General features: G+C 42.7%; 2 protein-coding genes across 2 annotated transcripts; both read right to left on the minus strand.

Moving 5' to 3' along the window:
- Positions 1-19,956: 19,956 nt before the first annotated feature.
- Positions 19,957-21,875, minus strand: LOC109913028 (late histone H2A.2.2-like). The gene has a single exon (XM_020512489.2). The coding sequence runs from the start codon at positions 21,852-21,854 to the stop codon at positions 21,399-21,401; it is 456 nt and encodes a 151-aa protein (XP_020368078.1). The 5' UTR covers positions 21,855-21,875; the 3' UTR covers positions 19,957-21,398.
- Positions 21,876-37,517: 15,642 nt separating this feature from the next.
- Positions 37,518-95,699, minus strand: c2cd2l (c2cd2 like). The gene is made up of 14 exons (XM_020512487.2): positions 95,613-95,699; positions 80,564-80,659; positions 75,627-75,746; positions 68,721-68,828; positions 67,562-67,675; positions 64,635-64,752; positions 62,145-62,268; positions 55,020-55,084; positions 53,187-53,314; positions 51,178-51,346; positions 47,914-48,006; positions 45,948-46,081; positions 42,678-42,963; positions 37,518-38,359 (listed from the first exon to the last, which is right to left on the minus strand). Exons 1-14 carry the CDS (start codon positions 95,697-95,699, stop codon positions 38,130-38,132), a joined length of 1,872 nt encoding a protein of 623 aa, XP_020368076.2. The 3' UTR covers positions 37,518-38,129.
- Positions 95,700-107,872: the final 12,173 nt, after the last annotated feature.

The following is a 107,872-nucleotide window of genomic DNA, read 5'->3' on the forward strand; positions in this document are numbered from 1 at the left end:
TTGTTGTCTCGGATTCTCCAGCATCTGCAGTTCCTACTATCTCTTGTCAGGAAGAAACATTTCCTCTTGGGGCAGTGATCAATGACCGGGGCCATAAAGTTAAGGAAAGGGGCAAGAGCTTTAGAAGGAATGTGAGGAAAGATTTTTTTTGACTAGGAGGGTGTTGGGAATCTAGAACTGACCGCTTTTGAGGATGGTAGAGGCAGAAACCCTCATAACATTTAAGTAGTATTTAGATGTGCACTTGTGATGCCAAGGCATACAAAGTTATGGGCCAAGAGCTGGAAAATGAGATTAGGATAGGTGGTTGTTTTTGATCGTTGCAGATTTGATGGGCCTAAGGGGGCTTTTTCCGTGCTGTAGACCTCTATGACTCCTGACTCAGAGTTGGGGGGGAGACACTACCCACTGTTCCACAAGACTCTCCCAGCACACAATGACCTGATGATGTTAGCCTATAATGATTGTGCCCTTGTTTAATTTCTTACCTGACAGATTGTAACTATGTACAGAAAAGCAGAGAGGAATGAGGTATGGGGTCAAATATTTTAGGTAAATGATGAGAATTTATTTTCCCACCAGTAGTTAAATGGACAATTTTCGATTGGGGGTTTGCTTCAACGAATGGGATGAAGTCAGTTTATACAAACAGATACATTGGGAACAAGGGTAGGCCTATAGCCCATCAATCCTGCTCTCCATTTCAGTATGATCATGGTTATCTGGTTATTCCACAATCCTGACTACCCCAGAAAACCCCATTTTACCAAAAATCTATCTACCTGTCTTAATGTGTTCAAAGACTCTGCTTCCACTGTCTTTAAAGGAAGAGATTTTCAAAGACTGGTTGGATATTAGTAACAAAATTGTGTTTATACAAAACTCTTTTGTCCAATTTTAATTTTAATTAAATGCAATTTAGCCTCAGCTTTTTAACTGTTCCCCTGAAGACAGCAAGTTTTTTGATTAAATGACAGATTTTGAGTTGAGTGAAAAGTCCCATCCATTGTTGTATGTTTCATTCTAGAATATTCCCCGCAACCAGAAATGGTTTCTGAAGCAACCCTTTGTGTTTGACGTTTTCAATTTGATCATGACTGAAATCTGTGCAGTAGCATGAGGCATGGTAATTATCATTAGAACATCTTATTCAGTGCACAGTAATGCAATTACTTCACACAAAAAAACATTCAGCATCTTTAAATTGCTATGAATAGGGGAGAAAACGCACCAGAAATGCAAAAAGACAAAATAGGTGCTTCATATAGCAATAGCTCACAATAATTGTTATCACTTGAGAGAGGATGCAGATTAATTGGGGAGCTCTGTATTTGAATCAAAAATATTTAAATCCACGTTCCTGAACCAATTAAAAGCAAAACTCTGTGGACGCTGGAAATATGAAACAAACAAAAGATATTGCCTAAGAAACTCAGCAGGTCTGGTAGCATGTGTGGAGAGAGAAAAATACAGTTAATGTGTTGAGTCCAGTATGACTATATTTCAGACGTGTTACTGTACAAGGTACTGGAGTATGTGAACAGTTTTAGTCTCCTTATCTAAGGAAAGATATCATTTCATTGGAGACAGTTCAGAAAAGGTCCACCAAGATGATCCCCAGTACGGAGGGATTGTCTCATGAATGAAGGTTAAGCAGGTTGGGATTGTACTCACTGAAGTTTAGAAGAATGAGAGGTGACCACATCGAAACGTGCAGGATTCTTAAGGGGTGTGACAAGGTGAATGCTGAGAGGATGTTTCCCCTCATGGGAGAGTCTAGAACCAGAGGGCATAGTCTCAAAATTAAGGGGCACCAATTTACAACTTCCTGAAGAAACACTTCCTGTGTTTGTTCCTGAATCATCAACAATAAGATTGGCCCTCAAGCAGACAAATAGCTTGTGGGAGTGAATGTTTGGTTAGGAGTGATCAAACCTTTTTCAGTCCTTTTCATTGCAGTAAAAAAAAAACCTGAAGCCTGAAGGAAGCTAGTTTATTTCTCTTATCTGTTGCTAGAAGCTGTGGCTTTTGACCAATTAGTTAGAGACTTTATAAATTGTGAGTCAGTCACTCTGTGCCTCCTAAAAGCAAGTGAAAGTGCCTGAAGAAGAGAGCCTGAGGAACAACAAGTCCTGACAAACAAAAAGGATCATGTCAGCAAACCCTGTGCATAGGAACCATTGAGCTGTGTTCCCACTCTTTTCCTCTATCTATGTCACCCACACTTTTTGTGTCTGTTTGTGTGTAGGGGGAGTTTTATAATGGGGCTAGAGTTTAACAAGTAGAGTTAAATATTGATGGTTCATTATTGTTTGCCAATAGCTAGATTCTGTTTGTTTCTAATAATCACTCTTGTTAAGTACTGAAACTTGGTCTGTCCTTTCTGTTAAGCTGGGTATAAAAGATAGGTAAATTGGGGATTTTGTGTACCTTTATAAAATTTAACTTTTGTGATGACTCCAGAAATAACAGAGCTTGATTTCTAGTCCGCTTCATCTACTGAAGCATGAAATTGAAAAGAAATGAGGAAAAGACCAGACTAAAACTCAAGCCAGTTAGGGAAAAAGGGATCTGGAAATATTCCTCTCTGATTCCCATTTAAGCAATTAAAAATACTCCAAAAGACCGCTCTAGTTCTGACTGACCAACCTCTTGTAGAAGGTGATCTGTGTCCCAGACAGAAACAAATTCAGCTCTCATTTTGAAGGAATTTCCTGACATCACAAAACCAGCTCTAAGCGAATGCAGTACATTTCTATACAATCCTAGAATAAGCAGCAGTTGTGAAGCTAGAGTGATTTCATTGCTTCTGTACCCTTCCCATAGAGAATCATGTGAAGGGTTTGCAGGCTGATGAAGGTTGGGACAGGCTAAGATATGAACACAGTCAATATCTTTCTACCAACTGGTTGGTTCTATATGGCAAGAGGGTTTTCCACTCTCCCATAACATGGATAAACAGAAAAAGGGTTACCTTGAGAAACTGGGCAGATAGATGATCAAAAATGTGAACAAAGGGATTTTAAGGAGCATCTCAAAGCAAGAAAGAGAGTTAGAGAAATGGAGAAGCTTAGGGAGGGAATTCCAGACCTTAGCACCTTGTCTGCTGAAAAGACAATCATCAACTATAAGACCATAAGATAGAGGAACATGAATTAAGCCATTTGGCCGAATCTTGACTGCTCCACCATTCGATCTTGGCTGAAATGTTTCTCAATCCCATTCTCCAGCCTTCTCCCTGTAACCCTTGATCTCCTTGCGAAGCAAGAGCCAATCTATCTCTGTCTGAAATACACTCAATGACTTGTCCTTCATAGCCCTCTGCAGCAACGAATTCCACAGATTCACCACCCTCTGGCTGAAGAAATTCCTCCTCATCTCAGTTCTAAAGGGTCATCTGTTCATTCTGAGGCTGTGCCCTCAGGCCCTAGTCTCTGCTACAAGTGGAAACATCTTCTCCATGTCCACTCTATCCATCTGTCTTCTGCAAGTTTCAATAAGATCCTCCTCATCCTTCTAAAAGCCACCAAGTAGAGATAGTGGTGCAATTAAAATTAGGAAGGTGCAACAGACCAGGATTCTTTTTTATCCATTCATGGGATGAGTCACTGGCTGGACCAGCATCTGTTGGCCATCCCTTAAAGTCCTTGAGAAGCTGGTGGTGAATTGTCTCCCTGAACCACAGTCCTTTCGATGTTGGTATGCCCACTGTCATGAGAGAGGGTGTCCCAGGATTTTGACCCAGCGACAGTGAAGCAATAACGATATATTTCCTAGTCAGGTTGGTGCCTGGTTTGGAGAGGAATTCACAACTGATAGTGCTTATACACTCTGCTGCCTTTATTCCTCCAGGTGGGGAGAGATTGCAGGTTTGAAAGGTGCTGTTGAAGGAGACCTGGTGATTTTCTGCACCGCACCGTGTAAATGGTATACACAGCTGCCACGGTGTACCACTGGTGGAGGGAGTGGATGGTTGAGATGGTAGATGGTGTGTCAGACAAGCTGCTTTGCCTGAAATGATGTTGAGCTTCCTGACTGTTGATGGAAGTGCAACCATCCAGGTAAGTTTGAAGGAGTGCAGAGATCTCAGACGGTCACAGGTTTAGAGAAGGTGGTGTGTGAGGCTATGGAGGAATTTGGAAAATGTGAATGAGAATTTCAAAATTATGCTGTTGCTAAATATGGAGGGAATACAGGTCAGCAAAGACAGAAGTGTGGAAGTAAAATACTGCAGCATTTGATTTTTTCATTCATCTGTGAGGTGTGGGTGTAGCTGGCTGAGCCAGCTTTTATTTACCATCCCTAGTTGCCTCCTTAATAAGGTGGTGGTGAGCTGCCTTCTTGAACCACTGTAGTCCATGTGCTGTAGGTAGACCCACAATGCTGTTAGGGAGGGAATCCCAGGATTTTGACTGAGCAGCAGTGAAGGAACGGCAATATATTTCCAAGTCAGGATAGTGAGTGACTTGGAGGGGAACGTGCAGGTGCTGTTGTTCCCACGTCTCTGCTGCCCTTGTCCTTCTGGATGGAAATTGTCCTGGATTTGGAAGGTGCTGTCTAAAAATCTTTGGTGAATTTCTGCGGTGCATCTTGTAGATTGGCAGCAGTGTGTGCTCTGAACATCAGTGGTGGAGGGGGTGGATGTTTGATCATATAGTGCCAATCAAGCAGGCTGCTTTGTCCTGGATGGTTTCAAGCCTCTTGAGTGTTGTTGGAGCTGCGCCAATTCATCCAAGTGGGGAATATTCTAACACACTCCTGCCTTGTGCCTTGTAGATGATGGACAGGCTTCAGGGAACCTTTTTAGAAACAGAGTTCTGATAGAACAGAAATTTTGATTATTGTAAAATTGCATATTTACCCCAGTACTCCCACATAACTTTAGAAGCAGGCTCTGGGGAAGCAGTAAAATTCATTTCATAATCTATCATTGGGCTATAAATACTACGGAGTGTGATAGTGAGAATAATAATCATGGTAATGATACCGCATAGACTCCCAATTTAGTGAAATGTTGATTTATTTTACTTGAAGTGCTCATTAACATCAGGTAAAAATGAAGTCGGTAATAAAACAACTTAAACTATTGTAAATATGTTTTGACTCACTGAGATTTCAGCTGTCTGTTCCTCCCTCCTGTTTCCTCGGCCTGTGACTCTTTGCTGGGGTCCTGGGTTACAGACCCAGCAGCCCATTGATGCCTGGCTTATTCTCTGTGTATGAACGGAGGTAAGGAGCATTAACAGGGAACGTGACAGTGGCGAATATCTCAGATAGACTCAATCTGATTGTGATGGGGGATGTTAACCATTTGAATATCAACATGTACATTTTTCTTCTGCTTTATTCATTCACGGACGTGGGCATCGCTGGCTAGCCTAGCATCTGTTGCCCATTCACATTTGCCTTGGAGCAGGTGGTGACAAATCCCCTTCTTGAATTGTTCCAGTCCATTTGATGCAAGTACAGCTACTGCCATTAGAAAGGGAATAACAGGATTTTGACTCAGTGACACTGAAGGAACAGCCCTGTAGCTCAGGATGGTGAGTGGCTGTTGGGGGGATTTTCCATCTGCTGATCTTGTCCTTTGCAGTTGTAGAGGTCATGGGTCACGGGTCACAGTCTAGGGAGATAGGGTAGACCTTTTTTTAAACATTATACTCTAGCATTTATTGCCCAGAGGACGGTTGAGAGTCAACCACATACAGTCATACAGCATAGAAAAAAGTCCCGTTGGTCCAAACAGTCTATGCTGACCATAATCCCAAAGTAAACCGGTCCTACGTGCCTGCGCTTGGCCCTCATCCCCCCCCAAACATTTCTTATTCATGCACTTACCCAAATGTCTTTTAAATGTTGTGATTGTATCTACATTCACCCTCTTTCTGGCAGTTCATTCCACACACACTGTTATGGGTCAGAAGTCACATGTAGGTAGACCAGGTAGGATAACCAGTTTCCTTCTGAAGAGATTTTCCCAGCAACCAGTAGTGGATGACAGTTGGTCATCACTGGACTCTTAATTCCAGATTTCATTTTTCCTCCACCAGCCACTACGGCAGATTTGAACCCCGAACATTACCTGGCTCTCTGGATTCATTGCCTATCAATAAAACCACCAGGCCATTGTCTTCCCTTGACTACAACAAGGCTTGTCTTCAGCCAGAGGGTGGTGGGGCCTGAGAATTTTTTTGCCACAGAAAGCAGTTGAGGCCAAAATATTGAATGTTTTCAAGGAGATAGATATAGCACTTAGGAGTAGAAGGTTCAAAGGTTACAGGGAGAAAGCAGGAACAGAATACTGAATTGGATGAGCAGACATGAGCCTATTGAATGGTGGAGCAGGCTTAAAGGCCTACACTGGTTCCATTTTCTTTATTTCTATTGTTTTGGAAGGTGCTATCTAAGGAACTCCAATTAATTCCTGCAGTGTACACTGTAGGCAGTACATACAGCTTCCACTAAGCATTGAAGGCAGTGGAAGAGATGCCAATCAAGTGGTTTGTTAGTCATGGATGGTGTTAACCTTCTTGAGCGCTCCCAGCCAGGCAAGTGGAGAGTATACCATCACACTCCTGGCTTGTGCTTTGACGATGGTAGACAGGCTTTTGGGGAAATCAGGAAGTGAGTTACTCACTGCAGGATTCCAGTCCTGTTTTTACAGTCACAGTAGTTATATGGCTAGTCCAGTTCAGTTACTGGTCAGTGGTAACAGTCAAGATGTTGATAGTGCGATTCAGTGATTGTATCTGCAACTGCCTGGAGTAACTGAATAATAGCTATGATTCTCTACATTGTTCAAATGTCATTTGAACATTCTCTTTGCAGATCTGTGTGACCGAGTGAGGTACCAGTGGACACCTGGAGAACGGTAACCCAAAAAAAAAAGCCAATATCTTCACAAAGGATGCAGGGAAACAGTTGTCCAGGAATATGGGGACAAGGATTTAAATTATAAATGGAAACCCAGAAGACAAAAGGATTGGACAGCTGTGGCCTACACTCACATGAAGCATGTGTATATTGGTACACCAGAATGCTATGGACACTCTTCCCCTAGAGTCAGATTCTCTCTCACTCTCTCCCTGCTAACACTACACATGTACCAACCTCTAGCAAGAAGGCTAAGAAAATAATTTGAAAGATTCTGCATGATTAGCAAATTGTTCAGAGCTCTATGAAAGCAGCTTTATTATACAGTCTCAATTGGATAGCGCCATCACTATTAGAAATAGTTTCTGCTTTGGTGCTCATCCAGTCAAGGAACAATCAAATTCAATTTCCTCAATGATTTGACAATTTAACTAGAACCTTTGTTGCAGCTAGTGTGCTACATTGCCTCTTACTGAAGATTAGAAGATGGATAACACTGACTGTCATAAGGTGAGGCTATTAGCATTGGCTTCTATGTGCTGTTATATAGAAGCTCACAAGCAAATAATAAAATGTGATAGTTTTGCTTTTAGAAAATGAGCTATCAAGTAGTGAGAGAGGAGGAATCACTTGTTCTGGATTTACCGACAGTCCCAAATAATGGGATAGAAAAATGGCCTTTCTGCAGTCTCCAAAGGGTACACAATGTAGGATCCACTATTTGAGTAATGCCTCAGTTGGCAACACATTTAAGTATGCATCAGAATATTGTGTTCAAGTTCCATTCCAGAAACTGAGCAAAGACTGGGCTAATGCTGCCAGGCAGGGGTGCTGAGCACGAGTGAAAGATGCTAGTTTCTGATAAAAACATATTTACACATAATTAATATCCATATGCATATTTTATTGACACAAGACAGTATCTTCAGGGAAAGATAGCAGAAAGAAATTTGAAGGCAAGGAAACTATCACCATGGTAGATCCATCCAGTCCTTAAATCTATAAAGTATAACCTGAACTGACAATTGCCAGGGAAACACAACATCTGTTGAGAGAAGTCCAGTATGACTATTCTTCAGTATGAAATATACCCACTAGAACATGGTTTTTGTTTACACCCTCAACTTGTTATAAATAATTAACAATGCATTTGGAACAAACAGTTTTTTTATTATATATAATTTACATTTTCATCAAGCTCCGCAGAATGCAAAACCACTGTGCCGTTAAAGAGCAAGGAATGTTAGTTGCCATCTAGAGTTTAGTCCGATTACTGGGAGTTGTAGATTACATTAGTGTGCAGTGACACCTAGTGAAGAAAAATACAAGATCTTAAATCGAACTAGTTCAGGGAGCTCAATAGCAAGGAGATGATTGACCTAAAGGCATTAGGTGTCTGAAAAGAGGCCATTTTCTGTTTCAAGATGGATGTGCGAAGGCAAACCTTTTGACCCTACACGGAGGTGTGCGCGCACAAGAGTAATGGTCAATTTTGTTAGACATACTCCAGAGGATATTGGGGGTCAGGGAAAGGGAACAGTGTGTTCACTCAGGTGTGCAATGTATGTGAACTGAAAGAAGCAACTACAGACCTTGGTTACTACAGGTCTTTGAACAAGAGAGACTTATGGGTTGAGCAGTCAAATGCTGAGAACATAATGCCATGATACAATTTCTCAAAGATTCACAGCTTTAAATTGTCACAAACAACTTTCATATCAATGGTAAACAAATTCTTGCCTATATTAAAAAAAGTGAAAGCAGAGGTAGAGATCAAAATGAGGGGTTGACCAAGGGATGAGCATTAGGTTTGAGAGACTCTCTTTGCAATGATGTGTGTATTTGTTGTTTGGAAGCAGAGGTTGGCACAAGTTGGGAGATCTTCCAAGTGGAAAATGGGGTAGGGTTGAGAGATTGAATGTGGCCAAGATGCGGAAGTGAACAGCAGACTTTGTTAGGGCTTAAGTGTACACACAGGGCAGTAAGTGGGAACATCTGCACTCGAATCATAGAATCCCTACAGTGTGGAAACAGGCCCTTCGGCCCAACAAGTCCCCACCAACCCAAACCCATCCCCCATAACCCACCTAATCTACACATCCCTGAACACTACAGGCAATTTAGCATGGCCAATCCACCTAGCCTGCACATCATTGGACTGTGGGAGGAAACCCACACAGACACAGGGAGAATGTGCAAACTCCACACAGCCTGAGGATGGAATTACAGCAATGAGGAGAAAGTCCCTTACTGTTCTGCAAATTTGGAACTCCATCACAAAAAAGGTGACGAAGAAGAGGTCATTAAATGGTTTTAAGGCAGAGATAGACTCTAGTTATGACTCTCTATTCTAGAGCCTTGGGAATAGATGGGAATTCAAACATGAACAGTCCAGCAGGTGGAACAGGCTTCGGGGTTGAATGACCCAATTCTGCTATTTCTCCACTTACCTCTGACTCAGATTCCTGAATACCCGTGCCGTGTGAAGCTGTTTGCCGTTTGTATTCTCAAGGGCAATTAGGAGCAAACAATAAATACCAACAGTGCAAGTGACAGCAACATTGAATACATTAACAATTCTAATGAAGTGCTGTACTGGAGGCATGCTATCTGGTAACAGACATCCCTTCAGGAGAAGGTGCCCTGCAAGATGCATCACTGCACTCATCTTTGTAGTGTGCCAGCCCTCACCTCATTGGAAAACATTCCTACCAGAGTCAAAACATTGCTTCTCTAGAAAATTGAGCCCAAAACCCAGGGTGATAACCCAAAGCATTACTGAGGGAATGCCACACTGTTGGGAGGAGATTCCTTTCAGGTGAGACTTTAAACCCAGAACTCTGTCCTTCCCCCTCAGATGGTGAGCATGAAAGGACGTGAGCATAATTCAAAGACTACTTCTCTCTGGGATCCCAGCCACAAAACAGACATCTGCACACAGACATATACATAAATGCATATACACACATGCGTAAACACACCACCAACATCACCCTGCTTTCAGACACGTGCACTGTGGGGTAAAGGTTAATTATTCCTTTACTAAGAAAGCGACTGAGCATGGATATAAAAAGGAGCTATGATAGTGATGGAGATCACAGAACTGCAGCCAGAAACAGCATTCCAGAAAATGTTTTCTCTTATTAATCCATGTGTACAGTTTTGTTCAATAAAGCCTGTTAACATTCACTTACAAGTAAATGAATTTGCCATCTAGCCTGCAGATTAGGACTATACTCAACATTTTATAGATGGTCCAAAAAGTCTACTTCCTTATCACGGATGAAGCACTTCCAATTTCTGATGGAGTTCTAGGAATTTTCTTGTCTGTAAATACACTTCCCAGGGGGTCAACTGCATCCTGTGCTCACCTTCCCTTCAACACAGCAGTACCTACTCCAACTCTAACAGAAAGCTAGGATGCATGCATCAGAGATTCATACACAAGAGTATTGGCGGGAGAGGTGGGGTGAAGTGTTAAATATTCATGGTCATAAGATAATTGTAAAAAGGCATTGTAAAATAAACTTGAAGGAAACCGTGCTTGTATATTTACTGTAAGCATAACTATTGAGGATGTGCATGTCCAGCAATGCATCCTCAGTTTCACCCCACCACTCGCGTGCAGATACCCACAACTACACGCTGCCACTCCTGTGTGGATGGCCATTCCACATGCATGCATACACCCTGACCCCCCTCCACCCCACTGTCATTCTCTCCTGTACACTACACTCCCCATGCACATTACTGCCATGCTTTCATTCACATCCACAGACTTCTCACTGCCCTTCATGCAGTCATCCTAACTTCATAAAGTTTTTCAACATGAAAAATACAAAGGGCTTTAATAATGGTCATTTAGTAGATAGATAAAACTTTCCTGACCACATTAACCAAGAACAGGACAAATTTAAAGGAATTAATTTGACGTTTGTGTTTTAATGTCTCTCCTCAAAACAAACTTGGTTTTGCATTGCAACATAACATAAATTTGTGCATTGTAAGATTTGATTATATAATGACAGACTGCGCAAGCATTTTAAAGACTTACACTTTTCACAATCTCAGGATGCCACAAAGCACTTTTAAAGTTAAAGATGTCATATGTATTGCAATTGTTTTGCACTTCAAACAAGTAATATGGCAGTCAACTTTCACATAGCAAGCTCCCACAAGCAGCAATATGATAATTCCCCAAACATTATTGTAGCTATGATTGAGATGCACATATTGGTCAAGGCTTTGGAGAATGCACCTGCTTTATCCCCCCTCCCCAGGGTCTTTTCATGTTCTTTGAAAAAAGAACAATTTTTAAAAATTCACACAACTGAACATGTTAAAGTGGCTCCTCCATAACATGGACACTGGTAAATGATTCCTTAGTATAGCAAACTCAGTTGTTCAATCTTGTAAAGCTGCACTGTATTGTCATAAAGCATTTATGCCACATGAGGGAGACATGTACCTTCATTATTAAATCAGAGCCAACTATAACTTGAGCTTTTCATTCTTATGTGGGATTCAGGTCTCCCTGACAAAGTTAGCTTTTGTTGCCCAACCCTCATTACTCAAGTTGAATGGCTCTCCAGGCCATTTCAGAGCACAGTTAAAGGTTAACCACATTTCCCCATGTCTGGTGTCACATGCAGCCCAGACTGACTAAGGATGACAGATTCCATTCCCTAACAGAAATTGAACCAGATTGCTTTTTAGTGCGAATTGACAGGTCAGAAGCTACATGAATGATGTTTTTTTTAAAAAAAACGTTCCATATTTTATTCAACTCATTTGTCACTCACTCATGGTTGGATTCAAACCAATGACCCCAGAACATTCGCCAGACTATCTGAAATGCTTATCTATTGACAATGTCACTATGTTACCATGTCCCCATAAGTAATGTCACCTAGAGGGCCATGCTCTCATTAGAGATGGAATTGGTACTGCGTTTACCCCAAGGGTCACCACACGTCCGGCAAAGGGAGAGAGTGTGAAAAGACATCTTCATGGTAACCTCAGCCAGTGTGGAAATTGAAACCCCACAGCTGGTATCACCCTGCATCACAAGCCAGCCATCTAGCTAACTGACCCCCATCCACAACAATGAACGCAAAAGTATTGACAACTCCTAAGCAATGGATACTATCTGCTGCTGCCAGGAATAACCAAATCATAAAGCAGGGAATGATAATCAAGCCACCCACGTTTTGAATGTCTGGAGAATACCTTGGCCAGATTAGAGTTTGAAAGGGGACACAAGAGCCACATCCTGGCCGGTATTCCCTTTCTTAGCAATTGCGCAGGCCGAGACCCATGAGCACAGATGGGGGGCCTTTAGCCCATCGTGTCCACACCAGTCACAAACTATTCTAATCCCATTTCCCAGCATTTCGCCCATAACCTTGTATGCCCTGGCATCTCAAATGCATATCTAAATACTACTCAAATGTTGATAACTTGTCTTTACCACCCTTACAGGCACCGAGTTCCAGATTTTTCTTCGTCTCTAAACCTTCTGCCCCTTACTGTGCCCCCTGGTCACTGATCAATGGGAAAAGTTCTTTCCTATTTATCTCGTCTATTGCCCTTATTTTAAATACCTCAATTATATTTCTCCACACCAGCATCCCCCAACCCCAATCAAAAACAACAGCCGTCTATTGAATTTTTCTTCCACAATATGGGGAAAACGGTTGTGCAGCTTAGTGAACATTGGTCATGGGAATACTCTAGAGTAAGGCTGAGTTGTGTCATGGTAAGCCTGAATGCTAATTGTACACACAGGTGAGTATACCAAAATCAGAGGAGTCAGTGCAAGAATGGGGGACAGGTGGGGGGAGGAAAAAAAGAGGAGGTGGTGATCACAGGGACAAATTAATTCAGAACCAACAGAAGTAGTCAGACCTATTCAGAAAGATTGCAGACTTTAGTTCTTTTCTGTACTAAAGTGTAATGGCTATTTAACATTGTTCTCATGAGTTTGATATGGTCGACATTTAAAAATACATTCCCACTTTCAGGTATGGCTCAGTCAAACATCCAAAAGTCACTAATGAATCAAAAGCAGAATTTCAGAGGAGCTTCTTTATCAGAAAAATACATTGAATGTGGAACTGACAAGGAGTAAGTAGAGAAGGAATTAGGGTGAAGTTGATAAACATGAGAAAAATACGAGCACAAAATCAAATTGTGCTAAGCAGCTAGTGTAGACCATATGGCCTGGCAATGACTAGATGGGATGAATAGCCTGTCTGTGCTGTGCTTTTAAACAGCTGACTAATGGAAATTTGCTGGTTGCTTTGAGGGTCGTCTCAGCGTTGTGTTCAAGAGAGCAGAGAAGACAGTGTAGGATACATTCACTGGAATAGGACCATAGGTGATAGGCTTTGAGTAAGTTGAGATTGGGGAAGCTGGAGATGACTTAAAAAAAAATTGTCCAGGCAAAGTGGACAACATCAGCTGAGCTACTTTCCAGAGACAGGGTGACCTAAAGTTGGATGAACTATCAGGAATGCTGATACATAGCAAGACTCTGTTTGAGACAACATGAAAAACGATAGATGTTATTCTGAAAGATTAAAACCAATGGATTGAAAGGCTTGTTTTATGCAAACCTTCAATTCTAGATTTAGATTGTATTGTTACATGTACTCAAGGACAGGAGTACAGTGAAAAGTGTATAATGTCACCACACATGGTACCATCTTAGGAACCCAGGCACAAAGTAGTACAAGAGTTAAAAAGCATTACTTCTTAGAATAGTAGGAAAATAAAGGTAATAGTTTTCTTTAAACTAGGAAAATAAAGGAATACGTTAAAAGTTCAACAGGCTTTGATGAGTACTCCGCTTATCTCATCCTTCTTGATGCCTCTGCTGCAGGTACTGTCACAGCTGCTGAAACTGCTGCCTCCCCGATCTCCAGGGTGACTCAGGAACACGCCCAGACAGGATCCACTCACACCAAGTGAAGGTATGCCATGATACACCAAGAGACCAGTCAACATACTTCCAAGTCCCCAGGTCAGGACCCATCAAGACACCAGGTCGAGATCTGTCATGGGGAGGTAAACAGAGGTGGGGGAGGGGTTTAGTCCTCATCTACCTTAAATAGTAAAATCCAAAAGAACTGAGGATGCTGTAAATCTGCTGAGCTGCTCCAGTAACTTTTTTTTGCTCCTAACTTAACCAATCTCAGTTTGAATGGCTATAATCCACTGCACTGTTGTTGGGGAGGAAGTGAATGGTAAAGTGCGATTTCTTTTTCTTGTCTCATCACAATACCCTTGATGCAGAAGGTAAAACTCTGTAGGTCAACTGAGAAGATTGACTTGGCCTCCATGATCAATTCAAACATAAAACGGTCTTGTGTCTTTCACCCTTCTGCTACCAAGAAGCTTTTCCATCTAAGAAATACTATGAAAGAAAATGTTTTTATTAATCACATTCAGTTGCTATACTCCTCTTATCAGCCCTGCCTAATCTGGCTCTTTCTTTTTTCTTTAAAAACTAGATAGATGATAATATCACCTGGAGTATTCAATACCTACTGTTCTCAGCAGAACAAAATCCTGCAAAAACCTACATTGAAATGAATGAAGTCAGAAAAATTTGGGTAACATCTAGTTACCATAGCCAACTACACAAGCATCTTCTGCAGTGTTTCACTGCTTTGTAGTCAGGTTGATCAGAAAATATTGTATTAAAATATCTCCTCTTTTGGTAATAGAGCATAGAGTTTTTCCAAGAGGAAATCATTTCAGTGCTACAGAGGTAAGGTGAGACTAATTAAACAGTTCTGTCAAAGAGCAGGTACTATGGAATTCTGAACTTTATTCTTTCCTGGGATGTAGGTACTGGCTGGGCCAGCTTACTTTGTTCACTTCTACTTACCATTGAGAGGATGGCAGAGAGACATTTTGCTGAACTGCTGCAGTCAACCTGACAAGCATACCTACAGCATCTGATCCAGTGACAATGAAAGAACTATGGTTATAATCCCAACTCCGTTAGGAAGGAACTTGCAAATGGTGTTCTCATGTCTGTTTCTAATTTCCTTCTGGGTGGTATCAAGTCAGGGGTTTGGAAGGTACTATCAAAAGAAGCTTGGAAGTTGCTGTTGTGCATAGCTCCATCTGCAAGTTACACTTATTCACCTATTCTATTGATGCCCCTTCGCAATTTCACCTCCAAATAGAATACTTAACCTGGCATCTACCTCACGGCAAACTTGGATACACAACTCCATCCCATCATCCAGGTCACATGCAAATATATTAACAATTGGAGACCAAAGTACAGATCTGATAGGGAGGCAACCAATTTGAATTGCTGTTCTTAGTTTTTGTATTTGATTTATCAAATATTTTTGAATAGGATGTTCCTGAATTCTAAGATTAAAGAGGGGGAAAGAAACTCAAGATACAAAAATGTACTTGGACCTCGATATGAATAGTGTCCCCACAATTCTAAACCAACATGGTTGGTTGCCCTTTAACGGGTTAAAACAGGATTCTTAACAGGGTGATTGCAAGATATTTTCAGATTCTGGAACCAAGGATTATACGTAGAGCTCAGTTTTGTCTGTTAAAAAGACAAAGTGACTGGAGACCAAAGGTTTTGTCTTTCTACACAATATTCACTGATCATACACAAGCTCAGATGGACTGGAACTCAACTCATAAGTAATAATTTGAATGCTAAGCCCTCTTTAGATACCCCTTCCCATAATCAATATTCCATATGTGCTCAGAAATCTTGGTAAATACTATTTATTCTCAGGATTCTACAAGCAATTGCTCAAGTCCAATAATCTCAGTTACAGGCCAAAGCTACTTGACTTCAGAGCAAGAAGCTGGCAAAAGGGCAAAGACTACAATTGTTCCATGTTCATGCATAAGAACTGAGGTTACTGAAGAAATAAAAAAACAAGTACATGGGATAATCCTGGCCTCAACTGGAGTGCAGCTCCAAAAACTTGGAGCTAAGGAGCTTGACACCTGCCAGGTTAAAGTAATGTATGTGATGGTCACCCCACCCACCATTGTTAAACAGTCACTCCTTCCACTACTGGCAGTGTACCATCTACAGGGAGTACTGCAGGAAAGTGCCTTTGAAAACACCTTGCCAGACAACTTTACCACTTTAAAGAACACGTGTGCATTGGGAAGACAGCACAAGACAGAGCGTGCGAAAGGAGGAAATAGCACCTGCAAGTCGACCTCCAAGTTACACCCCAATCCTGACTTCCAGATGATATTGTCTTTCCTTCACAGTTGCTATTAAACAAATTACATACCCCATCAGATAATATTGCAGGTACAGCTACATCATATGAACCACTGACTCAAGGAGGTAGCTCATCATAAGGGCCAATAAAAGCTAATCAAAAGATTCAAATTAACTGGCTTTCAATTAAACATAGGCTAATTTAAACTTACTTCTGCATTTTTCAGTTAGGTGGAAGTGTGAAAATGGAATTCCTGGCTTTGAAGAAAGCCAAACATTTAAGTCATTGTCAGTTAAGCTTTATCTGAAAGTCAGAGGAAAAGTTTAAATACTTTTGATCCAGCTCAGAGATAGGGACACAACCTACAAGCATCCTTAAGCAAACAAACACCAACTCCCTATCAGAAGTGCTTTACAGTATTGGTCGTGACCAATACCACTGCAGTCTATTATAAATGTAGAAAGTACATGGAGTCAGAATGTGCTAGCCAGTATCCTATTGAATGGCACAGCAGGTTTGAGGGCCAAATGGCCAACTCCTGTTCCTGTTTATGGTCTTGTAGCAGTGAGGTATCCATCCATTCAGCTCAGTGTATGACATGCATACACATCTTACAGCTCAATCACACCAGAAAGCAATTCCTGAGGCCATTAATTTACAATAAAAAAGTTCTGTTTGCACTGTCAGCTAATTTACAATCTATACTCAACATGTGGCATATTTTAAAAGTCAGCAACACACTGTTCTGCTGCCATTAAATCACTAATTTCAACAAGTTAGCAATGGCTAAACGTAAGTGGAGAAAACATCCTTCATTGACTTAGGTTCTCATACACAAGTTTTGCAATGAAAAAGATAATCCAGGTATCTTTGTTCTATGTCTGCTACTGTGGAGGAACAAAGTCTAAGGGCAAAAGGGAGCACAAAGAGGACAGCATTTCAAACAAACAACCACAATCCCACTCTTATACAAGTTACAGTGCAGGACCTAAGTACCATAGCTTGGTATAAAAAGATCCCAGACGGGTGATAGTAAGCATCTTGTAAAATAGCTGTCATGTTCCAATTAGAGGTGGCTCCTCATTATATTTCTTGTTATAAGTGCATCCTTCAGGATATAACATTCACTCACTACTATATATTATTCAATGTTAGTGAATGGGTAGATCAACACAATTCACCATGGTCCTGGATCCTTGGTTTTGATGACTTCATATACAGTTATGACTGCATTTAGATAGGCAGGCAGGGATAAAATGGCACAGTAATGTCTAATCTTTAAACCAGAGATCCAGGCAAACACCTTGAGAAAGACATCCCCTCCAAAGACTTGCTTACGTACCAGCATAGCTCTTCAACATCTTAAACTGGTCTTCCAATACAGGAGACGAAATTGGGAGATTGAGACGTGACACCTTAAATTTACCATTTTGATTCTCCATTCTATTGGCATGTTATGCAAGTGAGAAACAGCTTTTACTGTCTTTAGGCTCACAGTATAGCAGTGGAATCCCTGCCGCTAAGAAAACAAAAGGGCTTTGGTTCAGATCTCATTTACTTCAGGGGTGTTCTCACAGCGTATCTAAACAGGTTGATTAAGAATATTCATTTTATGTTTCTACTTTACTCCTAACATCTTTAGGTTCCATTATCAGTCAGTCAGTAGGCACAGGAGTGGAAGAGGTGTGACCTAGTGCTTGAAATAGCTCATCAGGTAAAGTCTTCACTTAAAGAAATTTCAGTGTTTCCTACCCACAAGCCACATGGGCTACCTTGCCAGGTTTAAGCTTTCTCGAATGCAAAGATTTGCAGCCATTGCTCCGAGCAATTTTCTCAATACCTCATTGCCTTGCACCACTATAGCATTCTGACATTTAGCCATTCCTGCCCTCCACCTGAGGCTACTATCATTTGCTCATAATGAAAACATTTTCAACATGTCAACATCTGTAGAGAAAATCAACAGTTCAAGTCAATGTCTTTTCAACAGTTAAATTGAACATTCCACATTGTATTGCCCATTTGAGTATTTTTTTGAGAAAAAAAGCTTTAGCATCCACTAGGATGAGTACATCTAATAATTTCAGCATTAAGGCCATGTACAGTAAATAGGCCCAAACAAACACTGAACATATGGGTTAAAATCCTATCACTGTAGATGATGCAAATGAAATGCCTTTAATCTAGAATTGAAAACGCAGGAATGTTGACTGCTATCATTTGTTGCTGTAAAAACCTACTGCCTCACTAATACTATTTGGGGAAGGCAACCAATCATTTACAGTCTGCCCAAACAGGACTTCTGAATCACAGCTATGTTTGAGTTTTAAAGGTTCTTCTAAACATCCTGCTGGCCTTTCCAGCGAAAACTCAAATTCCATCAATGCTAAAGGTTTGTAGAGAAGATTGATGCATACAGGGCAAGAAGTTGATTGGAAACAAAGAAAAATCCTTGTCATTAGCTGACAGCCAGGAACTAGGGGCCTGGTGCGTTTTGGTCAAGGGACAGAGTAGCAAGAAATAGCTATGCCTAACAAAACAATAATTACAGATGCTAGAGACACTCAGCAAGTTAAGACAGCAAATGTCCAAAATAGTGTGAAAATAAACACTGCCTTTTACAAGATAAGTATTGGTGGAATTAAGTGCCAATTCCCAGGTGGTGAGCCAGAGTTCAGCATTTTCTGTATTTATACAGAAAGAACTGGTGGAGGTAGATGCAATTACAACATTTAAAAGGGTATCTGGATGGGTACATGAATAGGAACAGCTTAGAGGCCAAAAGGGGGCTAGATCAGTTTAGGAATCTGGTCAGAACAGACTGATGGATCTATTCCCATGCTGTATAACTGACCACTTGGGAGAACAAGTAGTATACCGAGTCGCCATTGCTGACCCTGAAGGCAGGTGGTTAGATTACACTATCAAGGTATACAGGACTCTTTCCTTTATCAATCATGGCATTGATGCCACAGCTGAAGTATCACATGTAGGTCAGCCACTGCACTTTTGCAAAATGCTATTGCAATGAATGAGGTGCAGAGGAGATCGAGCAAGATGTTAACAGACCTTTAAGCTATGAAGAGGCTGAATAAGGTCAGGTTCTTTGGAGCACAGAAGGCAGAAACAGGGCCTGGTTAGGATTTATGGAGCGAAACATACAAACCCAGTTGAAGGGGGTAACAACAAGGGGCATAATTTTAAAGTGAATGGCAGGAGACTGAAGGGGTAGAGGAATTTGGAAGAATATTTCCTAGAATCCCAGTGTGGAAAGAGGCCATTCGGCCCATCAGGTCTGCACCAACCCTCTGAAGACCAGCCCCGCCCCCACCCTATTGCCACATTTACTACATCTGATCCAAAGTTGCACATCCTTGATCTGTGGAAGGAAAGCAGAGAACCTGACAAGCCTACACAGACACACAGTGAGAACATTCAAACTTTAGACAGTCACCCAAGGCCAGATTGAACCCAGGACCCTGGCACTGAGGGGCAGTATCACTAACCACAGTGACACGCTCTTGAAGAGGAGGATGGTTGAAATGTGTAACGTAGGTGAGCACTTAAAGCGTCATATCATTCAAAGCTATGGGCCTAGCATTGAGTTCAGTTTGTGTTAGTGGAGAAAATGAGCTGAAGGAGATCTTCTGCACTGATTCTATGCTAGCCATCCTGAAGGGTAACACTAAACGCAGCAATACCATGGTCAGAAAGTGAAGTGTAATGGTTTGTAGGGTACAAGTGCTGTATTAATAAAAAAGGTGAAATATGCACAATATGCCACAAGTATGCTTCTCAGTACCTTCACATTAAACAAAGGGAATTTGAAAATAAGCTCTATACAAATTCCAAATTTCAAAAAGTAAATAGGTAAATCTTTATTCTGAACTGACTAAAATCTCCTCTCACCCACCCAAGTCAAATAGCTTGGCAAAGAGCAGACCAGACAAATTGTTTCACTTTTATATACATGGAATGCCACTGTTGTATCTAAAGACAGTTCAAACAGGTTTCCAAAAAAAAATCAGTGTAGAATTCAGTTATACATGTGCCAAAACAGTCTACAAAATGCCGCTGCACACCTACTAAAAAGGCAGCTTTACTCAGTTTTCAAAAATTAATCTCATCTCTAATCTTGACTAAACTTAATATGCAGTTTGAAATCAAATTACTTGCATTAAGGACAAGCCAGAACAGTAATCTTGACATTATACAGGAAACCTCAAATGTAAATGTAGCTGGATACTTGAGGTAGCACCACATTTGTCAGAGAAAAAAGGTTGATTTGAACAGTTACAGTTGAGGTTACACAACTCATTTACTACTGAACTGTAAAGGCTACAATTATATTGGGACAAGCACATTTCAATTACAAGTCTTGAGACATCTCAAAAATAATCTAATGAACTGCCTTGCTGCAACAGGACAAAAGTTGCCAACAGCCTGCAGCTCAACACAGCTATCTTGTCAGACTTGAGTAAGAAAACATCTCCACCCCAAGCGAATACTGAAGTCTTCAGTGAAGCATTAAAAAAACACAACCCTCCCATTGCAAAAAGTTTAAGGCAAACTTAGAGAAAAAGAAAACTGACTAAATCCCATAATAAATCCAACCCATGTAACTGATAAATGCACTATCCACCAACCCCCAAAACAAAGACTTAGATGAATCAAGAAATTCACTGAAAATTTCTCCAAATAAAAAAGGACAATCTTGACCACAAAAATAAAACAGAAAACATACAAATGCCAGGAACCCCTTGCGTTCATGTGTGAGTGGCCCTGAGAAGGGCCATTGATGGGGGAAGGTTTTAAAGTCTGTCACAATGTCCATCTTGTGATTTTCTTGCAGTTAAGGGAGAAAAGAGTACACAAAATAGGATGAAAAATAGCAGGGTACAAGAGAGAAGGAAGGGAATCAGGGTGAAGTGAATGAGGGCAAGTGCAGGGTGTGGGATGTGGGGAAGGGAACAGGTGAGGAAGGAGGAAATCAAAGTTAAAGTCGGGGGTGGGGGAAGAGGGAGGATAGTAGAGTTGAGGGGAATTTGGGGGAGGAGGAAGAGGGGAGGAGTCGGGGAGAAAATTAGCGGCGGAATTTGAGGGGGTCAATGGCAGTGTTGGGGAAATTTAGGAGTCGGGAGAAGAAATAGGGCAGGCAGAGAGAATTGGGGAAATTGAGATGTGGTTGGTGGTGGGGAGGGGTTTAAGAAGAGAACACAAATACGGGGAATGGGAGAGAGTGTGTTGGAGAGTTTTTTTTTGTGGTGAAAAGAGGACGGGGCAACAGAGAAGGATCTAGAACTCCTGCGATTGCTGAGAGCTCTTCTTGCCACCGCTCTTGCCGCCTCCTCCACCTCCTCCGCCGCCAATGGCCGGGCCCGAGCCAGATTTCTTAGGCAGCAGCACGGCCTGGATGTTGGGCAGGACGCCTCCCTGGGCGATGGTGACTCCCCCCAGCAGCTTGTTGAGCTCCTCGTCGTTACGGATGGCGAGCTGCAGGTGCCGGGGGATGATGCGAGATTTCTTGTTGTCCCGGGCCGCGTTTCCCGCCAGCTCGAGGATCTCGGCGGTCAGGTACTCGAGCACGGCCGCCAGGTAAACCGGGGCGCCGGCCCCCACCCGGTCCGCGTAGTTGCCTTTGCGCAGCAGGCGATGCACCCGGCCGACCGGGAACTGCAAGCCGGCCCGCGACGACCTCGTCTTGGCCTTAGCCCGGGCTTTACCGCCGCTGCTCTTCCCTCGTCCCGACATCTTCCTCTCACCGAGCTCTTCACCTTCCAAAATGGCGCCAGGCCCGGGCCTGCGCCCTCCTTATATACCCCGCCCGCCTCCGTGTCGTCACATACCTTCCTCCTATTGGACACGTTCGCCGCCAGCCCTCCCATCCATTGGCCAAGAACTACATCCATCAAACCGGTACCCCGCCCTCCCACGCCCCCTCTTTTGATTGGACAGACGCCTGGGCCGCCGGCCAATGACGGCCGCTCCCGCTGCCCGACCCTCATTCAAATTTTTTGAATGGGAAAAGGCGCGCAAATAAAAGCGGACTCTTGCAGTAAGCTAAACGTTAAAGCGCATTTCCTTAAGATTTAAACTCCCATTATCTATATTCCATTAAAACACGAACGGAAAAGGTTCATGTCCCTTTTTGAAGTGAAGATAAATAAAGACTGTTGCTAATTGCGAAGAGATGTCTGCAAAATCAATAAAGGATACTTGTAGCGAGATATTTTACATACTTTCTTATCAACCTGATTAAAGTTACTATTAGAGGCCTATGGAGCAGGAAGGAAGTTAACCACTAGCCCCTGGCTCAATGGTCGAGGGACCATCACTGCGCCACACGTGCTTTGCTAGTTATTTTAAAGTTTACATCCCATCCAGACTTGGAGACAAATATTTCCCATTTCAGCAAATGCCCAGCAAATGTTAAAAATGTTTTTAACACAAAAACAGAAATTGCTGGAAAAGCTCAGCAGGTGTGGCAGCATCTGTAGAGAGAAATCAGAGTTAACTTTTTGGGTTGAGTGACATTCTGAGGAAGGGTCACTCGACAGAGTTGTGTTTCCTTGTTGCAATCGGCTTTAATAAAGAACGAGACCGAAATTGTATGAATGTGGGAGAAACCAAATTGTTCGTCCCATAAGGTATAAACACAGTTTACGAATGGGTGCCCGGCTCCATCTGTCTCCAGCACCAAAGACATTTTTCCCTCCCCACCCTTGTCTGCTTTCCGGAGGGACCACTCTCTCCGTGACTCCCTTGTCCGCTCCACACTCCCCTCCAGCCCCACCACACCCGGCACTTTTCCCTGCAACCGCAGGAAGTGCTACACCTGCCCCCATACCTCCTCCCTCACCCCCATCCCAGGCCCCAAGAAGACTTTCCACATCAAGCAGATGTTCACCTGCACATCTGCCAATGTGGTATACTGCATCCGCTGTACCCGGTGTGGCCTCCTCTACATTGGGGAAACCAAGCGGAGGCTCGGGGACCGCTTTGCAGAACACCTACGCTTGGTTCGCAATAAACAACTGCACCTCCCAGTCGCGAACCATTTCAACTCCCCCTCCCATTCCTCAGACGACATGTCCATCCTGGGCTTCCTGCAGTGCCACAATGATGCCATTCAAAGGTTGCAGGAACAGCAACTCATATTCCGCTTGGGAACCCTGCAGCCCAATGGTGTCAATGTGGACTTCACAAGCTTCAAGATCTCCCCTCCCTTTACTGCATCGCAAAACCAGCGCAGCTCGTCCCCGCCTCCCTAACCTGTCCTTCCTCCCACCTCTCCCCTCCTCCCACCTCAAGCCCCACCCCCATCTCCTACCTACTAACCTCATCCCGCCCCCTTGACCTGTCCGTCCTCCCTGGACTGACCTATCTCCTCCCTACCTCCCCACCTACACTCACCTCTACTGGCTCCATCCCTACCTCTTTGACCTGTCTGTCTCCTCTCCACCTATCTTCTCCACTATCCATCTTCTATCCGCCTCCCCCTCTCTCCCTATTTAGTTCAGAACACCCTTCCCCTCCCCCATTTCTGAAGAAGGGTCCAGGCCCAAAATGTCAGCCTTTCTGCTCCTATGATGCTGCTTGGCCTGCTGTGTTCATCCAGCTCTACACGTTGTTATCTCAGATTCTCCAGCATCTGCAGTTCTTACTATCTCTGATTATTTCAGACTCCATTGCTTAACAACAATATGCGTTGATATAACGCCCTTTTGCCACCTTAATGGAGCGTTATAAAGTAAAACTGGACATTAATGCGCCTAATGAGCTATTACAGCCGATGGGCAAAAGTTTGGTTAGAGGAATATAGATTTTAAGTAGCATCTTAAAGGGGGAAATTGAGGTGAGGACTATTCTTAAGGCCCAGGCTACTGAAGGCGATGGTGAAGCGAATAAAAACCGAAAGAACTGCGGATGCTGTAAATCAAGAACAAAAACAGAAGTTGCTGGAAAAGCTCAGCAGGACTGGCAGCATCTGTGAGGAAGAAAATCAAGAGTTAACGTTTTGTAAGTGACCCTTCCTCAGAACTCAACTGTTGTCGTGGAGTGAATAAAACTGGACACAAAAACTAAAATCACGTCCTGGCGCCTGCTGGACTCTGAAAAAGAGTCTCATTGGTCTCCAAACATGAAACTGCGTCTACAGATACTGCCGGAGCCCGTCAGGTTTCTCTAGCACTTTCTGCTATTGAAATTGGAGATGCTGAAATTGTCATAATTACTGAGATCTCAAAGGAATGTGTGCCTGGACGAGGGAGATAACACACAGAGAGAGAGGGAGGGGTGAGGCCCTATGGGAGAGATTTGGAAATACGAAAAAAAATTTTAAGATCAATGCGAGACGACAAGGTGCAGGGCTGGATGAACACAGCAGGCCAAGCAGCATCATAGGAGTAGAGAGGCTGACGTTTCGGGCCTAGACCCTTCATCAGAAAAGGGGGAGGGGAAGGGGGTTTTGAAATAAATAGGGAGAGAGTGGGAGGCGGATAGAAGAGGGATAGAGGAGAGAGATCCCTTGAGGTTTGTCCGGAGGGAGGAGGGTAACTTCTTCAGGTTAGGCATCCTTAGAAGAGGTTTCGCAGTGGGGTTAAAATCGAATCAGAGATAGTAGGAACTGCAGATGCTGGAGAATCCGAGACAACAAGGTGCAGGGCTGGATGAACACAGCAGGCCAAGCAGCATCATAGGTGCGTTGCTTAACCAGAATTCAACATAGGTCAGAGAGCACAGGAGTGATGGATGAACAGAACTTCGGATCTCAAAGAATAAGAGTTGTGAGTGAGATCAAGTTTGCGGATGGTAGAATGTGGGAGGTAGCAGAAATGAAATTAAAACCACATAACACATACATTTGCCGCAGTGCATAGAGAGAAACAAAAACTGGCTAAAGCTGCAATAAAGTAAGAGAAGAGAAAAAGTGCATAGGGTAACTTCAAAGGAACTTAGAAACATTAGAAGAGTGGGTGAGAAAGCATTGGCTGGTACAATTAAGGGTTTTGTTAAAAATATAAAGAGCAAAAAAATAAATAGGGAAAGAGTATGGCCCATTAGAGGTGATCTGTGTGATCCCAGCAGACGTCAGCACAGCCCTCAATGAACAGTCTGGATTGGTTTTCACAATGGAAAGGGACAACAGAGATATAAATATCAGAGTGGAGAACTGAAATAGAAAAATAACGTAACATTGAGGTGAGGTATTTTGTCTTTGCAGGTGAATTGGCTATGCTAAATTGCCCATAGTGTTCAGGGATATGTAGATTATGGGGGATGGGTCTGGGTGGGATGCTGAAAGGGTCGGTGTGGATTTGTTGGGCCGAAAGGCCTGTAACCACATTGTGGGGATTCTATGATCTATGACCATAATTTAAATTGCTGAAAGCTGTTCGGCAATACACATTACATGTCTCCCAATTGCAGGACTGTGGTTTTAAGGCATAGCAGCTTGTAAGCAGGTAAATCTGCAGGCCTGTATGGGATGTCTCCCAGAAACAGAAATTGCAGGAGAAGCTCAGCAAGTCTGGCAGCATCTGTACAGAGAAAGCAGAGTTAAATGTTTGAAGTCCACTGACCCTTCTTCAGAACTGAAGTGAAGGGACGGCGTGTTCAGTGTGAAGGAGTGAGCGAATAGGCAGAGATAAAGCCCAGGGAGAAACAACAACAGTTAGGTAGACAAATGGTTGGACAATAATGTGCCAGGGAGAAAGAAACGCTGATAATGGGGACCATTGCAGGTAAAAATGGGTTGGTTGTGCTGAAAGCAGCCCATGTGAGCCCAGCTGGAGTTGTATATGCAGTACTGGTCACCACATTAGAGGAAGGATATGATTGCATTGGAGAGGGTGCAGAGGAGATTTACCGGGATACAGCCTGGGCTGGAGGGTTTGAGATTTGAGGAAAGAATGGATAAGCCTGGGTGCTGTTTTCCTTGGAGAAGCGAAGGTTGAGAGGGCACCTGAAACACATCTGACAGCTGCAATCCATCGGATATTGCTTCTGTTTCAAGATTCAAGCCAATCCGAAAGAAAGAGTGCTATTCTAAACAAGCAGAAAGACCTGGGATCACACACATATAAGTCATTGAAGGAGGCAGGACAGATTGAGAGACTAATTAATAAAGACTTTATTAACCAATCACTAATAAGGACATAAAGTACATAATCAAGGAGATTATGCTAAACTTGTACAAGACACTTGTTCAGCCTCAGCTGAAGTATTTTGTCCAGTTCAGTGCTCTGAGCTTTAAGAAGGATTAGATAGTACTAAGAAAAAACAACAATGGTTCCAAGAAACTTAAGATAAGAAATGTCAGTTACAGAGGTAGACTGGGGAAGTTAGGACTTTGTTTTGCAGAAGAGAAGTTTGATGGAAGAGTTCAATTTCACAAAAGGTCTACATAGATCACATGAGGAGAAATTCTTCCCACTTGTGGAAGGATGGTGAATGAGAGGAGATGAAGTTAAAACAATTGGCAAAAGGAGGAAAAGAAAAATGAGAAAACTCTTTGTTTGCACCGTGAATGGTTCAGGTGAGTGTGTGCTGGAAGCAGATTTAGCAAAGCATTCCAACTCTTATTCGAGTTAGACACTTATCCCAAAACACGCATATGCCGGTTTATGAGGAGACAGTGGGAGAATGGCATAAGGAGTATTTCTCACTCAAACATTCGGTGCAGATATGATGGGCCAATGCTTTCATTCTGTATTGTCCAATTCTCTGAACGGTGACTTCTTTCATTGTTAATACCATCTAATAGTCAAAAATCACATGGCCATTTCTAAGACATTGCACGCACTCCCAAGCCGCTTCTGTGGAGCAACTTCTGTGGCCATGTATGTCCTGTATTTTGATGATTTGTGAAATGTTTTTGACCTTCCCCACCAGCTCCTGGTTCCACTTTTTCTTCAGTGATCCTGCCCAGTCTCTGGCCACCCAGTCAGACAAGTGGAATGGTGGGGATGGGAGTGAGCACAAGATGAAGGACCTTCTCATTACCTATCAACAAGTCCAGGGTTGGACTTGGCTAGTGTGGTTGTCACTCTAACTGCCTGTCTCCCAAACATGTTATTGCCCAGTTGGACCTGAAGAAGGGCTATGTGATGGGACATTTTGATCTCTTTCTCTGCACCTGTAACACTGTATTCTGCACTCTGTTCTGCTATCCTGATAAACTTCATATGACACGAACTGCCTGTACAGCATGCAAAACAGCACCTTTCACTGTATCTCAGTACATGTGACAACAATAAATCAAACTCAAACTCAATGGGTTTCACAGGTACTGAAGAGGATCATGGCAATTGGTAGTGATAACATTTAAGTTTAAGTGTTTTATTTTATAACTAAGATCTTTATTATTTATGTCCATTTAAAAAAAAGGTTACCTATTTGCTTATTTGGAAAAGACATAACATAATGACTGGTTTAGGATCTCCAAGTCATTTGAAACTTCAGTTCTGAGGAAGGGTCACCAGACCTGAAACATTAACTCTGATTGTTTTTTCACAGATGCTGCCAGACCTGCTGAGCTTTTCCAGCAACTTCTGGTTTTGTAACTTCTGTGACTTGGATTAAATTGTTCCACATATGTATGAAGTGGAAGAGGTCTCAGCCCCTGTTTAATATTTAATGCTGGTCCATGTTGTCGTGACTGTAATGAGGTCAGCCGGGTGGACCTCATAGAATATGAGTTCCCTTACTGGGGCTGTTAATCTGGTGCAATCAGAGAGCCCTGGCTGACAGATAAGAACAGGAGTGTCAGACATCCTGTTCACTCTGAGAGCTGGATCAGTGTCAAGAAGTCTCCACGTATGAATAAAGGGTGACTTAGTGATGCGGTTGTGGAGTTATTTCACGTGGGCAGGTTGGAGGGCCGTTTCTTGTCTATAAGCTGCTGGAAATGTCCCTCACAGCACAACAAAGGACTTTGTCAACATGGTATTTGAAGGATTTTTAAAGCAACTCATCTGGGGAGCTGGAACGCTTTTCGGATTGGTCAAGACAGAATGAGCAAATGGATAGCAGAGGATCAGAACTGCGGAATTTTGGTTATTTATCCTCTAGCTGCACGGTCAGGAAATAAGGCTCTGTAACAGAAGGGTCAAACCAAAACTGGACCCATACTCAATTGTCTCTCAGGAAATTGGCACAGAAATTGCCAAAGGCCAAGAAACTGCAAGTCAAAGAAATGGAAATTAAACTTTAATTGGGAAGTGGTTGAGGTATACAAGAAACTATTTGATTTTTGAGATATACAAAGAAACAGTTTCCATTGTGATAGCGTGAAGAAAGGCACAAACTCAACACCACAGGATATCATGGAATCACAGAATGATTACAGCACAGGAGGAGGTCATTCTGTCTGTCCTATCTGCACTGGCTCTCTGAATCAGTAATCCAACTAATGCCATTCACTTTCTTTCATCCTGCATCTCCTTCCTTTTCAGATAATAATCCAATTCCCTCCTGAATGTCTTAATTGAACCTGGCTACAGCACGCTATCAGGCGATGCATTCTAGATCCGATCCACTCGCTATGTGAAAATGATTCCCCTTGTGTTGATCCTTTAAAGCTGTGCCTTCCACAAGTTAGAACATTTTTTCTCTGTTTGCTTTGACCAGACTGCTCATGATTTTGAACACATTTATTTCAACCTTTTCTTCTCCAAGGAGAGTAGTTATCTAGATAACTGAAGTCCCACATTCCAGGAACCATTCTGTTGAATCTTTTCTGCACTCTCTCGAGTGTCTAGAAATCCATAAAAACAGGAGGAGGCCAATTAGTTCCTCAAGCCTGGTAGGACATTCAGTAGGATCAAGGTGGTCAGTGGTTAGCACTGCTGCCTTACAGTGCCAGGGACCCGGGTTCAAATCCACCCTCGAGTGACTTTGCGTGAAGTTTGCATGTTCTCCCTACGTCAGCGTGGGTTTCCTGTGTGCTCAAGCTTCCTCCCACAGTCCAAGGATGTACAGATTAGGTGGATTGGCCATGCTAAATTGCCCATAGTGTCCAGTAGGCAAGGTGGATTAGCCATCGTAAATACGAGGTTACAGGAGTAGGTCACGGGGGGATGCTGTTCAGAGAATTGGTATAGACTTGATAGGGCAAATGGCCTGCTTCCACATTATAGGGATTCTATGATAAGGTGGATTTGTCCAATACTCCTAATACTTGCGGTTAACAAAAATCTATCAACTTTTGATTTCAAATAAATAATTGATCCAGTGTCAGTTTCTGAGTTACAAATTTTTACTACCCTTTGTTTGGAAGAGTGTTTCCCAATTTCACTCCTGAAAGATATAGTTCAAAGTTTTGGCTATGGTTCCTAGGCTTGAACTCCCCAACTAATGGAAATAGTTCCTTCTCAATCAACACAATTCTGTTCCCATTATTACCAATACCCGCAAACCTTTGATGAAATCGTGCCCTAGGTTCGTGAGCAAGCACTTGTGGAACTGATTGCAAGGTGCAGTTTCTAGCAGGACAGGAGCAACATGACTTAGAGGATGGAGATGATTGCAATGGAGATAAATGCTAGAAACTGGAAGTGAGAATAACTTCATTTATAAGATGCAAGTACAATTTTTGGACTTCTTGAGTTTTGGAACTGCATTATGTTTGGAACTCTATTTGTGGCTAATGGCCACTGACATCTGTAAAAGTTCTTAAATCTTGGAATCATCTGTATCCAGTGAATCAAGCACCAATGCAACATTTAGTTCATATCTGGGATGACTGAACAGGGACCAAACAGGATTGTTGAAACTTAGTTGGGGCAGGTCTAGCACACCAGTGATTATAACTCAAGCCATTTTCAAAAATACCAGGTCAGAAGGTAGAATGGCTATCTACCCACCTTTCAAACCATCAGCCTCTTCTTAGAAGGACAAGGGCAGCAGATACATGGGAACACCACCACCTGCAAATTCCCCTCCAGTTCACTCACTATTCAGACGAGGAAATATATCACTTTTCCTTCATGGTTGTTGAGTCAAAATCATGGAATTCCCTCTCAAACAGCATGGCGGATTTGAAATGGACTGCAGAGATTCAAGAAGGTAGCTCAGCCCACATCCTTAAAGGGCAATTAGGGATGGGCAATACAAGTTGGCTGAACCAGCTTGACTCGCATTCCGTGAAATAAATAAAAAGTAGTGGGCAGCCAATGAAAGCAATTCAGGGGTCTGTTTGTGCCCCTCTTCGATGCCAACTCAGATTTTCCAGCAGACAGCCTGCTGTCCAGTGGTATCTGAATGATAACCAGTCAGAGGAAGTGGCTTTATACCATTTTCTCCATGAGATCTACCTAGTAACATTGGTCTGTTCCTCTTCTTTCATATTTTTAGTGTTCAGAGGGCAATTCTGTCTCTTGTTCTCTCCTACATGCATCAGCCTGGGACTGTGGACTTTCAATGTGCCAATGCTGGAGATATTGCTATCACCCCCCACCACTTGGGGTGTGGTCCAACCGTGTTTCTGTGTGTTCTTTTTCTTTCAATGTCAGTTTTTGTGATGAATCAGAAGACAGTGACAGCATAGTCAATAGTTGGCCTGGCAATAAAAGAAAAACACATCAGATGTCTATATCCAATACAGTGTAGGGTTGGGAGCTGGAAATTCCCCTTCTCTTGAATTCCTGACTTCAGAAGGAAAGTCAAGCTCCAGCTGTTTCTCAAAATGTGGCAGGAGAATATTGGAGGAAGCACTGCCTTCCTTTTAGCGTTGGGCTCGACAATCCTTGGTGACTTGCTCAGAACAGGAAGTGCAGTGGATATTCACTTTACTGATCCCAGGGATGGCAGGACTTTCATACAAGGGGAGGTCAGTTTGACTGGGCCCATATTCACTAAAAACCAGAAGGGCGAAAGGGGATCTCACTGAGATGTCTAAAATTCTAACAGGTGTACACAGGCCAGATGCAAGGAGGATGTTTCCCCTGGTTGGGGTATCCAGCATTAGGGGTCACAGTCTCATGATACAATGTAGGTCATTTAGGACTGAGACGAGGAAACATTTCTTCACTCAGAGTATGGTCAACCTCTGGAATTTACTACCACAAAAGGCAGCAGAAGCCAAGTCACGAAATATATTCAAGAAAGAGACTGAAGAATTTTAAATATTAAAGGCATCAAGGGGCACAGACAGAAAGCAGCAATATGGTGTTGAGATTGAATATCACCGTGGTTGATCCTCTATGGCAGAACAGACTCAAAAGTCTGAATAGCCTACTCTTGCTTTGAGTTTCTATAGCAATGATGGAATCCTAGGAATATTCTGTCTTTTGCTCAATGGTGTTATGCCTAAAGTGAAATCAGGGAGAAGTAATGACTGAACAGGAGAGTTCTCTTAAACCTCCAAAGAATGGAAAATTCTTGTTTGCAAGTTTATTTAACAAACCAATTGGAAATTCCAAAGATTTCCTGAATGGACCCAACTGTGACGGGAACAAGTACTGGCAGCATACTGCAGGACTCACTGGTGAAATCTCTGATGGGACAAAAATCAAAGACCAAACCTGTGGTAAGGACACAGAGGTGGCCACAGCAGCAATTTTATTTAAGATTAATATCTATAAATGTAGTAAAAGTAGAAATCAGATATCAATGATCAACTCAAATACATTCCTCCCTGCTAAGCTGCTGCACTGAGTTACAAATCTCTCCAAACAGGTTTGTTCACCCCAATTTAAAAACTTAAAATCTGCTGCACAAGATAACTTGCACCTGTTGTGTGGAATACAAGTAATGCCATATTAAAATCTTATGTCCTGGCCTGTGCATTCATAGAGTCACACAGCAGAGATACAGACCGTTCGGTCCATCTCATCCATGCCGAACCAAGTTTCCTCAAGGAAACCAGTTCCACTTGCCTGCGTTTGGCCCACGTCCCTCTAAACATTCCCTATCCTTCTACCTGTCCAACTGTCTTTTAAATGTTGCAACTATATCTGCATCTACCACTTCTTCCAGCAGTTCATTCCATACAGGCACCGTCCTCTGTGTGAAAAAGGTCCCTTTTAAATCTTTCTCCTCTCACCCTAAAATGCGCCCTCTAGTTTTAAACTCCCCCACCCTAGGTAAAAGACCTTTGCTATTCACCTTATCTATGCCTCTCAAGATTTTATAAACCTCTGTAAGGTCACCCCAACCCCCTATGCACCAGTGAAGTAATGGCAGCCTAGCCAGCCTCTCCTTATAAGAAAGTTCCTCTGAGACCATGTGAATGTCTGTACCAGTCAGATTTCATTGCGAGTTATCCGCCTGTTACAGGGAAGCCAAAACTCCACCTGATTCACTTCAAAATGCACACAATTGTTACAAGTACCACAAATAAGATGGTCGCTGTACAGGTTACATCGCAGACAGTGGGGAATGACTATGCTTAAAGTACCACTTCATTGAGTAAAAGAACGCATCCACAATCCGACAGCAAAGGAGTTCAAACAAGAACCAAGAACAAAGTTCCCACCACCCAGAACATCTTCCACTCTGCACCCCTCTCTGCCTTCCGCGAGGACCATTACTTTTGCCACTCCTTAGTTCATGCTACACTCCCCACCAAACACTCCAACCCACCAGGTACCTCCCCCGTTAACCGTAAAAGATGCAATACCTGGCCGCACACCACCTCCCTCACCTCCATTCAGGGCCCTAAACAGCCCTTCCAAGTGAGACAGAGCTTCATATGCATCTCCTCCAACCTAGTCTATCGCATCCAGTGCTCCCAATGTGGTCTTCTCTACGTTGGTGAGACCAAATGTAGACTGGGTGACCATTTTGCCATCTCCGCCTGGCCTGAAATTGCCAACCAAACCTCCTGCTCACCACCCATTTCAACTCCTCCCCCCACCACCCAATCCCCCTCTGACTTGCCCGTCCTCACCCTCCTCCAGAGATGCACTGACTCGGAACACAAATTTAAGCAACACCTTATCTTTCTCCTGGGCACCCTACAGCCCAGAGGACTCAACGTTGAATTCTCCAGTTTCAAATAACCTTTCCACCTATCCCCCATCTCCCCTTCCAACCCCACCTCCTCCCTTCTATTCCACCTTTTGACCCTCCCTTCCAGCCACCAACTGGATTCACCTCTCCCATCAACCAACCAGGTCGTACCTACTACCAGTGTCCACCTATCACCAGCATTCTGCTTCCACCCCTCCCTCCCACCTCTTTATCTGCAGCTCCTCCTACCCCCATATCCAGTCCTGAAAGGGGTAATACCCAAAACGTTGACTGCTCCTTTCCTCCAGATGCTGCTATGTTCTTCCAGCCTCCTGTTTGTTAGACAAAGTGCCCATTGCATATCTAAACCAATGACAGACCATACAATAAATTACTCAGCTGGCAATACCCACTCTTCCAGACTCTGTGCTGAAAACTAAAAGGGAATTTGACAGCATGGTTCATGATCTCTTACTGCTGTTGTTGGCATATAACCTGGTTTCTTAGAGTAGAAAAGTGCTCATGGGTCAGTTCTGTGATGTATATTCCAGCATCAACCCATTCAAAATGTTTAAATGCCTCCCCTTAATGAACACAGATACGGGAATATCATACCTTATTGGTCATTTTAACGTGGATTATTGGGTGATAGAAATCATTCCCTATTTTGTACAGGATATATGCCATAGGAACAGACCATTCAGCCAACTAGTCTGTGCTGTCTTCATGCTACACTTGAGCCTCCTGACCCTATGACTATGACTGTATCTAAAACTCTTGGCATAAACCTCAATTCCTTTCTCCTTCATCTGCTTGCCTTGCCTCTCCATTAATGCATCTATACAAGTAGCTTTAACTACTTCCTGAAGAAGCAAGTTCCACATTCTCTGCAGTCTTTAGGCAAAGATGATTCTATTGAATTCCCCAGTTGGATTTCTTGGTGACTATCTTAAATCCCTGATAGGCTCTCATTTTGTTTTTGGCTACAAGTGGAAACACTCCCTCCATGTCTACTTTATTAAAACCTTTCTTAGTTTAAAGACATTTATTACATTACCCCACAGGCTTCTCTTTTCAAGAGAAAACAGACCTAGCCCAGATTGGTATACCCACAATTTTGATTTCATTGCTGAAAAATGTTTGTGCACCTCTCCAGTGAACCTACATATTATTCATTGTATGGAGACCAGAACTGTACATTGTACAGTATGGACCAAGGCTTGATTCAAGCTTTTTTAAAATCAATAATTATTTATTTTATACATTATATATAAACATCAATGGAAAATAAATTCATGCAAGGCGCAAAAAGCAGCTGCTGATTCCCTACCACCTGTTTTAGAAAGCAATGAAAATTAAAATGACTCCACCTGCTAATATTACTAGCAGTGATTTCTAGGCCCTTCTGATTCTGATGCTGAAGATCTTTCAGGTAAAACTGATACACGTAAGAAAATAAAAGACAATTTCAAGCATATCTCTGGTGTCTCACCATATCTGAGTGGGAAGGTGCATGAGAGCATACTCTGCCACCATAACGGTGCTGATCCAACGAATCAGCCATCACCCCTTTGTACCTGGTGGGCTATGGGGCAGAGCGAAACATGGCGCTCTGCATGTCAAACCCATCATTACAGCTGAAGTAGGCCACTGAGACATGCTGCGTTCAAATTGTGAAGTAAATTCTTGACTGTAACTCTGAACAATCAGAAAAAAAATCAGATTCTTCATTGAAAACATTTCAGTTGTAACGTGCTTGATGTGTTTAATAAATCAACTTTTATTTTCAAGGTGAATATAGATGTAGGCGCTCTCTTAGGAGTCTGGGTTTAAAATGGCATTCAGGACAGTGCAGCCCATAGAACACCATGGGAAAATGACTCCAGGCCATTTTTAGTGTGACCTCTCTCCAAATGAAATATTTCTATTGCGATTAGACTGACCCCTTTCATAGCAGCAAGCACCACTCTGAAAATGCAAGCAGACACTGTGTGGTTAATGACCTTTCAAGATCATTGCGTGTCTCTACTTTCACTCTCTTAGCGATTCAGGTGTCCAGCAAGATGTTTGTGGTTTTAAAGGCAGTTCACTCTTTCAGACCTTTTTGCATGACGCTCGCGTCTTTCTCTAAAGGCATTTTGTTATTGAAGGCTTTTTGGTAAAATTTCAAATCTCAGACCTTCAGCTCCGATTAGATTCTCAGCACAATTCATCTGAAAAACTGCATGGACTGAAAACAGAACTGCTTTCAATGATTTCTAGAATGGCACCTGTCACTATAAAGTGACTGCCTGTGGTTCTAAAACAAGTTTGCATCATAAATATGACTACCCTCATTGTTCGCCCACCAGCGTCCCCAGTTCCCAAACACAAATTTAAAATTTACCACGTACAATAAACTTTTTACACTCATTTCTCACAAAGAACCAGCTACATACATCTCTTCAAACCAGTGCACCACCCCCATTGTAATGGCAATTGAGATGCCTCACTGTACACCTAAAAAACAAATTTCAGCAAACCATCTGTGGGTGGGTATCAAGTGCATAAATCCAATAATGGTTCTTGTTTACTCATTTCTCTCAGCCCTAATGACATACTGGAGCCCATGGCTAAGAGAACAAATCCACTGCCTGTCTTCACATAGAAACCCTACAGTGCAGAAGCAGGCCATTTGGCCCATTGTTCCATACTGACCCTCCAAAAAGCACCCCCCCACCCCTGCCATCCCTGTAACCCTACATTTCCCATGGCTAATCCACGTAGCCTACACATCTTTGGACTATGGGAGGAAACTAGAGCAAATCCACACAGGCACGAGGAGAATGCGCAAATTCCACACAGGCAGTCACCCGAGGGTGGAACGGAACCTGGATGGACTCTCAATTTGTGTTCCCTTTCTTTATATGTAACTTCTGCATACCCAGGAAACAAGATACGTAGCAACCTCTTCCGTCCAGAGTGCTTTTGGAATTTTTTGATAATAGAAAGACTAAATGTGTGAATGCCTAAATCTGTGAACTGGAAAACGCTCTTTTTAAGTATTTACTTGAAGCATAAAACAGCGATCAAATGTTATGAAACAGTCATTTTGTTTTTACTGATCCAAATATGTACCTTCCAGATTCCCGCTCCCAAATTACTGAACTAAAATGGGTCTGTTCAAAAAATTTCTGGAGAACTGGTGCTTCTGTTAAATAGATTTCTGGATTGAGAGGTGACAGTGCACCCAGATTATTGTGGAGGGGCTGGCATGCTGCAAAATTGGATACAAGGCAATATTTTTGCTTTTTTAAACTGATGCCAAGCACTCCAAGTTACCCTTGCACTACCATAAATCTAGATGCAATATTTATGCCAATGTTCCTTCAATACCACATTAACCTATTCACTGAAGACTGTCATTGTGATAATAATACCCAAAGTCTGTGCCCACAGCATGCTGTGGCATTGGTTACATGCCACTTCTCAAAGTTCAATGTACCGTTGACAGTGGTCATTTTAACTTACACTTTAAATGCTATGCCAAGTTTCTAGCTTGTAGACAGTGTTTTGACAATGCTGGAAATCTGAAATAATGACAGAAAATCTCAGCAGGTCACGTTATATTTGTGAAGGGTGGGGTGGGTGGGGATGCGGAGGTCGAGACAGAGAGAGAGAGCGAGAGAGAAAAAGACAGAATTCAAGAGGATGGAACCTGAAACATGAACTGTTGTTTCCCTCTCTCTACAGACTGCTGCGCAACCTGCTGTGTGCTTTCCAGCATTTTCATAAAACAGTCCCGCTCCACTCCATCATTCCCCATGGACATGCACTTTTCTCCAACTTTGCACTTAGCCAACTCCCTTATGAAAATCACAATTAAAACTGCTTCCACTATCTTTTTGGTGGTGTGCTTCAGATCACAGCAACTCACCACATTTAATTCTTTTTAAAATCTCATTTGGTTCTTTTGCCAACTAACTTAGATCAACCTCTCTGACTACTGACTTTTCCCCCATTGGAAACAATTTCTTCACGATTACTCAATTAAAACCCTATGAATAATTTTGAACAACCCCATTAAATTTCTCTGGAACCATCTCTGCCTTAAGGAGAGTCACCCCAGCATGTCTTGGACTGTAACGCAACCAAAGTCCACAAATTGTTGGTAGTGTTTTAGGAAACCTCCACTGCACTCTCATTAAAGGAATTGACTCGGTTCCTTAAATGTCCAGAGTTGAATTCAATACTTCAGCTTAGATTTATCTCACAAACAATTAGGAAAACATAAGAGAACATCTGCTGTTGAGATCTGTGAACTGGAACAACAAAGTGCAGATTACAGACAAAAGAAAGTCCAACTTGCTGACATTATCCTTCCATCCTGTGAAATTAACTCATCTCACTATCCACTTCTTGGTTCTGTTCAGTGACTCAAGTGAAGCAGCAAAATTAAGTTGAGGTTTTTTTTTTCCTCCGTTTGAGTAGTGAAAGAGTTTACATTTATCTTTTCAGTTACATTTCCAAAACAACAATATGATACATCTCAGCAAACAGTAAAGGATAGTTAGCAATCAACAAAGTGACTTATTTCATTTGTCCCAAATAAAACAATAAAACAGGATTTCATAGAATCATAGAATCTATTTCTTCTAAAACATTTCGCTGCCAAAACCGGTCGCCATTATAGATTTTCAATAAATAAAGTTGGGGAAAGGTGAAGAGGGTGTAAGAGATAATTTGCACTCAAAGCTAGTGTCACCAGACAAACGCCTTCTGTCTCAGTTCCTGACTTAAGGTCACCCTCAGCTCCAGGATGTTAAAAGCTTCAGGTATCCTCCATGCTTCGGATGCTGTGTAATGTAACCAAGGGGGAATGTCACTGCACAGTGGCTTTTACAAGTAATGGTCGATGAAAGACGGCAGTACACCTGTCATTTCATGGGAAGTGTCACTGAAAAGGAAACAGGATACAAATTACTGCAAAAATCCCCACTTGGCCCAAGTGCCTTTTTGCCTGTTTGTCTACCTGAGGTAGTCCAGCTACCAGGCATTTTATGACACAAGCCTCTACTTCAGAGCCCAATGCAGTCAGTTCCCACTCGCCGCAGTGCTGCCATTGGCACTGGCCTTGGATTTGGACTTGGACTTGAACGAGAAACGCTTGATGAGCTTCCGCGAGAAGCTGCCGGATTTTTTCCGTGTGGAGGCGGAGCTGTCGCTCACGTTGGAGAGGTCATCGTGCGAGTGACTGAAACCTGGCTCCTTCTGCTTGCTTCTCCTCCGGAACAAGAGCTTGGTGCTGCTGCGCAGAAAGCCAACTGCAGGAGAAGAGGAAGGTGAGGTCAGAAATAGTGGCATCTTGTCAGAAGCACGGAACGCAGGCAGTATCAACCACATCCAAACATACAGTACCAGTAGCAATCATAACAAAAAGTCATTGAAATATTAACGCAGTCAGTTGGCTCAGGTTGGCTGATTGCAATGCAGAGTGATACCAACAGCATGGGTTCAAATGCCACACCAGCTGAGGTCATCATGAAAGTTACTTTCTCAAACTCACCCCCTCACCTGAGGCATGGTAACCCTCAGGTTAAACTCACTAACAGTCACCTTTCCTCTTGTGAGAGAGCAGCTCTATGGTTCTCTGACTTTACCTTAAACTCTGTAAAGGTGTTATGTTAACAAGTTCAAAGATTTTCTTTTGGATTGAGATCAATGTAATTATCATTAATTTATTTTTAAACAGGTTTAAACTCAGCAGAGACTGGACTGCAGGGCCTCTCCAATTCATCAGTATTTAATGCATTTGAATCGAGACTCCTCTAATGGTTCAGCTGAGGAGCAGTGCTGTTTTACAAAGGTCTCATGCAAAAGCTCAGTTTAGGATCCTGAATTTTGCTAGCCAAGACATTAAGTTCTGCCTACTTGCTGACACCTCATTTGTATGTGTCTAATGAAAGAGTATATTTGCACCAGTTTGCAGCATAAAGACGACCGGGACATTTCATAATCACAGGGTTGATTCTATCTCTAGATCTGATGGAAGATTCTGACTGGCTCAGGGCCTTGTGTAATTGGTCATCTCTGGCCTCTGCAATCCTGCACTGCTCCCTTAGACTGTGCTCTCTCTACTCTGAGTCTGCTGTAACCCACTCTCTATCTTAGCTGCAAGTGACTGTTGTCTTGCTTTTGAAAGTTCCAACAAACTCTTTAATTATTTTTATTCATTCATGGAATGAGGGTGTCGCTGGCTAGGCCAGCATTTATTGCCCAGAGGGTAGTTAAGAGTCAACCACACATTGCTGTGGATTGCCTGGACCTTGTTTGGGGTGTCACAGTGGCTCAGTGGTTAGCACTGCTGCCTCACAGCACCAGGGACCCAGGTTCAATTCCAGCCTCAGGCGACTGTCTGTGTGGAATTTGCACATTCTCCCTGTGTCTGCATGTGTTTTCTCCGGGAGCTCCGGTTTCCTCCCATAGCCCAAAGACGTGCAGGTTAGGTGGACTGGCCATGCTAAATTGCCTGTAATGTCTAGGGTGGGAAATGCAGGGAGAGGGTAGAGGGTGGGTCTGAGTGGGATGCTCTTTGGAGGGTCAGTATGGACTCGATGGGCCAAACAGCCTGCTTCCACATTGTAGGGATTCTGTGAGGATGGGTCAGGATGGCATTAGTGGACCAGATAGTGGACCTAAAGGGCATTAGTGGACCAGATAGGACTTTTCTAGACAATCGGCATTGGTTTCTTAGTCATCATTAGACTCTTAACTCTGGATTTTCACTGAATTCAAATTCCACCATCTGCCATGGCAGGATTTGAACCAGGGCCCCAGAATATTACCTGGGTGTCTGATTAACTGCCCAGTGATAATAACTCTAGGCTATCGCCCTCCCGTTTTTACACATAATACATAATGCTGATCTCTGTAATACAGCTGTCCACTACAGGTCACTCCATCCTCTCAGAGTCTCAACAGCATGTGACTGCTGATGGCAGTGTTACAAATTGTTATTATACTGTACTCAGTGCTCCTTGTATTGAGAGGTTGTGGGACAGGATCATCCTGGCTTTCCCCTCTTGATTATTCACCGGGGACTCCTCCATTAAATGTGAACTCATATGGAACTAGATTGCTCACGGTTGTATATAGTTTCTGTGACAGAATGGCTTGTTGAATGTCAGAGCCTACATGTAATGAATAACCACTTTGTAACAGTTTGCACAGTCAGGGAGCAGAGTCAAGGCTGAAGGAGTTGAGGCCCAGTAGTTGAGGACCAGTAGTTGAGGCCCACTCCTGCCTTTTGTCAGAGGGTTGCATGTTCAAATCATCTTCCAGAGAATTGAACGCATATAAATCGAAGCTGACACTCCAGCGTGGAAGAGGGAATACTGCACTGACCTTGTAGTACTTTATAAAATCATGAGAGATATAGATAGGGTTAATGGTAGGTGTCTTTTCCATACGATGGGAGATTTCAAGACTAGGGGACAAATTTTTAAGGTGAGAGGAGAGAGATTCAAAAAATACATGACAGGAAATTTTTTTTACACAGTGTAGTTTGCGAGTGGAATGAACTTCCTGAGGAAGTAGTGGATGTGGACACAATTACAATGTTTAAGAGACGTTTGGATAAGTACATGAATTGGAAAGGTTCAGAGGGATATGGACCAGGAGCAGGCGGGTGGGACTAGTTGAGTTTGTGATTATGGTTGGCATGGACTGGTTGGACCAAAGGGTCTCTTTCTGTGCTGTATGACTCTGTATGGAGTATGGAGAAACTGTCTTTCAATCAAGACATTAAACCGAGGTTCCCCCCACCCCATCCCACCCCCTCAGGCAAATGTAAGATATCCCATTGCACTTTTTTGACAATGAGGAGCTTATCTGAAGCATCCTGGCCAATGATTATCCCTCAAACAGTATTAGTTAGAAACAAATTATCCAGCAATTTCCACTTTGCTGTTTGTGGGAGCTTGCTGTGTATAAACTGGCAGCTGAGATATCCTTGAATTACAAGAGTGACTGTATTTGGAAAGAACTCAATTGAATGTAAAGCACTTTGGGAATTTTCTGAAGTTGTGAAAGACACCTTATAAATGCAGGTTTTTCTTTGGTTAAAAAACAAAAAAAAAGCTCAAGTAGATCATAGTATCTTGTTCCAAATTTGTTAAGTGGAGACATCAGCCAGTTCGTTGACTATTTGATGGCAGTTCCTCCCCAACTCAATAGAATTAAATCACTGTTCCAAGACAATGTAAAAAAAATTGTTCTGCTGTTCCGCATGTAAATGACATTCCCTGAAGATGTTAGTCACAAGGTCACTATCATCTTCCCAAATCTCTGTTTTGCACCAGTTAAACTCCACATTGGTGAGTAGATTTTGTCAGGCTCCCGGAGTCTTGTCAGAGGCTGAAGTTAGGATTTTTTAGATCTTCTCTGTCAATTTATTTTTGAATCTCCAATGAACCTTGCCTGTAACACAACTGCAAGTGAGCAGGATGGACGTGGATGCTCTAGTCATGTGTATAATGGGGTGGAGATAGATTCTGCACACCAAATGTTGATCTAAAGATTGCCACCAAAATGTTGCACATTATATTGTGCATTCAGTGTACACAGTTATAACATAAAAATTGTTACTTATTGCAATAGAAATATAATCTATACAGTATATAGTTTATTTAGCAACTCATCAAGCTTCACTTGACATTGCTTTCCAAACCCATGACCACTTCCATCTAGAATGACAAGACACAGAGGAACACCCCCACCTAAATGTTCCTCTCCAAGGCACTCACCATCCTGACTTGGAAATATATCGCCATTCCAACACTGTCTTCCTTAAGGCCACTGTTACCTACAACACATGGACTACAGTAGTTCAAGAAGCCAGCTCACCATCATCTTTTCAAAGGCAATTAAGGATGGGCAATAAGTACTAGTGGCACAGACATCCCAGAACAAATAATGTGTTCGTTTTAAGTTATACTCTATATTGTATATGGTAGATGCAAAGCATGTATTTCATGCACAGTGGCTCAGTGGTTAACACTGCTGCCTCACAGTGCCAGGGACTCGGGTTCGATTCCAGCCTCAGGCGACAGTCTGTGTGGAGTTTGCACAGTCTCCCTGTGTCCATGTGGATTTCCTCCAGGTGGTCTGGTTTCTTCCCACAGCCCAAAGATGTGTAGGTTAGGTGGATTGGCCATGCTAAATTGCCCATAGTGTCCAGGGACACGCAGGCTGAGTGGATTAGCCACGATAGAAATGAGGGGTGACAGGGATAGGGTAAGGGACTGGGTCTGGGTGGGATGCTCTTCAAAGGGTCAGTGCAGAATTGATGGACCAAATGGCCTCTTTCTGCACCGTAGGGATTCAATGATTCAGGAAGGAGTAAGATATTGTTTTTAGGGCTAAAGGGATCAAACAGTATAAGGATAAAGCTTGAACAGGGTACTGACTCAGACAATGAGCCATGATCATATTGAATGACAGAGCAGGCTTAAAGGACTGAATAGACTACTCTTCCTCCTATTTTCTATGTTTCTCTATTACACAGTGCATGGTATATCTATCTTCAGAGGGGAAATGGAGAGACACAAGAGAACAATCCAGCTGAGATCAAATCCCTTTTACCTTTGTGATCCTTCAAGCTCCTTGTTTCGAGTGCTCCCGTTGACCCGGTCTCTGATTCAACATCATCCACTGATGGCCGCTCAGAAATATCCGACACAGCTGCTTCGTCCAGGTCCTGGCTGACCACCTGCCGCTGGTTCTGGGAGTCAGTGGATTTTGGAGATTCGAGCGCGTTCTGAGCACTGCAGTGGGGCTGAGCTGCCAAGTCTGGCTCCCCCTGCAGTGAGGCATCCATGGAAGCTGCGTAGCCCACAGAAAGAGCCATTTCCTCCTGATCAATGGGGGCCTGGGCGAGAGGGCAAGAGAGGAGGTCAGCAAGTACGTGGCAGGTATTGGAGAGATAAGTAGAGCAGGTTGGGCATTATGTACAGACTGTCAAGCTGGCTAGCAATCCCACTTGAATGCAACCCCATGTGAATGAAACACCACTGATTGATTAAATATTAAGTAAAAAAAAGAACTGAATCATTCTTCTGGCCAACTATTATCTTCCCTCAGCCCTCACTTCCACTTCAGAGATGAGTGCACTATACACAAGACATACTAGAATTAGGATTACGTACACATCCTACGTCTGACTCCTAGCTCTCTTTCTTAAAGAAACATTTAACTCTCTTTCTCCAAGAACTTGGCTTAAAGGAACACGCATCAATGTGTAACGTAAATCTCTTCGTAAAACAAGACACCTCTGACTTGTCATGAGCAACGTCATAGGAGAATTGTTCATAATATTTTATTTGAAGAAACACTTTATAGTTAATATTACCTGGAGGATTCAAATTTTGAAGGATTTCGGAAAAATTGATTTAATTGAGGTTTTGTGGAAATACATGGACTGGTTTCTACAAAAGCGATTATTGAAAAGTCATTGTGGACATTGGAGATTTTTTTCAGCAAGGCTTCCTAGAAATTATATGACGAGTGTTAACTGCTTGCTTTGCTGTCGATCCCTCCTGAATCTGTTTGAATAGTGACTAGATGGAGAATGCCTTGGTATGTGGAACTGGCTGAACCAGAAGCTTGTCAGGAAGGGCTACCCCACTGATCTCTCCAATCTCTGAAGACAGCACCGCTATTGAGTTCAGGCTGAAACCTACTTGTTCTTCAAATCGAGTGATTGAAGGAGCTTCTCAATTCTCTACATCCTGCACAAGCCGTGTCTGCTAAGATTCCAGAGATGACAGTGCGTGATTAATGACTTGACCATCCACTCCAAAACATCAGAGTGACAGACTTTGGAACATTCTATGCCTTATTCTTTTTCTCATTCACAAATAACCTAAAAGGTCAGGACGTGTTTCTTTATTTTTAAATGAACCTCTGCAGAGAGAAATAATTTGTTTTTCTCTTTTCCTAAAGAGAGAGAGAGAGAGTGTATGATTGTGTGAGATATTTATATCTCTATATTACTGAGTATGTCAACCAATTATTACAGCTTTATTGAATAAGTTTTGTTTTAATAATAAATCACAAAATTGTGTTTATTAAAGAATCCTGATTGATAGGCATTATAAAATTAAAGTGTGACACAGATAAGGCATTTAATTTGCCTTATCAATAACTGGGAAATATATTTTTATTTAATGTTGTGACCATGGTCTAATGGGGCCAGAGTGAGTGCACTTCTGCAGTATAGGTCATAATATGATGGCCAAATTTTCCAATAGTCAGGAAACCATCTCTAAAATGTAGATGCAAGAACAGAGATGAGAAGGAATTTCTTCTTTCAGATGAGAATGAATCTGTGGAATGCTTTACCACAGATGGCAGTTGAGGCTGGATCATGAACTATATTCAAAGCTGAGATAGATTTTTAATCAGTGAGGGCATCAAAGATTCTGGAGAGAAGGCAGGAAAGTGGAATTGAGGATTATCAGCTCTGCAATTCTCTTATTGAATGGTGGAACATCTTGCTGCTACGTCTTATGGCCATGTGCATGGAGAATGCCCCGTATTGCAGAATCTGAGGGAATTGCTCAGGAAATTGAAGATAATGATGGGCAATGTCCCTACACCTGAAGCCCACCAAAAATGTCCTTTTTATGTCAGAGCATTCAGAGGGTTCTGATACAGTTAAGTAAATAGTTACTCAAAAACGATAGACTATTACAAATCTAGTCCAACTCCAGATTAACTATTCAGTTAACCCTGAGATGGACCTCCCCCAGCCCCCCAGTATGCACCAGAACCTGTCCTGACCACTCCGTTTCCCCCCGGGACCTTACTTTAACCGCTGCACACAGAACCCAATACCTGCTCCCCACTGAACTCATCTGATCTAACCCCAGATCCGATCTCCCTTCCTCCTTCTCTGGATCTGACCCCGCCTTTCACCACTGCCCATGCAGATACACCCTGTTCTGGATGTGCACCATCCCCTGGCACCCCTCACTTCTGGAAAAAAACCTAATGTCCTGTGCTGGACCAGACCCCACTTCACCTGCCACGAGATCTGACCCCCACTTGTACCAGCTACAATCACCCTCACACACCCCTCCCGGCTACACCTGTGATCACCAAAATACCCTGACTTATTCTACCACTCATCTGGCCCTTTTGTTAACTTGTGCAGTTGTACCCTGCTTAACAAGCACTTTACCCACCTGGCACTCTAAATCCTAACCACCTGCCTCTCCTTTCACCCATCCACAAGGAGCTTTACCCTTCTGGCATGCTACCCTCACACTTACATTACCGACTAACCCTTCCCCAGGAGCAGTCAAAGTGGCTGTTCATGGTGTTGGACCTTGAAATCATAGAAAAGCATCAACAGACTGCTGTGGAAAAGGGGATGAGGTTTACCTTCCCCTGACCATTCTACTCCATGAGGGATCTGTCAGAATGGAAGTACAGTAACGCATTTCTGAAGGAGCCCTGAATCGCTACCTCCTGTCAGCTTGCTAATAAAAAATAGAAGGACCGAGTGGCAAACTGAATGAGAATTGTTACTAATTGGAAAACCTGGTCCAATATATTTATCAATAATCTTATGGCAGTAACTCAGTTGGGAATATATGACAAAGAAAATATATTCCATGAGTAAACTGCCACTAATCTGATTTTGTGATTTATATCGGTCATTTAAACTTAACTTTGACTGTTCATTGTTGTATTTCTTCCTAACTGATTGATTGAGAATTACTGCTCCCTAAGCTATAGCGCACTCCCAGCCACCCTCTGATGGGTATGGGTGCAGCATTGGGAGGTCGGGCCGGGTGAGCTGCAGCAGAGTGAAGCATGTGCAGCAAATAGTGGAAGGCAGAATGTTACCTTGGAGATGCCCGATATAATCAGGGTGCTGCGTTTCGTTGGTGTCTTTTTGCTGGGCTTGTTGGCGGATTCGGTCAGCTGCCGAATTGCTGTCTGTACCACGGGATCCAAACCATTGGCAAGGTGATTATCTGCTGCTTACCACACATACAAACAGGATTATTAGCATGAGACACACAGTCAGAGAGAGACAGAGAGAGAAACAGAAAGAGTGCAGCAAGGAGAGACAGAGGGGTATAGAGAGTGAAGGAGGGTGTAGACAGATTGAGAGAGGGGCAGAAAAATATAGAATCCCTACAGTGTGGAAGCAGGCTATTCAGCTCATCGAGTCCACACTGACCCTCCAAACAGCACACCACCCAGATCCAACCCTGCACCCCCGAACCCCCAACCTATCCCCGTAACCAACGTTTCCCGTGGCCAACCCGAGCCTGCATATCCCTGGACACTATGGACAATTTAGCTTGGCCAATCTACAGCCAATCCATCAGGCTATAACACTATAGCCTGTCCTACAAAGTTGTGACGCACAATCCAGGTTCTCCCAATCCACCTAGAAATGGCAAAAAGGATAGAAAAGTCTAACCAGCTATAAGAACAAAAGTATTCTGAAAAAAAGTCTCTCAACGCTGTAAATAATCACAGTTACTCTGAGACATTATTCCACACATGATTATGTCAAACTGATGCTCACCGACAATCCATTCATCTAAAATCATGCATACATTTCCTTTGACAATTATACCAGCCGCTTTCCTCCCCATGTTGGTGTACAGTTCCACGGGCACTGGTGACCCTCCATTATCTCATCCTTTTTCTGTGGAGACCTTGATAATGAATGCCAGCTGTGGGCATCACAAAATCATAGAATCCGTACAGTGCAGAAAGAGGCCACTCAGCCCTCGACTCTGTACTGACCCTCCTAACCGTATCCCAACCACACCCACACCTTCACTCAAGTTCTGAACCCGAAACGTTACCTCTGATTTCTGCCTCGCCTGCTGAGTTTTTCCAGCAATTTCTGTTTCTTGCCACACCCTCACTCCATCCCTGTTTTTATCATGGCTAACACAGCTAACCTGCACATCTCTGGACTGTGGGAAGAAACCAGAGCACCCGGAGGAAACCAGTGTGGACACGGGGAGAACCTGCAAAGTCCATGCAGATGGTCACCCAAGGCTGGTATCGAACCCCAATCCTTGACACTGTAAGGCAGCAGTGCTAACCACTGGGCCACCGTGCTGCCCACAAATTAGCTTCAGCTCATTCTCACCCTATTTTCAGTGAATAGTAATCAGGAGTGGAACACTGGCTGACTTTGCCATGTACACAGCTCTTTACAGCCACTTTGACGAAGATCGATGGACCCAGCACAGTGTGACAACTAAATCAGGAACCATTCCCGGTATCTTTCTCACAGCTAATACACCGGATGGATTCAGAAGCAATTGGAAGAAACTGGGCTGCTTCTAGGGCCACATTGCCAAAAGGCACAGAGCATCACTGATGTTCTATGGAGTTACAGGCTTGCAAAACAAAATAGCATTGCTGAAACCATCTTGTCAAAAAATCAGCAAACACTGAGCCTAACACTTAAGGAGTTGTTTGAACGTAAGATCATAAGATGTAGGAACAGAAGTACACCATTCAACCCATAGAGTCTGCTCCACCATTCAATTAGATCGTGGTAGTGGAGGTTGGTGGAAGTCAAGTTGGACTCCAAGGGAGTCAAGGGTTATGGAGGACACACAGTAAAATAGAGTTGAGTTGACAGAGATCTGATCAGCCATGATCTTATTGAAGGGCGGAGCTGGCTTGAGGGGCCTTGTGTTCAAAAGGACACATTTTACAACATTAAGAACAGAGGAAATGACCACCAAACTCCCGAAAGGGGCAAAAGTTCTAAAATCCCTCATTGTCTCTGAACTCAAATAAGCAGAAAACCTCAAAGATCATGTGCATTTACCATTACTCAGAGACACGTTGACAGAACTATCTTCCATCTTGATAGCCTTCTTCTCTGTTACTTCCACCTTGGAAGGTGATCGTGTCGGAGAATCTGTGGGTGGACAGGTAGAATTGGTTATAGAAAGACATTGGAGAGCCTCTAACTATGTTGCAGAATCTGTGTTTGAGCTCAACTAAGAGGTGACAGCCATGGGCACAGTGAACCTTGATGATACCTAGTTGAAAAAATAGATTAATTACGCTTTCCATGTAATTACGCAGTGTCTGCTACACAGAAACAGCATCAGGTCAACTGGTCCACATGAGCCTTCTTGCACCTTTATTTTATTCCACTCAATCAGCATAATCTTTTTTGCCTTTTGCCTTTATGTACTCATCCAGCTTCTCTTAAGCCAATTGATGATATTCTCCTAAATTATTCCTAATGGTGGCAAAGTCCACATTCCAATCACTCTTTGGATAGAAAAGGTTTGAATTCCTGAGAGACATGGGTATTTAAAGGAGGAAAAGAGGTGATCTAGGGCTAGACTGGGTAAGCACAGGATGGATGCTCCAGATGACCAGGGAGTTCAGAACCAGGGGTTATCATTTAAGGATGTCGGGTAGGCCATTTAGGACTGAGATGAAAATGTTCTTCATCCAGTGGTGAGCCCGCGGAATTCTCTGCCATAGAAAGCAATTGAGGCCAAACATTAAATATTTTCAAGAAGGGATAAGATATAGTTCTTAGGGCTAAAGGGATCATATGGTATGGGGGAAAATGGAAAGTGGGCACTGAATTGGATGATCTGCGGCGGTCCTACTGAATGTGGAGAAGGCTCGAAGGGCTGAATGGCCTACTCCTGCTCCTGTTTGCTGTGTTTCTAAGTTTAAGAGACCACTGTCCCATCATGTTTGTGCTGGTCAACAAGCTGCGATCCAGCCCAATCCCACTTTCCAGCTCTTGGCCAATTACCCAGTAGGTTACAGCACTTCCAAGTGCTTCTAAAAGATTATGTGACATTCTACCTCAACCACATGTTCAAGCCATAAGTTCCAGATCCTGTGTTAGAATCATTCTTGACTATTTTAAATTTATGACCCTTGATTTTGGTCTCCCCCAAAAGTTAAATCACTCGAAGATTATGTTAGGGTAATCGTAGATGTCGATAGGTTTTTGCTACGATCTTCCTCTTCCTAAAAAAGGAAAGTGCACTGCACACTATGTATGTTAATCGGACATTACTTCCAGGGTGTACAGGATGAAAGACACAATCCACATTTATACCAGACACAGACCAGGTGCTCCGTTGTTCAATATTTCACCTGAGTGACCATTCCTCTTGGATGAGCTTTTACTGCCAGGGTTATCCTGGGGATGCCTCACAGCCATTTCTGGTCTTGGCCTCTGTTGGCAGCTACAGGAATGGCAAACTGAATCACATGCAGGAATGCCAGAAAATGGCAGCCAGCGTGCCCCCCTTCCTGAGGGCATCAGACATACTAAGGAAAATCATACAGTACCGTCCCTAACTGGCACAGAGATCAAACCTTGTAGCATTAAGTTTTAAGGAAAGCTAACAAATTTGGGCTTATAAAAAATGGTGACTTGAGAGGTGCTGACATTTTTAATTTGACAGAAATGTCATTGAAGGTGCTTCAGATGAGCTGTTCAATATCTCTCCAATGGAAAGAGACCATTCAGCCAATTGAGTCTGCAGTGACACACCAAAGAGCATCCCCTAACCCTATCCCCATCCCCATAACCCACATTCCCCGTGGCTAATCCACTTGCATATCCTTGAACAGTACGGAGCAATTTAGCATGGCCAATCCACCTAACCTGCACATCTCTGGACTGTGGGAGGAAACCGAAGCACCTGGAGGAAACCCACGCAGACACGGGGAGAATGTGCAAACTCCACACAGTCGCTTGAGGGTGGAATCGAACCTGGGTATCTGGCGTTGTGAGGCAGCAGTGCTAACCTCTGAGCCTCCGTGCCGCCCTTAGATTAGTACCATATTATCACTAAGCCACATCGCCTCCTATTTTCTAACATGTTACTTTCTTCTTTCTTAATTTAAGATGCTCCTCAAAACCAACCTTTTCAATTAAATTTTGGTTTACCTGTTTTAATGCATCTTATCTAGCTCAATGTTAATTTTTCTTTGACTATTCCTGCAAATATTACTTTTTATTCCTTTTTATCTAAAATACCTATAGGAGAATTTTCTCATGCAACTTTCATGTGGAAGCAGAGCCATTCCTGAATCTGCAAGGACAATAGCTGCTTCTGGGCGATGTGATTACCCAGGCAAAGTTACTCATTACACACTGCATTAATGTCAGTGCTTAGGCAGGTCCCTTCAGATCAACATCAAATATATGTCTCCAATGCCATGTGAATGCAACTACACATCTGTAGGAATGTATGAGCAATACTTTAATCCGACTCCCTTGTCATGGCTTTGCAACTAGTCAATAAAATGCACCCGTTACCATGGAAACACTGACATATCCATTCTATCACAATAAGACCACAAGATGTAGGAGCAGAAGTAGGCCATTCTGCCCAATGAATCTGCCAATAGAAGTGTACAGCACGGAAACAGACCAGTCAATCCAACTCCTCCACGCCGACCAGATATCCCAATCTGACCTAGTCCCATTTGCCAGCATTTGGCTCATATCCCTGCAAACCCTTTCTATTCATATACCCATCCAGATGCCTTTTAAATATTGTAATTGTACCCGCCTCCACCACTTCCTCTGGCACACACGCACCACGCTCTACATGAAAAGAGTTAGCCCTTAGGTGCTTTTAAATTGTTCCCCTCTCACCCAAACCTATGCCCTCTAGTTTTGAATTCCCCCACCCTGGAAAAAAGACCTTGCCTATTCACCCTATCCATGCCCCTCACGATTTTATAAACCTCTATAAGGTCAATGAGATCACGGCTGATCTGATCATTCTCAATTCCGCTCTCTTTCTACTTTCCCATAACCCCTAACAACAATAAGGTAAAGCTGTTAATGGCTCTCACGTTTGTGAATTATGGCAAATCCATGAATCCGAAACAGACCAAGCATTTCAAATCAAAGAAAGATGAGCACCTGTACAATTGGACCACTGCATGGACACTGTGTCCTTCCTTGTAATCCAGAATTTTCAAAACAATCTCTTTTACAATTTGCTTTCCAAGGACAACCAGAACTGAACCCTCCAATTCATAATGGAACAGCCGTCACCACTGTGAGCACAAATAGAAATTGGAGTCTTACCTATCTTTCCATCCATTTTGGGCCGGGATTGGATGGTCGTTACTGTTGTCACTATGGTGCCGTCAGGCATTACGGTTCGGTCCATTTCAATTTTTTTGGTAGGGGTGACCGTTCTTGCAGGGACCAGTGACTGGATTGTCTTAGAATCTGTAGGTTCTAAATAATTCAACTGCAAATAAAAACCATTGTCTTATTACTACATGCTTCTATCTGCAAATTCCCTCTACTCAACTCATGTTTCCACATCATTAAATCTTTGCCATCTTGCTCACCAGCCAATTATAATAAAATAGAGGAATTGTTGGCTATTTTGGCATTTATTATCCATCTGCAACTGCCCTCGAGAAGGTTAGCTAGGATTTTAAACACAATTCAGTAATTTGCTAGGCCACTTCAGAGGGCAGTTATGAGTTGTCCACATTGCTTGTGGGTCTGGAGTCACATTTGGGCCAGGCCGGGTTTAACAATAAGATTTCCTTCTCTAATGGACATAGGTAACCAGATGGATCGTTACAATAACCCAGTAGTTCTGTCAACACCTCCTATTAGTGATACAAATGCTTTATTCCTGATTTATTTGATTTAATTTATGTTCTAAATGTTCCAGTGTCTCCAGGCTTTTGTGTGATTAGATTCAGAGACATTTACAGAAAGAAACTATTCAGTCTACCATATCTGCACCTGGTCAACAAAGATCAGACTACGCTAATCCCATTTTTCAGTTTGCTTAGTCTACAGCTCTGGAGGCTATGGCAATGTAAGTGAATACCTAATTTTTTTTTCTTCATTCATTCATTCACGGGATGAGGGCATCACTGGCTAGGCAGCATTTAATGCTCATTCCTAATTGCCCAGAGGGCAGTTAAAAATCAACCAAATTGCTGTGGGTCTGAAGTCACATGTAGGCCAGACCAGATAATGATGGCAGTTTTCTTCCCTAAAGGACACTAGTGAACCAGATGGGTTTTTCCCTGACAATCAGCAATGGATTCATGGTCATCATTAGATTCTTAATTCCAGATATTTTATTAGATTCAAATTCCACCATCTGCTGTGGCAGAATTCGAACCCAGGTCCCCAGAACATTATCTGGGTCTCTGGATTAACAGTACAGTGATAATACCACTAGACCATTGCCTACCCTGCTTAAAGTTTTTTGGAGTTCTGACTCAACCACTGTTTAAGGCAGCAAGTTTCAGAGTCCCACTACCCTCTGAGTGAAAATAAAAACGTTCAAGTCTCCTCTTTGTCTTCTTGTCCTAACCTTAAATCTATGGCTCCTGCTTAGTGGCCCCTCTACTAATGAAAAAAGTAGCTTCCTATCCACCGTATCTATATCCCTTATAATCTTACACACCTCTATCAGGTCCCTTTTTAGCCTTTGCTGCTCCAAACAAATCAGCCCCAGACTATTAATCTTTCCAGATAGCTCAATCCCTCCAGCCCAGACAGTGTCCCCGTAAATCACCTCTGCACTGTCTCTAGTGCCAGCACATCTTTCCTACAATGTGATGACCACAACTGCAAATAGTTGCTGCTTAACCAGCATTTTTTTTTACAGTTTCAGAATATTATATTGCTATGAAAGAAACTCTCTGCTACTGGGCCTTATTGAACTATACCCTACTCTTTGCAAATGAGCCTTGATGGCAAACAATTCAACTGTAAGAAACTTCGAAACTGAGCTCTGCATTTAACAGGGGACTAAACCCAGAATGGAATAGCTTAGTTGTCCTCCAGCTAAAGTCTGCAAACTGTTCAGATCGAATGTACTTTCCTTGTCTTTGTTTTGAGGCAGATGCACCTGCTAATTGTTTGTGGGTCTGCAGCATAAGCTATTTGCACATTTACATCAAAATTGAACAAAGAGGATCTTTTAGTTTGAATGCGACACTACATCCTTCAGAGGAAGCCAGCAGCTTCTGCTTAGAGAAGGCAACAAAATGGGACCAGCACTGGGGATAATAAAAATAAATTTAGATGTTTTTTTGGCTAGATTGGTAGGTTACCTCCAGTGACACTGATCCAGTAGGAGTACTTGACATCTCTGGAGTGGCTGTTAATGGAAAGTTATGACATCCAGAAGGGGATCTCCGAGATAAATCCAGTGGGATCACACTCTGCCCTAATAACACATCTGCAAAAGAATGAACAGGGTCTGTAATTGCTTCTTATACTGGTCTATATCATCTATTCACCCATCACTGGGAACAGGGCATGAACAGGTCAGTTTCTTCACACACTTTTCTTTATATTCATACACAGGATGAGGGTGTCACTGACCAGCAAGCGTTTATTGCCCACATTTTGCCCATTATTGCCCAGAGGGCAGTTATGAGTCAACCACATTGCTGTGGTCTGGAGTCACACGAAGGCCAGACCAGGTAAGGATGGCAGTTGCCTTCCCTAAAGAACACTAGTGAACCAGATGGGCTTTTCCAACAATCAACAATGGATTCACGGTCATCATTAGATTCTTAATTCCAGATATTTATTGAATTCAAATTCCACCATCTGCTGTGGCGGGATTCGAACCTGGGTCCCCAGAACATTGTCTGGGTCTCTTGATTAACAGTCCAGCGATGATACCACTGGGCCATTGCCTCCAACTGTTTCTCTTCCAATGATGACCCAACTGAGATTGCCATATTGATACAAAGCAGAAGTTCATGTCTCAACCCTGCACATCAATCCATGAAGCCATTGCACAATCAGCTTCAGCACTTTTTGTGAAATTGGAATTCCCAGAGATTTTTGTAATATAAGTTGCCAGGTTTGACTATGTGTGGTATGCTCAAAAAACAGTTTACATCATCACAGGAAGTAATACAATGCCATAAAATCTTGTTCTCTCTCACAGCTTCATGGTAAGTTGAAACCATAGTAAGATGTTTCTTTATAAAGTTAATATTTTGCTTGTGTCAGCAGACTCTTTAATTGTCCTTTAGCAATACAATAAGACAGAGAGAGTGTTATAATTTTCTCACCTGTCCAAGGAAAGAAAGCATATGCCCTCTAATTAAGAATATAACTACCAGGGAAAAAAGCTAAGACTCAACTCTTGTAGATTAGTCTCTTGACCTCCCTAAGGGATATTCAGCAGGACTCACAGTTCAATAATAAGCCAGATGGAAATTCAGTCTAATTTGTTCGGATTGCTGCACTTATACGATTTAATAGAAGTGCAAAACTGACCAGGGTGGCTAGGAAATTGGGATTTGGGGTCTTTGGATCATGCGTATCACTCAATGATAAAAATCTAAGGGAGAGGTATGAATGTAAATAACGAGCTGAATTATGCAGAAAACTTGTCAAGTTAATCTTGTCCATGTTCAGTTCCTTGGAAACTGCCAGATTGTTAAGTTTTCAGCTGAGTCATTGGGGTTTGCAATTCTACTCCAAAGACTTTATCACAAAATTGAACCTGACAACCCAGTGCAGTACTGAGGGGGTCACTGTGCTGTAGGGGCCTGCTTTTCAATGGGAAACGCTGCTTGCCCATTCTGGTGAATGTTAAATTTCTCATTTTAAATTTAAAATTTAAAGAACAGCAGGGAAGTTGTCCAATTTTTCTCAGTTCTCAATTTTTCATCCTTGACTAACATTATTAAAAGTACATCACCACATGTTCATCATCATATTACTGTTTATCAGAGCTTGCTGTATTTCAAACATTTGATGACATTTATTTTTGGGGCATCTTTAGGTACCTGAAAGTCACTATATAAATGCAATATTGCTCTTCTTGCTTCATTCCGTATTTAGCCTATTGAGCACAAAACCTCTGGCCACTTTGAAGCTTGTGGTTAATGAGAATGTTTGTGTGTGAAGCAAACACTTACTCTCACTGTGCTCCAACTTTTCCATGATTTTCACTTTCATCTCTTTGCTTCTTGCCCCCAGCTCACTAGAAAAGAATATAGAGATGAAGAGATTAATGGTGAAAACACTCAATACCAGAACAACCATCACAAATAGGCAGAAAGAACAAGGTGAGGGCAACTGGATAACTCTTTCAAAAAGAACTGCTTGTTCCTCCCCTGTGAAACTTGTTTGTTCCTACCTTGCCTCGACATTTTTCTCCCCTTGACTAATCCCTCCCTATTTGCTTTACGTCTGTTTCAGAATTTCCAGTTTGCAGGCTCCAGCTGCCTCCTCTTCACCGTGGATGTGCAATCCCTTTACACTTCCGTCTCCCACCAGCATGGTCTCAGGGCTCTCTGCTTCTTCCTGGGAAGAAGGACTGAACCATCCACATCCACCACTAGCCTCCTCCACCTGGCTGAGTGCATGCTCACTTTGAACAACTTCTCTTTTAACTCCTCTCACTTTCTTCAGGTCAGAGGGGTAGCCACGGGTACCCGCCTGGGCCCCAGTTATGTCTGTCCTTTGTGGGGTATGTGGAACATTCCTCGTTCCAGATCTACTCCAGCCCCCACCCACAAATCTTTCCCCAGCACATTGATGACATCATCGTTGCTGCTTCCCTTTCTCGTCCAGAATTGGAAAAGTTTATCTACCTCCTTTCAAATTTCCACCCTGCTGTCACCTTCACCCTGGTTCATCTTCAACTCATCCCTTCTCTTCCTTAACATCTCTATTTCCATTTGTGGGGATGGATTGGCCACCAATGTTCAATACAAACCCATCAACTCCACAGTTATCTTGACTATACAACCCCACATCCTGCTTCCCGTAAAGACTCTATTCCACTCTCCCAAGTCCTCTGTCTCCGTCAGCTTTGCCGAACAACTAGGCTCTGTCCATTAAAATGACCCTGAGCTTCCGACTGCCTGCTACACCACCTCGTTCCTACGCCAACATTTCTGTTGCAGTGTTCCAGCAAGCCTCAGTGCAAAGCACAAAAAAATCTCATCTTTCACTTGGGGATCCTGTAGCTTCTAGGACTCAACATAGAGCTCAATAACTTTAAAACCTGATTCCATCCTTCCATGTTTTGTACCCAACTCCACACCCTGGTCCTGTCATGGCATGGGTTGCTTTCAGCACTGCATACCCATTCTCTCCTACTCTCAGCTCTCATTATCACTTATTCAGCTTTTCTTCTGTCCTGGCCTGCTATCAAATAGTCCCTCGCCTACCTACCCCTTTTGTATATCTCTCTATCTAGGCTCCTTCTCCACCTGTCCACTCACCTCTTCCCCCCGCCAACCCTGCACATGCTCACCCTCACCTTGTCTTCAGCATAAATATTGCATTTCCCTAGCTGTTATCAGTTCTGATGAATAGTCACTGGATTCAAAACGTTAACTCTGCTTTCGCTCCACAGATGCTGCTGGACCTGTTGAGTTTTGCCATCAGTTTCTAATTTTGCTTGGTAATATAAGCTTCCTTCCAAGGGGTTGAAAACAGATCACTAAATCCTTCACTGAATTTTTGAGCTTCTGAAATGTACACCTCAGCTTTCTCCGAGTCACCACGAGAACTGTTGACTGCAGGTGACATTGCAGAATAGCAGGACACCCACAAAGTTCCGAACTCTCTCCAGACTGTTCGCTACCATCAAGTTGTGCGGTAAGTCCATTTAAAGGGAAAATGCTTTGGATTTTGCCATAAACCTTAAATGGCAAGGAAACTATGTCCAAACATTGGTATCTATAGACTCGGGGGTGGCTCACTTTAGCTTCTAATCCTACCCAATCATTATATTTATGTGTACATCTTTCAAAGGATTCTTTGTGAATGCTGCAATACTACTTTTTAGTCAGAGGCTTACTAATAGCATTACATATTACACTGTTTCATCTCAGACTTTTTCCAATTCTGACCAGACATCAGAGACCTAAAACATTCTTTCTCCACAGATGTGGCCTGAGTGGGGTTGCATGTCAAGCATTTTCTGTTCAGCCTTGCTTTATAGAAGTTCACATGTGTATCTGTGGATGTATGTTGTGCGTAGATTCCTATCAGGGTCATTAGATTCTCTAACCGCACGTGAAAGTGCAATTTTGTGTTTTAAATGCACAGCTGAGAGCTCATGTTCCATACTGAAAAATAAGTACGAGTCACATGTGTATTGCTGTCGAGCAGTCCAAGGTGCTAACCTGTACTTAAGCATGTGCTTGAACCCCATCACTGCCAAAACTTCTTGACATTATTGTCTCGAGAACTGAATTTATTTCTTCTAGATCTGAATTATTATTGTCACATGTACCTATAAAAGGGCCTGTGTTTAGAAATAAGGGATCACCCAGTTATAACAGAGATATGGAGCAAAACCAAAGTTGCTGGAAAAGCCCAGCAGGTCTGGCAGCATCTGTGAAGGGAAAAACAGAGTTAATGTTTTGGGTCCGGTGACCTTTCCTCAGAACTCCGTTCACAGAACTATTAGTTCTGAGGAAGGGTCACTGGAGCCAAAACGTTAACTCTGTTCTTCCCTTCACAGATGCTGCCAGGCCTGCTGGGCTTTTTCAGCAACTTTGGCTTTGTTCCGGATTTACAGCATCCGCAGTTCTTTCGGTTTTTATTTACAGAGATATGGAAGTTTGGTTTCTCACAGATAGCTGTGCATCTTAGAAACTCTTCTTGTCAAAAGGCAGTGGAAGCAGAATCTTTGGATATTTTTAAGGTGGATAGAGGTAAATGCTTGATAAGCAAGGGATAGCCGGGAACAAAGATTAATCAGATCAACTATGATCTTCCTCAAGGGGTTGAGTGGCCTACTCCTGGTCTTGTTTCCTATGTTGGTCCACTTGATGGGTCACTGGGTTTTCTCTTCATTTAATATTTTACTTATTGCTCTTGAGTTTGGATATGTACATTCTTTCTCGGTGTATATTCTCTCACTCACTCTCTAATATCTATCCCTTTAGAAGGTTTCTTGCTCTGGGAAGATAAATTCAAATCCTGCTACGGCAGCTGGTGGAATTTATTCCCGAATAGAACACGATGTTGTGCCGACCTATTATCCTACTAAGATCAAACTACCCTGCATACCCTTCATTTTACTATCCTCCATGCGCCTATCTAAGAGTCGCTTAAAAGTCTCTAGTCGGAAGCTATTCTCTGAAAAGGTGTCATGAAACGATCATCAATGGCGGTAAAATTCCAACGAGCTCCTGGTCAAAAAAGAAGGAAATTTGCCATCTTTACTCAGCCTGACCTTTAGGGATGGAAATCTGCCATCCTTACCTAGTCTGGCCCATGTCTGACTCCAGATTCACAGTGACTTGACTGGTTCTTAACCAATTCTGAAATGTTCCCAAGCAGTGGTCCCTCTTATCTATTTTTTCTTCAGAGCAAACCTCCGAGGTTTCTATCTAGCAGTGACTTCCCGTGCACAGAAAGTCAGGGTGGCTGCAGCTCAGACAGACCATTGGACCCAGGCAAGCCACTTCGTTCAAAGGCACAAATAAACAAAGATGGAGAACAAAGAATAGTGCAGCAAAGGACAAGCCCTTTGGCCCACCAAGCCTGTGCCGACAAATGACATTTTTCTAAACTAAAAACCTTTTGCATCTATGTGGTCCAGGGCCCTCTATTCCCTGCTCATTCATGTATTTGTCAAGATGCCTCTTAAATGATGCTCCTGTATGCACCTCCACCACCTCGTCTGGCAGCACATTCCAGCCACTTACCACCCTCTGGACAAAAAACTTGCCTTCTCACATCTCCTTTAAACTTATCCCCTTTTACCTTAAACCGATGTCCTCCAGTAATTGACATTTCTATCTTGGGGAAGAAAAGACTCTGACTATCCATTCTATCCATGCTTCTTGTAATTTTGTAAACCTCTATCAGGTTGCCCCTTAGCCGCCTAAGTTCAACTGTAAGCAAACTGAGTTTTTCCAATCTGTCCTCATAGTGAATACCCTCCAAACCAGGCAACATCCTGGTAAATCTTTCCTGCACCCTCTCCAAAGCCTCTATATCCTTCTGGTAGCATGGCAACCAGAATTGCAACATTCCAAACGTGGTCGTTCTGAAGTTCTATGCTGCTGCAACATTACTTCCCAATATTTATGCTCTATGCCCTGACCGATGAAGGCAAGCTAGCCATATGCCATCGTGACCACCTTATCCACTTGTGTTACCATTTTCAGGGAACTGTGGACCTGTACACCTAAATCCCTCTGTATGTCAATGCTTCTAAGGGTTCTGCCATTTACTGCATACTTCTCTCCTTCATTAGACCTTCAAAAATGATTCACCTCACATTTATCTGGATTAAATTCCATCTCCCATTTCTCCGCCCAAGTTTCCAGCCTATCTATATCCTGTATCTTCTGGCAATCCTTCTCAATATCCACAGCTCCCCCAACCTTTGCCTGTAAAGGATGGTGGAGATAGATTCCATAGCAACTTTTGACACATAATTAGATAAATAACTGAAGAGGAAGAATATGCATACTTTAGGGAGAGATCAGAGGATTGAGACTAATTGGATACCAACACATTGGGTGTAGCCCAGCCGCAACAACCAAAGCAGTTCAAGGCAGCAGCTCACCACCACCTTCTCAAGGCCAACTAGGAATGGGCAATAAATGCTGGTCTTGTCAATAACACTCACAATCTATGGAAGAATAAAAACAAAGGATGGTTCTTTCAAATAGTCAACACAGGCTCAATGGGCTGAATAAACTTGTTTGGTGTTGTAAGATTCTATATTTCTAAATCCTCAATCTCAAAGGAAACCATTGTTCAAACCTTCCCTCTCCCTTCTTCAGCATCTCCAGACAAATATCACATCCAGTCAACCTGCACATACTGATCTGTGACAGATTCTAAACAGAACGCAGAGTATATTCTCCATGGATTTTGAGAAATCCTTCAGCGTTTTCAAGGCACCGCTTGCTTCTTGAAAAGCTCCAAGGCTTCTGCTTGGTCAACACGTCCAGTTCGGAGTCTAGGCGAGATCAAAATTGAAAGCTCGAAAGAAAGATTGTTAGTGTGAATTTGCACCCTAACTGTTGGCAGAGCAGGATATCAGTGTGTGACTTCCAGACTAAAAATGGAATCATTGTTAAATCTACACTGATGGGAACTGTCCAATTTGTAACTGCAATGTGCTCCACTTACAGAGCACATGGTTCATCTGGAAAAAAAGCTAAAATGGAGAAAGATAAAAGTGCTTTCCTACTCCAAGTGCATTAAATGTCATGTATGGTTACATATGAGACAAACATTGGTTGGTTCAGAACTTTTTTTTTGCTTGAATTAACAGTAGTTCCAGGACACATTAAATTGGCCCAAATTGATACTGTCTTGCGTCATTTTGCTTTCTATGGCGTTAAGAAACATTGCACATTGCCCCTTCTAGTAACAGAGGTTTTTGATCCAACTCTGTAAAGTAGTCATTTGCAGTTTGCCTGCTCATGGCTACGATGTAATATTCTAGCCATAAGCTATTCAGCTGAATACACAGCATGAAATAAAAAAATTTGTGCAGGCGTTCTAAAGGTTTGTGAGAGACGTCACCAGGTGCTGATGCACAGCCCTGAACAATCAGTAGAGGATTTGATCAAAACCAGTTGTGCAATGCCACTATTAATCTGCTTATTAGATATACATTTGTTTTCCACGTAAATGTTGTTAGAATGCTTGCATCTGCTGATAAAATTGTGCCAGCATTTAAAAAAAAAATCCCCAGACTAACTTTCAATTCCCCATTGGGTCAAATCCTGCTAAAGAGTGCTCATTGTGTTGGAGTGGGTCACTGTTTTTCACTGATGAGCAAACAAGCTGAGGTTTGGGATTTCAGTTGATAATACTCTGTACAGCACACACATACACACACAGCTGTAGTGATGCCGATGTAACTGAAAAGAAAATCAGAACAGAGAGAATAGTATCTCTGCTTAACTTGAGCTTCAGTAGGTTGCAGTTATTGGGGTCTATGACAAAGAACACCAAAGAACAAACAGACACCAGTATCCTGTGTTACATTGCCTCTTCTACCTACCTCCTGCCCAAAGAACCTAAGTTGCCAAGTGGCAAAACCTGGTTATTATAAAAGTTTAACTGTTCTCATTAGTCAACAATTCCATTATTATTGTGTTGTGAGATGATCAGGAATGGTGGAAGTTAACTGGATGAATTCTGGTCATATATCATGCAGCAATTCCCATTTTTCTTTGGAATTAATTGATTATCACAAGTTGTCATCGTGGTTCGAATGAAAGATCATTTGATCTGAATTGTTAATTCTGTTCCTCTCCTTACAGACATAGCCAGACCTGCTGAGTATTCCCAGGTTTTTCTGTTTGAATTTCAGATTTCTAGCCCCTATTATACCTTGCTTGTGTACCTTAAGTCAGAATTGTGTGTTGTGTGGATCTATCACATTGGGAGTTGAATTCAGCCCTGAACAGTCACATCGTCTCAAAAATGATTACAAAGAGTCACATACCATTACCGGAAAAAGAATAGATTTTGCCAAAGCTTTTTGTCTTGCACTTGTCAGGGCAATTCACAAGAATTACCAGAGTAAAGGGAAAATAGAATTTATACCATATGAGAGAACAGTGATGGTTGGGTGTCAAATACCCTCTGATTGACAGAATGCACTAGTTAATGATGACTGGCAGTTAACTGTCTTCCAGAAGTGATCTGGAGCAGGAAATCCCAGTTGCTTGGACCCTCAGAAATCCTGCTCCACAGTCAATGATCCCATTGCTGTCGTGGTTTCTTCAGTGTATTTTCCTTCCTGTTAGCTTCGTTGACTGGATGTTCCCCAACTCGACTAAAAACAGGAACTGAAGCAGGATGTCTACATGGCTTGAGAGTAGCTAACTTTAAAATTCATAGATTATTGAGTGATGGGCTACAGAAGAAATGAATTTCCTCTATATCCAAGTTGCACTGGAATTTCTTCAAGGAAAAGCAAAAAGCTCTCTTAAATAACATTGCGTTCATCTTAATTTGGGGAAATACTGGCAATCTCTCATTTCTTATTCGACATCTCTTTGTTTTATTTAATGATAGAATAAATGGTGCAGCTCACTTACAAAATCAGCTCGTCATTCCACTTCAGTTCTGAATTTTCACTTAGAGACTTGGGCATCACTGACGTTGTTCTCTTGAGCTGTACAGGACTGTCAAGTTCTAATACACAACACAGCTCTCCACTTCCTGCAAGCCATGAAAGAAAGAAGAAAAGCATTAGTTTGCATGACGCAGGATGTGCAGCTGCAATCCACATCTACAGTGACATTCTTAAGAGATCAGTGTTACAGATTAATATCAGCCAGACTCCACGGTATCACTCTGAGAGTGAAGCCCCATTCCAAATCTAGACTGTCATTTCAATGCAGTTTTCTGGCAGTACTGTCCTGTTAGTGATACTCTATTAGAATCATGGAATTCCTACAGTGTGGAAGGTCATGTGGCCCATCGAGTCCACACCGACCCTCCAAAGAGCATCCCACCCAGACTCAGCCTCCTACCCCATCCCAGTATCCCCACATTTCACAAAGCTAACCCATGCAGTCTGCCTTAATAACTATTGCCCAATAACTCTGACCTCAATAATCATGAAGTGCTTCAAGGGGCTGGTCATGGCCCGCATCAACTCCAGTCTCCCAACCTGCTTCGATCCCCGACAGTTTACCTATCGACATAACAGGTCCACAGCAGATGCCACATCCCTGGAACATCTGGACAACAAAGACACCTACATCGGACTCCTGCTGGTTAACTACAGCTCCACCTTCAGCACCATTATTGTTGGGCCAAAGGGCCTGTTCCCACACTGTAGGGATTCTGTGATTCTATGATTATCCCCTCCAGACTGATCTTAAAACTGTATGACCGTGATCTTGGCTCCGCCCTCTGCAACTGGATTCTCAGCTTTCAGATCAATAGGCCACGATCAGTAAGGATAGGTAACTGCACCTCCTCCACAATAACACAACACTGGAGCCCACCCAAGCATACGTCCTTAGCCCCCTACTGTACTCCCTGTACACCTACGACTGTGTTGCCAAATTTCAACTGAACACCATCAACAAGTTCACTGGGATGGATATCTAATAATGACGAGTTAAAATACAGAAGGGAGGTAGAGGGCTTGGTGACGTGGTGCAATGAAAACAATCTGTTTCTCAACATTAGCAAAACTGAAGAAATGATCATTGACTTCAGAAAGAAAGGAGGAGAACGTGCCCCCATCTACATCAACAGAACTGAGGTTGACAGAGTGAAGAGCATCAAGTTGCTTGGAGAGACGATAACCAACAACCTGTCCTGGGCTTCCCACATAGATGTGATGGTCAAGAAGGCACAACAACACCTCTTCTTCCTCAGGCGGCTCAGAAAATTTGGCATGTCCATAAGGACCCTCACCAGCTTCGACAGAGGCACCATTGAAAGCACACTGTCTGGATACATAACGGCCTGGTACGGCAACTGCTCTGCCCAGGAGAGTGAGAAACTACGAAGGTGGTGTGCACAGCCCAGACCACCACGGAAGCCAACCTTCCATCTATGGACTCTATTTACATGGCTCGCTGCTGCAGATAGGTGACCAACATCATTAAAGACCCATCGCACCCCGGTAACGATCTCCTACAACCTCTTCCCACAGGCAGAAGAGGGTACAGAAGCCTGAACACATGCACCAGCAGGTTCAGGAACAGCTTCTTTCTGGCCGTTATCAGACTGTTGAATGGACTCTAACCTCAAATAACGTGACCTGCAATGTAACCTGTATGCCTCTCAGTCTTTTTGATCTGTACATCCTTTGCTTGCTGTGATCTGCCTGTACCACTCGTAAACAAAGCTTTTCACTCTATTTCAGCACATGTGACAATCAATAAATCAATCAATCTAGCCTGCACAGCCCAGGACACTACAGCTTGGCCAATCTACCTAACCTGCACATCTTTGGACTGTGGGAGGGAACTGGAGCACCCAGTGGAAACCCATGCAGACACAGGGAGAATGCCTAAACTCCACACAGACAGCCACCCGAGGGTGGAATCGAACCCAGGTCCCTGGTGCTGTGAGGCAGCAGTACTAACCACTGAGCCACCATGCCGCCTTCAGCTCAGTTGTTAAACCGAAGTCCCATTTTCCTTTTTAGATGGAATATTATTTGAAGACGAGTGGACAATGAGCTAAGTGGTCTACGTTTACCTTTGAATGAACAAGAGATTAACTGACTATTCATCTCTCTGCTGTTTGTGGGATTTTGCTGTCGATAAAATCATTCACTGTGTTGATCTATAAAACAAGTGACCATGCTTCAATAGCATTTAATTGGAAGTGTGGCAGTTTGGGACACGTTGAGAGCATGAAAGACACCATCAGTTCCAGTAACTGCTTTATTTGTTTTGCTTCCTTGACAATATGCTGTCTGCTTCATTTGCCAACTCATTTTTTTCCTGTGCCATACTTAAGCCAGGCATCAGTGGCACACAACAGCTACCCATCAACAACGTACCCCTTGATCTACATTTTCTCTTCAGTATCTGCTGTGGCTTAGCTGGCAGTCTTACCAACTCCTTCTGCTCTGCTCACATTTGCCTTCAGCTCCCTGACCAGCAGCCTGCATCCAGCATTTAATGCTGCTTTAGACGGAGATGCCAATCCTTTCCCAAACTTCTCAGTAAGTACCTGGACAGAAGAAAGAAAATGGTTAGTTCTCCTGAATTCAGTCTGATTGATGGGTTGATTTTTATTAAGTTTTGTGATCAGATCACTCGCTCACAATCCATCTTCTTCACCAAATCAGCAAAAATATGTGACTGATCTCCATTGGCTGCCAACCCAAGTGCAACCAATAGGAAATGGTCTTACTACAATGAGGTACACTGAGTTTATATCATGGTGACAGATGCTTTATTTAAAATATAAGCAAATTATAGTCATAGAGATATACAGCACAGAAATAAACCCTTCAGTCCAACTGGTCCATGCCAACCAGATATCTTAAACTAATTTGGTCCTATTTGCCAGCATTTGGCCCACATCCCTCTAAACTCTTCCTAGTCATGTATCCAACCAGATTCCATTTAAGCCTCCACCACTTCCTCTGGCAGCTCATCCCATACATGTACCACATTCTGCGTGAAAAAGCTGCCCCTTAGGTCCGTTTTAAATCTTTCCCCTCTCACCTTAAACCTATGCCCTCTAGCTTTGGACTCCCCTACCCTGGGGAAAAGAACTTGACTATTCACTCTATCCATGCCCCTCATGATTTTATGAACCTCTACAAGGTAACCCCTCAGCCTCCAATTCTCTAGGGGAAATAGCCCCAGCCTATTTAGCCTCTTCCCTACAGCTCAAACCCTTCAAACCTGGCAATATCCTTGCTGGACCCTTTCAAGTTTCACAACATCTTTCCTATAGCAGGGAGACCAGCATTGAATGCAGTATTCTAAAAGTGGCCCCACCAAAGTTCTTGGCTTCCTGCAAATGTATATCATCAATACAGACACAATTCAGTTCTTCACTGGACCTCAAAAACTATCAAATTCCTCACCACCCATGGTCTACACTTTCTAACCTTCAGGCTTTGAAAATTCAGCCTTGATGTTACTGAATACAATGCATTTCTTAACTAATCTCTAATTTTTTTCCATCCACATACAGATCAAAGATCAAGAAGACTTCTTTTTCCTAGATTCCTAAGCTGTGGTTATCACTGGAAAGTCCTGCATTTCTTCCTGTATACTGCAAGATTTATGAATCTTGGAATGTCTTTCACCAGGGCTGTTTGTTTAGTTTCTTAATAAAACAATGCACTCTTTTCCTATGACGATAGCAGTAGTTATAGAGTTATGGAATAGTTAACCATTTCACACAAACATTCTTGTGGTTTTAAAAAAACTAGCCATGGAAATGGACTAATAACATTCAGCACCACATCAATGCATGCACACACCCATATGGAAAATCTGTAGGTTTAAAACGATAAAAGACTACATTGGAATAAAAATAGTAAGTACAGTCACTGTAACGTACTCAAGAGATTGTTTGAGATGTTCTTTCCTATCATGTGACCATTTTTCTCCATCCTATGTAAACATGTAAGTGCTTTGCGCAGGTTTAAGGTAACTCCTGTCCTTTTCAGTAAAGTCAGAAGTTGTTGTTTTCCAAATGGGAGAAGATGGATTTTGTACTGGGCCAGAGATGTCCACAGAACTTGTTTTTGAAGGGCTCCTACTGTGTCACAGACTGCCTTGGGTTCACATCTCATGTTTACATGCAATGTTCCCATTGATGTACACTCACTGCCAAGCCACAGATACTGATGGAGCTTGTCCCTAGTTTGCTGGATTTACCTGCCACGGAGGCCAGAGCACTGAGATCTGATCTGCTCAACCCTCCACTCAATTCAAACAGGAGAAAACAGAATATTGAGAAATACCAAGACAGAACGAACTGACCCTCGGGTACCCTGTCTCTTCCATCCACTGTTTGGTGCCACCATGGTAACCAATGAATCATACACAAGATGGTAAAGGACAGGAGAAGTAATTAGTCACTTTGCCCTTTAAACCTGCCTTAGCATTCTACAAGATCATGGCTTCTACTTCAACTTGACCTTCCCATGCTACCCCATATCCCTTCATATCCTTAGTACCCAAAAATTCATCGCAATCTTGAAAATAATCAATGACTGAACACCCACAGCCTTCTAGGGCAGTGAACTACAGATGTTCACATTCCTCTTAGTGAAGACATTTCTCCTCATCTCAGTCCTAAATGGACAAGTCCCAGAGAGGTAGTGGAAACTCAATCATTGAGCATGTTCAAGAGAGAAGCCAGTAGATTTCTGGAGACTAATGACTTTAGGGGATATGGGGATAGATTATCAGCCACCATCTATTTGAATGATAAAGCAGACTGGACAGGCTGAATGGCCTAACCCTGTTCCAATTATCCTTTTCCTCAGGTTGTAACCCTGTGCAGCCAAGGGAAACATTTTCTCAGCCTCCAACTATTAAAACCCAAAAACATTTTATATGTAGCAGTTAGATCATTCTTCTAAACACTGGAAATATAGGTCAAGCCTACTCAATCTGTTCTCACAAGAGAATAGCAAGAACCTCTCTGGTGAACCTTTGTGGTGGCTATTCTTATTAGGAGCCAATAGGCTTGAAATTGGGTTCAAAAAAAGCAGTCACATGTTGCTTGTCTGTTCTGTGCCTCCCTGATGCTCAAAATCATTGATTTTAATGGAATGTGCTATCGGTGATGGGATACAAGAGACAGCAATTGCAATCCTAGCATTACCCATATCCAAACTCACCCCCAAATAACTCAAAAGAAAAAAAGCCATTGGTTAGTAACTATGCTGTTCTTAGGTTCTGAGAAGGGGCAAACCACTTGGTCATGTATATTCTTTGTGGGAATCTGGAGTGAGGGCAATACAGCCTAGAGATGGAACAGGTAAAAATAACAAAAAGGTGCCACTTACTGTTGTGCTTGCTATGTGTGCCTTGAGATTGACCAGCATGGCTGGACTAGTGCTGATGACTGTATCCTCAATCAGTTCTTGAATGGTGGAAATATCTGCTTTCCCCTCATTCCCCTGTCCAGGCAAAACAAATGAAAGAGGTGAACAAATTTATTATTTCTTTCTCAGTGTAGTGTTGGAGAATGGAGACAGTCCACTTTACCACCGGCAGATTACATGATAGGAGTACTTGTGTACAGCACATCCTCCAAAGTAATATCACTTCTGTGTCACCTTGCAACCAGAATTTAGGTTTTGCAGCCCAGTGACCAGAAGGAAGTTGCTGAGCAAGAATCCAACCCAAAGAGGAGCACACATCAAAAGTAACAGCCAGGCTCGAGTAACCCACAGAGACTCCAGACAAATTCCAACTCAGACCAAGTCTGCAGGTGGCTGCAAACTTGGTCAATGCCAGACATTTACTAATCATTACTTCATTCACTCTAAAATATGTGGGTTACCAATGCTGTCAAAATACTGCTAATCAGAACATCAAGTCCAAAATGGCACTGCTTCAAGCATGAAGAGCCTTGGGACAGTTTGTACACGAGCACTATTAGTTAACTATAAGATGCTGCTGTTCTCAATGGGTCCTTTTGTTGTTATGAATCCAGACACCCAGGTAAATATCCACTAACCAACAATACTCCAATGGATTGCTAATTGAATAACGTTGCTATGGTCACAGGGCAACTTGTTCCTCAGTGCATTTCCATTCCTTTTTCTTACAAAATGAAGGCACATGAGTCCTCATAGAAACATAGAAGATAGGAGCAGGTGTAGACCATTCAGTCCCTCGAGCCTGCTCCGCTATTCAATATGATCATGGCTGATCACAGAGCTCAATACCCTAATCCCGCCCTTCCCTATGTTGGTCTGTAGGGGGGAAATAGGGCAGTCAAATTCAATGGTTCAACATCAGTCTATGCCAATCTTCAAACTAACTCATGCAATTTGTGCTGTTATTTGCACTGATGACCCTATAACACAATCCTCACTGAATTCAGAACTCATTCCCCCAGTCACTCGTTATTACTTGACAACAACTCTTCATCAATTAATTGAAATAAATGTCAAAAGTAATAACAACAGAAAAAAATAATATTGTTCACTTTCTTACCCCTTTCTGTAGTTTGGAGTTGACTGTGAGGGATAGAGCAGGGGGTTTCTTGAATGACCAAGTGACCAGCAGACCCTCAACCTCTGCTTCTTCCAAACAAATCTCCATCTGCGGAACACAATAACAGTTGACAATGCAATCACATCAAATACTACATCTCTCCGAGCAGCTGCACCGAGAAATGGTAGAGAAATGGAATTATTTTGCTTACAAAAATACTCCTCTAGATGGCCCTGCTGTGTAGCACATCCCCAGGCTGACATTTGCTGGGCCGTGCAACAGCACCACACAGATTCACAGCCACCAATGTCACTCAAAGAGCCAGCAAAAAGCATGAGACTCCACTTGCAGGTAATGTTCCATGGACTTTGACCATCTAGTACCCCCTCTATGTGACCAATGTGATGAAAGTTTATAATGTGCAATTATTATTTGGGAACTTGCTTCTAAAGTAAAAGGGCTCTTTTGATTTCCAGTTCTGTGAAGGCAAACTTGTTTTATAAAGGTCAGAAACTCATTTTCTTTTAACAGTGGGTCAGAACAACATTTCCTACAAACAAATAATACAAGCTGAACGACTATAGAAACTATCTGGTAAGATAACTGCAGCATATTGTTGACCTGAGTTTTATGATACATAGAAAAGCAAGGGCTGTAAGCAGGTTGAGTTCAGAAACATAGTTTCATCTCTGTAGCAGTTCAATGTGTAAGCTCATCACCACCTTCTTAAGATCAAGTGGGGAAGGGCGCAGCCAATGATGCCCACATCCCACAAGTGAATAAAAAACAAAGAAGAGCAGTTTAGTTTGTGGGAACCTTAAGGTCATCAGAGATGGACAAGGTCAGAAATCACACTACACCAGGTTATAGTCCAACAGGTTTATTCAAAAACGCAAGCTTTCGGAGTGTAGCCTCTTTATCAGGCCACCAGACAAAGGGGCTATGCTCCAAAAGCTTGCGTTTTCAAATAAACCTATTGGACTATAACCTGGTGTAGTGTGATTTCTCACCTTGTCCATCCCAGTCCAACACTGGCACCTCCACATCAGAGATGGTAAGTAGGCTTGAGCTGTTTCTGCAACCTCAAAGTAGTCAAAGTCAGAGAAAGATCAGTGAGTTAGCCCACCTGTGTGTTTCATGGAGAGGTGGAGAGTATCATGCCCTTGACCATGCAGAAAATGGCCTAAATGAAATTCTTGCAACTTTGCCAGTGAAGGATAGGAATGATACCCGAATGGGTTTGAGTGTCTGTAAGGATATTGCTGGTTAAAAAAAAAGGCTGAATCTTTCTTTTTGATGTTCACAGTAAGATCTTTCCACATTGTTTTATTATATATAGTTTTGTGGTTCTTTTAAACTTTTTTTTTGTATAATAAACATGTTATTTTGCTCGAAATACACTGGCAGCCTCATGTGTAAATATTTAATGATAGCCCCACCATAGTAAACAAATTGCAAAGTTAAACTTATTAGTCTATCAAACCTGATTCTACTCTGGAATCTGACTTGTCTTGTTTAGAGTGTCATTAAAAAATCGGAATAAAGGCAAAATACTGCAGATACTGGAAATCAGAAACAAACAGAGATTCTGAAGAGGAGTTATACCGGACTCAATTAACTCTCCTTCTCTCTCTACAGATGCTGCCAGACCGTCTGGGTTTCTCCAGTATTCTCCAGTATGTCTGTACCTTAAAATAGCTATCTGGTTCACTAATGTCTTTTATGGAAGGAAATTTGCCATCCTCACCTGGTCTGGCCTACATGTGACTCCAGACCAACAGCAGTGTGGTTGATTCTTAATTGCCATCTGAAAGTGATTCAGTTCAGGGCAGTCAGGGTGGGCAACAAGTGCTGACCTTTCCAGCAACACACAGATTGCATAAAAGGAAAACAAAAAGCCTAAATCTGCCTTGTTGCAATCCCAATTGAATAATGTGTTTCCTTTGAAGGTAACTCACCTTGAAGTACTTACCTCTACAGTTACTAAGCTATTCGGAATATGGACCACCAATTTAATATTTCCCTAACCACTGCACATATTTGTTTTGTCGTCTCTTGTATCCTCTCACATTGTGTTTTCTGGTCCTCTCAACACTCTAATTGTCCATCTCTGTACTCCTGTAACTTCAGGGAAATCCTCCTGTGGGTGCAAATCCCAGAAGCACACTCTTCACTCCAGATGTATCCAGCCCCTACCCAGTCCTTCTCGATCCGTCTCAGCCAGCTGTTACCATTTTTGCCAGGCTAGTCGGTTAGTTTTCTACAAGGCTTTTCACAAAAAGCTTTATTAAGACACTTTTTTCTTCTTGAAAAGCCTCTTTGGGTTGGTAAGAGAATTGCGGCTGAACATCATGCTATCTGTACTTAACATTCACACAAGCACCTTTCAGTAGCCAGCATTGGATAGCAGGTAGCAGCTGGGATTTATTTTCCCTTTGTTAGCTCAAACACATTGAAGCAATGATAATGCTGCAACAGGCAATCTCACTGAACTCGCCACAGGTTTTATATTGAACCAGCACCTTGGATATTCTGCAATGCATTGAATTAGTGAATCAAAGGGGGAAGACGACAGTGTTCTCTGTCCCCATCACCTATTTATCAAGATGTTCTACTTGGGGCATATGTTGGATCAATAGATCCTCGAGGATGGCAAGTAGCATATGGAAAACTAATTGCAGTTATCCTAAATTCTGGTTTTAGACTTAATTTATCCTGTAAATAAAATGGAGTATCTATATGGCAGCTTGACAAGGTAAATATCAGCGAACAGCACTCTGGTTATTGATTAATACCCTTGCAATTTTGCCCAGGCTCCTCTTCAACACTGCAAATTAATGATCTCTCGTCATCGTTTCAGTGGCTGAGGGATGTATCGCAAGAAAACTCTCAGATATATTGCTTCTGAGTTTGCACAGTTGTCTTTGCAACAAATTACCCTTTGACATTATCAGGCAGCTCCTGGTAGCCATAAAACCTCCCCATTATTAATTTATTTTCAAAGTTCCTGCTAAGTGCTCCTTGAATGCTAATTAACATTGATCATTTCTTGGTATGGCTTCTATTCGCCGGCTTTGGGAGGCAGGTGACGTCATGACTGTATTTCACTGCAGTCATGTTTCTGCTGTTTCTTTGTCTCCTCCTTTGATTATATGTGTCTTGCTAATGAACAGTAGTGCAATGAGCTGGATATCTGGTTGTGTCTCCCAGCTCAAGCATTCAATTCCCTGGTTTCGCGAGTGAGCAAGGGAAGGCAGGGTCTCTCTGCATGTCTAATTCTTGCACAGCATGTACTGATTGGGTCATCCTAATCACACCAGTGATCTTTTCTAAACTGCTCCCAGTTATTCAAATATTACTAGATCGTCTTCTGAGATATGAGGGATAGATTGCACAGAACTGGCCAATAGTCTCTCAGGCGTAGAAGTATGAGAAGTGATCTCATCGAAACATATAAAACTCCTGAAGACGATCTGACAGGGAGGATGAAGGAATCTGTGCTCCCTGGTCAGATGGCCTAGTACCAGCACTCATAGTCTCAGAACTAATAAGCAGTCATTTAGCACAGAGATGAGGCAAACATCTTGACTCTGGGGTGGAGAATTTCAAAGGTTCGCAACGCTGAGAGTTGTGAATGCTCAGTCATTGAGTGCATTCAAAACTGAAAGTGACCTTATAGAGGTTTATAAAATCATGAGAGATATAGATAAGGTGAATGGCAGGTGTCTTTCCCCAAGGGTGGGAGGTTTCAAGAGGAGGGGGCGCATTTTTAAGGTGAGAGGAGAAAGAATTTAAAAAGACGTGAGGGGCAATTTTTTTTTTTTTTTTTAAACACAGAGTGGTTCGTGTGCACAATGAACTTCCACAGAAAGTGGTAAATGCAGGTCCTGTTACAATGTATTTGGATAAGTACATGAGTAAGAAATGTTTGGAGGGATACGGGCCAAGCGCAGGCAGGTGGGACTAGTTTAGTTTGGGATTAGGGTCAGCATGGACTGGTTGGACTGAAGGGTCTGTTTCCGTGCTATATGAAATTAGGGGAAACGACAACTGGACAGAAAAGCAAAGTCAAAGGAGATGATCAGTCACAGTCTTATAGAGTAGCAGAGCAGGCTGAATGAATGAGCCGGCTACTTGTGCTCCTATTTCTTATGTTTTAATCACAGTTGGCTATGGCACAGGTGAAGGACAGCCAGATCCCTGACTCAGATAAAAGAGAATTCCTGGCACAACTCAGGCTGTAGCCACGTAGCGGGCAGCGAAACATCAACCATTGTTCATTACCTAATGACTTTCTAGAAGATTTATGGGCACAGCATTCTTGATGGTAGTTAGGATTAATACAATGAGGCACCTGGCTCTGCTTTTCAATCATATCAGAGCTAACCTGCACCTCATCTCCATTTCTTTGCTGTAGATCTACATGCCTCGATGCTGTGACTGGACAAAATCTATCCAGCACAGTCTTAAAAGACACAGGCCCCCAACATCCGCACTGTGGGGGCGAGTGACAAATTTCAAGAACCCTGTGCCTGGAAGACTACCTCTCAATTTCACTCCAGCTCTGAATGACTTGGCTATAATTTTAGGATGAGAGGAAATAGATTCTCCATATCTACCCCATCAAATCCTTCTTTTATACGTTAACAATGTAATACAGGTCAAGATTGTGCAACCTGCTGTCATTACCTACCCTTCTCAGGCCTGGTATTATTCTGGTGGGCTGGTGCTGTTCCACCTCCAAAGCCAATACATCCAAGTCAGAAGCAAGAACAGATCTCCAGAAAGGGCCTGAGCAAGACTCTCTATTGCTGAAGCTCAGCTTCATCACATTTGTGTTGTGAGATAAATGTAACTTTCAAGCAGCCTTCTTGATTGCTTTTGCCATTTACTTTTTCTTATGTTTCAAAATTATAGTGGTTATAACATAATTAACAATTCCACAGTATTTTCGCCTCCAAAACTGTTGCTGTAATCACTCCCACTCTATAAGCTAACAATAAATATCCCTGGAATAACCATGAAGTCAGGGAGCCAGAGATACAAGAATGAGACAAAAAAAGATACAATATGCCACTTTAAAATGTCAATGTACCTTTTATAAATACTGGGACCCATCCATATACAAAGATGCTCTTCAGCTTATTCTCCGTCATTGAAGACAGGAATAGAAAGAGATTATACAGGCCATCAAGCCTGTTCCATAAGGTATAGGAGCACAGTAGGCCAGTCAGCCCATCAAACCTACTCCACCATTCAATGAAATCATGGTTGACCTGAAAATCCTCAACTCCATTTTTCTGCCTTATCCCATAACCCTTTGGTTCCCTCATTGATTAAAATCTATGCCTATTCTGCCACTCAGTGAGATCTCAGCTATCTGCACCCCATATCCCTTAATACTTAAATTCAAAAGAAAATCTATTGACCTCATATTTAAAATTTGCAGTTGTTCAAGGGTGATTTGATATTTGCGGAAGAGTGTGTGAAACTTACTTCACTGTTTAGGTATGTAAGTGCTTGTTAATTCCATACAGAGACTCTGGCTCTGATTTGTAGATGGTTCCGACTCACCTTAAATTCCTAGACAGCAGAAAGGGTTTTGTTCTGTCCACCCTTTCCCCTTGAAGGCCTCAACAAAATCATCCCATAATCATCTTGATTTCAGGAAAACTCCCTTCCATCCAAGGTCATTTTTTTCCTTCTTCATTCTATCATGGGACGTGGGCATCATTGGCAAGGTCAGTATTTGTTGCCTGTCGTTAATTGCCCTTAACAAGCTGAATTGTTTCCTGGCCATTTGGGAGGGCAGTTAAGAGGCAACCACTTTGCTATGGAGTTACTGGTAGGCCAGACCAGGTAAGTACGGCAGATTTCTTTGCCTAAAGAATATCAGTGAGCCAGATGGACTTCAACAACAGTTGGCAATAGTAACTAATGGTGACTATGAAGTTGAAATTAATTTTTAGGATTAGGGTAACAGAGTTAAAACCGAGATGAGGAGAAATTACTTCTCTCAAAGAATGGAGAATCTGTGGAATTCATTACCCCAGAGTGTGGTGGATGCTGAGACATTGATTAAATTGAATGAGGAGATAGACAGATTATTAATTAGTAACGATGGCTCAGTGGTTAGCACTGCTGCCTCACAGCGTCAGGGACTCGGGTTCGATTCCATGGTGACTGTCTGTGTGGAGTTTGTACATTCTCCCCATATCTATGTGAGTTTCCTCCAGATGCCCTGGTTTCCTCCCATAGGCCAAGGATGTGCAGGGTAGGTGGACTGGCCATACCAAATCGCCCAGGGATGTGTAGGTTAAGTGGATTAGCCATGGGAAAAATACAGGATAGGGTACCCTCTTCGGAGGGTCAGGGTGGGCTGTAGAGATTCTATGAAAAGGAAAAGGTAAAGTCATCATAGTCTTACCAGACACCAACTGTTCTCTCATTAGACAGAGAGACGATTGCTGGTGGTTTAACCTGAGTTAGAGGTAATGGAGAATGTACAGGTAAATTGAATGAAGGCCAAGCTAAGATCAGCCACAATTGTATTAAATGGCAGATCTGGCTCGAGGGGCTGACTTGTCTACTCCTAGTTCCTATAAAGTAGCTTTCAATTCCAGATTTATTAACAGAATTTAAACTCCACCAACTGCAGTGGTCGATTTGAACCTGTTTCCCCAGAGAGACGAACAGTGGCCTCTGAATTACTAATCCAATGACATTAGCACTATACTACCATCTCTCCTTCCTAAGGTCAGGTGCCCAGGACGACTCACTGTGTAACATCAGACTGCCATTGAGATTTCCGTCAAACGTTTTCACAGTGAACAGGAACATCATTTATCATTCACCAACGTCAGCAACAATGAATCATTTATTCCAGCATGATGTTGCACTAAATACCTGGGCTTTAAGTGGAGCCAAGGTCACCTGGTAGGATTCCATGGAAACGGCAGCTGGAGACTGTTGGGTAACAGAGACAGGGAACCGAATTTCATCCACCGTCAACTGACAACAAAGAACCTGCAGCAAACAGACAAACAGTTAACAATTAAACTTTCTAAAAGAAACAACAGTTTGGATCCCATCACCCTTTCTCCCTGAAAACTCCTCTATGTGGATATTTATGATTCCAAGTACTTTAAAAAACAAAATTTAAAGCAAAATGTAACATGAGCAAGAACTTGCAACCACTAGTCAAACTGCTGTAGGAAACAGATGAATAGGGAAGCTGGCCATTATGTTTGGCTATAAATTGAGAGAGGGGGAATGAGCAACAAGACCTGGGTGGCCTTGTACACCAATCACTGAAAGGAAACATGTAGGTGCAGCAGGCAGTGAGGAAGGTAAATGATATATTGGTCTTCATTGGATTTGAGCACAGAAGCAAGGAGGTCTTGCTGCAATTATATAGGGCCTTGGGGTGACCACAATTAGAACATTGTATGCAGTTTTGGTCTCCATATCTGAGGAAGGATTTTCTTGCTATAGAGGAATTGCAGCAAAAGGTTTAGTAGACTCACTCCTGGGATGGTAGGAATGAGTACGAGGAGAGGTTGAATTGGTTAGGATGATATTTGCTGGGGTTCAGGAAAATGATGAGTGATGTCATAGAAATCTACAAAATTCTAACAAGGCTTGACAGGGTAGCTGCAGGAAGGATGTTCCTGATGATGAACAGATCCAGAACCAGGGGTCGCTGTCTAAAAATATAGGGTAAACCATTTAGGATGGAGATGAGGAGAAATGTCTTCTCCCAGAGAGTGGTGAGCCTGTGGAATTCACTAACACAGAAAGCAGCTGAGGCCATAACATTGTATGCTTTCACAAAGGAGTTAGATATAGCACTTGGGGTTAAAGGGATCAAAGGAAATGGGAGAAAGTGGGAATAGACTATTGTTATCACCAGACCAGACCCCCTCAAAATATTTTAAGAAGGGAGCCTAGACCTTAACTTTGTCTCATTTTAAAAGCAAATGTAACAAGCTATGTTCCAGATGCAATTTGATTTGTCAAACTACTTGATGTTAGGCAAAACACAATTTATTTAAACACTATAGTTAAAATACAATGAAAGAAAGAAGAACTTAGGATAACATAACTGTCAGAAAACTTAACAAAATAATAGACACAGTAACTATTAGTAGTTAACTGTCCCAATATAGTAACATCCCATAAACACACTCCTTGACAAGAAGACAAATTCAGAAAATAGATCTGTCTCACAGGTAACCCAGCAGCATAGAGAAACCCCAACTTCTAGCTGTAACTGAGGGAAAAGATAGCTTCAACTTCTTCAAAACTTCAGTAGCCTCTGCCCTGCTCAGATTCCAATGGCAACTGCTAAAAGCTAGATCTAAAAACTAAAAAATAACTAAAAATCCTGGTTTGAGAGGACTGGACACACCCAACCAGGCTGCTTCTATTGTCCCAACTTTAAAAAAAAAAACCCCAAGGCCTCACAAGCTGTTTACATTACCACAGAATCGTTCAATCTCTCCCTTAAAAGAAACTTGGACAAAATACACCTGTTAAAGCCACAGCATCATTACACAATGGAATTGGATTGTAGCGAATGGTCGAACAAGCTCGAAGGGCTGAATGGGCTACTTTTGCCACTATTTTCTATGATTCTATGTAGCATCTCTCAAGGCCACCACACATCTGTAAACATTTTACGGTCAATGAAGTGCTTTTCATCATTAACTCGTGGGATGAGGGTATGGCTGGCTCAGCCAGCATTATTGCCAGTCACTTCTGGCCCTTCATAAGATGGTGGTGAGCTGCCTTCTTGAACTGGTGTAGTTAATAGACCGACAATGCTGTGAGGGAGGGAGTTTGAGGATTCTGATCCAGTGACACTGAAGAAGTGGCAATATATTTCCAAGTCAGAATGGTGAGTGTAGGAATTGTAGCAGCTATGGGAAAGATTGCAACCAATCTGCACTTAGCAATTTCTTGCCAACAGCAATGTGTAACCGGTTCAATCGTTTACGGAATTTTTGGTTAAAGACCCTTTTAATATACTGTGAAACTTTGTGGATTGCCCAACCCTCCAGCCTTCTCATCTGTTAAAATTAAAACAAAGCAAAATTAAACTGTTTTTTGCAAATTCAGTCATGGGTTGAGGGCATCGCTGATTAGACCAGCATTTATTGCCCATCCCTAATTGCCCAGAGGGCAGTTAAGAGCCAACCACGATGCTGTGGGTCTGGTGTCACATGTAGGCCAGACCAAGTAAGGACGGCAGTTTCCTTCCCTAAAGGACATTAGTGAACCAGATGATTCTTTTACCGACATTCGACAATGGAATCATAGTCACTATTAGACTTTGAATTCCAGATTTGTTTTTATTGAATTCAAATTCCACCATCTGCCATGACGGGATTTGAACCCGGGTCCCTAGAACGTTATATGGGCTCTGGATTAACAGTCCAGTGATAATATCACTAGGCTGTCGCCTCACAAAACTATACTGTTAAACACTGCATATTTGTAATGTAACATTATGGACTATGCAATGCTAGCATATTGTAGCTATTTCATTTTGGACTTTTTTTTAACGAAATGGTTTTTTTTTAAAAAATGTACTTTTGTATTTGGTACAATTTTAAAATTATTTGAAAATTGCATGAAACCATTTGGACATGAGTTCTAGGGAAAGACAGATAAATGGAGTTGAGGACTATCAGATCTGACAATGATCTCACTCAATAGTAGAGAAGACTCAATGGGCTGAATGGCCCACTTCTCCTCTTACGTCTTATGGTTTTCTGAGGTCCTGGTAGATTCCAGTTGAAAAATACTGAAAGACATTTGTTCCCGTGATGCAGATTTTGAGAGATAAACATTGGTCAGGATGCCAGGGATAACTCCTTCGAAAAGGATGCTATCAGATCTTTTACCTTCACCTGAGTGGGCAGACAGTTTAAAATCTCAGTTAAAAGTCATTGACTCTAACAGTGCAGCACCTCCTCATTATCACACTGCAGCGTCAGCCTAGGTCTTTGTTTTCAAGCTTTCGAATAGGGCATGAATCTGGAACATTCCACCTCACAGGTAGGAGCACTGCCAATGCAAACCACAGCTGAAAATGGAAATGTATCTTCATAGAATCATTGAAACCCTATGGTGTGGGAGCAGGCCATTTGGTCCATTGAGTTCACACTGACCCTCTGAAGAGCAGCACACCCAGACCCACTCCCACTACCCCATCCCTGTATTTCCCACAGTTAATCCATCCAACCCACCCATCCCTGGATACTATGGACTATTTAACATGGCCAATCCACCAAACCTGCACACCTTTGGACTGTGGGAGGAAACCGGAGCACCCAGAGGAAACCCACGCAGACACAGGGAGAATGTGCAAACTCCACGCAGACAGGTGCCTGAGAGTGGAATTGAACCCAGGTCCCTGGCACAGTGAGGCAGCAGTGCTAACCACCGAGCCACCGTGCTCCCCCCCCCAGTCTTATCAGTATCTTAACAGTATAACTTGAATAATGATTGATGATCCCCTATTTCATTGCTTCATGTCAGTTTCAGTAGAGATGTAATCTGGAGATGTTCCTTAACAATGTTGCAAACGACTACTCCGTGCTGGCAAGATTGAAAGCAATGGTTTCTGAAGGAGACAACTATGAAATGCTGCTGTGTGGAACATGGGACAAGTACCAGGTATTACATTCTAGTCCACAGCTGGTCCTCCCACTGGAAGAAGCTGATTTCAAGTTGGTGTACCGATCCAGAAACTCGATTCCCTTGACTGTGCATGTCCAGAGAATGAGCAAAGTGTTGGTGAAAACACACCCAGTCCTGTCGGTTCCTCCCACCCGCCCCGTGTCTGTGTGTTCCATTCACCAACACTGGGGAGCACAATCACATGGTTCTGGGTTCCAGTCTCACTCTAGCCAGTGAAGTCAAAAATCCAACTCAGGGCAGTACGAAGCATACGACTACAGGGTTGACTTTCAGAACAGAACTTACACTCCAGTACTCACTGATCACATAGGTGGATGGAAACAACTTATATTGAAGAGGTGCAGGGGATTTTTTTCCCTGGTGTCCTGGTCAATACTTGGTACACTGATGTGTGAAAATAGCCATCCTGTTTCCTACATTATGACAGTGACTGTATTTCAAATTAGCTGCATAAGGTTTAAAAGTCTTTCTTTATCTTTACCAGTTAATGACTGAGTGATAGGATTTTCTCAGGCCTGATCCTGAACATAGGTCCACCCTTTCTCTCATCCTTTTTAAACTCAAGACCAAAGCCCCAACTGCCGACATCTTGTTCTATCTATATTGTTTTATTCATTCTCTCATGGGTATTGCTGCCAAGCCCTGCATTTGTTGTCCATTCCTAACTGCCCTTGAATAGATGGTTTGCTAAGATTATTTCAGAGGACAGTTAAAAGTCAATCATATTGCTGCAGGTCTGGAGTCAGGGCGAAGATTTCTTTCGTTAGAGTTCATAAGTGAGCCCAATACAATTGTATGATAATCTATGATGGCTCCACAGTTCCTAGGTACCATAAGCAGAAGTAGGCCACTTGGCCCCTCAAGCCTGCTCTGCTATTTGATAAAGTCATGGCTGAACTGATTGTAACCTCAAATCCACAGTCTTAGGTATCCGCTGACTCCCTTAGTGAACAAATATCTACCCACCTCTGTCTTAAAAATATCCTTGCACTCTGTTTCCACTGCATTTTCAGGAAGACAGTAGCAAAGACCCACGATCCTTGGAGTAAAAATGTTACTTGGTCTCGGTTTTAGGTTGGCGATCCCCGATATTTAGGAAACGAGACTAGCTTTCAATTCCAGATTTATTAACTTACCATGCTCTGTTCGGATTGATCCGTACAGGTAACTTGACTGATACATGCTGTTGAGGGTAGCTGGGGTCCCTCCTCAAAACTGATCTGCAGAGAGCTCTGAAACAAACGCAACCAGAAGAATAAATGAAACATGCAAACCAGCAATCACAGACCACTGACTCACACCGCTTAGTCACCAGTTAAAATATTTAGTTAAAAATTAGAAAAAAATCCAGACAAAGAAATATCTTCTAATTTTATGGCAGCTTGAAGACCTTACTTCTCTCAGTCATGGCTCAGTGGCTACCACACTGACCTCTGATTCACAAGGATCTGAGGCGAAATCCCAATCCAAAACATGCGAACAAGTTGACACTCCAGCGTGGTACTGAGATAGTGTCACACTGTTGGAGATGGTGTCCTTCAGATTAGATGATAAATTGAAGCCTGTCTACTGAGGTGGTAGAGAGCATATTTCTATTTACAGAATTGACCCCGTTAAATAATTGATAATCCACCGCAGCCAATGCATTTTGATGTAAAGAAAGAAGTTCTAGAGTCCATCAATCCACGATCACCCATTCTCCTGCAAATTGCCCTCCTTTTTCATAATAGTCGCTGCACTTCAGTGTAATTCATCAGAATGTGAACCACCTTGAGGTATATCTGACAGATAAGATCTTTACAACTCTTTTTTCTTATTGGTTTTATATTAGGGGTTTGGAAGAAGGGGGTAGATTTGCATTTTTGCCACAAGACTAGCAATCAAAATCTAATTCTTTCACAGGAATGAACATCTTTGGTTAGGCCAGCAGTTGGGGCCCATCTGTAACTTTCCTGCAGGAGATGGTGGTGAGCCATCTTCTAGAACTGCTACAGTCCACTTGGTGTGGATATACCCGTAGTGTAGGCTGGAAGGCAGTTCCAAGATTTGATCACACAATGAAGGAACAATGATATAGCTCCTGTCACAATTCCACAGTTGTAGATTGTGCTACCTAACTCAATTAGTCGAATCTTTCACAACAGCAACTGTGAAATTAAAGGATATGATGTGCAGGGGTAGAGCTCTCACATTTGGAACAGAAGGTCTAGTTCAAGTCCCACCTCAGGGTGTGATGCCCAAGGAGGTGTGACAATAGAATCGTACAGCACAGAAATAGACCCTTCAGTCCAACTCGTCCACACTTACCAGACATCCCAATCTGACCTAGTCCCGTTTACCAGTGCTTGGCCCATATCCCTTTAAACCCTTCCTATTCATATGCCCATTCAGATGCCTTTTAAATATTGTAATTGTATTTGCTTCCAATACTTCTTCTGGCAGCTCATTCTATACACACACCAGCCTCTGTGTGAAATGTTACCCCTCAGGTCCTTTTTAAATCTTTCTCCTCTTACCTTAAACCTATGCCCTCTAGTTCTGGACTGCCCTACCCTGGGAAAAAGTCTTGGGCTATTCACCTTATCCATGCCCCTCTTGATTTTAGAAACCTCTGTAAGGTCACCCCGTAGCCTCTGACGCTCCAGGGAAAAATGCTCCAGTCTATTAAGTCTCTCCCTATAGCTCAAACCCTCCAGTCCCAGCAGCATCCTTATAAATCTTTTCTGCACCCTTTCAAGTTTCACAACATCCTTCCTATGTAAGGGCATACCTGACCAGTTTGATGTATAAAAAACAATATGAAACAAAACCATGAAAGCTTTTGTGTAACCCCAGCTGGATTCATCAAAAGTCCTTTAGGGCAATCTGTGCCTAATTAATTAGGTTCACCAGATGTTTCTGCCACTCTGTCATTTCTGAATATGAATTTGTTTGTTACTACCAAGCTACTGTTTATTTTATTCCTTCAAGGGATAAGGGCGTCGCTGGCTAGGCAGCATTTATTGCCCATCCCTAATTGCCCAGAGGGCAGTTATGAGTCAACCACATTGCTGTGGGTCTGAAGTCACATGTAGGCCAGACCAGGTAAGGATGGTAGTTTCCTTCCCTAAAGCACATTAATGAACCGGATGAGTTTTTCCCGACAACTGACAATGGATTCACGGTCATCGTTAGATTCTTAATTCCAGATATTTTTTTCCAATGCAAATCTGCCATGGTGGGATTCAAACCCGGGTGCCCAGACAATTATCTGGGTCTCTGGATTAACAGACCGGTGATAATACTACTAGGCCATTGCCTCCCCAAATAGCTTGTACATCTGGTATGAATACAAGAAGGTTACGGCACAAGGCAACATGCAAACATGTGTACTGAGTGACCTTAGGATAGATTGTGATATTAGAGGAATTTGAAAGCAACTACTTACATGGTAAATCTATCAATTTTTTTAAGCACCTCAGTAAATCAAATTGAACATGGAACATTTCTGCCCAGGGTGAAGGGTTAAATTCATGCCCACAACCCCCTTGTTGCACTGGTTTGGCTAAATTGTAAAATTTGAGATATGGAACAAAACGAAATCATTTTCAATTTTTCAGTAAATGGTTTATGTCCAGTGCAGGAAATCAAAGTTTTCTTCAGTTTAAAATAAATCCAATAAATTAACAGAATGCTATTAATACATTTTAAAATGAGGCGTCTTTGAGTCATGTATTTGCTTCAAATCAGTGCAGCAATTAGATACAATGATGGAAATTTTTGGCCTTTTGTTTTAAATGGCACCGGAAGCAACGACAGCTCACACAGCCATGCTGAAATGTGGAGAAGTGACCACAAGTGAAACTAAAAATCAAACTGTTTTTATTAAAAAAAAATGTTAAGAGACGAGGTTGGCTTGTAGCGAGGACCAAGAGTATCATCATGTTATGGGACAGCAACAAAGGTGCCAGGCTCACACAAGCATAGAATCTATACATTGCAGAAGAAGGCCACTCAGCCCATTGAGTCCATACTGACCCTCCAAAGACTGTCCCACCCAGACCCATCGGTGCCCCCGTCCTATCCCAGTAACTCTGCGTTTCTCGTGGCTAACCAACCTCGCCTGTACAACCCTGGACACTCCGGACAATTTAGCATGGTCAATGCACCTAATCTTCACATCTTTGGTCTGTGGGAGGAAACAGGAGCACCCAGTGGAAACCCACACAGACGTGGAGAGGATGTGCAAACTCCACACAGGCAGTTACCCGAGGGTAGAATCGAACCGGTATGCCTGGAGCTGTGAGGGCAGCAACTGAGCCACTGTGCCATCGATAGTTTGGATCTATTTTTACACGTCTGCTCAACTAATCCAAAGCCACTTCTCATCTGCACTATTTTTAGAACCAATAGAAAAGAGTCCTTAAAATAAACCAAGAAAAAAAGCACCTTTATTTATAATTACTCCAACGAATTTTCTCTTGGGTTGCTCTGAGGAGTTTAAGCTTATCTGCCTGAAAACATTACTGTCCCTTCAGGATGACCCAATCTGATGGGTGGGCTCTGTCCTTTACAAAGGCTTCAGATTTAGCTCTCAACTACTGTACAGCAGTGACCCACTTGTCAAACCAGGTCTGACTGGGAATTGAAGATTAATTTCTAGGCCATTCACTGCCGAGAGCAACCAGGGAGAAAAATCATTAGGGCATTAAACTAAACAAGAGCCTTTGGTTACCATTTTCTTTTCATTAAGCATCATCACTTATTAGTTTTGACAATATTGGGGATGGGATTAAAAACGTTGTTGGATGAGGGTCCAATGAGACCCCATGTTCACAAACATCCACTCTCTCCACCAGTGATGTTCAGTAGATGTAGTGTGTACCATCTACAGGATGCACTGCAGAAATTTACCAAGGCTTCTTAGATAGCACCTTCCAAACCCACAATCACTTCCATCTGGAAGGACAAGGGCTACAGGTACATGGGAACATCACCATTTGCAAGTTCCCCTCCAAGCCACTCACCATCCCGACTTGGAAAATATATCGCTGTTCCTTCATCTTGCTGGCTTAAATCCTGGAACTCCTTCCCTAACACCATTGTGGATCTACTTACAGCACGTGGACTGCAGCGGTTCAAGAAGGCAGCTCACCATCACTTTCTCGAGGGCAACTAGGGACAGGCAATAAATGATGGCCCAGCCAGCAATGCCCATGTCCCACATATGAATTTTCTTTTTAAAAAGGGGTAACCACGAGTTTGATAAATTCCCAATTGAAAAGGACACCTTAAAGATTGATATGTTAAACAAACAATGGCAGGAGGTTGACATCAGGGTGGTTGGAGGCAGGAGGTCATGCGAGGAAACCTCCAGGAATGCGGCCAACCACAATTGACAACAGAAGTGGTGGCAGGTGGTGAACTGGGACCAGGTGACTCCTGCCAAAGGGTGAGGCAAGAATCAACAGTGGAACTTTTGCACACATCTCCTGGCAGCCATCTTGGGGCTGCCTCTGGAGGATGCTGGGGCCTGACTATCCTCAATTCTCCTTGTGGCCATGCAGTTGAGGTCACAATCAGATATATATATCTGTGCCACCTCCTTTTTGATCCTTTAAGGAGCAGGAACAGTTCCTCACTATCTAAGGTATCCAGACCACTCATGAATCTGAAAACTTCTATCAGATTTCCCCTTAGCCGCCTTGTCTCCAAGAAGATCAACCCAATGGCTCAGACTGAAGTTTCTCATCCCTGGAACCATTCTCTTCTGCACTCTCTCCAATGCATTTGCCTCTTTCCTATAATATAGCACCCAGAACTCTAGACAATACTCCAGCTAAGGTCTAACAAATGCCTTGTGTAGGTTCAGCATAACCTCCTTGCTCTTGTACTCTATTCCACCTATTAATACAGCCCAGGATATTGTATGCTTTATTAACTGCTCTGTCAACTTTCAATGATCCAGGTCCCTCTACTGCACTTCCTGTTTTGCCAAAGTAACTGTAACAAATTGCTATGAAATAAACGGCACCTTATTAACCACAAGATACTCTTTCAGTCTGACCAGGAAGTGGTTTTGGTCGACCAAGCAGCCCATAGAGGATGGTGATAGCAACTTCACCTTGAATACCAAACCATATGTTGTAGGGAGCTGATTTGTGCTTATAGCCGCTCACAGCCAAGCAACATCTAGGTTTTAAAACACTCATTCTTGTTTTCAAATCCCTCCATTGCTTCGTCCCTTCTCTCTGATCTCCAGCAACTCAATGCTCCAAAATCTCATGTGCTCTCCTTCAATTGGGGCCTGCAGAATTCAAAACTGCAGAAAGTTGCAGCCCAGGGACTGGGAGCCCTTGTGCAGAAATCACAAAATGTTAGTTTTCAAGTTCAGCAGGCAGTTGGGAAGGCAAATGGACTGTTGCCTTTATTTCAAAGGGAATGGAGTATACAAATATTAATGGAACTATACAAGGCACTTGTCAGATCACAACTGGAATACTGCAAGGTTTGGGCCCCCTTGTCCTGGAAAGATACACTGACATTGGAGGCAGTCCAAAGAAGATCCACTAAGTTGATTCCAGGTATGGAGAGATTTTCTTATAAGGAGGTTGAGTAGATTGGGCGTAGGAGTTTAGAAAAATGTGAGGAGACCTTATTGGATCATATAAGATTCTTAGGGGGCTTAGCAGGGTAGAGTCTAGCATCAGAGGGCATAATCACAGAAGAAGGGGATCACACGTTTAAGATAGAGGTGAAGAGGAATTTCTTCTCTCAGGGTACAGTGAACTTGTTGAATTCCTTATTGCCAAGAGCTGTGGAAGCTGGGTCATTAAATATATTTAAGCTGTGATACACAGATTTTTAATCAGTAAGGGGTTATGGAGATAAGGCAGAACAGTAGAGTTGAGGATGATTAGAACAACCGTGATCTCATTGAATGGCAGAGTAGATTCAACAGGCCGAATGCCCTACCTTCTGATCCTACATCTGATGCCCTAAGGGAACCTCTCTACAACCCTAATTTTAATTGTTACATCACTGGAGGCAGCGTCCTTAGGTACCTAGACCCCAAGATCTGGACTACTTTCCCTGTACTTCTCTTCCTCACCTCTTTCCATTAAGACTCTCCTTCAAATCTATATTGTTTGACCAAATTTGTAGTTATTTGACCTCATATCCCCTGGAGTGTCTCAGGGTCCTACTTTGTTTTATAATGATTTTAAAAAGCACCTTAAAACATTTTATTTGCATTGAGGGCACCATATAAACCTAAGTTGTTGTTGGGATCCAAGATCCTCTTCTATGGAAATTTCTCACCTAGCAGGCAGCTACAAAACTAGTTATTCCAGCTGGTAGATATGCAGAAATTGTTTAACCAAATAAACAAACCTTAACCTTGTTTGGTAAAAAGAATTTGCACTGCAAAATTGAAAGTGCTATTCAAGTCCTGAGAGCTATGCTTTCAAAATGCAAGATCAAGTCAGTTAACTGTGTACACAAATGCTTGGCATTTAACCCAGAGTGATGAGAATACAGATCTTTTGCAGATATTCAGGGAGGAGGTAGATGGGAGAAAGGCCAGTGATATGAATATAAGACAATAGACTTGATTCTGAGACACAGTTGATCAGATTCAGTTCTGGCCATTTGATTTGATGATTTGTAATCTGCTTATTTCAACAGTTTGCAACTGTTGGGCTTTCAATAACTCTCCAGAATCATTGAATTGTGGGGAGATGGTGGACTGGTAATCCAGAGCTCTAGGCTATTGCTTTCCGGCCCTTGGTTCAAATCCCACCACAGATACTGGTGGAATTCAGTTCAAGGACAATAAGGAATGGATTAAAAATGTTGACCTTGCCAGTAATTTCCACAACCCTTGAAAGTGTAAAATAAAACACTGTTCAAGAGGTGGCCATTCATCCCGTCATGACTCTGAAAGAGTCTTTTCCCTGTAGCCCTGGAAAAATGTTTTCTCTTCATTGTCTATCAAATTCCCCTTTGAAAGCCACAATGGAATCTGTCTCCACTACTCTCTCAGGTAACAATTTGCCTTTAGGTCTTTTGCCAGTCAGGTTAGACCCACATTCCATGTTCCACACTGGGATCATATTGGAAAGAAGTATGGGAAGCACTGGCCTATAAAATGAGGATTTTGAATGGCATCTCAGTTATTCGAGATATTTTGTGAAATTAATCGCCTACATTTATGATTTGAAAACTGCATTCACAAAATTGACGCCTTCCATTAACCCTCCAATGACCATTCACCTATCAGAACACAGAGATTTTCTAACTCTCTGAAAATGAGGGAATCTGAGGTCATTGCATGAGAACATCTAGACTTCTGGAACATTCTTCAGCCTTGGAATGTTAACTATCAGAACTGTTTCTTCCTGTCAGCGTGTTGTACACAGAGTCAGTTGTCAAAGGCCAATAATAGTCTTGTTAATAATTAAACCGCATTGCTCCTTTTAGATTTTGACTTGGTGGTATTGATTTCCAGTGTGCCTCACTCACAGGACGTGTGAAAATAACATTGTCAGCGAGGCAAAGGAACCTGAGAGTACTTTTATTTTACTCTGGGATTTTTGATCGCCCAGTACAGAGACAGGTTGCTAAGCAGCACCGTGGGTTAGAGGTCATGACTGTGCCACCATTCCTGCCTCGAACCTTGATTGACAGGGATACCTCACCTCAGTGAAGCTTCCCCACATCCCACCCAAGACAGGATCTATTCCTGAGGGAAGGAAATTTTAGGGGGACAATCTTAAAGAATAGAGTTAAGAGCAGATTCAATAGAGGTGCTCAATATCACATTGGGCTGTCAGTGTTTGATATAAACTGATGCCACAAATCCTCTTTTCCATTATTTTGAAACAACAAAACTAAATAAAATTTGAAAATTGAATCTGTTTCTATCTCCTTTTCAGGTGGTACAATCTAGATCAACCGCTACATTTAAAAAAAAACCTTCTCCTAATCATATGTGAATCACCCTTTGATCTGTGTTCAATAGTTACCAATTTTTTGACTGCTGGATACTGGGGTCATGAATGGGCACGATAACAAAAAAATCAAAAATTCAAAAGGAAAGTTATAAAAATTTAAAATAAAATATCATTTTTGAGGGTGACAATGCACCCTAGCTCCCATGGTGCCTATCAGTTAGAGAGCCTTGAGGCAAACTGGCAAACAACATGTGCTCACTCTCGCAGGTCACCATGCTGCAAATTGCTGAGTCTTTGAGCCTCTCTAATTATCAGTAGTACAGGACAGACTATTGCCAAGTCTTAAGAAGCACTTGTCTTATATTCAAAGTAGCCAATTTCTTGGCATGAAAGCAAAGCGTACAAGTTACTTTGTCAAGTTAAGCATAACTATTTAACACCAGCAGCAGTCAGAGATGAGACTTCTGACACCCCTGAGATCTCAAGCAATACTGCCCTGGTACTGTACCCAAGCCTGCATGGCATCATCAGATTGGAAGGAGCTTACTGCAGCTTCAACATGAACTCTTTCAGAACCTCTATGTTGTATGACATTTATAGAATCGCAGAATCGTACAGTCATACAGCATCAAAGTACTTACAGCTCCAGTCAGGTAAATACAGAAGAGTTGGTTTGACTTGAATGCACAAATTAGGAGCAGGAATAGGCCATTCAGTCCCTCCAGTCTGCTCCAGGCTTCAGCAAGATCAAAGATAATCTGAATGTAGCCTCAACTCCACATTTCTGCCTAATCCTGCTCATCTCCAACTCCCTCAGTAATCAAAAATCTACCACCACTGCTCGGAGGAAGAAAATTACAAAGAATTGCAACCCTCAGTGAGAAAAAAACCCCATCTCTGTTTAAAAATAAATGATGTGCCATGTACGATTGAGTCCCTTAGTTCTCATCTCTCCCATCAAGAGATTCGCCCTTTGAGAATCCACGTCTCCAGTGTCCAGTAGACAAAAAGTTGGAAACTAGAGAACACAGATAAAACAGTGATTCACAAATGATGAGGAGAAGTTTTTTTTTGTTACATAGCAGCCGATTTGGATTGTACCACCCAAAAAAGGAGCAAGAAACAGATTCAGCTTTCAAAAAGGAATTAGACGAGTTCTCCAGCTCAGAGAATTTAGAACATGGGGACACAGTCTCAGGATAAGGGGCCAATTATTTAGGACTGAGACGAGGAGAAGTTCCTTCACTCAAAGGGTTGGAAATCTATAACATTCTTTACCCTAAGAACTGGGGTTGCTCCACCATTGAATACGTTAAAGGTTGATTTTGTTTTCGTCTCTCAGGTAATAGTGGAATTAGCCAGGAAAGTGGAGCTAATCAGAGATCTGCCGTGAGTATAATGAATGGTGGAGCAAGCTTGATGGGTTGCATAGACCCTTCCTGCAACTATTTGTTAAGCAGTAATAAATATCAATGGGAAATATTAAATTGGGCATGTCTTCTAAAGAACTGGCACCAGGCATGGTAGACAAAATGCTCTCTTCCAATTCTGTACCATTCTATGTTTCAATGAGCTGACACTTACAACTTTTTATATCTTCAGGTGCCAGTTCAGGTGGGCATAACAGATCCCATTGTGGTTTGTAAAGAAACAGAGGTCCCCAATCTCCTGACCAACTTTTCTTCCTCAACCAACACCATTAAAAGTAGAAGATCTGCTTAATCCCTCTTTGAGGAACAGTCTGTGAACAATGGTAGTGGAGGGTTGCTTTTCAGACTGGAGCCCTGTGTACCAGCGGTGTGCCACAAGGATTGGTGCTGGGTCCATTGCTTTTTGTCATTTATATAAATGATTTAGATGTGAATATAGGAGATATGGTTATGAAGTTTGCAGATGACAATAAAATTGGAGGTGTGGTGGACAGTGAAGAAGATTACCTTAGAGTACAATGGGACCTTGATCAGATGGGCCAATGGACTGGCGAGTAGCAGATGGAGTTTAATTTAGATAAATGTGAGGTGCTGCATTTTGGAAAGGCAAATCAGGGCAGGACTTATACACTTATTGTTAAGGTCCTGGGGAGTGTTGCTGAACAAAGAGACCTTGCGTGCAGGTTCATAGTCCCTTGAAAGTGAAGTCACAGGTAGGTAGGATAGTGGAGAAGGCGTTTGATATGCTTGCCTTTATTGGTCAGTGCATTGAGTATAGGAGTTGGGAGGTCATGTTGCGGCTATACAGGACACTGATTAGTCCACTTTTGGAGTATTGTGTGCAGTTCCGGTCTCCTTCCTATAGAAAGGATGTTGGGAAACTTGAAAAGATTCTGAAAAGATTTGCAAGGATGTTGCCAGTGTTGGAGCATTTGAGTTATAGGGAGAGGCTGAATAGGCTGGGGCTATTTTCTCTGGAGTGTTAGAGGCTGAGGGGTGACCTTATAGAGGTTCATAAAATAATGAAGGGATGGATAGTGTGAATAGGCAAGGTCTTTTCCACAGGGTGGGGGAGTCCAAAACTAGAGGGCATAAGTTAAAGGTGACAGGGGAAAGATATAAAAGGGACCGAAGGGGCAACATTTTCATGTAGAGTCGGTTACGTGTATGGAATGAGCTGCCACAGGAAGTGCTGGAGGCTGATGGATGGGTATATGAACAGCAAGGGTTTAGAGGGATATGGACCAAATGCTGGCAAATAGGACCAGATTAATTTGATACCTAGTTGGCATGGACGAGTTGGACTGAAGGTCTGTTTCTGTGCTGTACATCTCTATGACTCTAATCTGCACCATCCTGGTATGAGTTACAAATCTTAGGTACGAAAATAGATTAGTTACAAAAATAGAGAAATAAAGAGAAAAGCTAAAAGTTCTATGTTACATTTCTTCATAGTGTAAGTTAGGAAACTAAAGTAATATAGTTAAAAGATAAAAGTTAAAAGATCATCAACTCATAGCAAATTTGCCTCTGTGCATGTCATTTATTCATTAACAGGATGAGGGCATCACTGGCTAGGCAGCATTTATTGCCCATCCCTAATTGCCCAGAGGGCAGTTCAGAGTGAACTGCACTGCTGTGGCTTTGGAGTCACATGTAGGCCAGACCAGGTAAGGATGGCAGTTTCCTTCCCTGAAGGACGTTAGTGAACCAGGTGGGTTTTTCCCAATATTCAACAATGGATTCATGGTCATCATGAGGCACTTAATTCCAGATATGTTACTGAATTCAAATTCCACCAGCTGCTGTGGCGGGATTCGAACCAGAATGTTATCCAGGTCTCTAGATTAACAGTCCAGCGATAATACCACTAGGCCATTGTCTCCCCTGGTGAGATGGTTAGTAGGCTGGGGGGAGGTGGGCAGACATAGGTGTTACCCAGCCCTGGCCCAATGGTCATCCTACATGTTACTCCAAAGGACACCCAATGTTGGGCGACTATCATTTTAACATCTGCCAAAAGGTTAAAAAGAAAAGCTTGTGTTAGTAGTTGTACATGATCCACAGACTTTAGCAATTAGGCTTCAATTTTAGGATTAGAGTTAAAGACTTAAAGCAGGCTTTTTGACCCGGTTTTAAATTTTAAAGGCAGAGCTGTAACCAGGAATGCATATTTCTTTAAAAATCACAAATATATTGATGCCTTTTAGCTGCCATCACAGAGATTTTACTCACTCCGCTGCAGCATCAGAAATAGAATGAGTCACCATTATTATTATAGAAATTTAAAAATCAACTCTAAAGTTGACAGCCCAGAGTTTTGACAGCCCAGTTCAGCTAGGCAAAAGCTGCTGTACATGGGGTTGTAACTGTTCTCTGAGGATGTTATCAATAAACGAGGTGGATAAAGACTGCAGCTTTGAACTTCCAGGCATAGGGAAAAATTACATGGATTACTGGTTAGTCTCTGGATATTTATGTTGGTGTCAGACATTAGCTGCTCACGAAGCTACTGGAGTTTCATACCATCTGCACAACACTTTCAGTTATAACTTCGATGGTACTTGATACTTTTGGAGCATCACAAGAGTTTAGGGTTCCTATGTGAGGTGATGGGATGAGCTGGGAAAGGTCCAGTCCCACTAGAAATGCAATTCGAAGAGGTCCTATTACTTCTTTTTGTTTTAAAAAGTGCTGCAATAATCACAAGATAATTGTACGCTCATTCCAGTTGAAATCTTGTCCGTTCTCTGGCCTTGTAAATCAGGGGCTGAGCTTGTAAAATGGATGTCCCGGAGATTGTGGATATCAGCGAGTGATGGGATCTTGCTGTGTAGGACATTTGCTTAATCTTCATTATCTGTGTTATCATTGTATTGCCTCATTATGTTAAGGCAAAGTGGGGGGAAAAGAGCATTTCAGCACGTTGACCTCGAGTTCTGCAATCTTATAACCATTTCGAATGTGGTTTCCTCTGCTCCATTCTTTATATTGGTGTTCCAAAGGACAGAATAGAATCCCCACTGTGTGGAAATAGGCCATTGAGCCCAACAAGTCCACACCAACCCTCCAAAGAGCATCCCACCCAGATCTATCCCCCTACTCTGTCCCTGTAACCCTGCATTTCCCATGGCTAATGCACCTAACCTACACATGCCTGGACACTGTGGGTAATTTAACACAGTCGCCCGAGGCTGGAATCATATCAGGGTACCTGGCACTGTGAGGCAGCAGTGCTAACCACTGAGCCACTGTGCTGCCCCCTGTAGCTGGGAATGCAAAGCTAATCGGTTGATGGTTTCGTGCTATTATCGTAAAACTCTAAATCCAAAGATCCACATAATGGTCTGGGAATCCTGTTTTGAATTCCAGCATGGCAGATGGTGAAATTTGGAATCCAAGTCTGAAATTAAGAGTCTAATGATAGCCATTGTCGATTGTTGGAAAAATCTACCTGGTTCACTAATGTCCTTTCACTAATCCTTACCTAGTCTGGTCTACATGTGACTCCAGACCCACAGCAATGTGGGTGACTCTTAACTGCCCCCTGAAATGACCTAGCAAGCCACCCAGTTGTAACAGTTGCTAGAACGTCTCAAATAGGGAATGGCCTACATCACGTAGACTGTAGAGATTCAAAAAGGCAGCTCACCACCACCGACTCAAGCAGCATCTGGGGACAGGCAATGAACGTTGGTCTAACCAGCGATGCTCACGTCATGAATAAATAAAAATAAAAATTGACTCTTCTATCGGAGGCCAGCTACATCGTGCATCTCGAGTACAAGGTCTAAAGACCTTTTTAGGCCTGTCATACGTTTCCACTGCTTGATTTATCACCATATTATTTCTGTTACTGTCCTTAAATGTTTTATACTTTGACAGGCAGCTGGTACTTTCCTTATGGTAAAGGTTGCTGGGGGTTCAATGGGGTGACAGTGGTCTTTGAATGGCATATGAGTATTTGTATGGGGCCTTTGGGAGTGCATCAGTATTTGTCAGGAGTCACTTGCAATAAGAAAGTCAGAAACCTCTCAGTTCCACCACAATATACAGTATCCACATGTTCTAAAAGGTATTGGAATGGCATTACATTGCTGGTCACAGCTCTGGGATTATAGGCTTATCAGAGCAATTAGGAAGGAAGAACTTGCAAAAATATAACATTGAATCACATTCTAGAGATAATTCAAAATATTCTTTTAAACTGAGATCTCAGTTTTGAAGTGCAGATATTATTATCTATGGTGAAAGAATAGCCAATTTAGAGTCATAGTCATAGAGTTATATAGCACAGAAATAGACCCTTTGGTCCAACTTGTCCATGCTAACCAGATACCCTATACAAATCTAGTGCCATTTACCAGCAGTTGGCCCACATCTCTCTAAACCCTTCCTATTCATATACCCATACAGATGCCTTTAAATGTTGTAAGCATCCCAGACTCCACTACTTCCTCAGGCAGCTCATTCCATACACACACTACCATCTGCATGAAAAAATTGTCCCTTAGGTCCCTTTTAAATCGTTCCCCTCTCACCTTAAACCTATGCCCTCTCATTTTTGACTCCCCCACCCTGGGGAAAAGACCTTCTATATTTACCCTATCCATGCCTGTAATGATTTTATAAAGGTCACTCCTCAGCTTCCACCCTCCAGGGAAAATAGCCCCAGCCTATTCAGTTCGCCCTATAGCTCAAACGCTCCAACCAAAATTGCACACAATACTCCAAAAGTGGCCTAACCAATGTCCTATACAGCCGCAATATGACCTCCCAACTCCTATGCTCAATGCACTGAACAATAAAGGCAAGCATACCAAACGCCTTCTTCACTATCCTATCTACCTGAGACTCCACTTTCAAGGAACTATGAACCTGCACTTCAAGATCGCTTTGTTCAGCAACACTCCCCAGGACCTTACCATTGAATGTATAAGTCTTGCCCCGATTTGCCTTTCCAAAATGCAGCACCTCACATTCATCTAAATTAAACTCCGTCCGCCATTCCTTGGCCCCTTGGCCTGTCTGATCAAGATCCCGTTGTACTCTGAGTTTGATCAGAATTACAAAGATGTTGCCAGGGTTGGAGGGTTTGAGCTATAGGAAGAGGCTGAATAGGCTGGGGTTATTTTTCCCTGGAGCTTTGGAGGCTGAGGGATGACCTTATAGAGGTTGGGCTGAAGAGTCTGTTTCCGAGCTGTACAACTCTCTGACTCTATGAGTTAGTGACCCACGCAGACTGGGACAAAACATCATTAAATTTGAGAGCTGATTCCATTTGACTGCATCATTTTCTGTGTTAAATCTTGGGAAGGCATTTGTGAAGAAACATGGAATATTGAGTTTAAAAGAGCTAAAGGTAGTCTCATCAATGGGTTTAACATTATTTTTAAAATATCAATAGGATAAATGCAGGGAAATTATTTCCTTCAATGAAGGAAATGAAGAACAAAGGCTATATGACAATTTTCAAAATAGAGCTAAACAACTCAATAGCAAAATCAGGGATCACTTTCACACCAAGAGAAATGGAAACATGGAATTCTCCCCCTCAATAAATCATGGGGTAAAATTGTGATTGACAGATTATTTTGTTAGACAAAGATACTAAAGGATATGGAACCAAAGTGGGCAAATAGAAATGAAATTCAGAACAGCAATAATTTAATCAAATGGTGGAACAGACTTGAACTGAATGGTCCACTTCCATCTTCCTAACAGTCTCAAAGGGCTGAATGGCTACTCCTGTTCCCATGTCTGTTGAAGTGACAAATCGGTGACATAGTCCTGGTGCATGGTTGCTAGCAACATCATCGAACCAGGTCTATTTTCAAAGCCCAGTTACTTGTACAGAAAATGCCTTTGTCCACAGAAAGTGCTCGCTTGGCGTTGTCTGTATTCGCCATCAGTCATGTCGATCCCACCAAGCCCTACATTGTATCCTTAGCCTCAGTTGTGTGCATGCAGCAACACCAATGCAAGCCAAGAATGCCTGTTGGTAGGGAGAGGAGGCTAACTCTTTAAATTCACTAAAGCAAACATCAAAAAAAAGGCAAGCTTTTCTATTGCAGATGCCAGTGCCTCAGCTCAATTTACAGATCCAGCATGCTAGCCTCAAAAAGCAAGACAGCTCAGTCCTTGGAGGTTGGCCTCTCTCTCTGGCATGCTGCTGGCTTCATTTCCAGTCCATTGCTCGTACAGCTAAAAAGATTAATTTCTGCCAACAGTTTCCACACACGTGCATTAAAAATCTGCATTGCTTGTAAGTTCAGTCAGAGGATACTATGCAGCACTGGAAGTGGCCTTTCAGCCCACTGTACATATGCCAGCACTCTGAAAGTGTTATTCAGTTAGTTCCAAGCCCAGCCAATTCAAACATTATACTCATAATTATATCAGCAAATACTTAAGACTTGTAGCACTTTTTGAAGAAGTATGGGGCATTGTCATGGTGCCTCAACTAAATCTTTTCCTCAACCAGCATCAAAGGCTACTTGAAGTTATATAGTGCCTGAATGGAGTTAAAACATCCACCCCGCTTTATTAGAGCAGTACAGTTTGGAATCTGCCACCGGACCACATTTTGAAAGGAGATTGTAAGGTAGATGGCAAAAGAAGTGGATCAAAAGAGTAGGTTCAAAGAAGGGTCTTAAAAGGAGAAACGTGGAGAGATTTTGGGAGAAAATTCTAGAACTCAGACCCGAGACAGCTCCATCAATGAAGGAACAAACTTCACCAACTTTAAGAGGCACATTGATGGTCCTATCTCTTGCCCATGGATTGTACAAATATTAGGTGAAGCCATACAGCACAGAAACAGATCGTTTGGTTCAACCAGTCCATGCTGAACATAATCCCAAACTAAACTGGTCCCACCTGGTCTATATCCCTCCAAGCCTTTCTGATTCATGTACATGTCTAAGTATCTGTTAAATGTTGAAACTGTGCCTGCATCCACCACTTCCTCTGGCAGTTCATTCCACAGGCAAACCACCTCGTGTGTTAACAATTTGCTCCTCATGTCTTTTTCATAAATCTCTCTCCTTTCACCTTAAATTATGCTCGCTAGTCTTGAAATCACCCACCCTAGAGAAAAGACACCTACCACTTACACCATCTATGCCCCTTCTGATTTTATAAACTTTTATAAGCTCACCTCTCAACCTCCTACGCTCCAGTGGAAAAAGTCCCAGCATATCCAGCCTTTCGTTATAACTTAAGCCATGTTTGTATTTGACTGTTCAATTGCCGCCTGATCAAAATAGAACATGAACTTTGATATGAAGAGTACTAAATACATTATAAAAAAGCTCCAAATAGATTGACAGTAGTGAGGAATTGGGGTGGGGGGGGAGCACATTGGGCTGGATCTGATTCAACTCACCCATGTAAATGTAGCAGGGGCCCTCTTGTGGTGCAGTGGTAGTGGCCCTACCCCTGGACTGGGAGGCCAGTGTTCACATCTCACCTGGTCCAGTGGTGTGTAATAACATCTCTGAACAGGTTGATTAGAAATACCTAAATGCATTTACCAACAGAAGTCATTTGTTGCAATATGGAGGGTGAACACTAATGGAACTCCCCCCTCACGTATGTGGAATGAACTGCCAGAGGAAGTGGTAGTTGCAGGTACAGTTACAACATTTATAACATATTTGGATAGGAACATGAATAGGAAAGATTGAGAGGAATATGAGCCAAATGCAGGCAAGTGGAACTAGTTTAGTTTGGGAAACTTGGTTGGCATGTATGCGTTGGACTGAAGGGTCTGTTTCCATGCTCTATGACTCTATGACATTACCTCTTAGACCAGAATCACTGGGTGAATCATGGACCTGACGTGGTGAAATCAGAATAACTCAGCAACTGATGTACAAAACTGAATCTCAAGACAGCTGGTGACGTGTGATTTTACACACAAATACTTTCCTTGGAAATAGGTTTATCCACAGAATACAGCAATATTCCTACCTACTTTGTCCTAACAGTCTCTCTTTCATACATGCTCTGAGTACTTAACTAACCAATGTCCTTCATTGGTGTGTCTTAATAACAATCAATATACCATTAAGATGTAATGATCTGTAATAGAATAGTGGAAGGATCCATGATAGGAGGAGGACATGCCTGTTCTTTGAGAGAGTTATCCAATTAATTCCACTGCCTTTACTCTTCCCCATGGCTAATGTTTCCTGTCAGCTGTGTGACCATTCAGTAACCCAGGAGGTACCACACAGACTGTGTACAAGTCATCCCCTTTAAGTTGCCTCACTCTCACTGGCACACAAGGGAAAAAGTCAAAGTTACTGTACTTCACCAAATAGTCCACGATCAACAGAGGGTTTCTTCGCCAAAGCCTTCCAATTTTTCCCCTTTCCAATATACAATCAATTCCCTATGAATCTGCTTTCACAGCTCTTTCAGGCATTGCCTTCAAAGCAACTGACTGTATAAAATGATTCTCATCAACTTCCCTACCAGCTATTTGCTTAACTTCGACAGCTTACAACATAGGAAATAGCAGCAGAAGTAGACCATTTGGCCCCTCATTCCGGCTCTGTCATTCAACAAGATCACTGCTCCTCTGTGAGTGTTTCAAATTCCACATTCCCATCTACTCCTGGTAACCCTGGTTTCTCCAGCCTAACAGGAATCTTCCCACCTCCACTGCTTTCTGAGGCAGAGAGTTCCAAAGTTATACAAAATCCTTAGGTGAAAAATTACGCTCATCTCTGTTCTAATAGGGTGGCCCCTAATTTTAAAACAGCGTCCTCCTAATTCTGGAGCGACCCACTAAAGGATACATCCTTTCCGTGTCCACCTTGTCAAGACCATTCAGGACCTTCTACACTTAGATCACTCAACTCCCCTACTCATCCCAATTCCGGTGAGACCTTTCCTCATAAGATGATCTGCTTGTTCCATGTATCAATCCAATAAACCTCCTCTGAATCAGCTCCAATGTATGTATGTACTTACTTAAATAAGGACAGCAAAACTGTACACAGTATTTGAGATATGCCCTTACCAATGGCCCGTATAATTGAAGCACAACATCTTTACTTTCAAGTCCATTTCTTTTTGTAATCCCAGTATCCTTCTTGATTATGTACTGTATCTGCTTAGTAACACTTTATGACACATGCACCAAAAAAGCTAAATCCCATTACACCTCAGAATTCTGCAGTTTTTTTTCATTTAAGAAATACTCCGCTTTTTTTAATTCTTCCTGCCAAAATTAACAACTTCATATTTTCCCACATTATACCCTATCTGCCAGATTTTCCCACTCACTAAACCTATCTATACCTGTCTGCAGTTTCCTTCTTTTTCACAACATAATCCCAACCATCTTTGTGCCATCTACAAAGTTAGCTACTATACCTTCATTCCTCTCATCTTAATGATACTTGATATAAATGTTCTCTCAGATCCTCCACCATCAAGATAGACCTCATCAACCACTTTAACAAATATAATTAAAGCATTCCACAGATAAACACCAAGAATATATAATTTATTGTTGCTGTGCTTGTCCCTTTAAGCAAGTGTTTACACTTCTCTCGATCTAATCCCTCATGAAATTGCGTGCGTAAGATTACTCTTCCCTAAAGCAGCTTAAGTTGTATGTTTGGTCCAAAGCAATTCAATTAATCCTGTCATCTAGGTCAGTAGCTTTCTACAAAGGCTTTCTACCTACTCCAATATCCAGTGATCTAAACCAATCTTAAAGTCATAAGCCTAAGAATTATTCTGGTGATAGGAGCAAGCGAGAGGTTAATAATTGTATGTCTCAGTGGCCTCTTCTAACTTTCATTAAAGTAGGATAAGGGCTGCACAATTGAATGACATATGGTGTTACTCACTCATATTCCTAACATTAAAATCAAGCCTTTAAGTTCATGTAACATCCAAATAAAAAGCCAACAGAGAAAATGCTGAAAATAAAATAAAATCCTAGGGGGTGGTGGGGGCGGGCGGGGGAGATAGGATAGAGGCATTTAAGGGACTTTTAGAATAACACATGAATATGCAAGGAATGGAGGGGTATGGACCAGGGGCTGACAGAAGGGAATAGTTTAATTTGGCATCATGTTCGGCACAATATTGTGGGCCGAAGGGCCCGTTCCTGTGTTGTACTGTTGTATGTTCTCGGTGGCTCTCCCACATGATCAAATCCCTCCCTGGCCTATGTCCCCTTTCTATCCCTGTCACCTTCCCCAGCAGTGCAACCTCTGAGATCTCTGTGCTCCTCCAATTCAACCATGAAGCAATTTCTCAATTTTTTCTCACTGCATAATTGGCACCTGTGCCTTTGTTTCCTTCAGTCCCAAGCTCTGGAATTCTTTCCTTAAACCTTGTTGTGTCTCTCCCTCCTCTAAGTCAACGTTTTGATTACCTGCCCTGATGTTATTTCTTGACGTCACTTGTTTTGCTGTGGAGGTGCCTTTATAAATGCCAGCTGCTGTTGCAATAATGCAGTTTGATGAAGCACAGTGTATCACAAGCAATTGATTTATCCCATGATAAGTCCACAGTTGTAATCTTCCAAGATAGAGTTCCCAAGTGCCAGATGCGCTCCTGTTCCTCCCTCAAATGGTCATTCTTCACATAAAAAGCTGACCAGTGAAATATGAACACATGCATTAGGAACAGGAGTAAGCCATTCAGCCCCGTGAGCTTACTGTGCCTTTTGATAAGATCACAGCTGATCTGGGTGTGGCTTCTACCTTTCTGTGTATACCCCAAACCCTTGGCTTCCCTTGTTAGTCAAGAATCTATGTCTCTCAGCCTCAGAAATATAAACCACTGCTCTCTGGGGAAGACAATTCCACAGATTTTCACACTAAAGAAATTCACTTCACCTCCATCCTACATGGGAGAGCCCTTATTTGTAAACAGTGTCTCTTAGTACTAGTCTCTCCAATGACAGAAAACATCGATTCAGCATCCATCTTGTCTAGTCAACAATATTGGTCAGCTATTCGACCACAGCAGGCACTACAGACCAGCCCAGTCTGACAATCAGGGGTAGGAATCAGGAAACAGTGCCCCATACAAAGGGTTGGGGTGTAAAGCAGAAACTTTCTCCTCCACCATATCACTCCAAACCCCCAAAACCCCCCTCCACAGGAGACACTGGGAGTCTGGTTGATAACTAAAATTTCAAGATAGAAATCAATATTTTTTTATTTGTTGGGTGAGAATAAGCTAAGATGGATGAATGGGAACGAGACACAAATCAACCATGATCTCAATCGGTATCTGAACAGGACCAAGGGGCTGAATGGCCTCCTCCAATTTGCATGTGGGAGCTGTTCAGTGAGATGAATGTAACGTTGCACAGTCTTTGTTCTCAATCTGCTGAACTGCACAAATCCCCCCCAGAGCACTGTCAGGAAGCACAGAAATCTTTTGTTTCCGACATTAATCCATCTTGTCATGTTAGCTTTAGCCGTCACATTTGCATTTTCATAGCGCACTAGCAGAAATGTAATTGCACCCAATGATTAGTGATGTTTGAAAGGGCAAATCTGTCAGCAAACACAGCTATCATTTTAAGCCAGAAACAATGCGAGAGGTACAGTAATTTCATTTACTTTTAGATATTATTGGCTGAATTGAGGAAATTCGGCAAGGATTCCTCGGGACAGATTTTCTCCACAGGTTTTGGGGCCCTGGTGTTAGGGGGTTCCAGACCCCAGGAACACCACTTGATCTTCCCCACCCCTCACAGCTAGGAGAATCAGACTCTACTCTGCAGATGCTGTCATCGGGCATTAACATTCACTTGAACAGACCAGTGAGCTTTCAGTTTTAACCTCAGCCTGGGCTGTGAGCTCAATACCCAGGAAAGTGCTCAAAACTCACAAATGCCTGACCTACACTCGAGTTGGTGAACGTCTGAGCCAAGCTGGCCTATCTCCCATCACCCCTGGGGGCTTTCTCATTACAAAGACAAAAAAAAGCTGGAAATTTTCACTCAGTGGGGCAGAGCCAGGGAACGACAATGTCATTGTCACTATGATTCTATGCATAAATGAATGTATTCACAATAAATTACATGAATAAAGGAGGAATGTCTTCAACCACAAAGTGGTGACCATGTGAAATTCTATGCGGTTGAGGCCAAAATATTGAATGTTTTTAAGAAGGAGTTGGATACAGTTTTCAGGACTGACGGGATCGAAGGATATGGGGAGAAATCTGGAACAGCGGACTGACGTGGATGATCAGCCATGATCATATTGAATGACGGAGCAGGCTTGAATGGCTAAATGGTGAAGGTGAATCAACGGAAAAGGAACAAAAATAGATTGAGAGAGATAGTAGGAACTGCAGATGCTGGAGAATCCGAGACAACAAGGTGCAGGGCTGGATGAACACAGCAGGCCAAGCAGCATCATAGGAGCAGAGAGGCTGACGTTTCGGGCCTAGACCCTTCATCAGAAAAGGGGGAGGGGAAGGGGGTTTTGAAATAAATAGGGAGAGAGTGGGAGGCGGATAGAAGAGGGATAGAGGAGAGGATAGGTGGAGAGGAAACAAACAGGTCGAAGAGGCGGGGATGGGGCCAGGAAAGGTGAGTGTAGGTAGGGAGTTAGGAAGGGGATAGGTCAGTCCAGGGAGGACGGACAGGTCAAGGGGGCGGGATGAGGTTGGTCGGTAGGAGATGGAGGTGCGGCTTGAGGTGGGAGGAGGGGATAGGTGGGAGGAAGAACAGGTTAGGGAGGCAGGGACGAGTTGGACTGGTTTTGGGATGCGGTGGGGGGAGGGGAGATTTTGAAACTTGTGAAATCCACATTGATACCATTGGGCTGCAGGGTTCCCAAGCGGAATATGAGTTGCTGTTCCTGCAACCTTCGGGTGGCATCGTTGTGGCACTGCAGGAGGCCCAGGATGGACATGTCGTCTGAGGAATGGGAGGGGGAGTTGAAATGGTTCGCGACTGGGAGGTGCAGTTGTTTGTTGCGAACCGAGCGTAGGTGTTCTGCAAAGCGGTCCCCGAGTCTCCGCTTGGTTTCCCCGATGTAGAGGAAGCCACACCGGGTACAGCGGATGCAGTATACCACATTGGCAGATGTGCAGGTGAACATCTGCTTGATGTGGAAAGTCTTCTTGGGGCCTGGGATGGGGGTGAGGGAGGAGGTATGGGGGCAGGTGTAGCACTTCCTGCGGTTGCAGGGAAAAGTGCCGGGTGTGGTGGAGCTGGAGGGGAGTGTGGAGCGGACAAGGGAGTCACGGAGAGAGTTGTCCCTCCGGAAAGCAGATAAAGGTGGGGAGGGAAAGATGTCTTTGGTGGTGGGGTCGGATTGCAGATGGCGGAAGTGTCGGAGGATGATGCGTTGGATCCGGAGGTTGGTGGGGTGGTACGTGAGGACGAGGGGGATTCTTTTTTGGTTTTTATTGCGTGGACGGGGTGTGAGGGATGAGGTGCGGGAGATGTGGGAGACACGGTTGAGGGCGTTCTCGACCACCGAGGAGGGGAAGTTACGGTCCTTGAAAAACGAGGACAACTGAGATGTACGGGAGTGGAATGCCTCATCCTGGGAGCAGATGCGGCGGAGGCGAAGGAATTGGGAATAGGGGATAGCATTTTTGCAGGAAGGTGGGTGGGAGGAGGAGTATTCTAGGTAGCTGTGGGAGTCGGTGGGCTTGAAATGAATATCGGTTTCGAGGTGGTTGCCCGATATGGAGACAGAGAGGTCCAGGAAGGGGAGAGAGGTGTTAGAGATGGTCCAGGTAAATTTAAGGTTGGGGTGGAAGGTGTTAGTGAAGTGTATGAACTGTTCGAGCTCCTCGTGGGAGCACGAGGCGGCACCGATACAGTCATCAATGTAACGGAGGAAGAGGTGGGGTTTAGGGCCGGTGTAGGTACGGAAGAGGGATTGTTCCACGTAACCTACAAAGAGGCAGGCGTAGCTTGGGCCCATGCGGGTACCCATGGCTACCCCCTTTGTCTGTAGGAAGTGGGAGGAATTGAAAGAGAAGTTGTTGAGTGTGAGGACGAGTTCGGCTAAGCGGATGAGGGTGTCAGTGGAGGGGGACTGGTCGGGCCTGCGGGACAGGAAGAAGCGGAGGGCCTTAAGGCCATCTGCATGGGGAATGCAGGTGCTGCTTGGCAGAAGCAGGGGAAAGCAGCTGATGAAAGAATTAAAGGAATCTCCAAAGTATAGCCTGCTCTATCAAAAATGGCTTTCTGATAATTTTCTAGACTTTGGATGTAAATTTTAAAAATTTATCACAGCAGTCAATTTTTAGAGAAAAGGTATAAATATTAAATCACTGACTGAAAACAAAAAAAAACGCTAGAAATCACAATGGGCCAGGCAGTATCTGTGGAGAAACAGCAAGCTAATGTTTTGAGTTCAGATGACTCTTCATCAGTATGTACTAATATATAATACCTATAGAAGTAGGATTAGCTTAATTGTCACATACTCAGTACGGTGAAACGTTTGCAGGTTGCCACTTACAGTGCCATCTTCGTGCATATAGACTATATATTGAAAATAGGTTTAGGCCGTTTAGCCATTCAAGCCTGCTCCGTCATTCAATATGATCATGGCTGATCATCCACGTCAGTCCCCTGTTCCAGATTTCTCCCCATATCCTTTGATCCCGTCAGTCCTGAAAACTGTATCCAACTCCTTCTTAAAAACATTCAATATTTTGGCCTCAACCGCATAGAATTTCACATGGTCACCACTTTGTGGTTGAAGACATTCCTCCTTTATTCATGTAATTTATTGTGAATACATTCATTTATGCATAGAATCATAGTCATAGAGCACGGACACAGACCCTTCGGTCCAACCAATCCATGCCAAACATAATCCCAAACATAGTACCACCTGTCTGCTCCTGGCCCATATCCCTCCAAACCTTTCCTATTCGTGTACTTATCCAAATGTCTTTTAAACATTGTAATTGTACCCACATCCACCACTTCTTCAGGAAGTTCATTCCACATGCAAACCACCCTCTGGGTAAAAAAATTTGCTCATGTCTTTTTTAAATCTCTCTCCGCTCACCTTAAAAGCATGCCTCATAGTATTGAAATCCCCCATCCGGGGAAAAGACAATTACCATTAACTCTATCCCTCATTATTTTATGAACTATCAGGTCACCTCTCAACCTCATTCACTCCAGTGAAAAAAGTCCCAGTCTATCCAACCTTTCTTTATAACTCAAACGTTTCATACCCGGCAACATCCTGGTAAGTTTCTTCTGAACCATTTGCAGCTTAATAAGATCCTTTGTATAACTTGGTGACTGGAACTGCACACAGTATTCCACAGGAGGCCTCACCAATGTCCTGTACAACCTCAACACGACTTTCCAACCCCTATATTCAAAGCACTGAGCAATGAAGGCAAGCATGCTAAACGCCTTTTTAACCATCATGTCTATATGTGAAGCAAACTTCAAAGAATTACATACCTGCACCTCTATGTACCTCTGTTCTACAACACTACCCAAGGCCCTACCATTAATTATATAAGCCCTACCCTTGTTTGAAATGCATCTTCAGAAAGAAGAAAAAAGTTAACATTTCAGGATGAGAATGCTTTATGATCTGAAATATTAAGACTTTTTCTCTCTGCACAGACACAGCGAGACTGGAGTATTTGCAGCATCTTCTGTTGAAATTTCAAACTTGCAGCACTTTGCTTTTATATCTCTGTTTTGTCTTCTGGCTGATATGTTAAACCAAAGCACTGTCTGACCTCTTTGGCAAACGTAAAAGATTTCACAGCAATGTTTTAACAAGACGGATATTGTTCCCAGAGTCCTGGCCAGTATTTATCACTCCAACAACATCACTGAAACAGATTTACTGATCCTTTATTACATTGCTGGTTGTTAGAACTTGCTGTATGCAAGCTGGTTGCCATGTTTCCTGCATTGCAACAACAACTATTCTTCAAAAGTATTTAATTTGCTGTGGAATGTCGTCAGGCGATGCCCTCCTCGTCACCCCCTGAATGTAGGTTTTACTTCTATCGTTTTGCAACATTATTTTGCTGTGATTATCCGTTTTATTTTGGCTGTATCTTATCCTTCCTTTCAAGGCCCAGAAATCCGCCTTTTGTGAAATACTCCTCTTGTTTAGAAAATGGCACCAACCAAACAGGTACAGATCATAGTGGGCAGGCTTGAGGCCTATGGCATTTCAGATATATCAACAGACTGGAACTTTCTTCCCCATGAAATGACTGCAGAGGAGCCACTATCCCATCACTTTACTTGTGCAGTTTTCTTTACTTATTTACTTGTGCACAATACACTGGCTGTGATCAGCCAGCTCGGATTCAGTCCCCTGAACTGAGGAGATTCCAAATCCCTTATTTGTTTTGGTCAACCAGGATTTCCTGATTGGCCCTGGTTAACAACCCCAGTCAAGGATCTTGTAGTCAACAAGATCCACTGGTTCCAATCACTACACCCCCACTCTTTCTTGGGGTACAAGGATCACTTGCAGGGTGAGCATTCATTGCTCATCTCTCACTAATCTTGAGAATGCACTACACTCTTTGTGGTGTAGGGACAGACACAACGATATTAAAAAGGGAGCTTTAGAACTCTGACCAGCAGCATTGGATGAATATAGTTCCAAGTCAGGATGGTGTCATTTTGGAGTGAAACTTACAGTTAGTGGCAGTATTCCCCTACACCCGTGGCCTCTGTCCTGCTCAGATGTGGAGACTGTGCGTTTGGCAGGTGCTGTTGGAGGAGCCTTAGTGAGTTACTGTAGATGGTACTCACTGCTGCCACTGTGTATGGGTGATGGTGGAGGGCGTGAGTATTTGAGGTGGTGGATGTGGTGCCAGTCAAGTAGGCTGCTTTGTCCTGGATAGTCCCGAGCTTCTTGAGTGTTGTTGGAGCCACACACATGCAGGCAAACAGAGCGTATTGCATTTCTTTGTTTCCTCCTTACGTGTGTCTATCGATACAATTCCTTTTATTCATTCACAGGATGAGGACACCACTGGCCAGGCCAGCGCTCATCGCCCATCCCTAATTGCCTAGAGGGTGGTTAAGAATCAACCACTTTGCTGTGAGTCTGGAGTCACATGTAGGCCAGACCAGGTAAAGATGGCAGTTTCCTTCCCTAAAGGACATTAGTGAACCTGATCGGCTTTTCCAACACTTGATTCATGGTCATCAATAGACTCTTAAATACAGATTTTTTTTTAAAAAACTGAATTCAAATTTCACCATGGCGGGATGCGAACCCAGGTCCCCAGAACGTGATTTGGGTCTCCGCATGATAATACTACTAGGCCATCACCTCCCCATGTATTTATATCCATAGAAATTCAAATATATATTATAAATAATATATATAATATAATATAATACGTTATATATCTTCCAAATTGTATATATAAAGTGTAAGTCAGCTTGTTCCATCAACATTTTGTTTGTGCTAATTGTGATCATTTGTTGTGTTATTGTTTCTCTTAGTAATGCTTTGTTCCACAGAAATATTCACCTACTCTGCCTGACCCTGTCATCACTGTATGGTTAACATGGCTTAGTCACTGTGTTCTGACAGCATAATAAGAGTTACAAATGAAGCAGCAAAGATAATTCTCTGCTTCAGGCTGTGCCAGAAAAGGCAGCATGGTTGTAGGATTTATGCCAAGCTTCACTCCAGGCAATCCCCAGGGGGCAGGCGAGTGGAGCTGGGCTGGGGGAGGGGTGAGGTTTGGTTTGCTGAGGAAATGTTCACTGCTATTTTTACATCCCTTCCGCCAGCTGGAATTTTAGTAACTTCACACCAAATATGCAGAAATAAAGAAAAGCAAAACGTCTACATTCACACAGAAGTTTGACCTTGCATTTATGTAGCAGCTTATCACATCGGATGATCAGCCATGATCATATTGAATGGCAGAGCCAAGGACCAAGTGGTCTTCTCCTGCTCCTATTTTCTATGTTTCTATTCCCACAAACGTTTCACACCATTTCACAGTTGAGAAACACTGTTGGCTCTGAAACACAGCAAATAGAGAGGCCAAACCAGGACAGAATTTGTATTTCGGTGTAGAGCTGGATGCACACAGCAGGCCA

This window comes from Rhincodon typus, chromosome 32 (genome assembly GCF_021869965.1).
Source record: "Rhincodon typus isolate 14 chromosome 32, sRhiTyp1.1, whole genome shotgun sequence".
NCBI classification, from domain to species: Eukaryota; Metazoa; Chordata; class Chondrichthyes; order Orectolobiformes; family Rhincodontidae; genus Rhincodon; species Rhincodon typus.

Bases quoted from the DNA above. Each gene is read 5' to 3' on its own strand.
- LOC109913028 (XM_020512489.2), bottom strand. From the start codon at position 21,854: ATGTCGGGACGAGGGAAGAGCAGCGGCGGTAAAGCCCGGGCTAAGGCC.
- c2cd2l (XM_020512487.2), bottom strand. From the start codon at position 95,699: ATGGCGAATACAGACAACGCCAAGCGAGCACTTTCTGTGGACAAAGGC. The intron at 80,660-95,612 runs GTTCGATGATGT...CGTTTGTTTCAG, and splicing joins GGGCTTTGAAAATAGACCTG to AGCTCTCTGCAGATCAGTTT. The intron at 67,676-68,720 runs GTAAGAAAGTGA...TTGCCTGGACAG, and splicing joins ACTCCAAACTACAGAAAGGG to GGGAATGAGGGGAAAGCAGA.